The 122,254-nt window shown below is 44.2% G+C and overlaps 1 protein-coding gene and 2 long non-coding RNA genes across 5 annotated transcripts; 2 read left to right on the top strand and 1 right to left on the bottom strand.

The window, feature by feature from the left end:
- Positions 1 to 1,213: 1,213 nt before the first annotated feature.
- On the bottom strand, positions 1,214 to 72,677 carry Vtcn1 (V-set domain containing T cell activation inhibitor 1). Of its 2 annotated transcripts, none has more exons than NM_178594.3 (6): positions 72,546 to 72,677; positions 23,311 to 23,375; positions 14,044 to 14,391; positions 9,694 to 9,972; positions 5,415 to 5,587; positions 1,214 to 2,838 (listed from the first exon to the last, which is right to left on the bottom strand). In NM_178594.3, exons 1-5 carry the CDS (start codon positions 72,575 to 72,577, stop codon positions 5,460 to 5,462), a joined length of 852 nt encoding a protein of 283 aa, NP_848709.2. In that variant the 5' UTR covers positions 72,578 to 72,677; the 3' UTR covers positions 1,214 to 2,838; positions 5,415 to 5,459. The 2 variants fall into 2 exon arrangements, with proteins under 2 accessions (NP_848709.2, XP_030108480.1); XM_030252620.1 differs by lacking the exon at positions 72,546 to 72,677 and adding an exon at positions 30,402 to 30,476 and having other exon boundaries at positions 2,457 to 2,838.
- On the top strand, positions 71,568 to 77,739 carry Gm32720. Of its 2 annotated transcripts, XR_375902.2 has the most exons (3): positions 71,568 to 71,897; positions 73,130 to 73,318; positions 77,094 to 77,739. It is a non-coding gene; the product is annotated as a predicted gene, 32720 (long non-coding RNA). The 2 variants fall into 2 exon arrangements; XR_001783936.2 differs by lacking the exon at positions 71,568 to 71,897 and having other exon boundaries at positions 72,778 to 73,318.
- A 2,643-nt stretch (positions 77,740 to 80,382) lies between these two features.
- On the top strand, positions 80,383 to 86,597 carry Gm40107. Its single transcript, XR_867504.2, has 3 exons — positions 80,383 to 80,456; positions 80,656 to 80,734; positions 86,445 to 86,597. It is a non-coding gene; the product is annotated as a predicted gene, 40107 (long non-coding RNA).
- The last annotated feature ends 35,657 nt before the right edge of the window (positions 86,598 to 122,254 follow it).

Below are 122,254 nucleotides of genomic sequence, written 5' to 3'. Positions count from 1 at the left end.
TGTAACATACATATCTGCTGTCTACTGCATGTGCAGTGTGTACACATGAACAAGACAGGAATATTTATATGTTACAGCTTGAGTCACCTTTGGTCTCTGATTCTGAAATATAAGCAGAGATCCATGCATTCAATAAAAACTTACTCTCCAGCCTTTGGAGCCAGTAGAGAAGGCTTTGGAGATAGCTCCAAGGGAGAGGAATTTAAGCCCTTAGAAGTATGACCTTGAAGGGTCACTGCTCATGTCTCCTTCTGCTTCTGTCATTATGATGTGAGTGGCTTTGCTTTGCTGAATGCTCCCTGCAACAAACTCACATCACTGCAGGACCAAAGCAAAGGCACCAACCAGCCATGTCCCAACCAACCATGTCCCAAGACCCCTAAGATTGAACAAGATTCATCCTTCCTCCTTTGTCTCATTTTAGCTGTTATGTCATGTGACAGAAAGCCTACAGTCCTTTCTGTGTAAGATATATTGGGGCCCAGATGGGAATGCAGGAAGGGAGAGGGTCTAAGGTTCCTTGGAAATTCTTCCTCTGTCGATATCATTTTCCCACCAGCTACTAATAGAAAGTATGTAATCTGAGACTGACTGGTGACCTGAACTTCACCATTGGCCCCTGGATCTTTATATGAATGATAAAAAGACTTAAAGATAATTTTGAGGTTCTTCCAGATCTAAAACTTGTTAATTCCTCAGTAGTAAGAGTTTTCTTGATGGTGATGTCTTTAATCCCAGCACTTGGGAAGCAGAGGTAGTTGGATCTCTGTGAGTTCGACGCCAGCCTGGTCTACAGAGAGAGTTTCCGACCAGCAAGGGCTATATAGAGACCCCATCTACACACACATACACACACACACACACACACACACACACACACACACACACACACACACGAATTGTCTCTTATAATACTAGTGCATACAATTGTATATGTTCCCCTGAAATATCTATCACAAATTAAGAGCAATAACTGTTTTCCCTGATAGGAACAGGCAAGGCTAGTATAAACCTGGAGGAATTTTCTTGCGTACCTAGACTTAGGCATTCAGCCCATACAGACTCCCACTCATTCCCACTTATGCAACTAACCCTCGTGGAAGGCCTATTTTCTGTGGGAGGCATTCCTCTTTATTACACTTCCTCTATCCTTTCATCCATCTCTTCGTTTTCACCTTTGGTGACAGACCAGGCGGACAGCAGCATAGGGAATGTGTACTAAATAATTCTCTTGAATGGTCTCGAGCCTTCTGTATCAAAACGTAGTACAGATATGGTGACCCGAAGTCTAGGGAGGCAGTGCTTGGCACGAATGTGGGGAGAGAGCTGGTGAGAAGTTTTCTTCGCCATCCAAACTTCATCCCTCAATGCTCCATTTCAAAGAGCATGGCCGTATTTTCTTTTAGAAGTCTCTGTGTGAGCTGGGCTGTAACTCAGTGGGAGAACATTTACCTAACATATATGAGCATCTGAGTGTGATCTCTAGCACCCTGAAAACAAACAGAACCCCTAGAAGTCTCTGCACGGAAAATTCACTTTTGTTGCTGTAACTGATGTTTCGTCCATGGTCTTGAGATCTAAAAATCCAGAGGCAGAAAACTTGAAATGGAGATCAGGCAGCATTTAAGCCAGACTTGCTGTGTGGCACAGAAGGAAGGAAGAGGGATTCAGAAGTACAGTGGGCTGAAGATAATTCCATGGAGAATTTCCCATGTGGGTTCACTGAAGGATGTCACACAATTGCAGAGCCCTGGGTCTTGGAACAGTAGCCAGAGACTGAAGTCTGTGCCCACTGTCGGGAAGCAAATGGATCTGTTCACATTCATCTTCTGGGTCTTTCTTATTCCAGTTCAGGATTTCCTGACCTTGATGTGGTTGGCACTTGGAGTTGTGTAAATTCAGTGAGACACGTAGAATATAATCTCTGTAGACACCAGTGACCCTGTTGTCCCTCTTCCTTTAGCTGTGACAATCAGTCTCTCTACACTGCCAACGGTCACATGGGGAATGAGAAGACGGACATCATCCTGGTTTACTCCCAGTGTTGGGGGGGGGTGTGTGTGCAGAGGTGTGTGTGGGGGGGGCGGGGGAGCTGAGATTATAGCTCTCCATGCAGGATCGAAAGTAGAAACTTCAAACCTTACGATGACTTAAGGCCACATAGCGGGATGAGGAGAGCGCCTTGCCCTGGACTGATTCACAAAGCAGCATTTGAGAAATAACAGGGCGCTTGTTTGCTCAAGGGAGAAGTGATTCGGATGATTTGGGAAATCAGCATCCCTCAACTATTTTGTTTGCCCTAGAATGATGATCACCCTCCCCTATGCATTTGGCATTTGCCAGGTGGGAGGAGACGCCAAAGAGCTTGTAAAAGCATCCTAAGGAGAAGCGAATCACTGGACCTGTCACTCAGACGTTGCCACCTCCGAATCTCGGAGTGGCAGCTGATTAGCAGCTTTTCATAGCATTCACTATGGTTTAATGTGCTGAATATAAAATGAGTATATGGCAGTAGGAACCATCCAGGAACCTTCAGAGTGACATCATAACAGCCCATCCTAACTCAGGAGCTGGTGGACCAGGGGAGGCCCCTGAGATGTGGGAGGACACCTACCCTACACACATTGTAACAGCACACTTAGTATACTCTAGTTTGGTTGAATTATTTTCTAGGTCCATCTTGTTCCGATCGGGGGTGTCTGTGGGTTACTTTTGTTTTCCTTCCACATCTTGTTCCTGTCTGCTCTCTCCAGACTTCTAGACATGATTTCATCTTCTTCTAGAAATATAAAACTAGGTCATGTCTTGAGGAAAATATTTCTGTAGTTCTCCGGGATTCTGAAAGAACACAATAAGATATCATGATAGGCATTTGGCTGATGTTTACTGAGAACCCAGAGTCGTCATTCCCTAGCCTTTGTGTGAGTGTACCTCCTGTTTTGAAATGGGCTTATTTTTCTGTATTCTGCTGTTCTACTGTGGCCTGTGGCCCATGGTCCATGATCTGGGTCTACTCTGGGAAGGTGATGGCTTAAATTTTATATTAAGAGAAGACCTTGCAGTTCTAGTCTCAGGAGAGAAGTGGGTCCTCAGAGCAATAGACATAGGCAGGGTTCTGGAATGAGGTTGGAAGACACCATCTGCCTCTTTTCCTAGCTGGATGGTATGGGACCTAGTGTGTCTTGGCCAACAATAGTGTGTATCTGAAATAATGATCTGTCCCTTTACTTTAGAAATCTTAGTGAAGAACAAAAACAACAACAAAAAACCTGAACCAAACCAAACCAAAAACCTCTTCAAAGAAAAATCTATTTGGTTTAAAGTTATTCTCCTATAGAGAAAGTTACTTTCTACAGACAACAAAGTGGCAGCTGAGTATGTGTCCAATTCTGTGTGTGCTATGTGTGACCATCACTTTTTACATGTATGACATGGCTTTTAAAAAAGATTTATTTATTATTATATCTAAGTACACTGTAGCTGTCTTCTGATGCATCAGAAGAGGGTGTCAGATCTCATTACAGATGGTTGTGAGCCACCATGTGGTTGCTGGGATTTGAACTCAGGACCTTTGGAAGAGCCATTGGTGCTTTTAACCATGGAGCCATCTCTCCAGCCCTTGACATGACTTTTTACAAAGCTGAAAGTTATTGCTCCAAGGGAATAAGAAAAAAGGATAAGTAATCTATATTCTACAGGCCACAGTGCCTAATTGCTGCTTATTTAAAGAACTCATTTATAGTGTAAGCAGGAATCAAGGGAGGAAGGTCGAGCTCCTCTGGCTACCTGTGAAATCCCTAAGGAGTGGCTCCTTGGGGGACATCTCCCTCTGCAGAAAGCCATGGGGTCAGAAATGAGGGCAGCTGGCAGGCTCCCTTACATAGAATCCACTTCTTACACTGCACTGTCTTAAGAGCTCAGAAAACGAGAGAAGGAGGGATAAGAAACAAATGCACAGGTCTTGCCGGCCTCCAGATCTTACCTATCTGGGCAAGGCACACACAAGCCTCAGAGAGGGTAGGGTGTGCCTATACCCAGGCCAGCTGAATGTGGGGTTCAGGGGCCCTCAGGAAAGGGGTCTTAGGCTGAAGAGCATTTCCCTGTAAAGGATAAAGGAACACATGGACAGAAACTTCTGTAGACTACATTTCCCAGAATGGGGCTGGGAGTGAGTGTGTGTGTGTGTGTGTACACGTGCACATGCCTGGAAGAAGATAGAGGACTGTGATTGCTCAGCTGAAGACAGTAGCTCTGAGACACTTGTGTCTAGACTCATTCTGGGTTCCAGAGCAAGGAGACACTAGAGTGTAATAGTGTATTTTTTTTCCTGATACCTAGTTTCCTATCACCTATAAGAGAGAGAGAGAGAGAGAGAGAGAGAGACAGAGACAGAGACAGAGACAGAGACAGAGACAGAGAGACAGAGACAGACAGAGAGATGGGGGGAGGTGCAAACACAATGTTTTAGAACTAGACTTTGGGTTAAAGAGATCACTTAGTGATTAAGAGCCCTGGTTGCTCTTCCAAAGGATCCAGGCTCGATTCCCAGAACTCACATGGTGGCTCACAACTGTCTATAGCTCCTGTTCCAGGGAATCTGATATACTCTTCTGGTTTATATGGGCACTGAGCACATATTTGGGGCATAGACATACATATGACAAAACACCCATGTACATACAAAAATAATAAAACACAAAATTTTAAATTAGAATTAGCTTGGATATAAGGTGATACAAATGGATCAGTCTGAGAGAACACTGTAGGGTTCATGGCAACAGCTGACATGAAGGACAGAGGACGGTCAGAAAAAACACTGGACCTGTGAGCCTTAGGAAGCCTTCCTTATGTGGGAGCTGACCAGAACTCCACAGCTCAGTTCTGTGCAAATTCTACTTGCAGAAGAATATTTAGGTGGAAATGTCCAATCAGTCATTGGAGCCAGAGAACAGATCTCAGCAGGAGGGCTAGCTGGTGAGTCACCAGGGCCCAAGGTGGACAAACTAGGATGGGGGTGGGGAAAAGGTCGTTTACCCAGGGATTACAAGGCTCTCAGTGTGAATAACAGTGAAGCCCAGGGTAATTAGTCAGGACCAAACAGTTCTTACTTTTTGAAAAGGCAATTTGGAATCCGCTAATGACTCAGCAAATGAATAGGTGTTTGAAGTTACATAAATGATTGGATTGTGTGGGGTTGGTTTTTGTATCTGCCCTTGGTTAGTGCTGGACACTAAAATTTTACCTTTCACACCTCTAGGACAAAGTCCCTGACCTGAGATCAGTGTATATTCCTCCCTGTGGCTGGTGCTGAAGGCTGTGTGATTCTGTTTCATAACAGTCTAGGGCAGGAGAACTGGCTAGGTACGCTTGCTGGGCTATGACCCATCCAGCACGCTCTTTGTGCTTGACCTCACCTGTTGGACCAGCAACGTTGCATGCTTTTGTGTAGCCAGGGCCCCTCATCTTAGCATCAGGCAACAGGAGAGAGATAGGAGTGCCCAGCCAGCCACAAAGGCAGAAGAAAAAACACACGGGGAAGGCCCAGAGTTCAGCAACTGCAGCTGACTTCGCCTTTTGACCTCTGAATCTGTAAAAAAAACAGAAAAGAGTTGAGAGTCAGAGAGAAGCTGGATGTTCGCATCAGTGATGAAGGTAAAGCATCAGAAAAACGGAGTGATTGGTTCCCAACAAGGGCAGATTTGTTCCTCTGCTCCCTCCACCCTTTTAGAATACAATCGACTCAGAGGTCTGTGGAGCAAAGATAATTCTATGATCATCTTAGTGAGGACACAGCCAATATGAAAGTTATACCAATGAAGCCATACCTAGGGTTACTATATGAAAACAAAGCTAAGCAACTGACTCAAGACGGTTCCTTGGTTTTGGATGTACCTGTTCCCTAGGCAGTGGCGTCTACAGGTTTGTGCTATCAGATTTCACTAGACCTCTATAAAATGATACAGAATTATCGATTTCACCTTCTACTCTTTTCTCCCTTAGACAATCCAATTTCATGTCACTATTTCAGCTCTGTCACACTTTAGGCCTGTGACTTCAGTAAATAACTCAATACATATTTGCTCCTTTTTTTTCCTCTACCAGAAAAAAATAATAAGAATGAGAGCTCATGAGTGACATAGAACAGTGCCTGGCATACTGTCACTCAATAAGTGTTAGCTGCAAACAACACACACAGCAGACCTACCCAAGCCCAGTAGGAAAATGAACACTGAAAGGTTAGATGCCCAGGGATCCTGTCTCATAGAATGAAATGTATGGAGTAGGGCTGCAGCCTCCCAGGCCTCCACGTGATGGGTAATGTGTCAAGCGGTAGGCATCTCTGCCTGCATCCTCTGTGGGCCTTTGAAGAGCAACGTCTCTAAAGCATCATCATCTTCACCCTCATGTTGCTTCTGTGTCCCTGCTTTGTTGGTATAGGTACCAGGTTCCTCGACATGCTGGGTACGAACATCAAACCCATTCTGACTGTTATTTTTCTTGATGGTCACATTTGCTATATCAAGATCCATGGGTGGCTTGGTTTGCTTGTTTTTATTCAAGCAACTTAATTTATTTTTCTTTTTCCCTTTTCATATGCTCACAATTCCTCTCTGGGACCACTGCCACAGGCTCCTGATTTCAAGGCTTCTTAGTCTTTCATTTTCTCCATCTTTATAACCTAACCCGAACTCTCTGTCCCTCTTGGTCCACTCTAGTCACAATTAACTCTATCTTAGAGGTCCCATTTTAATACTGGGATTAACTTTTTAATGATAGCTGTACCGTTTATCTAAGTATCTCGTGGGTTTTTAAAGTACTATGACCATACTTGGCACAAAATCTGTGCCTGTTGAACAAGAATCTAGGATGATTAGTACCCTGCTGTGTGCTGTAAAAGTTGGGTCTGGCTCTACCCACCAGTCCCAATTTCCCAAAAATAAGACACTGACTCAATATATATTTACAAATACCTTGGCTATATAGCTAGGCTCTTCTCTACCTAGAATTATAACTTAAGAGAATCTATTATTTTAATCTACATTTTGCCACATGGCTGTTTATCTGTGCTCAGGTACCATGTGTCTGTCTCCTCACATCTTCCTGGGTGGCTCTCCTGCCTCACTCATTCTATCCCAGAATTCTCTCTCCTCCCGGATGTCCCACCTCCTATTTCCTGCCTAAGCCATAGGCCATCAGATTTATTATTGACAGGTGCCACATCCACACAGACATAAGATATTCTCTCTACAGTGTGCATTTACTATATCTAACCCGTGGTGTCCATTTGTCATCTATGTCATCAATGGACACTTCAGGCTTCTATTTTCTTGACTATTATAAATAGTATTACTACCACCATAAGCATTCAAATATTTATCTAAGACTTTTATTTTTTGGATATACCTAAAAGTATAGTCATCAGATCATGTGGCTAGTCTGGTGTTAGAGCATGCTATTTTCTGTTGATTACTTCAGAGTCTGTCCTACTTACAGTGCATGAGTGCTCCAGTTTCTCTACCTCCTCACCAACCCTTGCTCATTTCTGCGTGTGTGAGTTCTGGTTGGTGAGCATCTCAATGGGCCTGGAGTCTGAGGTGACAGCTTCTTGTTGTTTTTACTTAGCTTTATACTCATGATTCATGCTGTGAAGCACATTTTGACGGACCTTTTGGTCATTTAAATATCATAATTAGAAAATCGCCCCTTCTCATATGCTCATTTCCAAATTCAGTGTTGGAGAAATGGATCCATGGTTACAGCTGATTGCCGTGCAAGCGTGAGGAGTGGCATTCAGATCCCCAGATACCTGCATCAATGTGGTGTGGGCATGACAGCACACCTATCACTCCAGCCTCAAGGAGTGGAAACTGGAGATGGATCCCCAGAGCAGGCCGGCTGGTGAGACCAGCTCTGGGTTTGATTGAGAGGCCTGCTGCAGTGAACAAAGGGAAGAGCAATGGAGAATGATTTCTGATGTTCATATGAGTGCATACACACGTGCATGTGTACAAACACATGAAAAACATGCACATGTCCGCTGTATACACACCAAAATGAAAAAGTACACATATGGAAAATGGAGAAAGGCAGCAGGAATCCAACTGTTATGGCTGGATACATGACCCTATCTGTGGCAGACTGCTTGCCCAGCATGCACAGGGCCCTGGGTCTGACTATCAAGCCCCGAAAACCAAAATCCTTAAAATTCAGCCATTTAATTTTTTTGTTAAGTTATAAGATTTCTTTATATATCATGAGTACTAACACCTTATTAGATAGGTAATTTGCAAGTATTTTCTGCCATTCCACAGATTAACTTTCATAAATATAATTTTAATAAAAACATAAGATGTTATGAGTATCATTTATTCAGTTAAGCTCAGCCATCCTCTGTCAGGAATTAAAAATGTACAGTATGTATATGTGTATGTGTATGTACACACACACACACACACACACATTTGCATTGTTCTACACTTGATACAGACAGCAACTCTTTCTTAGCAAACTTCACTCTGAAGAGAGGGTTCAATGAAGCATAAGAGGCCATGCCCCGGAAGTCATAGCTGAGTCTGGTTCATCTTAGAACTGCCTTCCTCCTAGGTTTGGCATGCACTAAAGCACTGCAGGCAGGTGACAGGGACTAAAACAGGCTGCTAAGAGGCCACTTCAGTCTAAGGTTTTCAGATTTTCCTGACCAGTGGTCAGTCTTAGTCAACACTGGTGAGATCAGCCTCCAGTCCCATGATGCTGAGTAAGACTGAGTCAGAGGGTAGATCTTTGATCTTCAGACTCAAAACCTTCTCAAGGGCAAGTTGGGATCTAGTGATTTTGGAAGAATTTAGGATGTAGTGTATCAGTTAAATATGTCACAGTTGTCAAATAATCATTACATCTCTACTCTACACTAAAGTAGTCCCCCGAGTTAGGAAGAAAAAGCCTCTGAATCCTAAAGCCCCCCCCAAAAAACCCAAAAAACCCCCAAGTAATGTCAGATTAAGTCAGTCAATGCCTTTTGGGAGGGAGGAAGTTAGATAGGGTCTCACTGGGTAGCTCTGGCTAGCCTGGAACTCACTCTGTAGATCAGGCTAGCCTTAAATTTACAGAGATCTACCTGCCTTCCGAGGGCTGGGATTAAAGATGTGCATCACAATGCCAGGCTCAGTCACCACTTTTTAGTCAATATGCTATAAATATTATGCAGTGTTAGGCTTCGATTACAAAAATCAGTGCCAACTAGAATTATGATCAAAATCTCTGGCACAGTGGTTCGTTAACACTCCTAATGCTGCAGCCCTAAAATACAATTCCTCATGTTGTGGTGACTCCCAACCATACAATTATTTTGTTCTACTTTGTAATTATAACTTTTCCTGTTTTGAATCATAGTATAAGATCTGATATACAGGGTATCTGATATGTAACCCCTGGAAAGAATTGTTTGACTACTGCAAAGGGGTTGTGACCCATTGGTTGAGAACCACTACTCTAGAGGCTCTGGAAGCGTAGAGATTTTTTGTACCCTGGTATGTATTAAATAAATTCAATTTTGATTGACATACTATTTTCTTTCTAGAGATACATGTGAGAACACGGAGAGGCGCGCAGATGTTTGGGAATAGAGAGCTTGACTTGTACCCCCCAGACCCTGGGTTTCATCTCCAGCAGCACGGGAAACCCCAGGAGACCCACCTGTCACTTTGATGTCCCCGGTGGCTTTGGCAATGTCGTTTTCAATCATACAGGAGTATGTGTTGTTGATTGTGACATTGTAGAGCACAGATACGACCTTCATGGTCACATTCTCAGAGTTCAACTCAAAGCTGGTGTTGGAGACTTCTGAGAAATTGGCTCCTTGGTCGACTTGAGATGCCCAGGCCACTGTGGGCTGGGGGAACCACCGAGGAGCCTCGCAGCGTAAACTCTCTGAACTGGCATTATAGTCCACATTTATCTCTGGCATACTGAAGGCTGTAGGGTCAAAGGTCAAAAGGGACAAATGTCACGGGGAGACAGATTAGACAAAAACACCATAAGTACTGGGTCTTTTTTGTTTGTTTGGTTTGGTTTTTTGAGACAGGGTTTCTCTGTGTAGCTCTGGTTGTCCTGGAACCCACTCTGTAGACTACACAGAGTTCTGCCTGCCTCTGACTCTGGAGTACTGGATCAAAGACATGCACCACTACCACCCAGCTAAAGTGCTAGGTCTTAAAAACATGGGACAATCACTTCTCTCACTGAAGTGACTCAGCACACCCCCACAGTAATGTTTGTGTAAGGCCCATTATGTCGTGGGCATAAATTATTTGTTCAGAGCATCACTGTGCATTATAACCCTTGGCCAGTACCACAAACTCAAGGGACCCGAGTTTCATGTATTTTAGCATTTTGATAATCTTCTCCATGTAAGAGGAACTCAGTGATTATGGAAGAAGGAGGAAGAGGAGGAGGAAGGGGAGGAGGAGGAAGAGGAGGAGGAGGAGGATGTCTCTTTCCTTAGGACAATAGGGCCTTGGAAGGGCCTACTGAATCATATGTTTTGAGGTAAAGAGAGAAGGGTAAGAAGAAAGAACAAACATTCATCTTTCACCACAGAAGGCCTATTCACAAGCCTTGGCACTGTGGGGATTTGGAGTTTGCTTGGGTAGAGATTTTTAGCTCTGATATCTACAAGTAGAATGGTAGGTATTTTTTGTATTCTAAGAAATGCTACTTATTAAAGTAACACTTGGAAATTAAGGTATCCGTTCTCTTAGGATAGAGTGTTAGGGCTCTGGGCTTATTGTTATGGCAGGAAGGCAGTCCACAATTAAAATGATAAGATATGGTTATGATGATGATGGTGATAGTGATGCTGCTGCTGACGACGACAGTGACAGTGGTGATTGTGTAGGAATATGTGCCACACACAGCATACCTGTGAAGCGTGGAGAGTAGTTTTGGAGAGCTGGTTCTCCCCTTCCTCTTTTGCATGATGTGGTTGTTTGAATAAGAATGATCTCCAGAAGCTCATATGTTTGAATGCTTGGTGGAACTGTTTGGGAAGGACTAGAAGGTGTGGCTTTGTTGAAAGAGATGTGCCACTGGGGGTGGGGCTTGAGGTTTCAAATGCTCACACCATTCCAAGCTCTCACTCTCTCTCTCTTCTCTCTCCCCCCTCTCTCTGTCTCTCTGTCTCTCTGTCTCTCTGTCTCTGTCTCTGTCTCTCTCTCTCTGTCTCTCTGTCTCTCTCCCTCTCTCGGCCTCTTGCCTGTGAATTAGATGTAAGCTCTCAGCTACTGCTCTAGCTCCATGCCTGCCTGTCTGCTGTCTTGTTTCCTGCCAGGGTGATATGGATTCATCTTTTGAAACCGTAGGGCCAAAATAAACCCTTTTTTCTATAGTTGCCTTGGTCACGGTGTCTTTCAGGAGCAATTGAAAGATAACCAAGACACATGGGTTCTAGGAATCAAACTCAGGCTGATGCATGGCTTTGAATATCAAGCAGCTTTACCTGCTGATCCATCTTGCCAGGTCCCCGCCCAGGCAGTCAGCAACTTATTAAGCCCTTTAGCTGCTTCTTTGCTCAGGGTTAGACTGGTGCAGAGAGGGGATTAAAAGAGATTTTTACCTCATTGTTGTTTGTCTTGTTTCTGATACAGTCTCATGTAGGCCACGCTGGCCTTGAACTTCCCACTGAGCCAAGGATGACAGGAGCGCCTGATCCCTTTGCCTTCAGTGCCCCATGTTGAGGGTACAGACACATGCCTTTAACCTGCTCTTTACCTCACACCCAGCAAGCCTGTTACATAGCAAAGAAGCGGAGATGCATGTGCTTTGAGCCCGGAGGGAGCGGGTTTTTAGGAGATGATATGGGAGACGAGTTTTGAGCATATACCTTGTGCTAGAAGTATAGCCCAGGTATCAGTCCATTTGGTGCTCCCAATAATCCTGTGGTTATCTGTGGTGATATCTTTAAAAATTTTGGAATATTTTATTTTGACTAATTTCTCTAAAAAGGTGTATTTATTTTTATTTTATGTATTTGAGTGTTTACCTGCATGTGTGTATGTGTACCACGTGCGTGCTGTGCCTTTAGAGGCTGGAATTACAGATGGCTGTGAGTTGCATGTGCATGCTGGGAGCCAAACCCCAGTCCTCTGGAAGACGAGCCGGTGCTCTTAACCACTGAGCCACCTTTCCAGGCTCTCTTATTTTACTCTTTATTTATTTTTTTTAAAGAAAATTAACATAGATTGCATTATGTGAACAACTTTAGATTTGCATAAAAGTCCCAAAGACTTTTCTGCAAGAGAGAATTTCCTCTAGACTTTCCAGTCTGTTTCCTCTAATGTAGCATGTTAAATGGTCATTGTATCTCAAAAGTGAGAAACCAGCACTTCTGTTAACTAGACTCCAGGCTTGATCTGTATTTTACCCATTAACATTGTTTTTCCTGTTGATGTTCCAGCATGTAATCTTTTTGTTTTCAGTAATTGTGTTGCCTCAGAGCCTTATAGACTGTGACATACTCTTTCTATACTCTTTATGGCTCTTGCAGTTTTGAGAACCTGGTCAGGTATCATGTAGGGCGCCTTTCTGCTGGGACTAACATGATGTTCTTCTCACAGTTAGAGTTGGAGAGGAAGACAGTGGTAGGGAAAAGTCCCCCCATCAACATGGCAGGCTAAGAGATGAGTGCTCTCCACACCCACTTGCTGATGAGGAGAGGGGACATTTGTTAGGTGTCTTTGAACGGTGACTTCACTTCTCCAGCATACCCTGACAGGGCAGAATGGGAGTGCTAAGTGTCACCTCTGCCTCCTGGAGAAGGGGAGAGAGAAGTAAGTTGTTTGGGATTTCTGTCTGATTAGAATCTATTTCTTCTCCCTCCTTGTATGCATGTGAGTGCGTGTTTTAAACCCTGAGCCATGATTTCGTACTGTGTTCTCTTCTTCCACTATTTGAAGTTTTTCACTGAAGTTCGCTTCTTTGGTCTGACCATCTTACATTGCTCCACTAATCCCCATCTTAAAATAAAGAAGTCGAGGCTCAAAGAGTGTTCTGACTCTAGGGCTATGCTTTGTAGAATTACATATACTCAGGAGGTGTTCAAGGAAACCCTATAAAGACTAGTTTAGACTAGGGGAGTATAGGCTAGTTTCTGCTTCCTTCAAAGCCCCTTTCACCTTTGCCATGAGGGCTTCTTATCCCTTCTCTTATGTGCATTGGGTGTGGTCTTTCTTTTCCTGTGAACCCCTCAACTGTTCGATTTCAATTTTCCTTAGGTGTTCTTTGTTATGCTTTAGTAATTGGTACCTCCAGTTCTGTAAGCACTATACTAGAAGCATCGTGAAAGGAGGGGTGAACACTTTTGTTTATTAACCATCTTCATATGCTTCGTTGCATCTATCCGAATCCCTCATATATACATTCAGAAAACATCTAGTAGATAGTGTTGGCACAGAGGGTTGAGTTTCACTGGGGCCACATTACTGAGTTTGTATCAACAGCATTAGTTTGGTTGGTTCTTTTTGGATCTCTCCTAAACTGGCTCTCATTGTCAGGAGTCTCTGGAGGGACTCATTTCAGATGTGGGCTCATGTCTAATTAGCATAGAAATATTCTGGGACAGATTGTGGGCTTTTCCTATTAGCAACGCCAGGGTCTACTTTAGAAAGACCACGTTCATTAGCTAGGGGTGGTGCTGTCCACCTTTCATCCTAGTGGTTGGGAGGCTGAGGTGGACAGGTTTGACAGCTAACTTGGTCTACATAGTGAGTTGCAGGCCAGCTGGGGCTACATAGAGAGACCCTCTACACCTTGGAGTGGGAAGTGATAGAGGGAAGAAAGGAGAGGGAGAGGGAAAGAAACAGGAGGGGGAGGGGGAGGGGGAGGGGGAGAATGTGTCTTTGAGAATACACACTAACAGAACTGAGAGAGTTTTGGTCTGGTATTGGTCATTTATGAGCACACCATGATATTTTTATCAACAACTAATGCCCTCAGCTATTCTCAGACATCTTTGAGGGTGCCCCCCCCCCACTTTCAGAAGTGACTCACCTCCGGTCTTATACTCAAGGTTTGCATTCCCTTTGCCTTTTGAGGTGCGGATGTAACATGTGTAGGTGCCAGCATCCGTGAGCTGCACGTTTTTCAGTCTCAGGGAAGCATTGCCAACTACCACCTGATCAGCAAACACTGCTGTGCGGCCTCTGAACATCTCATGCTGCTGTGAGAGGTCGTCTTTGCCTTCTTTGAACTCGTGGACCAAACCTTTGATGCCTTCTTTCAGCCACTGGATGACGATGCCGTTGAGTTTGATGTCAGGTTCAAAAGTGCAGCTCAGGGTCCCGTCCTCTCCAATGTTTCCAGCTGAGGTGAAGGTCGTGACCGTGATGAAGTGCTTGCCTGCGGTTCAGGAAGGACCCATGCCAGTGAGGCCCTGGTACTTGGGCAGCCATGTTCTTCATTAGTACATGCCGGACAGAGATGTCCAGATCAGTTAGAAGTAGAGAAGGACACAAAAAGACATGACTGGAAAGACTAGAAAGAGCAGGAAGAAATGTTGGTACCTACAGCAGATCTGTGCACAATAGCTTTTGTAAGAACAATGTACCCAAACCCTCAGAGGCAGCAAGAGGAAAACACACCAGAGTTGAGGAACTCTGGAGTGTGAATATTCACATCCCGGCTTTGTTCCTGAACAGCCATTTAATCTTAAACAAGTCATGTGACTATTCTGGCTCTCAGGGGAATGGAGGGAACACTACCATCTTGTCAACGTTGAGAGGTTATTGTGAGGAACAAATCAAGTAGGTATAAACTTGACTTGCTGAACGGCAGTTACACAGATAAGGTATTATACTTAGCTAATCAGAAGTGACACAAAGCGATACTTCATGTTAACTAATAAGGCTAGTAATTCCAAAGAAAGTTCAATTCTAACATGCTGGGACTTTGTCTTTCTTGGAATGATGAAGGAACTCAGGCATGGAGAAGGGAAGTGCTGTGGCTGAAGTTATAGTGTTATCTACATCATAATGAAGAGTGGTACTTAGTGATGTTTTGGTCCAAGATAGAAACTACTCTCCTCACCCGTTTGATCCTATCAGCAGGAGAAACATTGACTATGGGAGTATCTCCATTCTACGGCCTCTCCTTTGGTTGTCCAGCCTACAGCCCACCCAGTCAAGGGTTCTTTGTGCCAGTTGTTCTGACTGATGGCACCTTAAGGTAACTCAATTAATTAAATATCTTTAGTGGCTCCCATGACACAGATGTGAAGCTAAGAAAATGTCTGTCAATCCCAAGAGGATTACCGACCAGTTACAAGGAATGGTGAGGAAGAGAACTATGGAGAGTCTCATCCTGAGTCATGCTGAGGACAGTGGCAGGAGATGCTGTCCCAACCTCCGCATATTCTTCACATAGACACCTGATTTAAGCATTTAAGATGGTCCATACAGGCCTTTCTGACGCCCACAGACATCACTGTGAAGGGTCTTGGACAGTGCCAGCTTCTTTACTGGTTTTCCTACCGTGCATATCTTCCTCCATCCAGCACATTTTAAAGGCATTGCTCTTGCAGGTGGCTTTCTTAAGAGTACAAGCCAAATACATCTGCCACCTAGGCACTAATTTCCCATGGTTACTATGGGCTCTAGAATGAGTCGCAGATTTCCCTGCCTGGCCTTCAGTGCCAGGCACTGCCTGGCACACAGTGAATGCCTTTTGTTTCTGCCTGGCAGTTTCCTCTCCCACTGTCCTCTTTCATTGTCTGTGTCCAATAGTTTGTTGATTTTCTTTCTTCAACTTAAAGAGTCATAAACAATTAGTCCATGTTCATGTTCAAATACAGAAGCAAACATTCTAGACAGAAGGGTGTCCTTGGCACTTCTAGCTCATTCAGGCTCGGGATAGTCTACTTGACTCCAAGACCTTTGTAAAAGAGATGAGTGTAGTACATGGAAAATAGACCCAAAGACATCAAGCTAAACAGATCTGCACAAAAAAAGAACAGAGGGCTAGGGATCGAAGAGGAAGTATAGCTGGAAAAAGGAGATGGAGGAAACAGGCGTGCCTAGGCTGGGCTGGAAGACGCTTTGGAGGTTTGGCAATGTGGAAGAAAAGGGATTTGGGGAGCAGCTGCCATGTGTGGCCTTTTGTGACAGAGATTTGGAAAACTAACTAGGAAAGATGGCAAAAGAAGACTATGATAAGAACACGGCGCCCGTCTCCTGCCAGGCTTTTTCTTGAACTCTGCTTTGAAAATTCAGGCTTCCTTCCATTTATCTTTGTTTATTAAAATACCCACGCGTGCATGGGCTGTGTGGTCACACTCTGCACTGTCACCACCCTGCTCCTTTCTCCTGTCAGGAGTTCTGGCTCGATGTCCCCGCTTTCCCACCATCTACTCTTATTGGAACCAGCTGGGATGCCAGTCCTTCTGGGAGGCCCTTTCCAGCCTGCTAAGGAAGAATAGGCAGATACACCTGCCCCCATAGCTCTTCTTTTCCCTTTACCATGGCAACCGCCTTCCTCCTCCTTGACTCACGTCTGGACCTTGCACTCATCTGCAAGCTTTGTTCAAGGGGGAAACTGTTTCAGTAGTAACTACAGGCCTGATCACGTTTACTGTCCTGTTCTACAGAGAAATAATATTTTATGAGTTTATGAATAAATGGGGCTAAGCACAAATCAAAGCACTGCTTAAATAATCTATCCATTGCCAGGGTGAAGAGCACGTGCCAAGGTCACTGCAGTTAAATTTGGGAGAAACATTAGCCTTTAAAAAAAAGGACAATAAAAATATATACGGTTTCTCAATGAAACCACAGAACAAATGGGACTCAGTCAGAGCTAGAGAGAAGGTGACCGTACTTTATAAAGTGTCATCGAAGTTAATCTGGAAAATTACTTTTCAGAAAAGAACCCACATTATTAGCACAATTACGGAGGAAATGAAATGATAATGACATACCTCGGTTGGTAATTGTGTTACGGAATTCATTTTAATGTATCATCAGCCTTGAGCCCACAGGTAGGGAATCCACTGACACATCTCCTAGAGAACTTGGTAATTAAAAATAGGCAGTTCTGGCATGCCTTGGGGACCTGCTGCAGCTTCAGGTCATTTGAGGTCACACTCATGATGTGGTATGAATTCACTGAATGAATCCCCATCCATAGGAAATATGAGGAGAATAAAACCAGTGAGAACCTCAGCCATCACGAAGAGGAAGGCTTGCTTTGCATCCAGCCAGAGTCAACAAATGCTTGTTACATGAATAAATAAGGAGTTAAGTGACTGAACAGAACTTAATGTACTCAAATGTACAAACACATCCTGGTGCAAGGAACATTACGTAGCCTGGTGCGATGCAATTCTCCAGGCATTCTGACCACCAGAGGCTCCTAGGTGACAGGTAGAAAAGGGACAAGAGTCCCTTTTAGATAGGTTAGAAGCCACTGTCTGTTGATCGAGAATTCTGTGACTGACACAGATTTAAACAGTCTCATTGGCCTCCAAGGTTGTCCCCAAACTCCTCAGAAATTGGAAGACAGGGGAATTTGCTGAAAATACATAGTTTGCTAAAGAGGCTACCCTAGCTTGGTTTCTGAAAACAGTGTCCAGAAGTGGCCTGGAGGAGGGAGGGGTTACTGGGCTTTGCTTTCACGTCACTTTCCACTGTTGAGGGAGGCCAGAGCAAGAGCTCAAGGCAGGAACCTGGAGGCAGGAACTGAAGCAGAGACCATAGATGAGTGGCTCTCAAACTTCTTCTTCTTCTTTATTTTTTTAAAGATTTATTTATTTATTATATGTAAGTACACTGTAGCTGTCTTCAGACCTCCCAGAAGAGGGCATCAGATTTCACTATGGATGGTTGTGAGCCACCATGTGGTTGCTGGGATTTGAACTCAGGACCTCTGGAAGAGCAGTCAGTGCTCTTAACCGCTGAGCCATCTCTCCAGCCCCGCTCTCAAACTTCTTAATGCTACGACTCTTTAATACAGTTCCTCATGTGGTGGTGACCCCTGGTCATAAAATTATTTTCACTGTTTCTTCATAACTGTAATTTTGCTACTGTTATGAATCATAATATAATTATCTGTGTTTTCCTATGGTCTTAGGTGAGTCTCTTGAAAGGGTCATTTGATCCAGTTAGGGCTACGACCCACAAGTTGAGAACCACTGCTTCCTGGCTCACTTGTTCTGTTTGCTCGGCTACTTCTTTTCCTTTTATAACTAAAACATATATGCATTTATTTTTATTGTATATGAGTGTTTGCCTGTGTATGCTATATACATATCTGATGCTCTAGGAGGCCAGAAGAAAATATGAGATCTGCTAGAGCTGGAGCTACGGGTGGTTGTGACGATGTATGTACTGTGTGGGGTCTAGCAACCAAAGCTGGGTTCTCTGCAAAAGCAGCCAGTGCTCTCAACTGCAGCGTCATATCTCCAGCCCCTTAGCTATCTTTGTTATATAGTCCACCTGCCCCTGGATGGTACCACTCATAGTGAGCTCTTACATCAAATAGCAATTAAGGAAATGCCTAACAGACATGGCCTCTGACCTGGACAATTCTTCAGTTGAATTTCCCTCTTTGTTGGTGACTCTGGGCTTGAGTCAAGTTGACAGCTAGCACTGCTATGACAATGGAGCAATTCCTACCATCCATAGCTCTGGGCACATGAGGAAAGGGATGGGAGACATCATAGGTAAGCAAGTAGTAGTCTCAACATAGCCACACAGGTGAGAAATGTTTAATTGCTTCTCCCCTGTAGAAGCAGGGATATTTGGGGGTGGGTATAAGAAACATGAGGTAAACATTTCATAGAAATTGTGATGGGGGAGCACTGGATAAAAGTTAGGAAATGAACTGTCCTTTGACACAATGCAGTATAGGTTTTTATACATTTCAGTGGTGTAAAACATACTAGAAGCCGTTATCTGAGGGTCCTTGTAGCAATGACTGTAGTGCAGCTGTGCAGAATGCACCATACTTCATGACTTAGTGACAGAAACACACATCCTGTTCCAGGCTGGGATGATACCTATGGGTAGGTACCATGCTAGCCAAAGAGGAAAATGGGCGTGTAGCAGTTGCTTATACGAGGAAACTAGGAAAGATGCTAGGTCAGGAGAAAGAAAGGGAAGATGTAGGGATATGGCAGAGTGTGGGCATCTGGGAACATGGTGACTATATCACTCTGGGTCCTAGTTCTGTCACTTTCTGGGTATGTGACACTGGACAAGACCTTAATTCATGCTTTTACATATAAAATGAGAGTGTACCCTCCTGAGGTCTTTAACTTTTAACTTTTAAATGAAACAATCCAAGCAAGGGCCTAACGCTGTCCCCAACTTGCCATGCTAAACTTTAAACCATGGATATGGAAAACATTGACTCCAACTATTTTAGACAGCAGATCGAGGCCTTGGGAGGTAAGAAAGGAATGTCTCACTGAATGCTTTGCTCTTAGTGGCTCATTTTAAGCCACAGAGGTAAAAATGAACATCAGACCCATTTTATGAATGAGCATAAAGAAACTCTGAGGCTAGTGACTTGCTTAGTGCCCTGTGTCTAGCAAGCAGGGGAGTCAGGATCAAACCAGTCTCATATGGCACTTAGCCCAGCTCCTTCTAGCATGTTTTGCTGACAACTAAGTTCAGACTGAAATATGTCAAGAGTCAACCCATTTTAAAGATATCACCACTTTAAGAATAAAAAGATAGGGCTGAGGGTGTAATTCAGTGACAGAGTACTTGTCTGGTATGTTTAAGACCCTAGGCTTGAGCCCCAACATCACAGTACATAAATATAAAAAATTTAAAATAAGACAGCTAATGATTATAAATATAAGAAATGAGAAGAGCTATGTTTACAAATGACTGTAGTGTTTTTTTGTTTTTTGTTTTTTTGTTTTTTCGAGACGGGGTTTCTCTGTATCGCCCTGTCTATTCTTGGAACTCACTCTGTAGACCAGGCTGGCCTCAAACTCAGAAATCCGCCTGCCTCTGCCTCCCAAGTGCTGGGATTAAAGGCATGCTCCACCATGCCTGGCGACTGCAGTGTTTGGAAATATCAAATATTTTCTAAACAAATTGAATAATCTTTCTGATAAGTGAATAGAGGCATATCCAATTGTCCAAAGTTGGAGCATTATTAGATGATAGCTGTTTGTCTTGAGCACCCTAGCTTCAAAAGAGGTCTACCTTAGGGTGGTCAGGAAATTGTGCAGATTCCAAGAGGCACTAAATGAGTGTGTTGATAATAGAAAATGTGTATTAATAGCATTTGTGGTATCAAATTGTGGCAGCCATTTGTCACATGAACATGTTGGGAAGTTAATGAGTCGTCTCTAGGTTCTCGCACATTGATCTTGAATATTTTAACAGCAAGAAAACTGATTCTGCAAAGTTAAGTTACCTCCCAAAGGGCATGCCATTGTCAAAATTGAGAGCCATCTATCTCTGATTCTCCCCCCCCCCCCTGCAGTGTGGAACCATTGGAGAGGCCAGCCAGTGACTGGTATTGCAGAGCTGGAGGTGTTTACCGTGCCCAGGGACCTTCCTACTGCCACATCTCCTTTCCTCCTGAACACCCTTTAACTAGGGGTTAAGAGGAGAAGACCCAAAATTTAGAGGCAGGAAAATTGATAAAATAACGCAAATCAAATGAAGGTAATTAAAAGGGAAGATGGGTAGGGTCCCAATATGATGGTTTAGTTTGTGATTATTAGACTTCATGATGGAGCAAAAACGATATGCATTCAGTAAAAAGTATACTCCAAATTTTGACCTTTTATGTGCTTCTGTGCTGGTGATGCTGGCACCAGTAGCTCCTACTAGGCTACGTGTTCACAGAGCCAATGGGCACACTCCGCAGTGTGTTGTGTGCCAAGTATGCTGTGTGACAGGTTGGGTGTATTAAATGGACAGAACTTGCAATGTTTCCAACATATAATTGGGACTGGAATGTATCACCATTATAAATCAAGAACCATCTGTATTAGAATGAAACAGACCAGCAAGTTCAGAAATGTATTAGCACACACATGGATCGCTGTTTTATGATGATGGATGCACTAGAGGGAAGAATGTTTTCAATTAATGGCATTGGGTCTACTGGATAACCACATGGAAATATTTAATCTTGACCGGTATACGGTAAAAGCCACTCTAGATGGTTTGTGAGCATACTGTCCACCAATAAAGCAATGAAGCTTCTAGAAATTTGGAGATTTTCATGACCTCAAGGAAGGTAAAAATAAATAAATAAATAAATAGATTAGATTAAGTTCTGCATATGAAGGAAAAAAATTGATGAATTTGGCTATGTTAAAATGAAGACCATTTGTTCATAGAAATCTATTAGAGTGAAAAGGCAAGCAAGCCATAGACCAGGAGCGATCTGATAATACTCATAGCCAGTTCCCAGCCCGAACTACAAGTCAGAAAGAAAAACAAGTGACTGGAAACGTGTTTCCCTGATTAAAAGTGCCTACTGCCATGTTCATAGCAGCCTTATTTATAATAGCCAGAAGCTGGAAAGAACCCAGATGTCCCTCAACAGAAGAATGGTTACAGAAAATGTGGTACATTTATACAATGGAGTACTACTCAGCTTTTAAAAACAATGAATTTATGAAATTCTTGGACAAATGGATGTATCTGGAGAATATCATCCTTAGTGAGGTAACCCAATCACAAAAGAAGTCATTAGATATGCACTCACTGATAAGTGGATATTATCCCAGAAACATAGAACACCCAAGATACAATTTGCAAAACACAAGAAAATCAAGAAGAGGGAAGACCAATGGGTGGATACTTCATTCCTCCTTAGAATAGGGAACAAAATGCCCATGAAAGGAGTTACAGAGACAAAGTTTGGAGCTAAGACGAAAGGATGGACTATCCAGAGACTACCCCACCCGGGGATCCATCCCACAACCAGCCACCAAACCCAGACACTATTGCATATGCCAGCAAGATTTTGATGAAGGGACCCTGGTATAGCTGTCTCGTATGAGGCTATGCCAGTGCCTAGCAAATACAGAAGTGGATGCTCATAGTCATCTATAAGATGGAACACAGGGTCCCCAATGGAGAAGCTAGAGAAAGTACCCAAGGAGCTGAAGTGTTCTGCAACCCTATTGGTGGAACAACAATATGAACTAGCCAGTACCCCCAGAGCTCATGTCTCTAGCTGCATATGTAGCAGAGGATGGCCTAGTCGGCCATCACTAGGAAGAGAGGCCCCTTGGTATTGCAAACTTTATATGCCCCAGTACAGGGAACTCCAGGGCCAAGAAGTGGGAGTGGGTGGGTAGGGGAGCAGGGCGGGGGGGGGGGGGGGAGGAGGGTATAGGGAACTTTCAGGATAGCATTTGAAATGTATATAAAGAAAATATCTAATAATAAAAAAGAAAGTTAAAATACTCAGAAAAAAAAAGTGCCTAGTGCTCTTTCACAGGTCCCAAGTTTGGCTCATCAACTATACTGAGCAGTGCACAACCACCTTAACCCAGTTCTCCAGGGTCTAACACCCTCTTCTGGCTTCCTTGGGCACTGTACTCAAGAGCACAAACCTATCCTCAGACATATAGCCACATAATTAAAAGTACAACTAAAATCTTTTGAAACACCAGAGAAACTCAATTTTAAAGTAAGTAGAATATATTTTGATGATAAGGAAAGTGGGAAAGAATACTTATGCCTTGTCATAACAAACACATATAGCAAGTCTTGTTTCGTTCAGGCCTTTTTGTCACTGTTTAATAACCAGATATTAGAGGATAGTGATGTAGGAAAGTGACAGCTGAAACTATAAAGACTAAAATCATAAAGTGACAGCTTGGTCACAGACCAAGTTAAAATAAGTACATTGGCCCTAGTCAGGCAGTTTATGAAAAACAGCAAACAACTAGCCTTAGAGAAGACAGCTGCTGGCCTAACTACATCGTAATTAACAGCATCCATAATAGATGCTCTATAGAGACATGGCCTATCAGAAGAGGGGTGTGCGGGCTTCCTGTGGCTGACATGAGCTAACTGCCTTTGAAGAGCGGTTATTGTGGCACGTATTTCCTACTTGGTGTGGAAGTCATGGTCAGCTCTCCCTTTACCTGAGGCTCCTGTTTAGGAGGGAGTAATGCCTATGGAGTTAAATGTGTAACGCAAAGAGGACCCAGTACGGAGAGCAAGTGTCTGCTTTGAAGTCCTCTGGGGAGAAATCCTTTCCTTCACATGTCCCAGTGAGTGAGAAGAGGTTTACGGGAGATGGACGCAGTGTGGACTTTGGTTAGATGGCACATACCTGAAATGCCAAAGCCAATGATGAGTGCGATGGCCCCAGCCAGGATGATGATGATGTTAATAATACTGTGGACAGAAATGGAGAAACACCAAGTCACTTCTCTGTTGTAGCTGACACAGTGCCTCACAAGTGCCCCATATAATATATGCCATCTAAGGCATTCTCAAGCTTTTCTCTCACATGAGCTCCTCCTACAAATAGGTATCTTAGAAAGAGGTCTTGGACCCTGATATAGCTGTCTCTTGTGAGGCTATGCCAGTGCCTGGCAAATACAGAAGTGGATGCTCACAGTCATCTATAAGATGGAACACAGGGCCACCAATGGAGGAGCTTGATAAAGTACCCAAGGAGCTGAAGGGTTCTGCAACCCTATAGGTGGAACAACAATATGAACTAACCAGTACCCCCAGAGCTCATGTCTCTAGCTGCATATGTAGCAGAAGATGGCCTAGTTGGCCATCACTAGGAAGAGAGGCCCTTTGGTATTGCAAACTTTATATGCCCCAGTACAGGGGAAAGCCAGGGCCAAGAAGTGGGAGTGAGTGGGTAGGGGAGCAGGGTGGGGGAGGGTATAGGGAACTTTTGGGAAAGCATTTGAAATGTAAATAAAGAAAATATTTAATAAAATAAAAAACAAAAAGAAAGGAAGAAAGAAAGAAAGAAAGAAAGAAAGAAAGAAAGAAAGAAAGAAAGGAAGGAAGGAAGGAAGGAAGGAAGGAAGAAAGGAAGGAAGAAAGAAAGAAAGAGGTCTCAGTGATGCCATGTCCATCCCACTGGAGTCCGGGCACAGTTGAAGAAACTCCCCTTTCATCTGATAGTGTCATCTTACTTCTCTATTTCCAGATCAGAGAAGGCCACTGTTGGAGTCAGACTGATGGTAACAATCTTTTCATATTGCCCAATGGCACATGAAGAAAACTTACGTTCAGCTCAGCATTACCCTTAGCAACTCTGCCCACCTCCTTATATTATTGTTTTCTTTTCTTGATTCTTTCTGGAGACTTTCACCTCTCCTGGGCTTGCCTTTCTGACTTTGTATCCATTCATAGATGATCTACCATGCTTGTAAGTCCTCAGTGACTGTCTTCTGCCCTTTATTTTAAATGAGTGGGCTGGTGATGTGTGATACAGCAATAGAGCATGTGCTTAGAACCGCACATCTGACTTACCTACTCCACAGGCTGCCTACAGGAGTCCCACCTTCCACCCTACCTCCATTCTTTGAGGACTCCACCTCATGGTGCAAACCCAGGATCCCCTTAGCTCTTTCCCACTGACCCTTTCATTTCTCCCATCTAGGCCATCTCCATTCCTTTGTGTCAACTGCTGATCTGTAGAAACACTTTCGACCAGAGAAATCACAACAGTAGGGACTCACCATCCTTCTTGTCCACCATTCCAGCCACTCTAGACTTGCTCTTAACCTACCTGCAGGACCTCTCCCCCCAAAATCCACTTCTGCCAGGCAGTGGTGGTGCACGCCTTTAATCCCAGCACTTGGGAGGCAGAAGCAGGGGAATTTCTGAGTTCAAGGCCAGCCTGTCCTACAGAGTGAGTTCTAGGACAGCCAGGGCTGCACAGAGAACCCTGTCTTGAAACAAACAAACAAACAACAAAACAAACAAAAAATCTACTTCCTGGGTACTCTGCCTATTGACAGAGAAGAACAGGATTTCTTCCTGGGACCCTGTCTTCCTTCTGCCATCCCTACCTTTCCTCTTAGCTCATATCTATTTCTTTGTGTTACCTGCCACCTGACAGAAGCAATCTTTATCTGAGACCCCTTAGCCACCATACTTTTCTAGGATCCAAACTGGGCAAGAACAAACACAGAACAGAACTATCCACTCAAAAAAGACCAGCTATCTATGCCAAGAAATACCCCAAACATTATAACTACAGATGCCTGGATCCCCATGCAAAAACAAACATGAATACTCAAGACAATATGCCTTCTCTAAAAGCTAGTAAAGCTATTTCAATAAACCCTGAGAAATGCAGTTTAGCTGAAGCATAAGGCAAGGACTTTGAAATAGCAATTATGAATATGTTTGAAGACATTAAAGAAGATATGAATCAATTCCCTAATGAAGACTGGAAGAAACACAAACAGTTAAATGAAATACTGAAAACATTTTAAGACTTGAAAATAGAAATAGAATCACCAAAGAAAATCCATGCTAAAATAAAACTGGAAATGAAAATGAAAAACTTTAGCAGTCAAACAAAAGTCACAGAGATAAGCTTCTCTGACAGATTACCAGACATGGGAGAGAGGATTTCAGGTATTGAAGACAAGGTAGAAAAATGGATACCTTAGTCAAAGAAAATGTTAAATCTAAAAAAGTCTAGGCACAAATCATCCAGGAAATCTGCTACATAATAAGAAGACCAAACTGATGAACAGTAGAAATAGAGGAAGGAGAAAAAACCCAGATTAAAGTCACAAAAAATGTTTTTAATAAAATTCTAAAAGAACATTTTCCCAATTTAAATAAAGAGATGACTATCAAAGTCCTAGATACACACAGAATACCAAATGAGAAGACCAGAAAAGAAATTCCCCATGAAACAATCAAAACCCTGAATGTACAGGACAAAAGAAAGGATTTTAAAAACTGTAAGTGAAAAACAAAACAAATAACATCTAAAGGCAGACCCATTAGAATAACACTGAACTTTTCACTGAAAGCCAGAAAGACCTGGAGAGATGTTCTACAAATTCTGAGATGAGAGTCTAGACTACTATATCCAGCAAAACTATCAGTTACATTAAATGGAAAAAGAAAGGCATTTCCTTTTATTTTTTATTTTATATATATATATATAGCTATATATATATTTATATATATTTATATATTATATATATTTATATATATTATATATTTATATATAGTTATATATATATATAGTTATATATATATATTTTTTTTTGGTTCTTTTTCGAGACAGAGTTTTTCTGTGTATTCTGGCTGTCCTGGAACTCACTCTGTAGACCAGGCTGGCCTTGAACTCAGAAATCCACCTGCCTCTGCCTCCCAAGTGCTGGGATTAAAGGCGTGTACCACCACGCCCGGCTGAAAAGCATTTCTTGATGAAACCACATTTAAGCAGTATCTAACTATAGTCCAGCTCTACAGAAGACATTAGCGTTAGAATGAAAACTTATGTTAGAAGAGGTTTACTACATCCAAGAAAATACAAGGAATAAATACTCTCAGAACAGTGCATCAAAGACTGGGGGAAGGGGCGCACCACCACAACAAAATAATAGAAATCAATAAACACACTTCATTGATACCTCTCAATATTAGTAAATTGATAGTTCACAATATTAGTAAAAAGACAAAGAGTAACAGATTGAATTAGAAAACAGGATTCACTTTTCTGCTGTATCCAAGAAATATAGTTTATCATAAAGGATAGATATCATCTCAGGGTAAAATGATGGGAAAAGCCATTCCAAGGAAATGGACCCAAGAAGTAAGCAGAAGAAGGTATTTAATAGCTGACAAAATAGATTTCAAACCAAAAACAATCAGAAGAGATAGGAAGGGATACTACATATGCATTAAAGAAAAAAACCCAAGAGTATATTGCAATTCTAAACATTTATGTACCAAATAGAAGGGCACTGTGGTGTTTTGAATGACAATGGCCCCCATGGGATCCTATATTTGAATACTTAGTCATCAGGGAGTGGAGTTACTTAAGAAAGAAGAGAAGGCGTGTCCTTGATGGAGAAAGTATGTCAGAGGGGGTGGGCTTTGAGGTTTCAAAAGTCCAAGCCAGGTCCATTGTCTCTCTCTTTCTGTTTTCTCTTTTTCATAGTTGCCTTGGTCATGGTGTCTCTTCACAGCAACAGAACACAGACTAAGAAAGAAGTTGGTTCCAAGGAACAGGTATTGTCGTGGCAGGCCTGACTGTATTGCTTGTTGTCAGAATATGGACTTTGGGACTTTGATTAGGAAAGCAGTTGAATGCTTTATGTAGAGTCTTACTGGGCCACACTAGAAGGAGTGTAGAAGACAGTGGGTCTAAGGGTGACTTGAATGGTGGAGGCCCAGCTAAAGAGGTTTCAGAAGGGAAGAATGGTAATAAATTATTCTTATGATATTTTGGAGAAGAGTGTGGCTGCGTTCTGCCCTTATTCAAAAAAAATTGCTTGAGGCTAAATTGAAGAGGTTTGGATTAATGATGTTTGCAGGGGAAATTTCAAAACAGCCTAATATTAACTATATCATATGGTTATTAGTGGTCACACTTATCCAGATCTATAATTAAAAGGATTAAACTGAGCAAAGAAAAATACAGAATGTACAGTGTGAGGAGAAAACGGCACCAGGAAGTGTAAGGAAGCTAAGCCCAGTGCTTAAGGAGATGGAAAGCTCGATATTAAACGGAATAGAGGGAGTGGTGACCTCAGGGCAAGACCCCTCTCAGATAAGCTTCCAATCTGTGAAAAGGAATTAAAGGAAAAGCTTAAGGCAGGAAAGTTCATAAAGAAACACCATTGCAGCCAACCTCACACACTGACCTCACCCAGTGAGAGTGCGTGACTCCAGCACCCCACTCCTATGTGTGATGCCACAGTCTCTGTGTTTGTTGGGTTGCCCCCTTTCGTCTCTAATGTTTATTCATTTGGAGCTTCTCTCTGTGTCCTTTGGTTGATTTAGCTAAGGGTTTCTCAATCTTCTTGGTTTTCTCAAAGAACTAACTCTTAGTTTCTTCGATTCTTTGTGTTGTTTGTGTTTGCTTGTTTCAGCCCTGGGTTTATTTCTTGCCCTCTAGCCTTTGAGGTGTTATTTATTCTGTTGTTCTAGAGCCTTCACGTATATCACTACAGTATTAAATAAATCTAGCAGACATCTGCAGAAAACTCCACAAACACTAGTCTAGTGGATTTACTTCTTTCTTGGCAGCTCATAGGACTCTCTCCAAAACTGACCACACACTAGGATACAAAGTATGTCTCAAGAGATATAAGAAAATAGAAACGACTCCCTGCACCCTATCTGACCACCATGGATTAAAACTTGATATCAACAATAGAAACAGTAGAAAATATATAAACTCATGACAACTGAACAACTCACTAATGAATATAAAATGGGTCCATGCAGAAATGAAGGAACTTAAAAGCTTCTTAGGACTGAACAAAAACACAACCTACCCAAACCCATAGGACACAGCAGAAGGAAGCCCACAGCAAACCCATGGGACACATGGAAGCATACAGCAAAAAACAGCACAGAGAATCAAAGAAACTAAGTGCTAGTTCTTTGAGAAACCCTTAGCCAAATTAACCAAACTACACAGAGAGAAGATTCAAATGAATAAAAATTAGAGACAAAAGAGGGACATTACAACAAACACACAAAACCTGAACAGGTTTAAGCCAGATGGAGTGGCAGCACTGAATGGGGAAAGTGGACATAACCACCTCCCACCCAACCCCCGCCCCTCAGTACTCTGACCAAGAAGCTATCTGCAATTGATCTCTGACCGGAAAGAAAAGATCAGCTTTCTCTAATAGAGTCTCACTGGGTGGACAAACCACACAGAAGGGCAGGGTGCATGCCCAGCAGAAGACAAACTCAGTATTTCTATGGACTTTCTGTTTCATTTTGCTTTGTTTTGGCAGTTTTTGTTAACTAGTCTTTGATTGTTCTCATTTTTGGTTTTGTGGGTTTTTACTTGTTTTTTAAGAGAGGGAAAACATAAAGTTGGGTGGGTAGGGAGGATCTGGGAGGGATTGGAGGGGGAGAAATCATGATCAAAATATATTTATAAAATAATGTTTTTCAGTTTAAAAACCCACATATTTAGTGTGCTCAAGGCCTTAGGCTCCACCTCCAACACTACAATTAATATATATATATATATATATATATATATATATATACACATATATATATGCATATATACACATATATATGTGTGTGTGTGTATAATATACATATTATATATATTTACTAAACGAAGTTTAGAATCTTAAATAATCAACTAAAAATAGAAAATAAAATTATCCACAATTCCATCATCCAGACACAAACACTGTCCGATTTTTGACATGAATTCTGACAACTGTTAATTAACAGATTAACAAATGACACTTGAGAAAGAAAATGTTAGATGAGAGGGTGTTGTTTCCACTCACTGTCTGCTTGAATTGTGTGATAGACATGTTGTCCCACATACCAGTTACAGCTTATATCATCCCCCCAGCCAATGACTTCATGTGCATTGCCTCCACTTCATGAGTGACATGGCGATTATGCATCTTCCCCAAAGTCACTTATCAAGTGGCAGAGCCAAGGTTAGACTCTGTCTCTCAGATCTGCACTCAGTTACGTTGTCTAGTGCTCATCAGAGTGGAGGTAGGCAGTAGGTGTGGGGAAAAATGTCCTTCTTATATACTTAAGCAGTGGTTGTCAGTGGGACTGTGATAGGCAGCCTATTTTGGTTGAATGGGGCACGCTCTGATGACCCAATAGAGAAATCTACAAGGAACGGAAAGGCGAGCCATGTTCTCAGAATCAGGTGCCCATCCATAATTCTGTGACTCAATCAGGCAATGTCCCAAGCTTCTGGCATTCTGGCTAGACTCCACCCCCACAGTTACCTGACTATAGCCAGGTATGTTCCTCCCCACAGTTACCTGGCAACAGCAAGATAGCCCAGCCCACTATAAGAGGGGCTGCTTGGCCCCTCCTCGCTCTCTTTAAGCCCTCACCTTTCTTACTTTCTAGCCCTCCTTCTCTCTTTCCCTTCCCCCCTCTCTCCATGTGGCTATGGCTGGTCCCTCTCTCTTTCTACCTTCTCTCTTTCTTCCTGCCTTTCTACAATAAAGCTCTAAACCATAGACTGTCTGCTCATCAAGGCCCACCGTGCTTGAACGATGGGATAGGCTTTCTCTTAATGACCTGCAGCCAGGACCAAGCACTCTCGCCCATGTGGGAACCATCCAGCACCCCCTCTCCCCCTTCCCTTTCCTCCCTATTCTGTTCTCAGCTCCTCCGCCATATCTAGCGTGGGATACCGGACGCTGAGAACCTAGTACCTGGGGCTGCCCCTTGTCCACCACCCACCATGTGGGGTCAGTGGCTTAACACAGCCAGACACCACTCGGGGCCACGTGGAAAGCGTGTGGCAGTCCTCCCGCATCTGCCTGCCCAGAGCACTGGAACTCTGGCAGGACGTGGGTTCTCTCCCACTCTCTTCTCTCCCCCACAGCCCCACAATTGTCAACCTGTGGGTTGAGACCCCTTTCGGGGTGGGGTTCACCAACCCTTTCATGGGGGTTCCCTAAGACCATTAGAAAACACAACTATTTACATTATAATTCATAACAGTCTCAAAATTACAGTTATGGAGTAGCAACATAAATAATTCTATGGTTGGGGGTCACCACAACATGAGGAACTGTATTAAAGGGTCTCAACATTGGGAAGGTTGAAAACTACTGACTTAGGGTAACCCATGCTTCAGGAGAGCATTGGGTTTGACCAGGGCAGAACAAAAGGCACAGGTCAGGGGTGCATTGGAAAAGCCATTTCTGAGAGGCTCGTCCTCTGCTGCGTGCCCTGCCATGGACAGCATCAGGAGTGGGCACACAGCCGCCAGTGACTCACACATGCCTCACACCTACACTGCGGTTATTCAACAGGCAGGACAAAAGAGCCTAGGAAAGCAAAGAATGTTACAGCCAGAGAAAGGATGCACACAGCTTGATACTTTCCGTCCTGAATGGGCTCATTGTACCTGCCTCCCTTTGGCTCAGGATGGGCCCATCACAGAGAGCTGACTGGCAAGGAAACCTATGAGTCCACAGTTGCCTTGGAGCACAAGCCCTGCTGAGGTTCAGCCATGGGCAGTAAGAGGTACTCTTAAAACAGGGCACCTGCTAACCTGTTTCCATAAGATCTCAGTGACTGCTTCCCCTCTCTGTCCCTTACTCACCAGGCCTGAGAATAACTCGTCACACTGAAAGTGAGGAGGACCTTGTGGCTTGCCACTTGCCTTTGTGAAGGCTTTTCCCTTCCTTTGACTATCTGATCACCTTCTGAGACTCGTTTCTTTATAAGATGGGACATGAGCAATCTTCCATTCGCTCTGCTTACTAGAAACATGTCGTAGTTTGAATATATTTACCCATCCCCAAGTCCTTAGGCTAGTACCACAGAATGTGACTCCCTTACAAATGGGGTCTTTGCAGATGTGATGAATTCAAATGAGATAAAACTGGAGTAGCTGTCCTTACAAAAAGGAGAAATTAAGCTGACAGCATTGTGTATACCTGTTATCCCGACTGGTCCAGAGGCTGAAGCAAGAGGAACCCCTTTTGGCCCAGGGACTCAAAATCAGTGTAGGCAACATGATGGGACAGTTTCAAAAAGTAAATTAAGTTAAAAATAGCAAAATTGCAAACACACACACACACACACACACACACACACACACACACACACACATACACGTAGGGAGAACGGCAGATGAAGGTGAAGGCAGAGATGTATGAATTGAGGAAATCAAGCTGGCAGTCTCCAGGGTCCAGGGCAGACAGAAGGAATCCATCCCCGCTCCTCACTCTCAGAGGTAACTAAACTAGCAATCTGGACTGTGAGGCAGCACACTTCCTGTTGTGTAAACCACCCGTTTTGTGTCACTTTCCTATGTCTTCCCTAACTAACTAACAAAAGCATTGTTTTGGGAGCAAACTGTTGATAGTTCACAATACCCAAAGAACTATCCACACATTACTTATTGCTATAGTAATTTACTATAGCTATTTGCTATAAGTCCATTCTTTTAAATTTTGTTATTATTTAGTATTTATTAGTATTGAGTTATACGTGTGAACACATACATATGTGTATGTATATGTGAGTACAACCCGTGCTTGAGTTGCTGAGAGGACTGTTTTAGATCCTCCTAGAACTGGAGCTATAGGCAGCTGTGGGTGATGGGAACTAAACTTGGGCCTGCCGCAAGAGCAGTACACACACTTATCTTCTGAGCTCTCTCTCCAGTCCTATCACTTCATGTTTAAGATTGTATTTTATCCATTCTGAAAAGTTCAGAAGCAGCTGGACAGCAGCCAGTGAGTTGAGTCCTGCACACTCACTGTCTAATTAGCTCTCGCTATTAGCTTCACACAGCCTGGAGTCTTCTGAGAAGGGCGTCCCAGCTGAGGAATTCAGATCAGACTGGCCTGTACACACATTTGTGAGGGTCTACATTGATTAATTGATGTAGGAGGGTCTAGCCCTCTGTGGGCAGTACCATTCCCTAGGCTATAGAAATAAGCTAGCTAAATATGAACCTGAGTGAGCCGTATAGTAAGCAGCATTTTCTCATGGTTTCTACTTCAAGTTCTTGCTTGAGTTTCGACCCTGCCATTCCTCAATGATGGACTATAACCAGGAAACTGAAACAAACCCTTTTCTCCCCTAAGTTGCTGTTGATCAGTGTGCTTTATTACAGCAACAGAATGAAGCTGGAATACTCACTGAGGGGTAGGGGTGGTGTCTTAGTCAGGGTTTCTAGTCCTGCACAAACATCATGACCAAGAAGCAAGTTGGGGAGGAAAGGGTTTATTCAGCTTACACTTTCCACATTGCTGTTGATCACCAAAGGATGTCAGGATTGGAACTCAAGCAAGTCAGGAAGCAGAAACTGAGGCAGAGGCCATGGAGAGATGTTACTTACTGGCTTACTTCCCCTGGCTTGCTCAGCTTGCTTTCTTATAGAACCCAAGACTACCAGCCCAGGGATGGTACCACCCACAATGGGCCCTCCCCTCTTGATCACTAATTGAGAAAATGCCTTGCAGATGGATCTCATGGAGGCATTTCCTCAACTGAAGTTCCTTTCTCCGTGATAACTCCAGCCTGTGTCAAGTTGACACAAAACCAGTCAGTACAGGTGGGGATGGAGGTTGTATACTTCAGTTAAAGGAGCTGACCCCATCCCTGTCACCCCAGACCTACATTTGTCCCTGAACATCACCACAGGACCTTGCTTTTTGTCTGTCTGTCTGTCTGTCTGTCTGTCAGCAAGTGCTCTGTCTGAGGAGTCACCTGCAATTTTGTTTCTGTTTTCTTTTTCTAAACTTGTAGTCTCTTTGGAAATCGGTCAGCCTCCAGAGTCTTGGAAAGAGAAGCAGGAACTGTCAGCACAGCCCAGCTAAATCTGTTGCTTGTTAATTAAAAAAAAAAAACATTTCTCCTTAGTCCACTGTACTGGCTTGTTTTGTGTGTCAACTTGATACAACATTTCTGTGTGTCATCAGAAAGAAAAAAGCCTTTAGCTGAGGAAATGCCTCCATGAGATCCACTTGTAAGGTATTTACTCAATTAGTGATCTATGGGGGTGAGAGCCCAGCCCATTATGGGTTCTGTAAGAAAGCAGGCTGAACAAGCCATGGGAAATGAGCCAGCAAGCAGTACCTCCCACGGCCTCTGCATCAGCTCCTGCCTCTAGATTCCTGCCCTGCTTCAGTTCCTGTCCTGACTTCCTTTGGTGATGAACAGCAATGTGGAAACAAACAGACCTTCCCTTTCCAACCTGCTTCTTGGTCCTGGTGCTTCATCGCAACAATAGAAACCCTAAGACAGCCACCCATTTTGTAATGAATGAAGTCTACTGTCTTATGATCCTTTAATCTCAGTTATCCTCCAGGTAATTCTGTGTATCCTACAATACATATTGATGTTGCACATAAGCTTTTTAAAAGAGCTGCGCACACACATCACACTTCCTCTGCTTAATTAAACCAGTGGTAAAAGTGGAAGACTGGTGTCAAGTCTCACAAGTATGCTACTGGTGGAGAAAGGTGTTTGGGGCCAAAGGGAAGCTCCAGCCCCCACTAATGTCCCTAAATGCAGTGTGGGTTCAGTTCAGGCCAAACATAGGATTTCTGGCAGAGAGAGAGGCTTGCATGCACTGTTTCTGGGGAATCTGGGAAATGGGTTTCTATCTGCCACAGACAGCCACTTCCCTTATCTTCCCTTGCCTCCCATGAATGGAGCATTTGGTGTATACCTGTGGCGCATATCAAATCCCATGCTAACCTCCAATCTTCACTGGTGTTCTAGTTCAGTAGGATTTTATTAGTGGCCTTACCTAAACTGTCTTGGGGACCCTTTCTGGGGGCAGAGTGTTCTTAGCGTGTGGAGTAAGAAGCAAGTGGGCCTAAAGCTGTTGTGTTTGAGCACCGTGGCGGTGTGGGGGGAAGGCACGGACAAAAAAGTTTTATTGGAGATGTTCTTACCTTATTTTCTGGTTTTTACTCTGCCGGAATAGTTTCCAGAAACAACACTGGGAAAATGTTAGTGTAAAACTCCATGTTCTAGAGGCTGGACTGATGGCTCAGTGGTTACAAGCACCCAGAAGACCCTCATTCTGTTTCCAGCACCCACATGGCTGCTCCCAATCACCCATAATTCCAGTTCCCAAGGATCTGATGCCCTCTTCTGGCTTCTGCGTGCACATGGTGCACAGCCATACATGCAGGCAAAACACTTAAGCCCGTAAAATAAGAAGAAATAATAATAATAATAAAAAAGACCTTACAAATCTGTCTTCTAACCTGTATGCTAGAATTAACAGTACATTTTGTTAGACACTCTTTAAAAAGGGGCCCACATGAAAATCAATATTTTGGGGAGACTTGATGATTTATTAATCTTTGTTTTTTCCTTGTGGGTTTTCAAGGCAGCCCTGACTGTCCTTGGAACTTGCTCTGTAGACTGGGCTGGCCTTGAACTCACAGAGGTTCATCTGCTTCTGCCTCCTGGTTGCTGGGAATAAAGGTATGTGCTGCCACCACCCAGCTCAATGTATTAAATATTTATTACATATATTCACTATATTAAAGCTGTAGCATGAAGAACAATGGATAAAAGACAGAGCTGAGGTAAACAGAGCTCCTGCCCTCACGGAGAGTTCGAGGTTAAAGAAAATGTGAAGACAAAGGCCCAAAGGAAAAAACTAAAGTGTCACTTTATCAACCAGGGCAGGTTCTTCCAGCCTGACCCTAATGGTTTCTGGGTCTTGTTCAGACACCAGGGCCTAACTCCTAATGACCCTATAAAACTTACCACTTCACAAAATAGCGCGAAGCCAGCCTGGCTAGCTACCCAGGAGGACTGACACATAAGATGAAGACCAAGTAGCTTCACCCCCTTTCTGCCTGGCCGTCCCCTCTCCCTAGAAGCCTGCCTGCTGCCTCTTTGCAGTGTATTTCCATATATTCTCCCTCTGTCTTTTCATGTGCTGGGTAAATTCTTTTACCTCTTTCTTATGCCTTCTGCCTGACACTGAATTCTAACACACACACACTCCCACAGAAACACTCGCGTGTGCATGGACACACACACACACACACACACACACACACACACAATTTTAATAAGATTCAGAATGCGATGAAGGCTTTGGCTTAAAAAAAAAAATCAAATTTCCACAGGAATTCCAGAGAAGTAGGAAACACAGAAAATCAAAAAGAATTTATAAGCATACATTTCCAGAAACTGAAGAGAAAAAATTCACTCAGAAATATATTTAAATAACCCATGTTACTATGCAGAGTCTGTCCGAGGTGGAAACACATAGAAAAGGTGCCATTTTGGTCAGGAAGATGGGGTTAGGACCTTGGCTCCTCACTTCAGTGCCTGGCTGGGCGGTGCTTTCAGAACTACAGAACTGAAGTCCTCCAGGGAGGGGCCAGCTTTGCAGCACCTGCCCTGCCCCAGACCCCCTGTTTAGTTGCTTCCCGTGTCTTTGATCCTATGGTTGCTGCCTTCCTCGGGACTTAAAAGAAATTGGGCATTTGTTCAAATATCTTGCATGGATTCCTGAAAAATCTCACATTCTGCAATAAAGGTAATGAGGCTTACGGAGGGAATGTAGGGCAAGGGACGCAGCACTCAAAACTCAGGCGACTTTGTAATTGGTCCATCATCAGAAACAGTAACCCAAATCGGAGTCAGTGAGCTGGAAGCCGAAATAGGCAGCCCATTAGGACTGGACGGTGCTTCCAACAGGATTAAATATGCACAGCATAATGGAGCAGGTACCCAGGCTTTCAGCTCGGCAGGCTCGGCACCGGGAGCCAGTGGAGGCCCTCAGGAGTAAAGTACACAGAAGAAGTGAGCCATCATCTTGTGAGACTGGGGTCGTCAGCGGGTGCACGTCTCCAGGGAGGCGGTTTCAATCGCAGGCATTCATTCAAAATTAAAGAGAAAATGAAATGGAAAGCCATGCAGAGCCTTTCCCACAGCGGTGGTTATTTTTCTATTTCAGCTTTTCTTGCATTGGGAATAAATCTGCGTGAAGCAATACGGCTTCCACATAATACCGTCACCAACCCCCTGCTTTCTAATTACAAAAGAGCTTACTCATGTTCTAGAAACATGAACATTTTACGGCAGACCATAATGCTGCAAATATTAAGATATAAACTAGGAGAGAGACCCCCTATTTCTGAAGGATAAAAATTTCATTACATCAGAGCTCTTGGTCTTAAGATTAGTTTCTAAATTAGCACACAAATAAATGGGCTTCATTACAACATTGTCGAACTATTCTAGTTAATCTCCATTGTCTGTTTGATGAGATCTAGAGTTGCCTGGGAGGTGGCCTCTGCATGCTAGTGAAGGATTCTCCTGATTAGGATAACTGGAGTGGGAAGGCCTGCCCACACTGGGCAGCTCCATTCCCTAGGCTGGAATACTAGCCTGAATTTAAAAGGAGAAAGTGAGCTGAGTAGCAGGGTGCATTCATCAATGTTTCCTGATGCTCAAAGTGATACGTGAAGCTGATTCAGTCTCAGTCTCTTTTTCCTTCTCTGTGTGATGTGCAGCCCTGAACACGAGCTGAAACAAGCCCGTTCTCTTTCAAGTTATTTTTGCCCTTCCCCAGCCCTTTGCTTCCCTTTGGCTAGTGTTCTCCCTTCCCACATGCCTTTCTGTTTTCCTGTCATGTATATTCTAGTATCACCCCTCCCCAAACCTTTATAGTTCCTTCCCCACCTGGACCTCTTTCTAGTTTTATGACCTATACCTCCATCCATACCCGTACATTTACACACACACACACACACACACACCCACACACACAAAGCTTAACATATAGAGAAACATGTCGTGATTGTCTCTCCGATTCTGGGATGCCGTGCTTAACATAATCATTCCCATCCACTTCCCTTTATGGCTAAACAAAATTTATTGTGAATATAAACGATATTTCCCTCAAACTCTTGTCGATAGACATCTAAGCTGGTTTCAGATCTCAGCTATTTTGAACAGTTTTAACACACGGGGACGTGTGTGCATCTCTGCTGTAGACCTGAAAGTCATTTGGGTGTATCCCCAGTGGTGGTACAGCTGGGCCATATGAAGTTCTGTTTCCAGTTTTGTGAGCAGCCTCCATGCTGGGTTCCCATAGGGAATGCATTAGTTTTTGTTGCCACCAGCAGTAAATCAGGGATCCCCTTTGCCCTCATCCCTGCCTTTGCTGTCAAAAGGCCTTAGCTCTTTGTTGTGTTCTGTGCTCAATGTTCTATGCACAGGTTGTTGTTCAATCCTAACAATAACCTTATATGGCAGGCATCACCCACACCACCCTTTCTTTTCGTGTGGGGGAACTGAGTCTCAAGTTAAGGAACAGATTGCACATTCACAGCTATGAGTATGTTAGGTTTCAGGCCTGGGGATTTTGACTAACAAGCCTATGCCTTTGGCTATTTGAAAGAATGACCCATGTGGAAGGTGGCCACAGCTTGGACGTCTCCCTGGTTGCCACCCCTGCACAGCTTCATAAGCTGCTTTTGTGGAAAGAAGGGCTTTTTGAAGCTGCTATATCTCATGTAGAGACCTTGATGTGTTCTTTGTTTTATTCCAGTATGAATGGTTCCTGTTTCCTCCCCAAGCCTACAGATACTACATTCCTCACAGGTCAGCAACTTAACTCCACTTGCATAACTCCAAGTGTTCAGAACTCTGAAGCTAGGTTAGGTTGGCAAATGTAATCAATCTGAACAACTCCACTTTAAAACAATAGATGAAGGAGACAGAGTAAGTCAAGTTGAGGACATTGCTTTGACTTTCTCATTAGCATGAGGAAGGAATAACTATGGTCCTTCCGTACCCGTGACTCCTGAAGCTCTGCACTGAACTACTTGAGCGTCAACACACTCAGGAACGTGTGTCCGTGCTGAAAAGCAGAATAACACCTACTTACAAGGCAGTCAGTCAGTCACATTGTATTAGGCAGCACACATAGTCTACAAATTTGTCTCAAATGTCTGAAAAGATGGGTATACAATACACAAACCCTGCGCCATTTTCTATGAGGAATGTGACATACATTCTGAGATACAACTTTCTGTATCTGCACAGGGAGCAGTTATTCTAGAACCAGTCCTTCCAGAATCCCAAAAGACAATGCTTTTTAAAAGCACCATGCAGAACAAAGCATTGATCTCCAAGTGGGAAGGGGGAACCCAACCATATTCTAGGTATTGATGCGTACCAACTCGAAGCTTCTGAGCCCTGATGATGGGTTACCTACGTTTCCTCCCCAGCGCTGAGGAATCCAGGGTGTACAGTGTTGGCTTCCTAATGGTGAAGACTAGATCAAGCTTTGATTCAGAACACAGAAAATGGGACTGAGAACAGTGAGTGAACTTGGAAGAGAAGGCTCTGTAACATGGGACTTGGGGAGTCTGCGTGGAAAATGAAAGACATCCCATGTAGCCTGTCCACATTGCTTTAATGGTGGTGGCTGGCCAGGTTTTGTGTTTAGCAAGGCAGTTTTAGGCAATAGCATGCATGAGACTTGACTGCTGCTCATTTATGGGTTCTCTGTTCCCTCTTGCTTTCCTCAAGAATCACAGCACAGCATGGTGGGATGCGCGGATGCACAGGCCCCGTGATTTCATCATGACTTGGCTCCCAACATCACAAATCTAGGGAGGGAGACATGGCCAGAAAACGGATTTCACTTTGCATGCCAACAACTATCTGAATGATGGGTACTGCTGGCCCAGAATATTGTGCTGGAAAAGATTTCAAGGTAGCCTCCAGGCTCCTGGGGAAGGTTGCCAGCCATGATAAAAAGTGAGCATGCAGGCCCTATGGGTGTCAGCTGTGGGTCAGCAACAAGATAAACAGCGCTCTAACTAGCTGCAACTAAAAACTGCCAGAATCTTAGGCTAGTTTAAAATAAATGTAGCAATGCTTGCTGACACTCTGGGCACATTTTTGGCACATACTTAAGAACTCTGATTGGCACATGTAGTTAGAATGGCATTTCCCATCCTTGGCACTATGGATAACTTGGGCTGGGTAAGTTTTTGTTGCTGGGGGCTGGGGGGAGCTACAATCCTGGGCATTGTGGGGTATTTGTAGCCAGCTTCCCTGGCTTCTCTCTTTTAGTCTTTAACCTTTATCCTCCTGGCAGCTAGAAATCTTTCACATACATGGTCCCATTAGAAGACACATTTTTTTGAAGAAGGAAGAGAACTGAATTAATTTAAAGGAGAGTAAATCCAAGTTGTGATCATTTTAGTCTTTGAAAGATGCTTTGCGGGCTTCACAGGGTTCTCTGTGACCCTGGAAGAAACAAAGCCCCAGGGTGACAGCTCTGGGGGACAGATTAAGACCCATACAGAGCTCCCTGGCCTGGCCTGAGATGGCAGCGCCTCATCACTAGATGCACTTGCAAAGGTGGCTTTGTAACATCAGATAAAAAACCAAAATTCTGAATGTCCATTTATATCGTTATGTGATTCTGTGATTTGATAGTCCCCGGAATTTGTTCTGACCTTGTCTTTGCCACCGTTCTGTATTCTGTACATACTTCACACTCCTGTTCCTATTATAACAGTGACAACTGATACCTCATTCAGGCCCCACAACTGTGTGATGCAGGAAGCAAGCAGAGGTCTAATGTGGAATAAGTCCCTGAGCACTCTTCCTTGGGAAATGAGAGCAAGATTAGACGTTGGTAGAAGACACCATCACCTTTAGCCTTAGCTACTGTCTGTAAGCCTAGTGTTCTGTAAACACTTGCCAGCCGTGTGCTCTGCACAGTTATAACCATTTGAAAGGATACACAGTTATGTACAGGTTGAGAACAACCTTCATCTTGCTTGGCAGGTGTCTTTTGTCTGGGACTGTGAAAGGAATGCTGAGAAGGGAGTAGCAGATGGAAAATTCCAGAATAGTAATAAGCAGATACCTATCCCTAGACAATATTTGAGTTGGCAGTAGACCTGTCCTTTTCTTTGGTAGGCCAGTTCTATTTGCAACTGCCCCCTGATTGTCATGAAGCACACATGTCATTGTCCTGGTAGTTTCTACCACATAACCAGAGACAGACGAAAGGCAACGCAAGCTCTAGTCCTTCCTGAATTTCCTGTTCTCAATGCAGGGGAAGGGGTGGGGCATTCCAGAAGATCCCTTCAGCAGTATAACTGACTCCATTGTGCTTAAAAACAAACAGTTCAGATATTTTATGACCCTCCCTTGAAGAAGGACCAGTACTGTTGGGAAGGCCAGCTAGCCCATAAGCAAAGTATGCCGTCAGAACCAAACAGCCTCCTAACTGTAAGTTCTCCCAACAGGGTTAGGAGAGAGGTGCACACACCATACTCCCAAGCTTCTCCTGACCGAGCGAGCGGTCATCCTGGAAGGTCTTCTGTTTGCTCACAGTCCCTCCACAGGTCACCTTGCCCTTTTTATCTTATTTATTCCTTGGCTCAGCCACTAGTGTAGGCAGGAGCATGGTTTGGCTGGGCTATCATGGCTGGAACTGAAGAAACGGGGGGGGGGGGGGGGGAGGGTACTGCTATGCCTCTCCTCTGTCAACCCTTCAAGAGAGCTAGCTTTCTTCCTAACTGAGGCTCCCAAGAGCCCAAGATGTAGAGTTGAGCCATGTGGTCCTCCAATACCCATGCCACATCTAAAATTTCCTCCACAGGGTTGTCAAAAGAGCCAGATAAACAACTTAAGCCTGCTAATGTTTAAATATTAGCTGTATCACTAAACTGTAAAATTAGTTTATGTTTTATCCCTTCCACTATCTCCAAGTTTAAACTGAAGCTAGAGTTTAAATCCATTTTTAAATGCCCCAAGCTCTTTTCCTCTCCTTTCTCTCCTGGAACCCACCAGACCGGTTTGTTCACTGCCTCCTTTTGCTCTTTTTCTGCTTAGAAGAGCCATCAACCTCCGTGTGGATTTTCAAAAGCCATCCAAAGTCTGTCTCAGCCTCAGGCGCCTGCCTGGGTAGCCAGCCCATAGCTGCCCTCATGAATTCAGGTTGGGGTAGGGGTGGACCTCAGAAGCCTGGACCTGTGAGAGAGCAGACAGGCAGGGCAGGCACTAGGGCACCCTTAAGTGCCCAGGGGTGGAGTCAGGAGAGAGGAAGGAGAGGGCTGCCCTTCTAAAGAGAGCAGAGTTCCATTTAGCCCACGCCATCGAGGTGTAAGTCCCTGTGGTCTGGGTCTCAGGCAGACGTATGGCCAGTGATCTATAATCGAGGTTACCTTGGCAACATCCTAAAGCCACACTGGCTCTTTTGACTTCCCATCCCTCTTCTTACCTCCTGGGAACCCAGGCCTGTCACTGCCAAAGACACAGAAGTATGTGGGCAGGTCGCCTCTCAGAGAACCTTGCCCCAGGAGTCAGTTCATCATTTGCTCATCATTTGCTCATTAATAAAGCTGGGGACAAAGCTCATCTGTCTCGCTGGAGCTTTTCTCTGCCATGTAACATATCCCCCAAACTCTCACCCCTGTCTTAGCGGTCTGGTTCCTCTAAGCTATGAAACAGGACTCACTAGTGTCAGGTTCTGTCCATGCTGAGGCTCCTATCATTCACTATGTCAGGCATACCAGACAGAATGTCTTCCATGAGAACAGACACATGCTAGAAGCCAACAGGAAGTCAAAATTTAAGATTTAATTATCTTTTATGTGCATTGATTTTTTTTTTTTTTTTTTTTTACCCTCATGAATGTCTGTTTAAGGGTGCCAGATCCTCTGGAACTGGAGTTACAGATAGTTGTGAGCTGCCATGTGGGTGCTGGGAATCGAACCTAGGAATAGTAGCCAGTGCTCTCAACCACTGAGCCATCTCTTCAGCCCAAACAGGGAATATATTATTCAGCCTCCCAAGAGGAAGTCTTTTCAGTGCCCACCCGTAGTTGCTGAGACCTACATTCTCATATTTGAGAGTTGGGCACAGTCCTGCAGATACGGCCTTATAAAGCTTGTGAGAATCCAGGTGTAAGATCAGGCTGCCAGGCCCATCCCCATGAGGGCCTAGCCTCCTGGAGCCACAGTCACCATAGGCAGACAGCCCCTGGGAGTACCCTGTGTCCTTGGATTGCTCCCTTTGTACTCTGGGACTTCCCTAATGACCCTTGCTTGATCACACAAGGATTAACAGCTGACCGTAGGTTGACCCCTTTGGTGGGCCTGACCACCTGTAAGAAACATACAGAAATTTCCCTGAGCTGCCAGCATGGGATCTTGTCTCTCCCTCTTTTCTGGGGCCAGGCTAACCTAGACTCATGAAGTTAGGTTTTCTCATTTTGCCACTTTCCATTTCCCCAGGCTAACTTCTGGGATTTAGCTTTCGCCTACAGATCCCTCCTGGTAGGAACTCCAAGCCTGAAACTGTATGCCAGAAGGCCCTGTGTCTACCTATATATAGCCTGTGTCCCACATATAGCCTCAAATTCTACTTCTTAATTTTGGGGCCACCTTGGTCTACTGCAGCCGACTTCCTGGCATAGACCCAGAAACAGGGCTATCATGAAATTAAAACTTTTCCTTTTATCAGTTAAAAATGTCTGCGCCTTCAAATACCTTGATTTTACCTTGAAAAAGAATTTGATTTAAATATAAAAATATTGATTAGACCATAGAAAGTAGGGAATGTATGCCACTCCTAAGTGTTTAAAAGATTCACACATATGTAAATTCAAGAGTTTACATGGATTTGCGCTCCCCATCTCTATGCTCCAACCCTTACGAATTACTTTGGGCCCTTCAATATACATAGCTGTTTCTTGCTGCTATACCCGTGTTCATATTGATATTCAGGTCCGTGGAGCACAGCATTTAATAATTTAAGGGTGATTTTATAATGCTTGTTAAATAAAGGTTCTGCCTTGCAGACAGTTTCCTTCAGTGTCTAACACATGGTTTCCTAAGCACATTGGATTAATAAATATTCATACTGTGCTACTATGGGAAACGAAACCATTCTGAACTTTTTGAGCCATTTATGGTAGAAACTATCACTCGTCTTTCTCTATAAAGGAACACGGTAGTTTTTAAGACTGTGAAGTGAAATCTTGCCGATGCTATGAATCATAACAAAATGTTCTGGAACATTGGAATAAGAGAAACCCAGTTGGCTCTGATCAAGAATGGAGCCAGTAATAGTGGCGGGTGATTACTTGTTAAAACTGAGTCTTCTTGAACACTTTCTTCCAGAAATGAGGCACAAACTGAAGTTCTCCCTCTAAGAGAAAAGAAACATTGCAGGAAATGTAAGCTAAATTTACAATTATAAGGAAAACTAAATATCCTTTAAGAAAAATCAACCATCTAACTAAATAAAACGTATTCCAAATGCTGACTTGAACGAAACAAACTAGGGACTGGAGAAATGGCTCAGTGGTTAATAGCACTGTCTGCCCTTCCAGAGGTCCTGAGTTCAAATCCAGAACCCACATGGCAGCCCAGAACTGTCTGTAACTCCACTTCCAAGAGACCTTGATATTCTCACACATGCATGCAGGTAAAAACACCAATGCACAGTAAATAAATAAATGAAAAACCAAACTAAACCACACATGCATAAATGTGAGTATGTGGCTTTGCTGGAAAGAGAAGACACGGAGGCTAAGAATGAAGCAAAATCATGAATTCGGATCAATAAGAGGGTGCTAACTGCCGCAGCTGTCCCTGTGTCCCCGAATGTTAGAAACATCAGACAAAAACGAGGGCCAAAGAAGTCCAGGAACTTGTCTGGAGACTCACATAAGTGAGAACTGGTCACCAGATGCAGCTGTCTTATTTGAGGCATGCATCTATGAAGCCTCCAGTCTCAAAGAATCCTAAACCAACAACCAGCTCTAAAGGGCCAGGTTGCCAGTGCTCTAGTGCCTAACAGTAGCAAAAGCAAATGTTCTCAGAAGAAACAAACTTTTTAGCCCAGATCTTCGAAGAATTTCAGCTGATAAAATTCTCACAGTAGAAGTTTATAATAATGTTAAGTCAGAAAATGCACAAGGAAAACACTACTATGCATAGGAATTGATAGAAACAAAGACTTGATTTTAAATCAAGACTTTGGGTCCAGAAATTATTAGATGAAAAATATAAAATAAGCCTATGTAATATGTTAAAATAAGTAAACAAACAAACACCAACTGACCAGATAGATTAAGGGGAAAAAATCTTAACAGATATTTAAAAGACAAGTCAAACCACCAAACAAACAAACAAAAACAAACGAAAAAACAACAACAAACAAGCAGTAAGCTCTGTGATAATGGCCCACGCCTTTAATCCAGCAGTTGGGAGGCAGAGGCAGGCAGATCTCTGAGTTCGAGGCTAGCTGGGTCTACAGAGCTAGTTTCAGGATAGCCAGAGCTACACAGCTACACAGAGAAACCTTGTCACAAAAACAAACAAACAAACAAACACAGAACCAAAACAAACCCAGAAAAACACAAAACAAATAATCAAAGCTTCCGTCAGGCTGAGGAATAGAATAGACACATCTAGAAAAGAGAATTAGTTAAGCAGGGCTCAGAGCTGAAGAAATCTCACACAATATGATACAGAGAACCCAAGAGAGCAAAGTTAAGTTAGGAAGAGATGCTAAGATATGTAAAGACCAGAATGGGGAATTCTATGTCTAGTGCAGGGCAGAAGGCAAAAGGAGAGATGAGGCAACATTGATCTCATTCCGTGTTTATGGGAGATCACAAGTCTTCGCGCGCAAGAAGCTCGATAACTCTCCAGTGGGAAAAAGAAAACTGTAGCAGGAGACTTCCACAGTGAAAACTGGAAAAAAAAAAAAAAACAAAAAACAACAGGAAGACCCAAAAGATTATGCACAGTAAGAGGATTGACAGGTCGCCTAGAAACGAATGTCTACTGGACCTATAGCTTACTTTCCAAAGTAACAAAGGAAACCAGGAAGATGATGGAATGCCATTAAAGTGCTGAGAGAAAGGGTTGTATATGATATGAAGTGTGCCTGCAACATGCATGAGTATTCTGGACACTGTTACGAGATAAAGAATTAGTACCCACCAGCGAAGCCTTGTGCCCGTCGGAGAGACTCCTATAGGCAGCCATAAGAGGTTAGAAGTACCATTTATTCCTCTAGCCAAGGTAGAAACAGCCTCCATGGCCACCCAGAGTCTTCCTCAGACATAATGGATGGGTGTGAGGAGCAAACCACAGATGAAGTGTGGCTGTCTGGGGACCCGAGGTACCAACACTTTGAGGAACGCACTGAAGGAAGCATCTCTCAGTAAAACGTAAGCAGAAGCCAACTGAGCATGCTCTCCTAGCCTCAGAAAATCAGGGCAATGTCCCCAAACAACACATAGCAAGGGACTGAAGGCAAAAGGGAAAATTTAATGGACTTATTTAGAAAATTAAGATCATGAAAACTAGAAGTTAAAATAAACTAACTACATATATAATAGATGAGTATAAAATATATATACATATTGACATATATACATATTGCTATGTAATGTATACATATATAATATATTCATCTATTATATGACATTATATATATATAATGTTTTTAGTTTGATTTTTTAAAATTGTTTTTATTTTTTTTAATTGTTTTAAATTTTGTTATTTATTTACATTCCAAATGCTGCCCCTCTTCCTGGTTCCCCCTCCAAGAGTTATTCCCCCCATCCCCCCTTCCCTTGTCTCTGAGAGGGTGCTCCCTTCACCCACCCACCCACCTACCTTCCTCACCCACCCATAGTTTCATCTTTAGACTTTGGATTGCCTAGTGATTGGCATTGGTGGCCACCGTTATCACCTTTTAAAAATAATCGTTTATTTTTACCATTGCCATCTTTTTAAAGGCTTAGGCATTGCTTTTGAGTTTAAGAGAGCAAGGGGAATTTGAGGTCCATTAAGAAACTCTCTTGGCTTGGCATCTTTTTCCTGATATATCACAGCATTGTGCATGTTGTAGACACAGTAAAAATGTTAGTTCCCTTCATGTACTAGTTAGGTTCCGGTCAACTTGAGACATCTGAAAGGGGGAACCTCAATTGAGAAAAATGCCCCCATAAGATCCAGCTGTATGGCATTCTTAATTAGTGGTTGATGGGGAGGGCCCAGCCCATTGTAGATGGTGCCACTCCTGGGCAGGTTGTCCAGCGTTCTATAGGAAAGCAGGCAGAGCAAGCCATGGGGAGCAAGCCAGCAAGCAGTGACCTTCCATGGTTTCTATATCAGCTCCTAATATCAGATTTCTGCTCTGTTAGAGTTCCTGTCCTGATTTTGGTGATGTGGAAATGTAAGCAGAATAAATCCTTTCCTCCCCAGGTTGCTTGGGTCTTGGTGTTTCCTCTCAGCCATAGTAACCCTGACTAAGACACTGTACATCTGACAAGAGACAAGAGCTAGGTCTGTGGATGTGCAGAGCACACACTTCAAGGCTTAAGAGGCAGAGCAGGGAGGGGAGGGGAGGGGGAGGGGAGGGGGAGGGGGAGGGGAAGGGGGAGGAAGGAAGAGTTATCCAGAGATACTAAGAAGCAGATTCCACCGGGGCCTGAGAACTAAATAGGACTGAAAACATGGCTTCTCCAAACTTCCCTTAGTCTAGAAACCTATAAGCTTTGCCTCTCACCAACCCAGAGATAGAATAGCAATTAATCAGCTCTGTAGTTTTACATTTCTTAGTCTCATCCACTCTTTAGGTATATCTTATTTGAAACAAGGACAAAAAGATACTCTCATCTTTTAATAAAATACATCAGTTCTGGCAGACCCTGGGCCTGAGCCTCTCAGGAACGTTCAGTGTCTGTAGCAGACAGCCCAGGGCTTCAGAAGAAAAGAGGCCAGGATGACTGGGGCTGCTGAGCCTTTTCCTATCCAGGCAACCCTCCAAGTAGCTCATGCAAGTCATAGACTCCTGGCAGACGTTTTCTCAGACTTCCATCAAAATCGAAATCTAGTCGAGTTAGGGAATTTCACACCGGGGTCAAGGTGGCGTTCCTTGTGTGGAATTCACTGCTTTGGACAGTGGTCCCCAGTTCAAGGCACCAATTTTCCCAAAAAAATATTGAAAAGAGTAGGGCTTTGAGATGTAAGCCATTAAGAGAAGGCACAGTCTGGACTCAGTCCTGGCTTGATTTCTGGGCTACATTGTTGGCTTGAAGGGACAAGAGGCTGAGGCAGCTGATGTGAGAATCAGCTTGGTAAATGGGAAACTCAGGGCTGCACAGCCCGAGCCCTCGGTGTGTAGGGTGGACAGACAGTGGGACAGCTCCAGGACCCAAGGCGGCAGCAATGTCAACTGACACCTTCCCTTCAGGTCCCTGCTCCCTGCCTCCTTCTCTTCCAGCTCATTGTTATTCAGAAGCAACTTCTCAGGCCTTCTCAGCATCTCCCTTGCTAGTTTATAATGCTACATTTTATGTTGGGATTGGAGGCTAAGACTATGAAATGGACTATTTATTTTAAATCGTGCGTAGGAAGTAGAGATTGGGTAGAGAACAGTGTGGGAAACGAGTCGAGAGATGTCATGCTCAGGGCCTCTCCTCATCACAGATGTCCCTTCTACGTTCACCAATGCACACGGAAGTCGAGAGCAGCATAGTGGGGCATGTCTGAGCTATCCAGACCCCAGATGGGCCCTGTTTTAGAAATCCCTAGAGCAGACTCCAGGATGTTTACTGTTTTCACATTTGGCAGCTAGGATTTCTAGATGACTTCTCAAACTCTTAAAAAAGGAGCTTCGGGGGCGAAGAAGAGATGGCTTGGTGCTTAAAGTATGTGTTGTTCTTACACAGGACCCAAGTTTGGTTCCCAGAATTCTATGTTGGAGAGTGCACAACCTTCTGTAATCCCAGTGTGTGTGGAGTGTATGTGGAGTGTGTTTGTGTGGAACATGTATGTGTGTTTGTGTGTGTGTGTGTGTAGTGTGTGTGTGTCTGTGTATGTATAGTGTGTGTGTGTTGGTCTTCTGGACTTCACATGTGTACCAGCAGTCCCAAGTGCACATACCATATACAGGCACACACATATAATTAAACTAAGATAATTATTTTTTTTTTAAATGAGCTTTTTCCTAGCCACTTTCATCAGTTAGACAGTGTAGCTGCCTCTCTGTAATTTGACTGTGTGTGTGTGTGTGTGTTTTCCCTTTCAGGTATTTAGTAACCCTTTGCTCCTAGAGGCACCCCATAGCTAGACTTCAGCCTCCTTTCTCTTTTGCATGTTTCCTCACTCTAGATAATTTCTGAGGGAAGCTAACGGTAGCATCTCTGGGTCCTCGTTGTGCCCGGCACAGCTCTCCCGTTGGACGTTACCACACTGTGTGAAGTGATTTGTTTCTACATCTGAGTCTCCTCTGATCTCAGGAGTTTGTTTGTTTGTTTGTTTGTTTATGAGCAAGAACTATATCTTTTTACTTGTGTGCAGTATGGTGTTAAATTTAAAATTTTGAATTGGGGTTCCAATATACAATAGCTGCTGCATGCTTTTTAAGCTCATTACATAGAGCTTAAAAGGGAATCTTTGACGCGCTCCCGTAATTCTTAGCCACATCACTCAGACAAAGGATATAAAAAGTGTTCATGGTAGGAAGAGAAGATTAGTGAGCATATTTCTTTGGAGAATCTTTTTTATTTCCTGTGCTGTGAGAACATCCTTCTTTCTCTCCCCAACATACAGATATGTGCATTAAAGAGCTCGTTAGGCATTTCTCATGAGTCAAGCTGGGGGAAAACATGAATTAGAACCTAAATAATACTTGATAATGTTAATGTGCTCTATAACAGATAAGAGAGGGGAAAGTGGGAGACAGAGAGACAGAGACAGAGACAGAGAGACAGAAACAGACAGAGACACACAGAGAGATGTGGGGGTTGGGGGAGCAGGTGGCGGGAATAGAGATCTCTGCCTGGAAAGTCAGCGCTGTCTTACGCAGCAAAGCACATGGGTTTTCCCCGCAGGCTGGACATCCCAGAAGGGTGTAGCCAGCTCACCAATAGGGCACCTGGGAAAGGGGGCTGACGTAGTGAGTCATGCCGAAGTGAATGTTCAGGGACTCAGGGGCAGGGAACCGAAGAAGACAAATTTTCATAAGTGGTCTGACTCACCCAGACATCTGAAAATGCTGAACTGAGCTAACATTAGCTAAACTCAGTGGCACACACCATCTATTTCAGGTAATGTCTCCTAGATGAAGGAAGGAAGGAAGGAAGGAAGGGAGGGAGGGAGGGAGGGAGGGAGGAAGGAAGGAAGGAAGGAAGGAAGGAAGGACGAACCTTGGGTAGGATTGATTTGAACAGTTAACTAAATATACACCCACATTTAAGGTCATATTGTGTGCTGGGAATGTAGCTCAGTGGTAGACGCTTGCCCAGCACGTGTGTAAGCCATGAGCTTGTTCTCTAGTACTGCCCCTCACAAGCTCTTAGCTATCACATACAAAGAGATTCTTTTCAAGATCCACAGAACTTATATTGTAACCACATAGACTCCAGATATCTTGTGACCCAGTTGATGATGCTAAATCAATCAGGTGAGTGTGACACTTTGAAAGCTAAGGCAGTGTTACAAGTTCAAGGAAAGTCTGGGAGACCTAAAGAATTTCAGGCCAGGCATTTACTGAACAAGATCCCATCTCAAAAACAAAGCAAAAAGAATAAACATCAACACAGCAGCCACTTTATGTGAAGCCAGCGAACAGCTAGGAAAATGCTAAGAGGCATTATACAGGCAGTGCACAGGTGAGGTGGTTTGAATCTGCTTGGCTTAGGGAGTGGCACTATTAGGTATTTCCTTGATGGAGGAAGTCTGTCACTGTTGAGGTGGCCTTTGAGATCCTCCTCCTAGCCACCTTGAAAACGGTCTGCCCCTGGCTTTCTTTAGATGAAGATGTAGAACCCTCAGCTCCTCCAGCACCACATCTGCCTGGATGCTGCCATGCTTCCCACCATGATGATAATGGACTGAACTTCTGATTCTGTAAGCCGGCCCCATTTAAATGCTGTCCTTTATAAGAGTTGCCTTGGTCATGGTGTCTCTTTACAACAATGAAAATCCTTTTTTTTTTTTTTTTTTTAAAGATTTATTTATTTATTATATGTAAGTACACTGTAGCTGTCTTCAGACACACCAGAAGAGGGAGTCAGATCTCATTACAGATGGTTGTGAGCCACCATGTGGTTGCTGGGATTTGAACTCAGGACCTTTGGAAGCGCAGTCGGGTGCTCTTACCAGCTGAGCCATCTCACCAGCCCAACAATGAAAATCCTAATTAAGACAACAGCAAACCTTCCTTTAAAAAAATTGCACTTTCTCAACCTCTATCTCTATAAGATTGTTTTTTTCTCCATGAAGCACCCCCTCTCCAACTCTCTGAAAACTCTTTCTGATCTCTTTCCCTCTTCTCATCCCCTGCTGTCTATTTTCTGTCTTGTCCCTCACAGTCCATTTAGACTTCTCTGCGTGGCTTTCTCCTTTGGACTCATCACTGTAAGTTGGAGCATGGGGGACAGCAGAAAGAAACTGCCAGGGGTAGCTGTTTTCTATTGTGTCCTCAGACCCGGGTGAGGTCAGCATCAGGTGTTAGGGGAGCTGATAACCCTGAGACCCTGCAAGTCTTTTGTCACCTTGCAGTATCTTTTACTCTTTGGATGACAATAAAGAAACGAGAATAGCTGTCCTTGGTTTCATTCCCAGTTGAAGTATTTACTATGGCATTTTCTCTCATTAGCCACTGATACCCAGGTGAACGAGGAAAACCTTGCTAAGAGTGGAGCAGCGAATTAGAGTGAGGAAGCTGAGGAATTGGCATCAGCAAAGTGGTGGAATGGATGGTCCCTCATATTCTCCAACAGCAACACTAATTTTATAGCTGTCGTGGACAATAGTGCCTCTATAGGAATTTTGGCTTATGTAGGAGAACGCAAGGCTGTAACTATCAGGATTAGGGTTAGTTGTGATGGAATCCAGAAACACCCTCTTCATACATAAAAAAGGAGTCTGAAGGGTTTACATCTTAATGTAAGACCTGGAAACCTGAGACAACTGGATGGTAATAAGAGGGAAAAAAAACCCCAGATGTCTTCGTGATGATTGTTAAACATATGATGCTAAAAGAAAAAAAAAAGAGCAAATGAGAGTTCCTCAAGCTAAAATAGTTTCTATATCACTAAAGAAATAATCAATAAAATAAAGGGAAAACCACAGAAAGGAAGAAATATTTGTTAATCATATATCTGATAAGGGTTAATGTCCAAAACACAGAAGGAATGCACGCAAGCCAGTAGTAACCCCCAAATAACCTTGGTTTTGATAGACGAAGAGGCTGAGTGGTCAACTAAAAGGTCTATGAAATGGAGTCTAATGTCACTAATCCTTAAGAAAGTACTATCCTACCCCACCCCCCACCTTTTGAGACAAGATATGGTTTGAATACGATTAGTCCAGGGAGGTTTGGCCTTGCTGGAGGAAGTGTGTCACTGTGGGAGTAGACTTTGAGATCCTCCTCTGCCTGGGTGACAGTCTCTCCTAGCTGCAATCAGATCAAGATGCAGAACTCTCATCTCCTTCTCCAGCACCATGTCTGCTTGGACACTATGCTTTCCACCATGATAATAGTGAACTGAACCTTTGAAATTGTAAGCCAGCTCAATTAAATATTGTCTTTGCCTTGGTCATGGTGTCTCTTCATAGTAATGGAAAACCCTAACTAAGTCAGAAGTACTAACTATCTTGTAGCATATTGCTGGCCTTGATCTCAAAATCCTCTTGCCTCAGCCTCCTGAATATTGGAATTATAGGCACCATGCCTGGCTGAAATACAACTCTAAACCTCAGTGGGATAGTCCCTCCACTTCTTAGGAAAGCCTTTATCAGACAGGCAAGTGGCAAGAAGCATTGACAAGGACATGGGGGAAAATGGACCTCTCTCCATTGTTGATGGGAATCCCACCCAGAAACACCCTGAGGGCTCATCAGCAGCTAAATGCACAAAGGCCTTGTGAGACAAATATACCATGGGGTATTATTCAATCTTAAGAAGAAGGAAACCGTACTACTCTTTGTGACAACATGAATTGACCTGGAGGCCATTATCCTAGGTGAAATAATATAGACACAAGACAAATAATACGAGCTCGCATGTGAAATCTTAGAAGTAGAGAGGTGGGGTAGGACACTAGGAACTAGTGGTGGGCAAATGGGAGGACATGGGTCATAGGGTACCAGCTTCCATATATGAAGCAAATAAGTTCTAAGGACCTAATGCACAGTTATGGTTAATGATATTAGAACCTCAAAACCTAATGAGAGAGTAGATTGTGTTTGTATCACACACACAGCTTACACATACACACATGCACACACACACTCACACACATATATACATACACACATTCACATGTCTACATAGACATACACATGCACAAAAATGCTAACTGGAGTGAAAGACACGCTCATTAACTCTACACAATGTCATTCCACAGTGTAGACCAAATGATAAATTCTACATGATGTCAGTTCCACAGTGTAGATCAAATGGTCACATATGTGGTAAATACAGGATCCCTACATATCGCTTACACTTTAATAGACCTACACTGTGGTAGGGAGAAGAGGGAATAAGGCTAAGAAGCAAGCAGGAAAATCTCTAATATTGTAAAATGTGTTTCATTTTTCAAAATCTTGGTCTTCCTGTCCTACATGCCTTCCCCTTATGTTACTTGAGGTTTGACACCTCAGACACCTCAGAGACAGGTGGCAACTCTCAAACTCAAGCTTCCCTGGAACTGTCGGAACAGATTGCAGGGCTGACAGTTTGCACTCAATAGAAATTTCACAAGAGCTCATACCCAAGCAAATGTGTGCTATAAATTACACGTATGGCATTTTCTCTCACTTAAGTGAGCACATGTGTTCTCCCTAACTCAATGAGCTGTTACCAGCTGCCCCAGGCAGAGATTAGACACCGACCCTTGTCCTGAGCCCCAGGTGTGCAACACCAGGTGCCTGGGATTCAGGATAAGCTGAGCACGTCCCAGTGTGACACCCTTGGGGAGCCATGAAAGCCACCATCTTGCAAGTCTGTTCTTCTTAAGTGTATTTTCCTTGAGGGTAGAAAACGGTGAAGCTAGTGGATAGGCCACATGTATTAAATGTAGGTCTCATGTTTTCTGCCTTGGACAATCAATGTTTGCTATCAGACAAAGGGTTTATCATGGTAAGTGGGGCCCGGGGGTGCGGCTCAGAGGAGGGACACTTGGCTTGCTTAGCTAGGTGTGGGCATAGGGAAGAAGAGTAAGCGACATTTATTGATATCAAGTCATAATGTGTTTGTTACAGTTGTGAAAATGGAATGTTTTGTTGATCTCTTCACTCATAAACACAAGGAAGCATAGCCAGTTTGGTTTGTTGTGTTTTGCTTTTGGCTAAAGTTTTAAGTCTTATCTTGTGTTTTAGGAGAATTCTCTCAGAGGAAGCTGCCCAGTCTTGCCAACTTTAGCTAGCAGAGCACACTCTTTCATACTGACTACTCTGCCAACGCTGGCGAGCTTCCCTCCTCAAGCACTTTATAGAAAGGCAGCAGGACCAGGCATCTGGACTTTGGACTCCAAGAGGCTGCTGGGAAGTCACTTGTTATTTACCCCATGAACTTGACGGAGGTGACTGACTCCTGAAAGGCATCTAATTAAGCCAGAGCACTTGACTTCCCCAGCATCCTGAACAGTCTTGCTGACAGTAAAACCACACAATTTTTCTAAATAAGAAGAGAACGAGGGTTTTGGAGGCAGACTGACCTAGGTTCCGCTGCGTTTCCCTTGTATGCTTTATTAAGCAGCAGTGACCACGGCTAATATGAAATTGCTGATTGCTGCGAGAAAATGGTCAGAAAAGAAACTGTGGGTCCAACCGAGGTCTGCCATGGCTCCTAACTGCGTTCCTTTGCTCATCAGCAAATTATTCTCAAAATGATGTGATTTCATGTCGTCTAGTCACTCTTCCGAGGGCCCTCCTTTGCTCTCTCCTGTCCCTTCAAGCCTTAACTCGCGCAGGTGAAAAAATGAGACAATCATACTTGACTTGGAGTGGCCTCTCTGACTGATCACACCTGGCTGGGGGCACCTTTCTGACTGATCACACCTGCTGGGGGCACCTTTCTGACTGATCACACCTGGCTGGGGTGACCTCTCTGACTGATCACACCTGGCTGGGGTGACCCTCTGACTGATCACACCTGGCTGGGGTGACCTTTCTGACTGATCACACCTGGCTGGGGGCACCTTTCTGACTGATCACACCTGGCTGGGGTGACCTTTCTGACTGATCACACCTGGCTGGGGTGACCTTTCTGACTGATCACACCTGGCTGGGGGCACCTCTCTGACTGATCACACCTGGCTGGGGGCACCTTTCTGACTGATCACACCTGGCTGGGGTGACCTCTCTGACTGATCACACCTGGCTGGGGTGACCTCTCTGACTGATCACACCTGGCTGGGGTGACCTCTCTGACTGATCACACCTGGCTGGGGTGACCTCTCTGGCTGATGTTACTGGTACACAAGCACGGACTTCTTCCTCCCCGCATCCTCACACCACTTCAGTCTTTTCCCTTTGTCTGGATCTTCTTCCAATGTCTCCTTGCTTGGCTAATTCATATTCAAACTAAACTGCCTCCTCTAAAAAGTCTTTGACCACTCTGTTCCACCGTCAGAACCAAGAAGACCAGGGTACTCTGAGACCAGCCTGAGGCGGTGATTGGCACAGTGTACAGTCACTGTGTATCTGTTTATCTGTATCCTTTCCTAGTCTGTTCCTAATTACTGAGGCTTCATAGTTCATTCATGATCACCGCCCTAGGAAGTGTGATGCCAGGTACAGTAATACTATGTTCACTTTAAATAAATAAATAAAATAAATAATATATGTAAAACTCCTAGAAGCTGCTCAACAAACATTTGTTAAATCGATGATGCATGCGGTGCTCCAAGACAAAGGCTAGCTAGCACACAGAAGGAGCTCAGCATTAGAAGCTGTGATTGTGAGGTGGTGGGACAGTGAGTCAATCCCATCAAAACGCCACCTCTGGAGGCGACATGATTCTGCAAGATTCAAAATGTCAGGCTGTGACTCCGATATGACTCTGGAAAGCCAATCTATGGGAGATAAACAGCGGTGGGCATGTAGGATGCTTTTGCTATCCAAACTTCTGCTTTTTAAAGTTCAAGGTAGAGGGGTCTTGGTGCCTTTTCTATGTTCTCTCTCTCTCTCTCTCTCTCTCTCTCTCTCTCTCTTTTTTTTTCTCCAAAAAACAACATGTAGATGTGCCTGGTCATACAGGAATGCTATGTGTGGCCATCACCATCATTACCATGGTCATCCTTCATACTTCCCACATCCTGTGCTCACCGTCTACGTTATTTGAAGTTTGACATCTCTCAGCACACAAGGCATCAGCTCTCCTTCTCATGCTCCCGTGAAACTGTCAGAGCGGATGCTTGGGTCAGTGGTCTGTACTCCATAGAGCTCTCGCAGAAGCACACAGTGAGGGACACTTGCTGTCTTTTTGACAGATAAAAATATGAGACCTGGAGACAGAGACTCGCATGGGACTGCAGTTTACACTTGGAAGGAGATGTCTGAAGAGAAGGAGCAGCGTCCATGACTCCCATGGCTCTCGTGGCCTCCTCCCCTTCCTCTCAGAGCACTGCATGCACATGCTTAAGGTGACTCGATTCCATATTTACAGGACAAATGAGACCCGAGGGTCTGAAATAGGATGTGGCAGGGTCGAGATTTACCACCGCATGCTTTTGAAGGAAGCCTAAGTCAAAGGCTTTATTTCCACCTCAGGAGAAATCAAAAGAGCTAATTTCTTTGTGAATTTTTAAAATCATAGGCATACCCTCTCTGGGTAGTGCCTTCTGCTGTAAGAACACAAAATTGCCAGGGCCTTACTTCATATCATTTAATCTTACCAAGCTATAGTCAATTACTATCATTAAATTAATTATGTGTTCTCATAGGAGAAACACCTTTCATCTTCTACTTCCCCAGAGTATCACTATTATTCCTAAATGTGTTTGACAAACACTGTCAAAATGCTTAGTCACTGTAGAGTGGGTCTCAAACTAATGACCATTGGTTCTCAAATTGAGAACCAGACATCGACGTTAAAGGCTCTCTCGGGGGAAAGAATTCTGGGCAGTGGGGTAGCGAAATGAAGGAGAAGGGAAGAGTGGGAAGGAAGGGACTGTCTCTAGCAGTACTGATTTAGTTCTGGCCAGCTGTTGTCACTGTACTCTGATGTTATCCCATGCCCAACACTCCCATTCCATGTCTTGGACATTTTGCTACAGTGACTGCCAAAAAAACCAAACTCAAGTTCTGGCTGTGTGAGTGTTCAGTGTCCACGGAAGCATCAGTAGCCAGTGCTGGTGTATCTAATGCTTCCTGCATCTAGACTCATTCAACCTGCGGTTCAGGGAGATCAGATGAACACCCAAACACTGGAGTGATAACCACTTCCTGAAAAGAGGAACTAATTAGCAATTATAACAATGAGAGGGCAATAAAATAATACCCATGTTTGTCTAGTAAATCATTTGAGGTGAGCCATTGATGCCACCTAAGGATTCTCCTTCTGGTTTAACGAGGAAAGAAAGCTGCAGGTTAGGCATATGAAAACAGGGCTAACAAAATAGGGCAAACAAAAAAAGACTTGCTGGAGAAGGAGAAGTAGGAAAAGAATGATGAGTTTGGGTATAAAATGTGTGGGATTCCTGGGAAGGAAACTCCAGTCTCTATGGTCTCCTGGGCACTTGCTCAACCATGTTGTTTGAATGTCAGGCCAGGCTCTTGATGCTGCCCTGGGATGATTTACTCAGTAATATGCTTCCATACATATATATATATATATATATATATATATATATATATGTATATACACACATATATATATATTTGTGTGTAAATATATATGTAAATATATAACGGAACATATAAATATACATATTTACATACATGTAAATGTATATTTACACACACACACACACACACACACACACACACACACACACACACACACAGAGATTCTATGTATTTTTAGGTTGCAGAGTGTCTGGCTCCTTTCTCTTCCCAGAAAGCAAGCCACACCCCCTATAGCTGTCTCCAGAGAGCTGATAAGCAGTGGGTGCTGAGATCCTGCAGCTCTCGAAGAACTGGGTCCTTCCCTCCTCCCCCTTTGCTGCTACAAGCAAAGCCTGCCCACCTCCATACTCCTCAGACCCAAGATGGCCTGGAGTTAGACTAGATTTTTGTTGTTGTTACTTATGAGACAGACTCTTTCGATGTAGTCCTGGTTATCCTGGGGCTCACTATAGAAATCAGGATAGCCTGGAAGTCACGGAGATCTTCTTGCTTCTGCCTCCCAAGTGCTGAGATGTAAAGTTTGTATCACCATGCCCAGCAGTAGCTAGACTTTTAACAGCCCCTTCTTGACTTCTCATATGTAGACTGGGTCACATGGTATGAGCTCACCCTTGAAAGCCTAGAAGAGCAAGCAAACCTCTTGATTCCCTGGAATGAAGGCTCTGACTCTCCCTTCCAGGGAGTGGCTCAAAGCTCTCAATCTTCTAGACCTTGAGAAACGAGGGGAAACTGAGTGCCATTGAAAGCACTTTCCCTTCAGGACCCCATCATGCAACCCATGATGGCCATCTCAGCTAATGAAGCTCTTCCTGGGGCCTGAAGAACTGCTCTCCCACTGCATGCTGAGATGCTGGAACTGCCAGTAAAACTCCTACAGAGGGTAGATGCATCTCAGCTTCCCTTCTCCACCCACAAGCTCTGTATATGTAACAATGGTTGCTATTCTTTCCTATTATTTCCTATGCCCTAGAAACTCTAAGGTGTCCTGATGGATACTAGTAAATATAAAATTTGAAGATTGCGTTTTGATAGCATCAGGCTCATCATAATAGTTTCTTTACCTCCACAGAACTCTTTAAGCCTTTAGCACTGATATCCACGATAAATGGCACAGATTAAACCATCTGAAATTATGGCTATATTGGTCAAAAACAATTGAGCACCTAGCTCGGCCTAGTGGCACATACCTATAATGCCAGCAGCTGGCAGGCTAGGGAAAGGAGCATTGCAAGTTCAAGGCTGGGCTGGGCTACATAGCAAGGCCCTGGTTGTTTCTAATTATGCCACCTAGTTATTTCCTTACAGCCATCTTAATACACATAGCTTTGATCTTTTTTCATAATTCTCATTTCCAGGGGCCTTCCCTAGTGTATTGCTGACAGGGCTGACAGCAGCAAACAAGATAAGGAGTCGGCGAGGGGAGTGAGGGAGTCAGGAACGAATGGCCCAGGGAATCTCAAAGCTCTGACTGACTAGCAAACAAAACAACAACAGAAACTCAAACTAACACTCCTAGCCCTCAGCGCTTTCACATGTCTGAACATGACATCATTCAGCACCTCCAAATTTGCTGGATTACAGAATTCTTCTGGGGGAAAACAGATTGGTATCACTTTGGGAAGCACTGTCTTAGGCACTAGGTGCAAACACTGAGTGCCCAAGTCAAGCATGGTGGGACTTGGACCCAGATGATGCTCACATCCAACTGGACACTGGGTTGTGTACAATTGAAAGACTTCTAAAAAAAAAAAAAAAAGACAGAAGTTGGGGACTTTCACCAGGTCTTGAGACCAAGTTTCTAAGAAGAGTGGTGTCATTATGGTTTGGATCTAAACATGTCCTTCATGGGGTCATGTGTTTGAATGTGTGATCCATAGTTGGGGTCACTGGTTGGGAAGGCTGTGAGGCTGGCAGTGATCAATGGGGGAAGGCCTTTGAAAGTTCTCTTTTATTTTCCTTTACTATGTGAACATGCTATACTCTTAAATTTCCAGTGCCATGGACCAAGTCAAGATGGAAATTGTGAGCCAACATAAATTGCTTCCATCAAGAGTTGTGTATTGGTGTCAAAGTAACTAGTACAAGTGGCCTGCCATGTCATTTTCTAACTGGGCAGGACTGCAAAAATAGATTACTATATAGGGTTCTGACTGCTATGACAGTAAGGAAAAATTCTTTAATTGTACAGCTGCTTTCAAATTTACTTTTAATAACATGAATGTTCAGTAAGAAAAGTAGGGCTGGTGAGATGGCTCAGTGGGTTAGAGCACCTGACTGCTCTTCCGAAGGTGCAGAGTTCGGATCCCAGCAACCACATGGTGGCTCACAACCATCCGTAACAAGATCTGACCCCCTCTTCTGGAGTGTCTGAAGACAGCTACAATGTACTTACATATAATAAATAAATAAATAAATCTTTAAAAAAAAAAAAAGAAAGAAAAGCAGACTATAAGAGGGTCCCCCAATATCAACAACTGTTTAAAGTTATTTGCAGTTTGGCTTTAAAAGGGAAGAAACAGAAAAGAAAATAGTCCCAGTGATTAATCTAGGGATGACTTTGAGAAATTGTAACATTTCAATTGGATTTCATGGTGAAACAAAATCACACATGAAGGAGGGAAATGGGAAAAATGGGGGGGGCATTTTAAATGGGGAGGAGGACGGAGAGTTATACAAAGGGAGAGGAAGGGAAGAGAGAGAAATAATAACCTAAGGGTATTTTTAAAGCTGTAGAAAAACATTATTTTATAAGCTTACTTACACACACACACACACACACACACACACACACACACACACACACACACACAAAGGAGTTATACCACTTAGGATGATAGTATTCCAACAGCCAAACTAACAAAAGCCCTAGCAGCAGTCATGGGAAACCTCCCTTTGATTCTTGGTCATGGGAGTCCAAAGGAGTCCAGAAAGTACAGGCAGTTTCCATTGCCCTGGATGCCTTCCAGAGAGGGATGTGAGAGCCTGTAGTTGGAGACGGGGCTTGGAGGAATCAAACTGGAACTAACCTGGAAGCCTCCTCCTGAGGACTGGGTCACAGCTTCAGAAGGTTGCTATGCAGGCTACCAAGAGAGAAAAGCAATGAATAGTCCTTGACAGCCCCAGAACTGTGAACTATAACCGTGACCCAACCAGCAAGATGCCTCCAATGATGCAATTGTGGCATTTTATCTTGGGGGTAGCCAACAGCTGTCTAAATGAACTTAAGGTCTACTCATGCATGACACCGTAAATCTAACCAATCACCGATAGGTCATAGATCCTAGAGAAGAGCTTATTGCTTCCATTTCCTTAAGCCATTTAATATAACATCTAACTATTCTAAATATGTATTTTTATACCCACATATAAATGTAGCTCTCACTTTTCATTGGGAAGCATCTTTTTGCGACAGATGGAGACAACCACAGAGAGCTACAACTAGCAAAAATGCAGGGGACATGTTATTCATTCAGTCCATACCAGACTATCCTCTGAGAAAATCCCAGTGCTTCCAGATGAGAGAGTAATTTCAAAGACCACCAGACTCTGAGACCTTCTAGACTGTTTACTGATCTTGGCAGAGTTGAAGGTCTGTGGTGGTTAATTTGCCAACTTGATTGGATTAAGAACACCAAACACTTTCTGGGGAGGATTGACTGAAGGGGGGTACGACCAGCTTTTGATGGTGGAAGGCGTCATCCCATGGACTGGTGTCTTAGACTGAATTAAAAAGGAGAAAGCCAGCTGAGTACCCGCATTCTTCTCTCCCCACTCACTGGTGCACTGAGAAGTGAGCAAACCCTTCAGCTCCTGCAGTCACGGAGGTTCCTGCCATCTTGCCTTCCTAACCATATTGACTAACCTAACCAACCACCCATAGCTAAAGATTCAATTCTAGAGAAGAACCTTCCATTTTTCTAAATCATTAAATGTGATTTCTAACTGTATTCTAAATACCTACCTTATACCCACAGATAAACACACCTTTCACTAAAGTGGACTCTATCCCCTTGAACCATGAGCCAGAATAAATCCTATCTCTCTTAAGTTGCTTCTTATCAAATATCAGGTCACAAAGATGGGAGGAGACATCAGTGGGTGATCTTCTGAAGACCTAAAGTATAACCCTTCGAACAGCCCACCTCTCTCCTCACCCAGAAGCCACCCACAGAGATTCCAAAACCTACGGGCATGCCCAGCACACAATGCTGCTGTGTGTGCATTTAAGGTATGCATGTACATGTTCACGTGGATGCACATATTTATGTAGGAGAGTGCATACACATTCGTGTTAGTATGCAAGACTCAAGTCAGTACCCTCTATTGTCCCTCCCCTTGTGTTTTGAGGCAGAGTCAGGCTCACAGAACCTGGAGCTCACAGATTGGGAAAGAGTATGTATAGAGATCCTCCCTTGTCTACTTCCTCAGTGTAAGGATTGCAGACACGCACAACCTTTCTTGGCTTTTTATGTGGGTGTTGGGAATCTGAGCTCGGGTTCTTGTGCTGGCCCAGAGAGCGCTTCAGTGACAGAGTTATCTTCTCAGCCCCAAAGAGCCCCTTTCTTAAAGCCTGTAAGGTTTTTCTTTGAAATAGCCACACTCTTTATATATGATGATTAGCTATCTCAGCAAGACCCCAAACACTGAATCTCAATGTTTCAAAATACTGTACATGTGTAAGGCCAAGTGAAAACAAAAAGCATTCATAGCAGAAATGCACTATTATAGCCAGTACTCACGATACGTTTGTGGGTTCATTTGGGCACCTGATGGTCATTCATAACGCTATTGCGGTGGAAAGTGTCTTCTTATTCTTACTCAGGACATTGCTGCCACAGTCATAGGATGTTGGTAGAGGATGAACTTATTCATGGGCACAGGAGTTCCTCTGCCCACGCCTTCAGGCAAAGCCTGGCCTGTGGGATACTCTCAATACAGTAGCACCACAGGGTTGTTCAGAGAGGCCCACATAACTGAAGAGGACCCTTTTCTCCTCAGACCTCAGTGGGGGAATTTCTGTGCATAAAGGATGCTCTGGAGGTCTGCTCTCCCTCTCTCCACCCTGTCTTACTCCCAAACACAGCCTAGCTCATAAGCTCTGGGCCAGCAGTGATTGGCAAGCCCATCCCCCACATTCCTGGGCTATGCCCTTGTGAGGGAGCTGACTAAGTAAGCACCAGGTAGAGTTCCTCTGCAGGGAGCCCCACAGAGTTGGCCCCAAGGTGAAGATGTCTGCAGCTACAAGGCAGAGCTTGGCGGGGCTTTTGCTAAATCCCCACCAGCTTACATTAAAGGTCTTAGATGAAGGTCTCCTGGCCTAAAGCCAATAGGAGGTCAGCTCGACTTTCCCATTCACTGGCTTCTCCTTAACGGCAGAGACGGCCACCGGGACATGTCCTGCTTTCAAAGAAAAGAAGAAGGAACAGATGGCAAATGGGTTCTTTGGATAGGTAGAAGTGATAATCAAAGATTAGCTTCTTGCTTGGTGTGATTTCTCCCACCAAGGGATGGGATTGTTAGAGGACTGAAGAGACGCAGAGGTGGGATGCATGGAACGACCATTCTGGGAGCCGGAGGGGGAAGAAACCACAGCAAGGCACTGGGATAGGTAGATAAAAGGTGCCATTTCATGAGCCCAGATACTACTGATGCCGTCCCTCAAGTCTTCCTCTTGGCTTTTATTCCCTGAAATTTATCATTTTTCATTTCTCCCCTAACTCTCCTTCCACAGGGCTTTCCGTCAGGACTTGCCCAGAAATGTCCCAAACTTTAAGGTCCTTTGACTGAGGCTGTTCTGGGGTCTATAGGATATTCCTTCCTATACCATATAGTGCTTGCTTAAATTTTTTCTTTTTAATTTCTTTCTTGTTTTTTGAGCTAGGGTTCAGGCTGTCCTCAAACTCATGGTGGACCCTTTGCCTTGGCCTCTCCAGTACTGTGACTACAGGCATGAGCCACCATGCCTCGCTGTGCTCCCTGTTTGCTTGGCTTACTGTCACATAGCACTTTATGTCAGCCACTGTGAAGAAGGGTGGCCCCTGTGCTGATACATCGTGCTCCCGGAGCCTGGAGCCCTTTAGCAAAGAAAAGAATCCATCATCAAACACAGCACAGGAGTAATGAGCTGGGTCCTTGTGCCAGAAGCAAGTTCCCTGGCCACAGAATGGTAACACTACCATGGCTATAAAGAAGCAGAGGTTGGGTCTAAGAGCTGGAGGCTCAGGTCACGGTGAAGAAGGAAGGGACAAGAAAAAAGGAGACTGTGCTGTAGTGGAAAATGAAGAAGGGATGTTGCCGGGAGGTCACAGGGCACCTGTACAGAGAGCAAGAATCTGTAAAGGCAAGCAAGAGAGCAGCAAGTACGGGGTGTGGCGATGTGTGATGACATGAGGCGATGACATGAGGCACTGATAAGTGTGCCATCATGGTTCTGTGAGGAGAAAAAATTCAAGTGCGGGGAGGGAATCACAGCTTGCACAGGTAGCTGGCAATGAGAGTTTGTTAAGGGTTTTATGAAATGTAACTTGCATAATTGCCACAGGGTCCTATGGTATTAGCACAGAGATGGCTCCTAGATCCTGAGCCCAGGCACAAAGAAGATAAGTAGCTTACCCAAAGCCAAACAGCTAGGAAGTAATTTAGCCAGGAATGGACAGGCAGGTTAGTTCTACTGTGCTCAGCATCACCAGGATACCAATCAGCTCAGTCCCTGCAATAAAGCCTGCTGAGGAGGGAAAGAACAAGATGGGGTGGACAGACAGGGCTGTTATGAGACTGAGAGACAGTTTTTCTTTCTATGATGGAAAACCCTGACAGCTGGGCTGTGTGCTGACTGGGGCAATGGAGGTTCAGGGAAGATGGATGGCGGCAGCCAGAGTGCAGGAGCTGGGAGACTGAGAGATGGGGAGAGGGTGGGACTGACCTTTGATAGTGCTGGGTAAATCTGCACCCAGCCGTCTAGCCTGAGGCCAGAGGAAAGGGCATCCGTGAATGTGGCAGCTGGGAAATGAAGAGATGAAGGAGTACCTGTCTGCTAGTTTCCATGTCCTCGGTGAGGGATGAAGCCAGACAATTATCTGAGACCACGGTGGGGAGAAGGGATGGGTTTGTAAGAGGACTAAAGAGAGGCAGAGGAGAGATGCATGGAACGACCATTCTGGGAGCCAGAGGGGGAGGAAACCACAGCAAGGCATTAGGATAGGTAGATAAAAGGTGCCATTTCATAAGCCCAGATACTACTGATGCCGCCTCCCAAGTCCTCCTCTTGGCTTTTGTTCCCTGAAATTTATCATTTTAAATTTATAGACAAAGAAAGAGAGGAAACTTTTCCCCCCTGTTAGTGTCATGCTGGGACTGGCAGAAATGTGCCGGAAACAGTGTCGTTATAAATCTTGACGTATCCTAGGTTTGGAATTTCAAAAAGTGAAGGTGACGATAACCAGAACGCGGGTTTCCTACCTGCGGAAACTCAGGGTTTACTCCCTGTGGAGACTCGGGATTTCCTATCTGTGAAGACTTGGCGTTTCCTACCCTTGGAGACTCGGGGGTTTCTATCCGTGGAAACTGGTGCGTTTCCCTTCATCTCTATCAACGCCGATCCATTGCTCTTTTAAATATATCTTTAAAGGAAATAACTGATCTCAGGTAGAGTTTATGTCCACCTGGACTAAATCTCTGCCCTTTTGTTGGGACATCGAAGGCTTGAGTGGAACTGCTTTACAGGGCTCCGTGATCCCGAGTGGGTACGAGGCGCCCAGAGGGACTATTGAGTGCGGATCGCTGGGCCCACTCCAGTTTAGTAGACTTGGAGGGGGCCGAGAATGTGCACTTCCAACAGTTCACGGGGTGCTGCTGCTGCGGAAATGTTGGGGTGACTGTGGCAAGATGTCTTGTTTCAAGTTCACCCTGTTCAATGTCTCCAGAGGCAGAGAATGCGCCTATGTCTCACAGAGCAAGAACTAAAAATAAGACATCTTACTTTGATCCAGTGAAACCTAGAACGTTCTAGACACAAAGGTTCTTAGAATGGTCCTCACCCTACCTCCTTCCAAGTCACTGTTTTTTCTCTAAAACCGTAGGAAGGGAGGGAACCATTCTGCAAGAGCAGGCAGGGCCTATCCAGTGCTAACCCTGCAAGATGACAAGGTCTGCTGTTCATCAATTCATTTAGCTTTCACTTCAACCCTAAAGGCTAAGAACGTATTAGCATCCAGTTTACTGACTCTACTGGAGTAGAAATTTTACTTGGATCCCACAACAGGGAAATGGAGAGTTCGGCCAGTCAGGCTAACTCCAGTATTTTTCCATTTTTCCCATCCGTCAGGAGTAAACATAAACGAAGCTTTGGATGCTCTGGTCTGAAGATCCCTGGTGCTTGGGTAAAGCAGTCTTCTTAGGGCAGCACAACTTTTTTCTAAGGTCACTGGCATTATGGGACCTTAAAAACATCCCTTTCTATGAGTCTTTAACAGTATGACATCTGAGAAGCTACCCACTTTATTTTGGTTGTCTGAGGAGTATACAGACGAAAGGTTCAAGCCCTATGCTATGTTTACCACCTAGTGCAGGGGTTCTCAACGTTCTTAATGTTAAAGCGGAACCTGACTCACTATTGGCAAAAACTCACTTCCTGGGCTGGAGAGATGGCTCAGTGGTTAAGGGCGGTTAACCCTTTAACACAGTTCCTCATGTTGTAGTAACCCTCAACCATAAAATTATTTTCACTGCCACTCCATAACTGTAATTTTGCCACCATTATGAATTATAATGTAAATATCTGTGTTTTCTGATGGTCTTAAGTGACCCTGTGAAAGGGTCATTCGACTCCCAAAAGGGTTGTAACCCACAGGCTGAGAAATTCTGATCTAGAGCAATTACCAAAAACAACAGAGACTGAGGCTCTGGCTTTAGCTGAGCATCTCCATCAGCCAGCCAGGGCTCTGCAGTGCTAGTCACTCAGGAAGTGAGGTTTGCTTTTGTGTTTTTAAAGATTTATTTATTTTATATATGTGAGTACACCGTATCTGTCTTCAGACACCAGAAGAGGGCATCAGAACCCATTACAGATGGTTGTGGACCACCATGTGGTTGCTGGGAATTGAACTCAGGACCTCTGGAAGAGCAGCCAGTGCTCTTAATCTCTGAGCTATCTCTCCAGCCCAGGAAGTGAGTTAGGTTCTGCTTTAGTGGCAGGAGTTGAAGCAAGTTGGTTGGAAGGAGAATTATCTTTATAACTAAGTATAGGGCAGGAGCTAGGAATATGTGTGTTCCCGGCATTGGCTGGTGGAGAGACAATAACCGTGCCTTGGTATCTGCAGCTATGCAGTGGAGATAATTAGGAGTGTGAGGCAGTTTAGCTAAGGAACCATTATTGCCTGCTTGATCATTAGCCCATAGCTCTAACTGCATTCTGGCGGGTGCCTGCGTAAGGCAGCTGTGAACTTACTGTAAACTATGGATGGACAGAGTACAAAACGTTCTTCCCACAAGGCAGCCTTCTTAAAGGAAAAAAAAAGTTTACATCAACTGTGATAAGTAAATGCACTTAAAAGCAAAGACCTTTTAAAAATGCCCTGACACGCCTACATTACCTCTGTAGAAACAATAAAGGCCTGGGAAAAATATTCTTGGCTCTTTTTCGCATGATCAAAGATAGATAATAAGACATATAAAACCGGATATATTCCCTCATTGTATTTGTCTTTGTTAATCTTACTGTAATGGTCACCTCAAGGTTTGCTTGCTTTAGTAATAAAAATAAAAAGCACTTTGTTTGCACTTCCTGCGAGCTCAAACACCTCGAGTCCCCTCATTATCCTGATATGTGACATCGTTGGCATATCCTTTGACCCTTGAAGACTTAGCCTTTCTGGCTGCAGGGCAGGTCGACATTTGTTCTCAATGCTATATCATCAGAAGGCGTAGATGCCCAGCTGAGCACACAGTAGGGCTTCCCAAACTTACCAAGAAGCCCCTGGCTACAATGTCCAGATCTTCAACCCTGTAGTCAGACATGGAATAATCTCGCTCCCAAACCCTCAGGTTTAGAAAATGACTGAGTCTCAGATTCATAGACAGATATGAAAGGTATGACAGATGTGACTCCAGTCCTCCCAAAGAAACTTCTGCAAATAGAATGTTGCTAAATAGACTCTCTTGGGGAGTATGCCTCAGTGGATCCAAGTACTTGCTATGAAAGCAAGAGGACCCAAGTTTAAACCTCTAGCACCCATGTGAAAGGCATTGCCAAGTGTGCCTGGGATCTAAGAACTGGGGGGGGGGGGGGTGTCAGAGATAGGCAGACTCCTGAGGAGCTGCCTGGCCAGCCAGCCAAACAGAAACACTAAGCCTTGGGCTCAGTAAAAAACTGTTCTAGTTTGTTTTCTGTTGCTGAGATAAACACATGACCAAAAGCAACTTGGCAGAGGCAGGGCGATTACATCCTACAGCTTGCAGTCTACCTTAAAGGGAAGTCAGGGCTCAAACTGGAGGCAGGAAACTGGAGGCACGAACTGATGCAGAACCGTAGAACACTGCTTATTGGCTTGCTCCTCACAGCGTGCTCACTTTGCTCTTACAGAACCTAGGATCATTTGCCCAGGAGTGGCACCACCCATAGTGGGCTGGAATTTCCCACATAATTATTAATCGAGAAAATGTCCCATAGGCTTGCCTAGAGGCAGTCCAGTAACTGAGATTCCTTCTTGCTGGATGACTCTAGCTTGTGTCAAGTTGGCAAACAAACAAATACCCCACCTCTAATCATTGGCAACCAGTGGTATCATTTCTTTTGGCTAAGATCAAATTTAAAAACTAAGATCAAAAGTAATAGAGGAAAACACCCACTGTTCTTTAGTCTCTGCATGTTCATATGCATGTGTGCATATACGCGAGCGCATACACAGACACACACACATACACACGTTGCTCTTTAAAGATCCTCAAGGCCTTCACTACAACATCTGCTTCAATGATAGAAAAGCCAATGGTAATAGCATTGAAGATAAGTTTTTATGGCCATGTAATGAACATTATAGAGGAACTTGTATGTAATATATAGAGTAGTGGTTGGCATCTGTATTCCATTAGGATATGTCAGACACATAATTATCACACGTCATTCACATGACCCTAGCAATTATGTATTGACATCATCCCCGTTACAGTTGGGGAAGCTGACGCTGATACAGGGTAAGCATTGATGATTGACCAGGGTATCGATCCATGCAGTCTGAAGCCAGAGCTCAGATCGGTATCTACAGTAATAGTATTTTCCTTCTTCCTGACAAAAATGATCTTGGTGAAGCTCTGCCCCTTAGTGAGGAAGGCAAATGAGCACCAGGAACAACATTCATAAGTAAGTCTGGCTGGGAACATAAAAGGGGCAATTAAGGTACCTAGAAAAATCCAAAGGGGACTTCAGAGCTGAAGTGGCACCAGAGGTGGCTGTTGAAAGAGTGAGAGTCACTGCAGCAGGCAGAGGTGAGGGAGAACGTGTACTCAGGTGATACAGAAGGACTCATGGGGTCCCTAAGACCCCAGAGCCTTCCGTTTAATAAGCCCCAAGAGATAAAGGTTGGACTCACCTTCTATTGCATCTGTAGGGTTTGAAGTGTTACTCTGGTTAAGGCTGAGCTCTGCCAGGTAAAATTCTCTCTCTCTCATCAGGCAAGCTTGCACGGTGCTGTCAAGCATTCTGCCTGATTGGCTTGAAATGGAAGACAAAGACGCTAGGGCCAAGTTCCAGGGGTCTCCTTGGCTCGAGCCTCCATCATTGACTTTAGCTACCTTCATGTGACAAAGAGACACCCATTCTTTCTCCGTGCAGTAATCTCCTTCTTTGGACATCTTCATCAGCCCTATGGTTTTCTATAACTTCAGATAGGCTAAAGAGGTTTCCCGGCTCTTTAGCAGTGTCCTGTGGAAGTCTGCTCTGCTGATATTTGTGATTTCTCTGTTCTGATCTCTCTACTTCTCTGGATATTCAGCCTTTCTCCATTTCCCTTCTCTTCCTAGCTCTAAAAATAAGTGTTCTTCACTCCCTGTCACTGGTCCCTTTGTCCTCCTATGGGCTCTCCTTAGGGCCCTCCCACTCCCATGTAACCAACCATTCCTTGCCTGACCCCTCCTAGTTTCTTCCCCGTGTTTTCTGGGCTTTTCTCATTATCATCTGATGGTCCCAGGGGAACCTTAGACTCAATGTGCACCTAATGTAAGGAGCTCCCCTATCAAATCCCTCTCCTTCAACTCACTCTGCCCATCCAGGACCAGGGTACTCATTCCAGGACCTGCCCCTTCTACTGATCCGTACCCTTCTCTCCCTCATGTTTCTCAAATCCACTTCCCTTCTCCAAGTCTCTACTATCTTTTTCCGTTCTCTGACTTTATTATTTGGACAGCAACTGCCTCCCAACTGCTCTCATTGCCTCCAGACTTGTGCTTCTCCAAGGTGAAAATCCAGGTTCCTCTGCTCGAGAATGTCTGAGGGCCAATCATCACCAGCACCCAATCCCCAGCTCAGGCTGGTAAATAAGACCTTGTGTGACCTGGTGTCACCTCTCTGTCTACGTCTCAGAATCCATGTTGAGATGGTATAACAAAGTAGCAAGCAGCTTTCTGTGCTGGCTCATGAGTTTTGGTTATCCTGTTTCTTCTACACAGAGTGTCTTTCTCACTTTTAAAACTTGGTCCCTAAACTAATTCATTTTTCAAGAAGCAACCCAGATATTTGGCTTAGGAAAACTTCCCTGATGCATCGGGCAAGGAAGGGCTCCAATTGCATTCTGAGCCTATCATCCCATAACAAAGGAATGAGATCACGGAGACTCCTTCTCTAGTGTCAGACCCTTGTCAGCATCTTGGTCATCTTTGTCCCAGTGCCTAGTGCAACACCCATCAGAGAACAGACACCCGGTTATACTGTTCACCAGAACATATGCTCTCAGATTAGTGATCCTGACCTCCACCCTTGGACTCCAAGCAGCACTTGACAAATGGTCCATTAGTGACTGCTGGTGCCATGGACAGCCATGATGGCAGGAGAATCTGGATCACACAGCTCCTCATGTGCCAGGGCATTCTTTCCCCGAAGCATACATATTCTGAGAGAGAGGATGAAAGGATCAAACTCTAGTAAGGGAGCAATCTGCTGGGTCTGCAGAAGATGGGATGGCAGGCCCTCCCATGAGCTATGTCTTGGAACTATCAATGAGAGGAGCGATTATGAATAAAGGGGATTATGGCAAAGAAAGGAGATTAGTTGGCACTGAGAGAGGACACTGGGTTCGCCAAATAGGTTCTGTTTGTATCTAGAGAAAAGCTTTCTGATCCCACTATCCATTGAGATGATCAGGGTCCCTCTTCCCTGTCTGTCACCCTTGTGGCTTGTCCCTGATTTTGCAACTGCAACATTTAAATGGTGAACAAGGCAACCAGGGTCACTAAGAGAAGCCTCTGTTGATCCTAGTGGGTCACTAAATCTTAGAGGGTGGGGGGACCCACATTTTGAACACCCACCTCTGGCTGATCCTCCAGCAAAACCAGTCTGGCTGGTTGCAATGTATTATTAGAAAGCCCACGTGCCTGACCTTGGAACAACAGAGACACTTGTTTCCCATCCTGGAGAACCTAAGCTTGGGTGGTAGAGGAGGAAAGCCATGGCGGGAACAGGAGCAAGCTCCTCAGAGGGTTCTCAGAGAGTGGGTTTAAAGCTGCCCCACCCCTTATGTATATAGCTTCAGGGCTATGAAGAGCCTTTACAAGGGGTAATGAGATTCAAGACGCCAACAAAGTACCTAGTATGCTGGTGCTTTCAAAATGCTAGCTCCTGACACGGGTGCTTCCGACTGCCATCCAGACAGGCTGAGGCTTCTGGACAAAGATGATTGACACCTGTTGCTCCTCAGGGCGTTGGCCCAGCACAGTGAGGGAGGGGTGCTGTCCAGAGCCCCTCTCTGCTGATCCTGCAGAGCCTCTGCCCCGCCTCTTGCTGAACATGAGTGAGGGAGGTGGAGTTCTCTTTTAAGGGAGGAATTTTCTAGGCTGTGTGGGAAGTGATGTTCTTTACAGACTTTTCATTGTTAATCACTCTCCTTTCTGCCACCTCACCCTCCTTTTCTTTTCTTAACTGGAAGAGGCACATGAAATTGGAAGACTGGGTCTTCAAACAACCCCTAGAACCAGCATGTGTGTCTTCCTAAAAACTGTTAATGAGTTAGGACTGACACTGAAATCATCATCTATTTCCTAGTGGGGGAGAAGGAGATTGGAGGATGGGCCAGGCCGCCACCACCACCACCACCACCATCACCATCAACAACAACAACTACAACAACAAAATCCTTTCATTTTCCATCTCTTTTCAATCAGAAAGGTAAATGATGTCCTAACGGGGAACCTGGAGTATAGCTGAGGAACAGTAGGCGGCAGGTGGGCATGCGTCTTTTTATTGTATTTTATTTTAATTTGTCTAGTGGGTTATGTAGCAATAACCATCAGGGTGTCCTTTCTGGGCTCTCCTGGGAAAATGAGGGACCCCCACCTTGCAGCCGAGATTGGGCTGGAGCTGGGTGTTAGTGTGAGACTGCAGAGACAGTATGCCCACAGGAAAGTGTTGAAACACGTCTGTCTGTCTGCCTGCCTGCTCACCACCAGCCCTGCTCTCCATCCAACCTCTGCAGCTCCATGAACTGGGTTTACTGTGCCTGAACATCTCAGCTGAGTCCTCAGTGTGGAACACACAGTTTTCAGTCCACAGCTGCCTTAGTAGGGATGAGTCTTTCATAAGAAAGAAATCACCTACCAGAACCTTCCCTGAGTCTGGGCAGTTGCTCAGGGCTGCTAAAGTTGCTTATTAACCTCTTCCTCTCCCAGTGCTGGACCGGATAAAGTGCAAGTGTGACCCTGTAGCACAGCCCACAGGTTCTTAGCACCTCCCAAAGACCCCACCCCTGTTCTCAATTTAGGGAGAGAGAGAGAGAGAGAGAGAGAGAGAGAGAGAGAGAGAGAGAGAGAGGATTACCTCCAAAAGATGATCTGCCCCAAGGAAGCCATGGAGAGGGAGTTCCTTCCCACAGTCCTGCTGTGTGTGGGGCCAGATTTTGGTGAGTGGAGCTGCCTGCCTGCTGCTGCCCTCCTGGGTGTTGTGACTCACATCGGGTTCCTTTGTGCTGTCTTTAAATAGTGCAGGCTGGGAGGGGTGCATGTAGCTGTGGACGGCTCAGGTATGAGGAAATAGCTCCGTGAAGCCAAGGCCCAGGGATGCCTTTCTAGGCCCTGACCTGTGAAAGGGTGAGGAGAAGTTTCCCAGTCTCTACCTCGGGGCTTGAATTCATACAGGTCGCTATCTTTCAATTGCACAAGGCCACAAGGAGGATCTAAACTCACTGTCTGAGGAATTCCAGGAAGCTGCAGGGTTGGTAGAAATGCTGATCCCTGCTGGTGTTGACCTCAGACCTTGGCTGGGTCACCCGTGATAGAGTTTCTCTCTCATGCATCTGATCCCTGCTGGTGCTGACCTGAGACAGCAGACTAGGTTGTGCCCCCCCCCCCCATGCCTCCCCTAGAATCATTCTCTACGTTCAATTTCTGCTGGTGTACTCACAGAGAGGCCATGAGCTGAAGCTACAAGAACCCTGGTGTGCCCTGGTGTTGAAGAACTCTGACAAAGCTAAGTGAGGAGATCTGATTTCCTTTCAGGGAGAGGGTGAGGGGACCTGTCCCTACTCCCATTTCTTAATGCTGCTTTGAGGTTCCAGAGATGTTGAGAATATATTGCACAGAAAATTATTCAAGGTGAGTGGATAGCATTCTGAATTTCATGGCAAGGCAGCTCTCTCTCTCTCTCTCTCTCTCTCTCTCTCTCTCTCTCTCCCTCCCTCCCTCCCTCCCTCCCTCCCTCCCTCCCTCCCTCCCTCCCTCCTGTCTTTGAAATGGGTCTCACACTGTAGCCCTGGCTGGCTGGCTTGAAACTTACTAGTTTCACAATTGTAGCCCAGGCTACCTCATACTTCTATCAATCCTCCTGCCTCAGCCCCTGAGCACTGGGATCACAACCTAGGATGCTTTGAAAAGAATAAAGCTTGCTTCCTGCGTACCTCTTCTACCCTTGGAAGGGGAATGAATGCCTTTGATGATTAGGTAACTTTCCCAGGCCTTCTATGGCCAACCCAGAATGGGTCAGGGACTTTGGGAACCAGCAGAGAGTGGAGCTGAGAAGGAGAGAAGACTGAGTGGCAAGAGGAGAAAACTTCAGAAGAGAGGACTGAGCTTGGCAGTCAAGCACAGGGAGGTTGATTTCCTGGGTGGTCTCAAGAACACTTTGCCTTTCTCTAAAGCAGGGGTTCTCAGCCTTCCTAATGCTATGACCTTTTAATACTGTTCCTTGTATTGTGCTGACCCCAACCACACAATTATTTTCATTGCTACTTCATAACTGTAATTTTGCTACTGTTATGAATCCCGATGTAAATACCTGATATGCAGGCTGTCTGATACATGGCCCCTCCTAGGGGTTATGATGGCAGGTTGAGAACCAGTGCTCTGAAGCGTCCCTTAGGGAGTTAGCAGGTTTAGAAGAGGCCCCCTGTGCTTGTCCTCTCCCTGAAATAAGCAAAGAGCAACACCCTGGAACCTATGCAGTGTCCATGAAGATGGGTCCTTCCAGGGTTCAGGAAGCTGAGGTCCCTAGAGGCCATAGTTTCCTTAGATCTATACATTCTGAGCAAGAGCACAAAGGTCCAACCACTCGATGAGCTCTGAAAGGAGCGGCTCCACCTCCAACACTCCTCCAGCCACCACATGTCATCGCTAAGGTCTGAGGAAGGTCCTGGAAGGAAACAAGACAACTCCAAACACAGGGGTCTGGGGGAGATGTCATTGGGGGCAGGTGCACACTGCCCCGTAAGGAAGGTAAGGAGCTAAAGAAGCCACAGGCTGCACAGTGGGCGTTGCCACAGCAGGGATGCAAGCTGAAGAACATTCTGCCATCTCTGGAGAAGCAAACTGACATCACTCCAGTTCTGGCTGTGAAACAGAAACAGTGAACATATTTTTAAAAATGGCAAAGGGCATTGTGGTGTGTGTGTATACAGAGAGAAAGACAGACAGACAGACAGACAGATAGACAGACAGAAGCTTTGCTCCCTCTCCAGCCCTTGAGGGACACCCACTGTTCTCTGTGACTCTGCTAATGCCCCCCACCCTGCCCAGTCATCCTCACTCTCCCCTCAGCCATGGGCTTCCCTGTGATTGTGTCCTCTGGCCACTCTTCCCACAGCACCATGTCCCTAGAGTGCCCTCAGCTGCTGCTCTGCTCCGCTTCAGCTGCCCTGTATCTGGACTCCTGAGCACCTGTGTCCTCAGCTCAGGTCCTTTGAGCTCTGGCTCCTTACAGCCAGCTGCTGAGTCGTCATCTCTCCACTGGGCTCTCCCCTAGAGACTCCACAACTTCATCTGCATCTGCCGCCTGACCCATCTTCCTTGTTACAGCATTCAGAACACAGCAACCTTGCCGGCTGTTTGTTGTAGAGGTCAAGGGGAATGTGCCCTCTGCCCTCTGAAAGGTCAAGGAAATAAGTCTGCAAAGAGAGATTACAAAGAAAAGATTAAAAAAAAATTGATTAACTTCCAAAAGGAGAAAGGTGCGCACAGGGAGACTCACAGGAGTGATTAGTCACTCACTTAACTTTATTAAAACCCATCATGCTCTGCTTGCTTTAAGGACAGTTCAGAGAGAGGCTCATAGTGCTTATCAGAGGACTAGGAGATTTCCAAGCAGTCTCATTGGAATTTAAATGTACAGAAGGAAAAGATATTATCTTCTCATTCTTTCTGACCTCTGTGGGGCTTCGTGGTAGGGTAGAGGGCAGCCCACTCTTAAAAGAGATGGGGAATTCCAGAGTTTCCACCCAGCCTTGAGTGGGCAGAAGCAAGCTTTCCCTTTAGGTCACATGCTTCATGTGTCTTCACACACCATATTTGGGTGATATCAAAAAGCGTCACCCTTGCCCCCCTCTTCTCTTGTTCCGCATATCCCTACATCCAGCCATCTCCCGATTCTCCCTCTTGGATGACTTTGCTATGGTGGTCTGAACAAAGTAGCCCAGGCTGGGCAGCCCCAACCACAGGGCTTTATCCCTTCTCGATTCTGAAGGCTCTAAGTCTGGGGATGATGCACTGGCAGCTCTCTCTCTCTCTCTCTTTCTCTCTCTCCTGAGGTCCCTCACAGCAGCGTGGGGTCTTCTCCAGAATCTTTCTCTACACAGCTGCTTCCTCGTCTCATCCTCCTACCAGGACAGCGGCCATATTTAACTAAGGCCTGGCCTGAAGGCCTCACTTGAGTCTCATGGCTTCTTTGCTGGCTCTGTCTTCTGAGTGCTGACATTCTGAGGTTCTTTAAGGGTCAAGCTCAAGGGTCTTGGAGAGAGATAATTCAAATGGCAGCGTTCCTTTATACATCCAATTCCTTTACACGCTCCTTTATACGTTTTACTCTCCAATATGACTAGGCTCCCACTAGTTTCCAATTGATTATTAAATTTATTTTATTACTTAAATTATTAAACTTATTAAAATAATTTAGTGGCTTGGTGAGATGGTTCAGTGAGTAAAGTGTTCACTGTGTAAGGGCAAGGACCTGAATTTAACACCGCCTCCCCCCAGAAGTTCAAGTAAAGCCAGACACAGCAATTTGTATCTGAATCCTCAGTGATGCAGTGAGATGGGAGAGAGAGATTGGAGAATCTCTGGAAACTCACAGCCAGCTGACCTGGTGTAAACAACAGCAACGACCCTCACATGCACATACACACACACACACACACACACATACACACACACGCACACACACGCACACACTTCTTTTGAGGTGGAGCTGGAGAGATGGCTCAGCAGTTAAAAGCATCTTACAGTACTCAGATCTGGTGTACTTCCATTCCAATGCCTTCTTCTGATGTCTGTGGGCTCATGCACACACATGGTGAATATACATACACCCAGGTACACATACACACATATAATAAAATAAATAAATTAAACAAGATTTAGTTTACATGTGTCATTGTTCCCACAGGCAGCCTCTAGGGGGCATTTGACACACTTCTGCAATGCAGAATTCTAAAATGCATGCTGTCTCTCTCCCTGCACTGTGTGGACCAGGCATTTTCCACTGCTTTCTCTAAAGTGACACGCTTTCTCAGGACAAGCAGCCTGGTTATTTGTTGGTCTCTCCACCTAGAATCCATCCCCCCCTTTTCTTTGTTTTATGCAGATTTGTGGTTTACCTGCTCCCATGTGACCCTGGAGACTCTGCTTGCGACTGTTGACTTGTCTGTGGCCTTTACTAATCACACCGTAAAAATAGGAACAGCATTCTAACCTCCTTTGTATTTCACACTAACTGGAGGCATGCACAGAACAAGCGATCATTAAATATTTGTTGAACAAACACATCTGTTCCTTTCACAGTGCACAGCCATGGCCTGGTTTCCTGTTTCCTGCTTCTGCATCTGTCTCATTCCTGGTATACAAACTCCTAGAGGATAAAAACCATATTTTTCTTTGTCACCAGGTCCTAGCACCAACCCAGACATAAAAGGACTGTAACAATTGATGGATGGGAAGAGGGATGGGCTTGGACTGTGACCCATCAATCAAGCACCTCCTGGAGCTGTCTGACGAGCTGGATTGACACTGCTAAGGGTGGAAGAGAGCATGCTGCATTGGGAAAGAAGGAGCCATTTAGGCTTGAGCACAAGAGGAAAAAGGGAAGCAAAAGTAATTTGTTTCTTGAAATAAAATCAGCTTCCTTTTTATTGATCTTGAGAAAGAAAGTGACAGAGACAAACTGAATGCATGTGGACCCCAAAAGCCCTCCTGTGAACGTTTTAGGTGATTCATACAGCTGGGCTTCAAACTTCTCACTTAGTATTGTACATCTGTCTGTGTGCCAGGCTTCATGTCTCCTGGGACAGCGAATCCTGGCCGGGATAGGAAGAGCATCCACACCTGTGTGAGGCGTCTGCAGTTTTCACACAAGACCCTGAGCTCACATGACCCTTACCACAAATAACCTTGGGCAGGAGTATTACAACTGGGGAGACTAAGCCTCAGAGATGAGCGAGCTGTCCAAAGCCTACCAGTCTGGGTTTCCCAGGGTCTTACTTGCTGTCATATATATATATATGAAATCATATTAACAAAAATACTGACTTCAACGTTCCTTTTTTTTTAGTTGTTTATTTTATGTATATAAGTGCTCTGTCTTCACACACACACCAGAAGAGGGCATCAGATCCCATTACAGATGGTTTGTGAGCCACCCTGTGGGTGCTGGGAATTGAACTAGGGACCTCTGGAAGAGAAGTCAGTGCACTTGAGCACTGAGTCATTTCGTTCTTGAACCTGTATTCTAAGACCCAAACTTCTAGCTTATCTATAAATTGTATCTCTCATAGTCTCAAGCCATTTGCCTGGAGTTTCTCAGGAAAGCTGTTGGGGCGTCTTCTGCCAATGACCTTCAGGTCATGCTTCCCTTTCTTGGTGCCTTTGAGCAATCTTGCCCTGACACTTGGTCTTTGTAACATTAGCAGACATGGTACAGGTAGAGTACTTAAGCATTTGGGATGTCTTATGTGGCCTCCGAGCACTCTTCTGCCACTGCGTGAAGGGGGATGAGATGAGCCATTCCAGCAGGGACCCCTGAAATACCAGCGCCCAGCTAACCTGTGGCTGATTTCAGCCACACACATAACCTCAGGTTAGGGGAACCCCCAGCTCAGTCTGAATTACGCAATGGAGAACAAAGAAAGCAGCTGTGGTCTTAGTACTACATTAGGGGGCAGGTTGTTACTGAAGCAGTAGATAATTGGCACACTAGTCTCTCACTTTACCCCTCTCCGCCTTTCTCTCTGATGTTCTCTGCTTCTGAAGCTACTTCCTGTGTCATTTCACTATTGTCGGCACACACTAAGTCAACCCTAATCTCTGTAGCAAAGAAATGGTATCTCATTTCTAAATTGGAACTGTGCTAAGGCATGTTACATAGATGCATTCATATACAACCGTATGTATGTGTGCCTTGGAGTTTTAAGAAAGTTAAAAAAAAAGTTATTGAACCTGAATACAGGAAAGCAATACCAAGGGACCATGTTAGTTATGTTTGTCTTTGTGGCAAAACCTGTGTGTGGGGGGACAGGGGGTGTGCAGTAAAATAGGCAAGATTTATTTTGACTCATGTCTGCATGGTTCCAGTCCAAGGTTAGCTGTCTCTATCCTCAGGCAAGGTACAGCATCATGGCTTTCAGATGTGGTAGCACAGAGCGGGTCACCTCATGGCAGCCAGGAAGGAGAAAAGAAAATAAGACAGGAATGCCAAGACACGACAGACTCTTCCCAGACATGCCTACTAACCTACTTCCTCCAGCCGGGCCTTTCCTGCTAATAGACCCCACTCTGAGTCCATGAACAGAGTAAGCTCTCAGTGAAGTTGGAGCCACCAGGAAGCCTTTAACAAACGAACCTTCAGGAGGACTCTTAATAGGCAAACCACTATAGGGAGCCTCAGCTGTTCTAAGTAAGAGCCCTACGTTTAAAGCCATATTTCAGGCGCCCTTTCATACACTAGTATAATTCAAAACCAGCTCTAAAAACAATACCTTGTGGTTAGCAAGGTGTGGTGGTTTGAATGAGAAATGTTCCCCAACGGGCTCTGATATTTGAACAGTAGGTTTTCAGTTTGTTTGGGGAGGCTTAGGCAGTGCAGTCTTGCTGGAGGAAGTACATCACTGGGGACAGGCAGTGAGATTATATACACCCCACTTCCAGTTTGCTCTCTCTCTCTGCTGCCTTCATTTACAGTTGGAAGCTCCCAGCCTCCTGCCACCATGCCTGCTGCTTGCTCCCACAGCTCCCTGAAATGAAGGATTCTTACCCCGCTGGGACTGGATGATACTAAGTACTCCCTGTTCTTGGTTATGATCTTCTATCACAGCAACAGAAGAGTAACTAGTACACAAAGCTTTGGAATTTTAAGACGGTTTGCTAAAGGAGATCTTTAACATGTATGTTTACTTGTCGTTGACACATAGTACTTAAATGTAACTATTTTTATGGAGGGCAGGGTGACATTTCATATGTGTGTGCAGTTTTAACTGATCATATCAGGGTCACTGGAATATCTGTCACCTCAGTCATGTGTCCTTGCTTTGTGTTGAAGAAGACTCAAGATTGTTTCTACTAACTATTTTGAAACTACCACCAATTATCTCAAGCATATTTAGGGGAAAGACCTTATATTCAGCAGAGCTAGCAAGAACAGACCTTTGTAATCTTATTGCAGGAAGCCCCAAAGGGTTCAGTACCGGTGGCGGTGTGTGTGTGTGTGTGTGTGTGTGTGTTGCTGTTACTTAACCAATATTAAGGAGTTGGACTAGAAATATAGTACATTGATAGATAGAGCAGCGCCTAGCAAGCACAAGGCCCTGACTTCAAGCCACAGTCCTGAAAAATTAAGGAGCTCTATTTCATCTGACGGGAGCAGTGTCTGAGGCAGACGCCGTGCCTTCTCTCTATCTTTCCTTTCAGCCCAAGGCCCCAGACATAGTCTCCTGGAAGCCACCCCCGGACTTACTAGTTTGCAATTTTGTTTACAATCCTCACTAAGCCAGAATACACTGGAGCACGGATAAAATCTCTGGTCAGCTGACTCCAAATTCAGTGCTACCCCATTAGGTCTTAGGGGACACTAACAACTGACCACAGCTCTCTTTCCTATCAGAGTGGGGATGCTGCCTTTGAAAACAGCAACCAGACATCTCTGACCAAGCAGTTGGAGGTGGCTGTTGTGGCACGTGAGGTAGTCAGCCAAGTTGTAACAGAGTTGGCGGACACAGCTGGTGTCCGTTGGTGTACGGTCTGGGGCTGAGGCATGAAGGTACTGGTAGGTTTGCTCCTTCTGAGGGCTCTGAGAGAAGAATCTGCCCCCATGGGCGAGTGCTTCTCTCCTTCCCCTGGAGATGGTTTCCCCTTCCTGTTTACACATATGTCAGGATGCTTCTCCTTGTAAAATGTACCAGTCATATTTGCTTATAACCCGTGCTGAAGACCTCACTGAAATCTGCTTACTTCTGTAGCTAGACTTACTCCAAGGAGGGTCACATTCTTGAGTTCCCAAGAAGGGAGGCATTGTCAAGACTTCAACATGTCCTTTTGGTGGGTACCGAAGTCCTTGTGTTCTTTCTTAAGGTGTATGTTGAAATGAAATACTTTTTTGCTTTAACTCTTTTGCAGAGCTCAGGGTTGAAGTCACAGCTTTGCATGCACAAGAAAAGTGCTCTTGCCACTGAGCTACACCCACAAGACCGCATGTGCTGAAATCTGAACCCTCAGGGTGGTGGGCGTATGGGGGGGGGTGATTTAGGATTAGATCAATGTCTTGATAGAAGGAACTCTGGAGAGCACTCTCTCTGCCTCCTCTCTCTGCCACGTGAAGAACTACATACAAAAGGTCAGCAGTTCCCAGAATCATCCCCATCAGACCTCCCTCGAGATGGTACCTCAGTCTTGGAACTCTGAGAAACAAATGTTGTTTAAACTGCCTGGGATATGGTTAAGGCAGCCTAGGAGACAACTCCATTGCCTCAGTCTCTCAGGGCACTCTCCTTCTCAGCAGCATCTAAGGCCTATGGGCCAGAGGCTGCATAGGCTCTGGGTGTTCATAACCACAGCTTTGGGAAACTGCACACCCACAGGAAGGATAGCCAGAGCAGTGAACTGCTGCTATCACTCAAAGGAGAACTAGTCCTCCCTGACCTACTGACAGGATTGGCCCTGTGTCTTCCTAGCCAATGGACAATGTGTAGGCGCCACATGTGCTCCTCATAGGATCTGGTCTCCCCAGTGAGGCCACCGGTGGTTATGAAAAACACCTTTCATGCCACAGCCACTGAGATTTGAGAGTTGTTTGTTCTCAGCCTTGCTTCACTTATGAGTGTCCCAACCTTCTCAAATAGGAAAAAAAAAATCCAAAGAACTGCTTTAACTAATGAGTGTAGTTCTGTGGCTGCCCCTCAGTAGTAAAGCCTTGCCCAGGAGGCTGTGCTGCAAGAAGAAGAATATACGTGTGCAACTGTGTAGCAAACACAAGGGTAAATTACACGTGACTCAAAGATTATGGATAATTTATGAATCTATGACAGGACTAGACAAACATAATAATTACCTTTGTAATCTTAGGACAGGGAAGGGCTTCCTAAACACAGCCCAAAATCCAGAATCCAAGACCATAGAGCAGTGGTTTTCAGCCTGTGGGTTGAGACTCCTTTGGGGTCACATATCAGATAGTCTGTATATCAGACACTTACATTGCAATTCATAACAGTAGTGAGATTACAGTTATGAAGAAGCAACATAATTATGTTATGGTTGGAGGTCACCACAAGTGGAGGAACTATATTAAAGGGTCGCAGCATCAGAAAGATTGAGAATAGATAGTGATACATTGCATAAAAAAAAAAAAAAGTAGCCCAGGAGAATTAACAAGAGAAAGACTTTAGTCTGGGGTATAGCTGGTGTCTTAGTTATGATTTTATTGCTGTGAACAGACACCATGACCAATACAAGTCTTATAAAGGACAACATTTAATTCAGGCTGGCTTACAGATTAAGAGGTTCAGTCCATTCTCATCAAAGTGGAAACATGACAGCATCCATGTTCACCAGGCATGGTGCAGGAGGAGCTGAGAGTTCTACATCTTCATCTGAAGGCTGCTAGCAAAATACTGGCTTCCAGGCAGCTAGGATGAGGATCTTAAAGCCCACACCCACAGTGACACACCTATTTCAACAAGGCCACACCTACTCCAACAGGACCACACCTTCTGATAGTGCCACTCCCTGGGCTGAGCACATACAAACTCTAATAGCTCGTGTGCTGGATGGCCTGACTCCTTACTCTCTACTTCACCATCCTATGCTGACCTCCCATGCTGTCTCCAGCCTCAGCCCCCTGATTTGCTTAAAGCCCTGCTTATTTTGCCATTGGGTCAGCAGCAGACATGGGCACTGGTACTGCCTCACTGCTGGTATTTTGCTTGTTTTTAAATTTTTTTAACTGTCTTGTGACCACCCTGAGAAAGCTTTTGGCCTACCAGGTGGCTAGCTATGTCCTCTTTATTGGCAGCGAAGGACAGAGCACTTGTGGAACACAGAACGACCTTTCTCAGCTGAGTCTGTCTTGAGCAAAAGGTGGCCATTGTTTCAAGTTAATACTTTCTGTGATGGCTTGTGACACAGGAAAAGAAAATATCATTGATGCAATAAACAAAACGAGAATCAAAGACAAATGGCAGATGGAGGAAGCTCTCAGAGCTCATCTTCTGAGGGGTTGTTTTTCATATAGAAGTTTACTGTAATTCCAGAGAATAATGGCTGAAAAATATGAGTTTACTGTTCATTATAAAGAAATCACAAATCACATTCAAAATGTATGAAAACATAGGCTCAGCCATCAGTTTAATGCCAAATAAAGCTACGGAGATTCTAATGTCAGCCTGGCCAGCAGACTGTACTAGCAATGTTGCAGACAGGTGCTTTCATACACTGAAGGCGGCAACTTAAACCTCACTAAGGCGAGATAGATGAGTGAGTTGTCTGGATTATACAATGCTATGCAAATATGAAAACGGACAAGGAAGCTGGTGTGTACAGAGATGAAAAGCTAGCCAAGATCTTACCGAAAGAAGCCAGTTGCAGAGGGACACAAACACTTGTGTTTGCTTGTGTCTGCCACTCACTGCCTTCTCGGCACTGGTGAGATTTAGGTTTGCACATGCAATGCTCCCAGTACAAGGTATGCTCTTCTCTCTCATACTCCAGATACTTCCCATCCTTCTAAGTCCATAAGAATCCCATCTTTCTTCCTCTTCCTCTTCCTCTTCCCTTTCCTCTTCCTCTTCCCTTTCCTCTTCCTCTTCCCTTTCCTCTTCCTCTTCCCTTTCCTCTTCCTCTTCTCTTCCTCTTCTTCTTCTCCCTCCTCTTCCTTCTTCTCCCTCCTCCTCCCCCTCTTCCTCCTCTTCTTCCTCTTTCTTCCCCCCTTTTCCCCCTCCTCTGCCTCCTCCTCTTCCTCTTCCTCCTCCTTCTATTTGTGGGGGAGGACACAAAGGTTGGGGGTGGAGCTGGGAGGACTAGAAAGTTGTTATAATCAGGGCACATGATATGAAATTCACAAATAAAAATATTATGGGAAAACATCTTACGGTTTTATTGCCATGAAGAGAAACCATGACCATGGCAACTCTTATGATTGAAAACATTTAACTGGGTCTGGCTTACAGTTCAAAGGTTTAGTCCATTATCATTATGGTGGTATACAGAGAGACATGGTGCAGGAGAAGAAGCTGAGTGTTCTACATCTTGATCCACAGGCAACTGGAGACAGGCTTGAGCTTATGACACCACAAAGCCTACCCCCTGGTCACCTATCCCCTCCAACAAAGCCACACCTCCTAATAGTGCTACTCCCTATGGGATATGAGGGCCATTTTCTTTCAATCTATCACAAAAAAAGAAGAAAGAGAGAGAGAGAGAGAGAGAGAGAGAGAGAGAGAGGAGACAAACTCATCACATGGTAAATCTTCAGGTTCTTCACAGCCTAACTCAATGTCCTGTGCCTGCTATCTGTGAATCAGTGCTAGTGTATTGAAAATGTTGATATCCTGAAGGATCATGGGACATAGAGTAGGGAAGGAAACTGACTTGCATCCAGAGAAGAGGCTGGGAGCTATATGAGTTCAAAAGTATCAGCCCAACTCAATCAGAGCTTGTGTCCTAATGGAAAAATGAGGTGTCCCACTCTATGACAGCCTCTCATGACTAGCAAAATACTTACTTGCCAGTGTACAGTCTTACAGATGGGTGACTGAGGACACATCTACCCAGTCCAAGTAGATAATGGCAGGTGTAACTCAATGGTTGTGGAAAGACCCTTGTGAGTTCAGATCCACAAACATCTTGACTGAGGGAGTTCTACTGTGTGTCATAGATTCCCACATATTTATCTCACTTAACCATCCCAACAATCCTTGGGGTTGGGAATATCACTCCACCTTACAGACATGAAATTTCAGCATAGACTGATCATCAATCAGTGGACTGTTGGGGTGCCAAGCACCTCTGGATATTGTTGCATTCCCCCGTTGCTGCTGCTGAAGGCATCAGTGAAATACAGAAATAGCTTAAACACAAATAGAAAGAATCCTAAAGTCAGCTAGACTGAAGGATAAGAGCCAACCAACTAGGAGACAGAGGGAAGGAAAGATGGGGACGAGAAGAATGGAGGGGAGGAAGGGTGGTTACAATGGCAGCTCAGCAGCTTTCTACAGGATCAGAAATGTAGGACAGAGCCACAAGCTCTCTCATTCTTCCCTGGAAGGATGCTGTCTTAAGAATCTTGGGTATACATAGGCATGCTTGACCTTCTCTCTTCTGTCCTCTTTCCTGGTGGCTGTCACAGCTGATTTTGAACCCCTATTTGTTTCTCTCCTGTCTCTTCCCTCATACTACTATTCACGCAAACCTGTCTCATGGCCTGAGCCAGGTGAACATGGATGCTTACAGGGTGGAGAGAGTCAATCTGTGTCTTCCATAGATTCACACATCACCATGTTGCCACCATCCCAAGACACAATCTACAGCATTGGAGATGGAATCCAGGGCCTAATGCATACAACATAAGCCCTCTTTCATTGAGCTAACCCTTGCCCAACATATCCTAGTTAAATCTTAATTTTTGTATGTCAGGGGACAGACAAGATGTCAAGTTGCCATGTTGTTTATAAACTCACAATGTTTTGCAGCTGGCCTTGAACTCCTGTTACCATCTCCTGAGTGCTGAGATTACAGGCACGTCCATCTTGGTTAAATCTGAATTTTAAGAAATAATTAAATTGAGCATGTTTCTAGCCCCTTGGAGAATAAAAGGAATAGATAAACAAAGCATAAAGAAATAGGTTCCTGGCCTGGTTAACCTTTAAACCCTTCGACAATTTGACAATAGTTGGACTTAAAGAAGTAAAAGACAGGGAGAATGGAACACGAGAGACTTAGCAAATGACATTCTTTCTGGAATGGCTTTCATTCTCCCTGGAAAGTTCATCTACTCTGTTGTTGTCTCTGCTGATTCCTTTGTTAATATTGGAACCAGTGTTTCGGGGCACCATCCAGGCTTTCAACAACCCAGGAAGAGTAGGGAGGCACCAGTTTCATGGTCTGAGCTCTGCCAGGTTCTCAACCTCTCTGGTATGAGTCAACTGCTGTTGTTCTACTCTGGCCTTAATGTGTAAGCCCTTTAATATATATTTGTTATATTTGTTCTGTTCCTCTAGTGAGTGCTGATTAGTACAAATTGTCATAACTTTTTAGTAAATCAACACTTTTTAAAATGAATTATCTAATGTTACAGTTTGGGGTTGTTTTAAATTTATCTCATCACCATCATCATAATCATCACTGTGTGTGTGTGTGTGTGTGTGTGTGTGTGTGTGTGTGTGTGCGTGCCCAGAAAGGAAGTGGTTATGAGCTGCCAGATGTGGTTGGGAACTAAACTTGGGTCCTCTAAAACAGCAGCAAGTTAAGATAGATCTTAACCATTGAGCCATCTCTTCAGCCCCATGGTTTGGATTTAAATTTGCATCTAAACTCTTGTGTTAAAGTCTTAGCTCCCAAAGTATTCAGAAGTGGGACTTTGGGGAAGTGATTAGTCATGCAGGGTCCGACCTTATGAATAGATCCTCCACCTGTAGACTTATAAATGTTTATGGGTTATAGATAGGTAGTGTAGACTTTAGATGATGCAACCTGGTTGGAGGTAGGAGATCCTTGACTCCCTGTCTCTCTTCCACATCCCCTCCATCTCTACTCCCAGCAACTACACAGTCAGCAGCTTGGTCCCACCACGTGCATCCTGCCTTAACGATCTGCCTCACCCTCAGTCCAGGAACAACAGAGCGAATGACCACACACTGAAGCCACGAGTCTAAGTCCGTCTTTCCTCCTTTAAGTTGTTTATCTCAGGTATCTGGTCACGGTGATGGAAAGCTGGCTTATTAATCCATCCAATCACAGTAAGCTACAACTTACTATTGCATGGTAAAGTTGTGTAACTCTGTGTTTTTGTCTGGTCTAACATAACTACGAGTATTGATGTCTGAAGCTGAATGCAATTCTATAAAGTTTTATTCTACCTAAGTCTCATTTCAAAACTGGCACAATGAAGGGCCTTCACAGACAATCGAACAGGTCCCAACAAAGCCTCTGCATGTTCTTGGCTCCTGCTAGAACTAGGAAATCAAACTGGAGACACTTGAATTCCCACAGGTATAGATGAAGGGTTCATGTGGCAGCCCATAGTTATTATATTCTCAGCACTCAGAAGGCTGAGACAGGAGGATGAAGAGTTTGAGGGCAGCGTTGACTGCACAGCAAAATACTATCTCAAAACAAACAAGAAGAGAGAAAAGCTCTTGTGAGAGAAAAGCTAAGCCTTTCTTTCCTCCATAGTAAGAAGTCATCATATTTGGGACAACTAACAAACATTAACCTGTTTTCAAGTTTCTGGAGTCCGAGAACACACTTTCTATTGCTTCATTCCAGGTTGCTCACACACTGAAGTCACCGTCATTGGCACACGGTCTGCCTCTTTCTTCCTTCTGGTCACAAGGTATCCCACACACCTTGAGTTAGAATGAGACTACCGCCAAACAATCAAGGAGATGGAGGTTCCTAAGAAATGGTGGAGTCATTTGTAGTAGAGAACTGGGGCGGCTGTTCTAGAAGCCTGTCAGGAAGTAGGTACCCAGGCTTATTAAGCTAAGCAAACAAACTAATGGCCTGGTGGGAAACACAAAGCAGAGTGGGAACATCAAGCTGAAACCATGGTTTCAGGTGACTATGGTGTTTGTCACTCTCTGGAATTACAGGCTTTGAGCAATTTCTTGTTTTCCCTCCCCGCCAAGGCTGATGACCTCTGCCAGGTCCTTGTAAATCATTCTCTTACTCTAACAATAAAGCTCATAGATTATTTCCAGCTTTGCCATTCATGAGCTCCAGGAAAACAGACTGCAGAAGTAATTCAGCCACTGTGAGGTGGCCACACTTAGATGAGAATGGCCATTTGACCCAGAAAGATTGTTGCCCGGTAGCTCCTGTTGCTGGCAATTAAAGAAAGAGGCTAGTAGGCTTGACAAGGGAGCTCCAGCCAAAGATTTAGGATGTCATTGGAGGGACACAGAGGCTGTGTGTTGACTGGTAGGTTTCACCTCTTACACCCTTGTGTGACCATGAAGATGCCCTTTCAGTCTCCTCTGCCTCAGTTTCTTCATCTGCAAGGTTGCACTAGTGAAGAGCTTTGTACTTACTTATTTAATTCTAAAAGTTTGGTTTTTTAAAATTTGGTGTGTAAAGGCACATGTGCATGTGTGTGTGCAGGTGCACTTGTGTGTGTGTGCATGTAGAAGCCAGAGGTTTATATCCAGTGTTTGCCCCTATCATTTGATATATATATCAAATATACATATACATACATACATATATATCATACATATATACATACATACACACACACACACACACACACACACACATATATATATATATATATACATATATATACATATATATATATATATATATATATCACATATATATGGGGAGAGAGGGAGACACTCTTACTGAACCTGGAGCTCACATTGCAATAGATCAGCTTACAGGTAAGCTCAAGGGATTGTCTATCTCTGCCCTGCCCTGCAGCCGGAGGGTTATATGTTTACACCACCATGCTTCTCTGAATGGTGCTGGGGATCTAGTTGGGTCCTTGTGCTTGCCCACTCTGCCCACTGAGCTCTCTTTCCAGCTCTGATTCTAAACTTTTTAAACCAAACTAAGCCAGTACCAGAGTGAGCCATAACCCTCACTCTGCTTCCTAATGCAATGGCCTGTTTATAGTTCAGATGGCAGGGTTTACTGGCTGATTAGAGCTTTCAAAGCAGAAGTCATATAGAATTGTGTGACTCAGCCTGTGAGGCTGGAGAGTGAGCAGGTTGAAAGGCAACACTTTCATTGTCTAGTGTGAGATTTGAACACCCAGGTCCTATGGCGTCTGAGGCATCTGCAGCTGAGTCTCCAAGCTCAGAGCTCCAAGAAGGTTTGGACCTGTGCCTCAGGCTTTCCTCCATCTGAGCCTGTCCTGCCTCTGTGCTTGGCGCTGTCTTTCCCACTTCTTTACTCAACACTAACCCTTGTTCAGGCCTCAGAAGTCACGATGACTTCCTAAATCCTACTCTCTCACTCCCCTAGCTGGGATAGGGTTGGCACCCTCTTCTCCTTCCATGAGCACCCACTTACAACACACACTGAGTTGTGAGACACTGCTTTGTAGTGTGGCGGATGTCTGTGGCCAGGTACCCTTCTTTCTTGAGGCCTGACCACACTGTCTCTGGCATTCTGACTCCCAGTACACCAGCAGGGAACTTAGCTTGCAGACAGCAGATGAATAAACAGATGGAGAACTTTGCACTAGAGGGTTTGTAGCACTGATGTTGCTTTACGTTGTCCCTTGTGTAATCATGAACACTCACCCTATCTGTTCTTCTCTGGTGTTCAGTGGGTTTGTGTTGGTCCTGTGACAAGCTGTCCCCATCTCTTTTCAGAAATGAAGGAATCCACTTAGCAGCTTCTACTGCAAATGCAAGAGACTTTGGCTGTCAGCCCACTACACAATTTCCTTAAAGACCATTCGGTGATCAAGGTCATGTTCCCTTCCTTGGGCAGCCTAAGATCTTCATTGGCTGATAAAGATTCAGACAAGTCCCTTCAACTTGATCTCCTCTACAGGCCACCTCAGCTTCAGGGGATCCTGGGAAAATTGGCTAGGGCCTTCATCAAGACTGTATTGTGGCTGTTGATCCTAAGAGCAAGCCCATAAGCTGCACTTGCAATGTGCCATCAATACTCGACACCGACCAGTGAGCAGAACCAAGATCATTTTTACACCAAGGCCCCCTCCGGTGAACTCACTGGGAAATGTGTTCAGATGGCCAACCGGACTTAAGACTAGTGGAGACTGGAGATTAAGACCGAGATGAAGGTGATCAAAAATACAACTGAAAGCAGTCAGCTGCTTGAGGCCTTGTTAAATGTCCACTTGTGAGGTTCTGGTGTGCAACAGTGCAGCATCCGGAGAACACATTAATTAAAATTTAGACCAAGGAGATGCGTTGGTGGGTAATGTGCGTGCTATAGAAGGATGAAGACATAAGCTAAGACCCCTTGCACCCACACAAAAACAAGACATGGTGCCACGTACCCATAATCCCAGCACCAGGTGATAGAGACAGGAAGACACAGCTAGCCAGTCCAACTGAAGCTGTGAGCAGCAGGTTCTGTGAGAGATCCTGTCTCAAAGCAATGCAGAGTGATTGAGAAAGGCACCCTAAGTTGATCTCTGCCCTCTACATGCATTTACACTGGGAAGCAAGCTCCCCTCCCCCAACACACACATGCACATGTAGGCATACCACACATACACAAGCAAAACAAATAAAAATTTGAAATATCTATGCCAAACTCAAGAAAGCACAGATGCATCCATCTACTTATTTTTTTTCTTTTTTTTTTAATTAGGTATTTTCCTCGTTTACATTTTCAATGCTATCCCAAAGGTCCCCCATACCCATCCCCCCAATCCCCTACCAACCCACTCCCCCTTTTTGGCCCTGGCGTTCCCCTGTACTGGGGCATATAAAGTTTGCAAGTCCAATGGGCCTCTCTTTGCAGTGATGGCCGACTAGGCCATCTTTTGATACATATGCAGCTAGAGACAAGAGCTCCCGGGTACTGGTTAGTTCATATTGTTGTTCCACCTATAGGGTTGCAGTTCCCTTTAGCTCCTTGGGTAATTTCTCTAGCTCCTCCATTAGGGGCCGTGTGACCCATCCAATAGCTGACTGTGATCATCCACTTCTGTGTTTGCTAGGCCCCAGCATAGTCTCACAAGAGAGAGCTATATCTGGGTCCTTTCAGCGAAATCTTGCTAGTGTATGCAATGGTGTCAGCGTTTGGAAGCTGATTATGGGATGGATCCCTGCATATGGCAATCACTAGATGGTCCATCCTTTCGTCACAGCTCCAAATTTTGTCTCTGTAACTCCTTCTATGGGTGTTTTGTTCCCATTTCTAACAAAGGGTAAAGTGTCCACACTTTGGTCTTCTTTCTTCTTGAATTTCATGCATTTGGCAAGTTGTATCTTATATCTTGGGTATCCTAAGTTTCTGGGCTAATATCCACTTATCAGTGAGTACATACAGAAAATGTGGTACATTTACACAATGGAATACTACTCAGCTATTAAAAAAACGAATTTATGAAATTCCTAGGCAAATGGGTGGACCTGGAGGGTATCATCCTGAGTGAAGTAACCCATCTACTTATTTTTTAAAGGAGTCTTCTTCCTTTCTTTTCTTTTTTTTTTTTTTTAAGATTTATTTTATTTATTTTCTATGAGTACTCCACTGCTCTCTTCAGACAAACCAGAAGAGGGCATCAAATCTCATTACAGATGGTTGTGAGCCACCATGTGGTTGCTGTGAATTGAACTCAGGACCACTGGAAGGGCAGTCAGTGCTCTTAACCACTGAGCCATCTCTCCAGCCCTCATCTATTTATTTTCTGGTACTGGGGATGGAACTCAGGACCCCAGGCTCACTAGATAAGTGCTTTACTCCTGAGCAACACAACCGGCCTGCAAATCTGTTACTATACCTGCATCTCACTTACATTTTAAAAATTTCTTTATTGCTATTGTGGTAGCTTGAGCTTTTTGGTGTTAGCCGAACTATTTCAATATCCTTGGCTTATTTCTCTTATTATTATTTTCTCCCTGTAAGGCAGTCTGGAGAACCTAGCTAGATTGCTTTTCTGTAAACATAAACCATCAAGTATTACTCTCCCTTCAGGACAAAGTCACATTTATTTTTATTCTCTGCCCTCTTCTCTGTCTAATCCTCAATTTACCAAGCCGTTTTTTTAAAAATAAGACTTATTGTATTTTTTATTCTGTGTACGTGCTTATGTCTGTGTGCATGTGACTGTGGGTACCCAGGGCTGGGAATTGAGCTTAGGTGCTCTGCAAGAACAAGTGTTCTTAACGGCTGAGCCATCTTTAGCCTCACCTGTGCTGTTCCTGAATGCGTATAATTTCCTTGCTGGATAGTCCTGCTCCACTGAGACTTATGTATTTGTTGGAATTTCAGTGCTGCGCCAGCTTGACGAGAACCACACTTTTCACCTGGAACCCTGACCTGTCTGCCCATCCTAATCTAATTACCCTTACTTCCTGGACCAGCTTTGGAAGCACCTTCAGTCCCCCCCCCCCCCCCAAGCCTTGCAGTGAGCACGCTGAGGACCCTTCACACTAACCCTCCACCCTACTTAAGCCTTTAAGTGTTTATATTCAGGTCTCTTACATTCAACTGAACTTTATAGGCATCTTAGACGCTTCTGCTTCTCACCTCTACTCCTAGATTATGAGTTCTCAGTGAGCGAGGAAAGTCCAATCCATCTCTGTCTGACCCTGAACGATTTTGCACTTGAAAAGTCAACTCTTTTTTTTTTTCAGCATTTGATTTTTGTATGCTGACTCAGAGACAAAGGATTTCACCAGGGAGCCTTCAGCTGACACCTCTGGTTGATGATTCCAATTATAGAAAGCCCAGAGAAGCCACCCCTATTTGTTTTCACCCCATTAGAAAAGTCTTTGTGTTAATTCAACATTTTGTCCTACGACTCATTAAGTCAAGCTATGTTGAAAGCTATTTAATTAAAACTCTTGTGATTTTGCAAGATTGCCAAAAATTCTAGTCTCTCTAGGCAGATCCATCCATGGGTTATAAAATGCAGCATTTCCAGATATCAGTGTAGTCGCCAGCAACCTGGCAGCTCAGACTTACTCGGTGATGAGATTCTGAGCTGTTAGATATGTCCATTCCCACACCTCCACCCCCACCCCCACCCCCGACCCTCCATATTGGTTGAGGTCTCTTGGTTGATTTGACAAGTATAGCTTATAGCCTTCAAACTACAGTCCCCCCTCCCTAAAATTAAAAAAAAAAACGTGAAGCAAAGGTTAAATGTAAATAAGGTTTAAAAGTTAAGGAAAAACATATAAGCTAGTTATTTTTTCTTGTCTAAAAGAATTTTCTTTTGTAGCAGAATAGTTGAAAGGTGTGTACTATTTAGGCTTGAGCTAAAAGAACAGAGCTAGTGTGGTCTAATTCAACCATGATGGCTCTAAGTAAATGTTGGAGCAGCAATACAGACCCATTATGGGAAAGTCCTGGTTAAGAGACTAAACTCTCTGGCATGGGTCCAAAGAGGCACCCCTTGGCCTGACACCATACTGTGCCTCCACCAAACATATCCCTGGCTTCTCTTTTCTTTTCATAAAACATAACAGTGGAAATCTTATACTCCAGCTGGGTGAGCCAGTTACCCGGCTTCCCCTCAGGAAGAAGGGCTGCCTCTAGGAAAGAAGGGTCACCTTAGCCACATAAAAGAAAAAGGTGCAATAATCATTCTTTTTTGTCTTTTCCTTTCCACCCCCAGCACAGCACCTTCAGATTGCCTGGAGGTTGTTCATTGTGCCCACCTGAGTCCGGACTCCGGACTCCGTAGCTTTCTCTTTTGTTTTTCTGTCTCTTTCCCTTGGATGCTGGCCAAAGCTAAGTACGTTTTTTCCTGATACTCTGGGCTTCCATTCTGTTTGTTTATTGTTTGTTTTTTTCTTTTTATCTAAAGTCCCACTCCCCTTCCATGTGATTGCCTTCCTGGGACCATGTGACAGACAGCCATGGTCTGGGCACTCAAACAGCATGCTGGCTTTTTTCTGCTTTCCTGCTTGCTCTCCTCAATGCAGCTGCTTAGACTTATAGTCGTCCTCCCTGGAGTTTTTCTTTTAAACTCAATAAAAATGTTGCTATGTTTGAATCCATTCTTAACTTCCTTTATTAATTAGGAAAACGTATGTTATCTCTGCAGGCAATGTTGGCTTTATTAATTGTGTTGATGATTTAAAAGAAAAAAAAAAACTATCCGTCAATAGGAAAAGCAAATTAGATCCCAAAGTGAGGGGTCTTCCCCTTTTCATGTCCCCTTAATTTTCTATCTTTCCTTCCTAAAGCTCCCACACTGGAAGGAAGGTCCGGCATGTCCTACTTTTAAATTTTTAGCACAAACTCAAACAGGTGGCCATATTTTACAAGATACTCAAAACCAGTTCAGTGGTCCACTTAGGCAAAGGTTAAACACAATGTTCCCCTCAGCCCTCTGATTCCTGTGATCCCTGTTGAAATCATTTTGACAAGACACAGAGTACAGTAGAGAAGCTAGGTAGTGGAATACAAGGTAAAGTAGGTGTTGTGCTGACCTGCATTTCAAGTAGGCTTGATACTATTTCTAAAGTTGATCAGATAGCTTTCCAGGGGTGGGGTGGGGGGAGGGAGTGGGCAAGTGGGGGAGGGGGGTTGGTGTTTCTTCCTGAAGATTGGCAGACTCAGTCTCCATCATATATTATATCATATATTATATGATCAAAAATCGATCTGTCCCAACACCACTGGGAGTAACAGGGACCAGTGGGATCCAGGGCTGCAGAAACCCCACCTGACCAGTGATATGGGTTCCTTCTGGTCTGGGCTGGAGCCCCGAGCAGACCTTGGGCCCAAACTCTGCAGCCAGTCCCACAACACCCAGAGGAAGCTCCACTCCCAGGTTCTCTAACATGACCAGAATCCCAGGTTCCCAGGGTCCCAGGATCCCAGGGTCCCAGGATCCCAGGGGTTTGGTCACACTAGGATCTCAGGGTCCCAGAGGCAGCTTTACTCCCAGGAGCCCTGACACACTCAGCATCACAGGACCCCAGAATCACAGGACCACAGAGACAGCTGGACTCTGAGGAGTTCTGACACAACCAGGATCACAGGAAGGACAGGCTCTAGTCAGATATCGTGAGGGCAGGCATCACTAGTGATAACCAGATGTTGGGAGACAAGTGTAAGAATATAAGCAACAGAAACCAAGACTACTTGGCATCATCAGAACCCAATTCTCCCACCATAGCAAGTCCTGTATACACCATCACACTGGAAAAGCAAGATTTGAATCTAAAATCACTTCTCATGATGATGATAGAGGACTTTAAGAAGGACATAAATAATTCCCTTAAAGAAATACAGGAGAACACAGGTAAAAGGTAGAAGCCCTTAAAGAAGAAAAACAAAAATCCTTTAAAGAATTACATGAAAACACAATCAAACAGGTGAAGGAAATGAACAAAACCATCCAAGATGTAAACATGGAAATAGAAACAATAAAGAGATCACAAAGGGAGATAGCCCTGGAGATAAAAAACCTAGGAGAAATCAGGAGTCATAAATACAAGCATCACCAATAGAATACAAGAGATAGAAGAGAGAATCTCAGGTGCAGAAGATACCATGGAAAACATTGACAAAAAAGTCAAAGAAAATGCAAAAGGCAAAAAGCTCCTAGCCCAAAACATCCAGAAAATCCAGGACACAATGAGAAGACCAAACCTAAGGATAATAGGTATAGAAGAGAGCAAAGATTCCCAACTTAAAGGGCCAGTAAATATCTTCAATAAATTATAGAAGAAAATTTCCCTAACCTGAAGAAAGAGATGCCCATGAACATACAAGAAACCTACAGAACATCAAATAGACTGGACCAGAAAAGAAATTCTTCCCGTCACATGATAACCAAAACACCAAATGCACTAAACAAAGAAAGAATATTAAAAGCAATAAGGGAAAAAAGGTCAAGTAACATATAAAGGCAAGCCTATCAGAGTTACACCAGACTTCTCACCAGAGGCTATGAAAGCTAGAAGAGCCTGGAAAGATCTCATACAGACCCTAAGAGAACACAAACACCAGCCCAGGCTACTATGCCCAGCAAAACTTTTAATTACCATAGACGGAGAAAGCAAGATATTCCATGACAAAACCAAATTTACACAATATCTTTCCACAAATCCAGCCCTACAAAGGATAATAGATGGAAAACACCAACACAAGGAGGGAAACTACATGCTAGAAAAAGCAAGAAAGTAATCTTTCAACAAACCCAAAAGAAGATAGCCACACAAACATCAAAACAATAAAAATAACAGGAAGTAACAATCACTTTTCCTTAATATCTCAATGTCAATGGACCCAACTCTCCAATAAAAAGACGTAGACTAACAGACTGGTTATGTAAACAGGACCCAGCATTTTGCTGCATACAGGAAATGCACCTCAGTGACAAAGACAGACACTACCTCAGAGTAAAAGGTTGGAAAACAATTTTCCAAGCAAATGGTCGCAAGAAACAAGCTGTAGTAGCCATCCTAATATCGAACAAAATCAACTCAATAGAAAGAGATGTATAAAAGTTGAGGTCATAGACAGGTGCACTTAGCACTTAAAACGAGCAGGATGCATAGAAACAAACACTTATCTAGGACTAATTGGCTATTCTGGGTCTTTTGTTGTTCCATATCAAATTGAGGATTTTCTTTCTACTTATGTGAAGAATGAGATGAGGATGTTGATTGTGATTTCATTGAATCAGTAAATTGTTTTTGTAGGAAGGTCTTTTTTCACAATGTTAATTCTACCAAGCTATACGTTTGAGAGGTCTTCAAATTCTAGTATATTTCTTAATCTCTTTCTTCACACATTCAAAGTTTTCATTGTAGATGGGTTTTTTTTACCTCTTTTGTTATGTATATTCTAAATATTTTATTTTATTTGAGAAACTGGGAGGAGGAACATGTCCATGATCTCTTTTTTAGCATGCTTGTTACTCATATGTATTAAGACTGTTAAATGTTTTTTAATATTTATTATTAGGTATTTTCCTCATTTACATTTCCAATGCTATCCCAAATGTCCCCCATACCCTCCCCCCCACTCCCCTATCCACCCACTCCCACTTTTTGGCCCTGGTATTCCCCTGTACTGGGGCATATAAAGTTTGCATGACCAATGGGCCTCTCTTTCCAGTGATGGCCGACTAGGCCATCTTTTGATACATATGCAGCTAGAGACAAGAGCTCCGGGGTACTGGTTAGTTCATATTGTTGTTCCACCTATAGGGTTGCAGTTCCCTTTAGCTCCTTGGGTAATTTCTCTAGCTCCTCCATTAGGGGCCGTGTGATCCATCCAATAGCTGACTGTGAGCATCCACTTCTGTGTTTGCTAGGCCCCGGCATAGTCTCACAAGAGACAGCTATATCTGGGTCCTTTCAGCAAAATCTTGCTAGTGTATGCAATGGTGTCAGCGTTTGGAGGCTGATTATGGGATGGATCCCTGGATATGGCAGTCTCTAGATGGTCCATCCTTTTGTCTCAGCTCCAAACTTTGTCTCTGTAACTCCTTCCATGGGTATTTTGTTCCCAATTCTAAGAAGGGGGCATAGTGTCCACACTTCAGTCTTCATTCTTCTTGAGTTTCATGTGTTTCGCAAATTATATCTTATATCTTGGGTATTCTAAGTTTCTGGGCTAATATCCACTTATCAGTGAGAACATATCATTTGAGTTCTTTTGTGATTGGGTTACCTCACTCAGGATGATGCCCTCCAGGTCCAACCATTTGCTTAGGAATTTCATAAATTCATTCTTTTTAATAGCTGAGTAGTACTCCATTATGTAAATGTACCACATTTTTTGTATCCATCCCTCTGTTGAGGGGCGTCAATATGTTTCCTACAGTCAGTCCTACTTATTCTAGGGCTTTTATTAAGAAGGCATGTTGAATCTTATCAAAGACTTTTTCTTTTTCTTTTCTTGCTTCCATTGAGATGATCATATGATTCTTGTATTTTTTTGTCCATGTATTTGGTTTATTACATTTATTTCTTATATATGTTAAAAAATAAAAATAAAACAATGAAAAAAATCATATAACAGAGCAAACTAAAAAGAATTAAGAGAGAATAGAAATGAATTTATAAAAAGAGCCATGCTTTACCAGGAGACAATGGCCCTCCCTTGATGGGCCTCAACAAAGTCCTGTTGCTGTCACCTTTCTCCCTTTTGTGTAACTATAGCTATCATTTCATCTGGTATTTTAAATTTTATGAGACTATTATACATGAATACGATGATTTTTTTGTCATCTCTGCTTCTCCCTCCCTTGTCCAACTCCTTCTCTATCAATCCACGTCCCATCTCAAATTCACGTTCTCTTCTTCTGTAAACACACACACTTATACACACACACACATACACACACACACACTACTGAGTCCACTGAGTGTTGCTGACACAGACATGGATATAGGGCTGACCAGTTGGGCATGGACTCATCCCATAAGAAAACTGTCTCTCTCACTCAGCAATCACTGACTGCCTACAGGTATTCACCCAAGGGCAGTGCTGTGTGACCCCTTCCCTATCCTTGCTTTGAAGTTAACTGGTACGATGCTCTTGTGCAGGTCTTGAGTAGGCAGCCATCGTGCTGAGAGTTCCTGAGTGCAACATTGCTGCCCTGTCCAGAAGGCACTGTTTCGCAGCAGTCCTCCAGTGCATTGGTTCTTACAATCATGCTTCCCTGCCTGCTTCCAGGATGTTCTCTGAGCCTGGGGTTAGAGGCTATGTTATAAATGTCCCATTTGGGCGTTACCACTGTAGACTCTCTTATTCTCTTTACTTTGACTGGTTGTGACTTTCTGTTATAGTCTCTATTCACAGTAAACAGATGAAGGCTGAAAAAGTACAGTATTTCAAATTCAAAAGAGAGGTGGTCGTGATGCACCCCCCCGCCCCCGCCAGCCTCCCCACCCCCATCTATGATTTCAAATACTAAAGAGAGACAATGGTTACACTTCCCCTCCATTCACCTATCATTATTTTTCACTTGCAAAATGAGTGTGTTAACAGGTACTGTGAATGAACTATGTCAAGAGCATGGATAAATAGGACGTGTTCTCTTTCTCCATATTAGCATTGATTGACCGAGTAGCAGTAAGCTCACAAGCTATATTGGTTTATTGGCTGCAATTTGCCAAATAGTCCCAATTTCCTTGATATCTGGCCAAGGCAAATATAGGTTATTTTACTCCAATAGTAGCTACTAAATGTAACTCTAAGTTGCTGCCAGCCCGTTTCTGCTTCTGCCTTTGGGGTATATAGGCACCATTGTGCCACTAGGCCAGAAAATAAAAGGAACAAGCTTGTCTAGGCAGGATTGGCTTTCAGGAACACAATTGGCTTCAGTGCTGGGGAGAAATAGCCTTCTCCAAGATGGTTTTTAGTGTTACAGCTTTCTTTAATTGGGGTAACAAGGGCTATATAAACCTAGTAGGGGTTTTTGAGATGAGTGTACATTATTGGCTGAGGCTGGGGTGTTGGCAATGTTTCATTTGCATGAAGAGGAATTCCAGGTACTTAAACCTGTAATTTGGCCAGCAGGTTAGGTGACTACCTCAAGGGGGTGGAGGCAGGGCTCATAGGCTATGTGCATGCAAGCCCAGAACAGAGAGGGAACAATCCTTACTCCTATTTGTCTCAAGATGAGATTTTTGGGCTTTGGACATGTCTTGACCTTGCTCTTGCTCTGGGCACATCCCCCTACCTCCCTACCCCCAACCCCAGTCGCACGTGCCCACACATTATATATCACATAGTAAATTTATCTACATGTTTGTACATACGTAGGTTAAAGAGGGTTACAAAGGGTTAAGTAGGTTAATTAGGGTGCAGAGTAGTTGGGAGAGAGCCTAAGAAGAGACAGAGAAGCTGATAGGGCTGCAAAGGAGATCTTTGCTGGAGTGCTGTCATAGAGTCGAGACACGAGGTCAGAGTTGAGCTGAGCCTTTAGTAAGTGGAACAGTAGTAGCAAAGGGTGAGACGAGGAAGCCATACACGTGAAGCCAGCTCCGGATGGATGAGCAGGTGAATGGTGGACAACCACATTAGTAGTGGACTCAAAGCTGAGAGCTAAAGCCCCTGGAACAGTTGAGAGTTCTCCGATTGTTGGTCCCTCGATGAACACACTGGATGGCCAGCTGACAGGTCAGCAGGGGTCATAATCACTGCAGTGTTAGGAGCCTTTCTCTTTATGAAGTCCTGGTAAAAATGTCACATCCTTCCTTGGTCTGGTGTGTGACAAGTTCTCAGGCCTGACGTTTCTGATATGGTTTTAATAATGAATAGGCTTATATGATTTCATTTTGTTTCACTAAATGTATAGGGTGGCACCCATTTAACTCTTAGGGATTAAACTACTAGGGTTGTACTGGGTAGCTGGTGCTATTTGCATACCTACCAAGGGACAGAGTCACTCTGCTTCTGGGGTTACACTCAAAACTTCAGTCAAAGGTTGCTTACAAAGTGGAGTCTCTCAGGGCAACCCCGAGGAACACAGTTTTACACAATCGGTGTGACTTAAGGAGTGACTTAGAGCAGAGCCCAGTGTGGTCTCGATACAAGGACAAAATCTGATTTTCAAGAAAAACACTGAGCAAGCCTCTGGCCTATGGTCAAAGGTCAAAGAAGTCAAAGGTCACATGTGGTGTTAAGGGTTCATGGTTCTCCGAAGAATGACACCCTGGACTCAAATACTATGTGAACACAAAGAGTGTCTTATTCTGCAGAAATCTGGCATGACTGGGTCTCCCATTACCAAGATAGAGAGACCCCCAAAATGAGCTCACAGGACCAATTTAAAGCACCTTGGGGGAATCCCAGGGTAGGTGGGCTCTGCCTTACTCAATCTGTAGGCATTCCAGAGCCATTGCCAGGGTGTGGTGGCTGGAGACTGTTGCTGTGGAATCCTGGGCTAGGCAGGCTTTGTCTTGCCCTATCTCTTAAGGACATTCTTTTACCAGGGTGTAGGAGTTGGCTGAAAACTGCTGACCCATTGTCCTTGCTTTAGGAAAGAATTTCTTGGGGCAGTTTCCAACTAGTTGCCTGAAGCCTGGATTTTGAGGCCTAATCTCCTGAAGTGCCAATTTGAAGCCTGTCATGGAGTTAGCCTATCTATCTCATCACTGGGACTCAGAACTCTGCCAAGTCTGGGGGTCTTAACTGGATACTTGTATAGCCCCAAATCTTTCTTGGGAAAACTTTCTTTGACATGAATAGTCTAACCCCACTTTCCTGACCCTTGCCTTGAGTGAGGCCCTCTCTTCCTCCAGTGTCCATCTGCTGGTTTAGTTTAGAACAGGTGCCAAGGAGCTGGTCCTCCAAAGCCCACAACAAGCAGACACCTGCAGCTTCAGGCCTATGTTACAAACTGCTGGCGTTAGAAAGGGGCCTATCCTCCGTCACCTTGAGGTTTCTGGTACTTGCCTAGCTACCCAGCAGTTAGACAAATGAACTGCTTCTTAGAACTCTGGCCTCTTTGAAATATGGAGGCTGTTGTTTGATACTGGTGAGCTTTTAGAAACCATTTTTCTGACAAAAAAAATGGTACAAAGGAGTTCACTTATGTTTAGTACACTCCCAGGGCCCTGTTAGTCACATAGTAGCCTCGGGCTCTCTGGAAGCACTTCATATTGCCAACAAACAACATCCCAGGGACCCTAGGCCATGTTAAAAGTCTGGCATTGGCCAGAGTCCCTATATTCTCTTTGATTAAAGGGATATTTAAATTAGAACCTCCTTCTGTGGGATTTTTTCACTCATTTATTGAACATCTTTAAAGCCAGGCAAATTCATTGCTGAAGAGGGAGTACGAGGTTCTACATATAAATAAGTAAAAAGAAACGCTTGTTGGGCATGCTGTCAAATGCCAGGGATCCGGCTGCGGGGGAGGAGGAGGAAGGAGCCAGAGCTGCAGAGCAAGACCTTGCCTCAGCAACTACAGCAAGAAAGTAAAAAGGAACAAAGTGCTTGCAGTGAAATATATTCAGAGTAGTAACTTTTCAACATACAACTACTATAAAAATTATTTGATAAAAGGTTATGCAAGAAAGGAGGGAGAGAAGAAGAAGCAGATAGATCGTACAAAAAAAATACCCCAGACCCCTGCAATTTATTGACTCAAATGTATCTCCATTAATATAACACACTCTCTATTCTTAAAAAAACCATTGTTCTTATGGGTAACTCCCATATAAACACAGAGAGGTGCGCATACATACATACATACATACATACATACATGTGCATACACACACAGAGGCATGCAGACACACTCACACACAAGTACAAATAGTATGCACACACACGAGCCTGCATGCACACATATAGGTATACATAAACACACACACACACACACACACACACACACACACACACACACACACACACGAAACAAAAACCACCCAGCCCATAGAGTAAAAAGGAACAAGCTTCCTCTAGGGCAGTAGTCCTCACCCTTCCTAACTCTGTGACCCTTTAATTCATGTTGTCGTGACCCCCAGCCATAAAATTATTTTTGTTGCTACTTCATAACTGTAATTTTGCTCTTGTTATGAATTGTAATGTAAATATCTGATATGCAGGATATCTAACAGTCGACCCCCAAAGGAGTCTCAACTCACAGGTTAAGAGCCACTGTTCTAGGGTGTCCACTTCCTGTCCCCAACTCCCAGCCATGGCTGTGCTACTGTCCTAGGCACAGAGCTCTGCTCCCTTTCTTCATTGTATGAACTAACCCCGACCATGGCTCATTCTCTGCTGCTGGCTGCTCTAATACCTATGTATACCATGGTCTTCTGGTCCCCAAACAGTTGTTTCCTCTAGTGCTGTCTAGTTAACAGCAACACCCTCCAGCCATCTCTTAACAAACCTCCTCACTTCCACTAGAGACTCTTTCCAGTCCACACCTCCTTGCCCTTGCTGAAGCAATGAGCCATCCAGTGACTCATTCAAGAAGTCTTTGTTGCCGGGTATACAGTGCTGCACACCTGTGTAATGGAACCCAAGATCTTTTGCATCTCGACAGTCACAAAGTAAAACAAGAGAAGGTAAGACATGAGAGAGCAGAGAGAGATTTGTTTCCTGCAGTAGGGATGGAATGCACCAGAGCTGTTTTCAAATCAAGACCTTTAGCAAACAAAAGTCATGGTGACTTCCCTAAGGGAATCTGTTCATTGCTACACAGGAAGGCCTGAGCATGCTCAGTTAAACAGCTCGTGCTACACCTGCACCACAAAGATTTAGCTGAAAATAAATGCAAAGTCACTTTGAAGGTGCACTAATCTATGAATCTACCCTTAGGTTCCTGTCTCATTCAGCTGCTCTCTCCAAACTTCCAGCCCCTCAGTAGGTTAAGGGGGACGGGTCACATGAGGACAGGAGTTAGAGATCAGCAAGAGTACAGCTAAACTGGATACTAGGGGCTTCCTAGGAACCATAGCGAGAGGTATCAGGAACACTAAGACTGCGTCTTCTGCTTCCACCCAGCTCCCATCCCATCACACAGCTCACCTCTTACATGTTCAACTGTTTCTTCCTCCAAACAATAATCTGGGGACCTCCCTCACGGTCCACAAGTATCATCACCAGCCATCTGTGTCACTTCTTTTCAGATGTGTCCCCATGCTACTCACTCTGGACCAGTTCACTAGCCTCCCGATTGCCCTCTCTTCTACTTATAAGCTCCATGTAATGTTCTATAAGGACCCAGGGGCCCTTTCATGTCGCGCTCCTACTCAAAGCCCCCGTGAGTTTCCTTACACATCGAGACTGAGTTCGCTAATGCACCAGGACCCTTACTGTGGCCTTCAGCACCATGATGAAGAAGCCACTCCTCTCCACCCAGTCCTGCTTGCTTTTCTGACCTCTTCACCATTGTTCTCATTTTAACTGTGCTCCAGGCCTGGGCCTGGAGCCTTCCTTCAATCAGAATCAATACACAACCTTCCCCTGCGTGGGGAGCTCTCCTTCCAGATCTCTCTCGAAACTCTCCACCTTCCTGTTTCTACTCGAATGTCCTGTCCTCAGAGATTTTTTTCTTCTTTTTTAATTAAAATTTTTATTGATTCTTTGTGAATTTCATATCATCTACCCCAACTTCATTCGTTTCCCCATCCCTTCATATCCACTCTCTGCCCTTGTAACCTTCCCCACAAAACAAAACAAAACAAAACAAAACAAAACAAAACAAAACAAAAAAAACCCATCTCACCGTGGAGACTGCAGTATGTCACAGTGTGTCATACGAGTATGCCTCTTTGCCCACACAGCTTTACCTACAAGTGTTCATTGCAATGAGTCTTTGGCCTGGTTCGAAGCCTCTGGCTTCTGCTACACTATCAATACTGGATCCTCACCAGGACTCATCTTGGACATCCTACTATTGCCTGTGTCATGGAGAACTGAAGCTTTGGGTCTGCAGGACTGAGCCCCTCAGGAACTCCAGCAGCTCATAGATGGGGTAGATGTTAGGGTGGGCCAACTCAGAGCCCTGGATCTGGGCCTGGGGGGGGGAAGCTGAGTAGGTCAGCCCACCCACCAGCTCTCCCATGCCCATACCATCAGAACCAACTGTCCCATTTTACCCAGTTAAGGGCCAAGGCCAGATCTTCCATGTTTATGCCCTTTCAGTCAGCTCACTGTTGCTCAGGAGAGACGTGGGGCCTGCACTCCCAAGTGCTGCAGCTGGAAAGGGACAGGGCTAGCTCTCTCAAGAAACATCTGCATGGCCTTTCAGGGTAACAGGAGTCTCAGACATCAACACAGACCCTGGAGACCTGGATGTCATTACGGCCTCAAGTGGCGGCACAGGTCACTCATATCAGTACAGCCTTCAGACATCCACGTGATCTCAAGCGGCAGCCCAGACATGGCCTTTAGTGGTAACTCAGGCCACTGACATGACACAGACCTCAGCTATGGCAAGACCACAGTCTGAGACGTGGCCCTCAGAAGCAACCTGGGCCAGAACACCATCATAGCCTCAGGTGGTTAAGCAGGCTCCTCACCACCATTGTGTCTCTAGTTCCTCTGCTCTCCACAGTGCACTAACCACTAGATTCACACTCTCTCCAATCTCTCCATTATGTACTTCCTCTTTCTCCTATCTCTATCACACATCCACCCATCATAATGGCGTCAGATGCTTGGATATCTCTCATGTGGCCACCTGGCCTTGATTGCCACAGGATGGGCACTTGGGTATTTCTCTTTTTCTTCTTTTTTTAGAGAATTTCTTACTTAACCAATCTTTTCAACTCTCACCATCCCAAATCCCAGTTGCTCTCTAGATTTATCCTGTTTGAGTTTCACTTTGGCTTATAAAAATTGATAACATTTATTCATATGTTCATTTGTCAAATGTGTACATAATTTTGCACTAGAATGTAAGTTCCAAAAATCTTTGTTGAGAGAATAGAGACTTTCATAGCTCACAGTAGGAGCTTTGCCTCAGGATTCTCCTCTTTTTCCTGGCCCCTGGCTACAGAAGATTCACAAAGGGACAACTTCAGGCACCTCTGTTCTATTAACACTGTCTTGGTGACCTCTGTTTCCACTGCAGCGCTCCTCAGGTATAGCAAATGTCCACAGTCAGGGGGAAAGCCCGTGTCCAGACCCTCCAGCGACACTATATGTTCAGAATCCCATGCTCTGCACTGAGTGTGACTGGCACTCTGCACACTGTAAGCCTGAGTTCTTGGGCTTTTTTTTTTCCTCCCATCTGTGCCTCCGCCTCATTTCTACAGATCCCCAAGGTTGGCTGATTCTGCTTCCTGAACAACTTTCAAATCTGGAGCTTTGCCTGCATTTGCAGTCTTATACCTGGCTCAACTTTCAGACATCATTTAAGCCACCTCCGCTGCTACTGCACTAAGCAAAGCCTGTGCTTTCTCCACAACACAGCAACCCATAACACAGCGAACCCATGCCACATCTCCTTCCTAAAGCCATCCACGGCTCTCTTCCCCTCTGGAGCTGGACTCTCCACCCCATAGATCACACACCGACTTCTCTGGCATTTTTTCTTTCTTGGCTGAACTTGTACCCATCCCCCTTGATTCCCAAAGCATTCTGTCATCTGAGGCTTGTGTTCACTTTACTTTTATTACAGTTATTTATTCATCTGTCTTATTTCCTCCCATTTATAACTTCCATGAATGCAGGAAATGTGATTTACTCTCCATCACGCCCTTCAAAGCACTTAGCCCAATGGTTGATACTCAACAAATGTTTATTGAATAAATGATTGAGTTCACATTTGGTTCAAAATATACTTAATCATTTTCTGTTTTTTCCTCTTGCTGTAGTTAAAGTAGAAACTCAAAGGTTATTAATTTCATAATTTTAGTTTATTCATTTCTTCCCAAAGAAAAATACTGACAGCCAAGCACTGACACCCATTTGTGATAATGATCAATTTAAATATTATAATGAGTTTCAAAAACAAATTTATCATAATTGAGGAACATAAAACCATCTACTAATCACAATGAAGGACAAAACAAATCCTTTGGGTGCTCAATCAGGATCGCAAGACATTCTAAATCAATGCATAGTCAAGCCACGTCTTATGGATAATCAATTTATAGCACATTTGCAACAGGAGTAGAGAGAGCTGGCTTGTAGAGCTCCATCTTTCAGAGCAATCATTCCTTGTTTTGGAGTTTTATTAAACTTTGCCTTTTTATGTAGATACACACTTTGTGTGAACTATGAGTGGCTGCAGCCGCCTGATTAGTCATCTCTGACCACAAACTTCACCCCAGGAGATAGATCAGCTTCTACTGCTGGGCTGGGGATGGCAGATCCTCAACCACAAAGGGAATGGGGAATAGATTTCTTTCAAGACATTATAAATTAACCTAAGTATGTAAAGACGAAAGAAATTTAAATGATTCTTGTATGGCTATGGTTAAACAGACACTGGGATTCTAGCCTGATAACCTAACCACATATCCCTGATGATTTAAACAAAGACATCTTTTAATTCCAGCCCACAGATCGAGCTGAATCCAAGAAACTAGTTACTTTTCTTCTGCTGTGATAAGCACCATGACTTGTGGAGGAAAGGGTTTGTTTCTTACAACTCGCAGGTCACACTCTATCACTGAGGGAAGTCAGGGCAGGAACTCAAGGCAGGAACTGAAGCAGAAGCTATGGAGGAACATTGCTTTCTGGCTTGCTTTCCTTGGCTTCCTCGTCCCACTTTCTTATAAAACCCAGGACCACCTGTCAACAAAACCAACCAACCAACCAACCAACCAACCAACCAACCAACCAATAAAAATTAGACAGCACAACATTCATGCTGGACATACTAAGCAACTAGGGAAGGTTTCTCATTTCCTCATTTGGTCCTGCTGAGCACAAAGAACAGCTGTTAGTGTACCTAACACTAACAGAGTTACAGCTCTGTATACCTAATTACAGCTCTGACAGAAAAGGCGTCTCCAAAGGAGGTATTGCAGTTCTGAGGGGAAGGTATCCTGGCAGTTGGGAGCCAAATAATACCTCAGAGTCACACCGCACCATAAACCTCATACAGAGATTCACCGGGAAAGACACGAGAGGGTGGCTCTACCTCTCCCTGGGCAAGAAGCAACGGGAAACTGAGCAGGAGGAAGGCTTTATATAGAGTTTCTTAGGGGAGGGAGTTTCTGAGGGCAGAGATTTCCAGGGTGGGGATTGGTGGGGTTTGGTAGGTTTTCAAACCCAGAAGCTGGCTCGGACCTTTTACCCTACTGTGGCCTCTGTCCTGAAGGGATGGAAGAGACAGACCATTTGCTAAGTGATACTGGAGGTCCCACCCAAGTGCCATTCCTTAGTGAGCGAGAAAAAGGAGGCTATGCCACTCCCAAAGCTTCAGGGACAGCTTTTGAGATTTCCTTTTTAAGCTTTGTTACTACGTTGCTCTACTTATTTGTAAGGGGGGGGGGGGACCCTTCAACTTATTTCTTCCACAATTCACCTGAAATTGTTCTCATCTGCCCAGAAACCATAAATTTTGAAGATTTTCTGGTCCAATGCCCCGTTTTGCCTAAAAACATAATGCAATTGCTTCTGCTTCCTTTCTGTCTGTCATTTATTCTGTATGCCGCAGGTGTCCTGAAAGTTCCCTGTGGGTCCTAAATGCTGCCTGTCCAGCTCCATATTGAACCAGTGGTGTTTATAAACGGTGGGAGGAATTAACTCAGGCACCGTTTTGGACAACATAAGGAAGGAAACTATCTCGTGGTGATCTAGAGATCATAGACGGAGTTCCAACTGTTAAATGACTCTTCATGTGGGGACGACACTAGGGGAGGTGCTGAGACAGCCACTCTGCTCCCTCAGTGCCTTGGAGACCCGCTTAGTCATGCACCTAGCATTTTTGGAGAACAGCTTAATAAATGTTGCATGGAATCATCTTTCTGATGTCTGTCGGTCTCTATGCTTAGAGACCTTTGCCCATAAGTTCTTTTTTTGCATGAATAGGAATTTCTTATGACACAGGAAAGCTGAGAACAAGAGCATGTGGTCACACTGTAATGTTTCAGGGCACTAGCTTGAAGGAGGTGGCACGTACTTTGAACTAGGAAAAGAGAAGAGGGCAGAAAAGATGAGAGAGGAGGCATCAGCAAAGCAAATCCCTCCTGGACATGAAACCAATGAAAGAAAATGGTATAATCCAGAGAGGCAAGCCAGCTAGCATCAAAATCCTGTAATCTGTTCTTTAACTTAGCTTCTTCCACCACCATCTGAGCAGGACTTCTCAGGTAGACACATGGTAAGAGGGATGAGGGACACATATAACTGACATGGCATCATGTGATGGCTGAGTGATGGTGATAGAAACCTGGGGAGGGGGTCACAACCTGTGCCCCAAGTCAGGTCTGGCCACCCATCTTCAATAAGCCAATTAAAAGACCCAAATTAAAAAAAAAAGTGTAGAAAGGAGATTTATTCAATGTGGCCACATTAGGAAGAGAGACCTAGAGATCCAGCAGACTCCACAAGGCTTTCTTTGAGGTTAGGGGTTAAATGGAAGGCTCAGGATCTGGACATTTAAGCAGACATATCAATGTGTGGTCCCTCCCACCACAGACTCATCATTGTCTGGCCTTCAGTCTCATCCTGTAAGGTGGTATGGTGGTTTGAATATGCGTGGCCCAGGGAGTGGCACTATTAGGAGGTGTGGCCTTGTTGGAGGAAATGTCATTGTTGATGTGGACTTTAAAACCCTCCTCCTAGTTGCCTGGAATTCAGTCTTCTCCTAGTGGCCTTCAGATGAAGAGGTAGAACTCTCAGCATCTCCTGCACCATGCCTGACTGGACACCGCCATGCTCCCACCTTGATGATAAAGGACTGAACCTCTGAACCTGTAAGCCAGCCCCAATTAAATGTTATTATAAGAATTACCTTGGTTATGGTGTTTGTCCACAGCAGTAAAACCCTAACTAGGACAGAAGTTGGTATCAGAAGTGGTTCTAGTGGCAGAAGAATAAGGATGAATCTTTTAAGGATCTGGGATTGGCTTAATAATTCACCATCACCTTCAACTACTGAAACCTCTCCAGACACTCTCTCTCCTGGGAGCTCGGAGAATATGGAAGTCCCATGGTGGAAACTATATTTCAAACTTGAAGAAGCAAATGTCTTTGATTATCTTGATTCATCAATTATGACTGGCAATGAATTAGGTGACCCAATGTATGAAATTTTCTACAGTTTGGGGGGAAATGAGAAAAACAATTTTGCTGGTTTGTTACTCTTAGCATCTTTGGATAAATTGATAGAGAAAAGGAATGAGTGTGCCCTTGAAGAAAGTCTTCTCTCCAGCAGCCACAGATCTCGAGTTGCAGAAAATCAAACTGAAGCCCTCATTATAAGGTTGGCTGAATTACTGTGAAAATTCAAGTCTCGGCCTCAGACAGTGCCAGCAGTTAAAGGAAGGGCATTAATTGGCAAAGAATGGGATCCTATAACTTGGAATGGGGAGGTGTGGAGAGACCCTGTTGAAACTAAGAACTTTGAATCTTCAGATTCTCAAGGGTTTACCTCACCTGTTGAAGTAGTACCTTCAGCTCCACCCCTTGAAATACTGCCCTTTTCACATGAGGAAATTAATCCTTCAGTGTCTGATAAACCAGCAGTGATTTTCTCTGAAGGAAATGCTGAACAAGACAATACTGATGTTCCTCAAGGCCCACCAATAGTTTCTTCTAGACCTAACCAGACTCAAAGCAAAGTAGGCTCCTAGAGGGGAGGTAGAAAGTCCACGAGGAAATGTGCTACACTACTAAGGAGCTAAGAGTTCTACCTCTATCTGAAGGCCACTAGAAGACTGGCTTCCAAACAGCTGGAGGACGATCTTAAAGGCCATGCCCACAATGACACAGTTCCCCAACATGGCCACGCCTACTCCAACAAGGCCACACCTCCTAATAGTGCCATTCCCTAGGCCAAGTGTATTCAATCCACCACAGGTGGTCTGATCTGACAGGTTGTGAGAACTGTATGAAATCACTCTTCAGGAGATAAATTCCTCCTCTTGCCAAAGCCCTTTCCTTCCCCCTACACAAAATTCCTGGGGAAATTCTTATTTCTCTGTTTCAACAATTTGATAGTCAGGATGGAGAGACAGAAGTGTCTCTTTAGAACATATTCATTTCTGCCAGGCAGGTGTGTGTGTTAGAGGTGCCCTGAGAGGGAAGATGGAGACTCAGGGGACACCAGGCTAAGTTATCACTGTGGATGAGAGAATGCTTGTAGTGGGGGAGAGGCAACCAGTTCTAAGTTAAATATCCATCAGTAGGAATGATGTGGAGAGAAGGAGGAGAGGCCAGCTGCATGTCTGAAAGGAGTCTGAGAGGAGGACAAGAGTCTAGACTCTACAGCTCTGAGTGGAAGAAAACAAACGTCCTTGGAGAAAGGCCGGAAGCAATGCTGCTTGTATCTGAGTGTATGTGAGGGGGTGCAGTTAAGAGACTGCTGACTTGACTGCTCCATGGTATGGAGAGAGCAAAGAGAAAAAGAAAATGACTGGACATAGTCAGGGCTAGGGAAGAGGGGGATGGGAGAGAATATTGGAGGTAGCAAGATAGCAAGAAGTAGAGAATAACAGTGAGGGCAAGAAGGGAGGGAGGGAGAGGAAGGGGGCAGGGGAAATCTTTGCCTTTATAAAGAAAACAAATGGGTATTTGGGAGGAGGGAAGTCTGGGGAAGAGAGAAAGGCTAATGTGAACTTTGAAATATATGGTGCCTGGGGGCCAGCATGGGCTTTGGTGTGTATCTACAGGTAGCCTTATGTCCCTTCTGCCAGAGAGGCAAGGCAAATGACTCCCTTTGGCGATGGGAACAAGCTTCAACAGTTTCCGAGGAATGATGATGTTCTAGCTGCCAGGAATCCTGTCGTCCAGCTTGAGGTCACTCTGGATATAAGGGCTGCCTTTTGGAGTTTGGGGATGTGGAGTTTCCTTTGGACCTGATCCTGATGATGAACTGGATGTAGAATGTGAGGGAGAGATCTTTCTTGGACAGGATCACCTGGTTTGTTTTTAATTATTATTCTCATTTTATTATTTATTATTTTTGGAAACAGGCTTTTACCATGCAACTCAGGCTGGCCTGGGACTTGCTGTGTCATCTAGGATGGCTTCAAACGGACTATGCCCCTACCTCTACCTCCTAAATACCAGGGTTTACTGGCATACATCATCATACCTGTTGGATAATGTTTTTCTCTCTTTTTAAGATGTGTATGCGTGCCCACAGAAGCCAAGGGAGGTGGATGGGTCCCCTGGAGCTGGAGTTAAGTGGAGTGTGAGAAGCCCAGTGTGGGGTCTGTGACCCTCTGTACATGTAGCAAGTGCTCCTGATGGCCAACCCCTCCCTCCAGCACCCTCCATCCTCCCTTCCTCCCTTCCTCCCTCCCTCCCTTCCTCCCTCCCTTCCTCCCTCTTTCCTTCCTTCCTTCCTCCCTTCCTCCCTTCCTTCTTCCCTTTCTTCCTCCCTCCCTTCCTCCCTCCCTCCCTTCCTCCCTTCCTTCCTTCTTCCTTCTTTTTCTTCCTCTTCCTCTCTTTTCTCTCCTCTTCTTCCCTTTCCTTTGCCTCTTCTTCCTCCTTTGCTGATATGGAGCTCAGGGCCATGTGTAGGCATGAATTTTTTGCAACCTACTTTTAATAAGGGTTCAATCTCTCCTCTAGCCCACCACCCAGCAGAGGTAGTGGAAGAGAAAAGATATCAGGATATGGGGGAAGTGGACTTGTTCAGTTCTTTGAGGCAAGCTTGTCCTCTTTGGCAGCAGTTCAGTCCCGTAGCAAACACCAACTATGACTCAGCAACAGTCCAGTCCAGTCCTCTCGGCAGGCAGACACTAGGCAGGAACCAGTAGTTGTAGTTCAATCCTGAAGAAACCTCAAGGTTCACCAACTTGCCTGAGGAGAGCCCACAGAAGTGGCAAGATGCCACAGAAGCCTCACAAGTAGTTCTTTGAGTTTCTCTCAATGGTGTCATCATTACCACAAGTTGAGCTCATCAATGCTTTGTAAGGTTAACCAATACATGTAAACCAATGCTCAGTGCTCGTCCCCCACCATCTGTGGAGTCATATTTCTACTCCTATATCAAGCATCCTTTCACATGTCTGCTGTATCAAAACATCCTTTCACCTGTGTCTGCTTCAAAGAAAATTTTCTTTCGCCTGTGTGCCCCAGTAAAACATCATTTGACATAATTAACTTTCCAAAGAAACTAGAAGTTTCAAGCTCAGCCGTAAGCATAATAATAAGCAAGCACTCAGTCATTGCTATCTCTGCAGCCACTGACCTGATTCCTGTTGTATGTCTTCATCGTCAAGGCTTGCGTACGAATGGGATCCTTCCATCTTTTGCTCAGACTGACAGTTGTAGAGGAGTGGTTCTGGTGCCTTGATTTAATGGGTAATCTGTGTTTACTGACACTGAAGGTCCTTGTCCCCAATTGGTTTTTGACCTATCAATAAAGATGCCAGTGGATAATGGCTGGGCAAAAAGAAAGAGGTGGCACTTCTAGGTTTCTACAGGCTAGAAGGGAGGAGAGAGCAGGAAGGAGAATTGAGATACTTAGGGGAGAGAGATGGAACAGACTCAGAGCTGTAGGGGAGACTAAGTTGAGGGCAGATTTAGAGGTGTTGACCTAGGAATAAAGGTAAGGGCAAGTTAGGCACAGAAGGCTTAAAAGAGCCCAGCCACAGAGCCAATAAGGCAGGTTAAAAATGAGTTTGTGTGTGTGTGTGTGTGTGCGCATGTGCGTGTGCGTGTGTGTGTGTCTTTCATCAGTGGATCCAAGATAGCTCCTGGGCAGGTGTGAACTTGTGACCAGCAGGGAGCACAAAGAGAGACAACCAAAAAATTCCCATTACAGACAGTTTTATAATTCATCCTTTTGTGGCTGAGTAGGGCTTCACAAGCTGCTTTCTCTGGGGTTCTCTTTACTTCATTCTGTTGCTTGGCAGTTCCTACAGAAAAAAACCTGCTCTGCTTCACTATTCTTTGCATTTAAAGAAGCAATACAAATTATTCTCAAACTTTCTTCCAAAATTAAAAAGGAATCCACCATTCAAATTAATTCAGTAAAACCATGTCATCTATGTATTTCCTCTCCCCAAGATAGAGTTTCGTTACAGCCATTGGCCATCCTGGAATTTGATGTATAGACTAGGCTTCTCTTGAACTCACAGAGATCTGATTGTTTCCGCCTCTAAAGTACTAGGATTAAAGGTGTTTGCCAGCACTGCCCAGTTAAAAAATATTCTTGTAGACGATGTCTGGCTCAATATTATTTCATCTTCCAAATATCTCTATGTTTTCTCACAGAGTTTCAACTTTCCTGGTTTTTGACAGATCAATAAAAACAGAATAAAAAATTTAGAAGTGGACTCAAAATCTAGAGAGCCTTGCCATGTGATTGACTTGCCTTTCCTCAGGTCAATAAGGAAAATGATCAAGTATTCAATAAACAGTGTGGGAGCAACTGTAGGCCCATGGAGAAAAAAAGAAAGGAAATTGAATCATTCCTCACACATATACAGTATCCTTTCCCACTGGATCAATTATCAAATAGGTCCTGCATGAATCAAGAGTGGGAAGGGGCTCTCTACAAGATACCAAGCCTACAAAGGAAAACATTGTAACATTAAATTCATACAATCCCTGCTTGGCAGAACTCAGTCCAGCAAAGTCAAGCAGAAAGTAGTCCCAAACTGTTTGAAACTCATTTCACAGTCCACAGCTAATGTCATTAGTATCTTAAGATGTCTACAGGTCAATAAGGAAGATGCCATTATCAAGGAGAAAACTGGGTAAGGAGTGTGGTCTTAGTTGGAGTTCACATTTCTGTGAAGAGACACCATGACCCCAGTAACTCTTACAAAAGAAAACACTTGACTTGGGCTAGCTTATGTCTAGTCTGCTGTCATCATGGAGGGAAGCTTGGTGGTACACAGACAGATATGGTGCTGGAGAGGAGCTGAGAGTTCTATATCTGGACCTCCAGGCAGCAGAAAGCGAGAAACACTGGACCAGGCTTCGGCATCTGAGACCTCAAAGCCCACTTGCAGTGACACACTTCCTCCAACAGGGCCACACCTCTCAATACTGCCATTCCCTATGAGGCTATGGAAGCCATTCTTATTCAAACCAACACAATAGTAAAAAGTTCACAGGAAAAGGAAATCCAAGCAGCCTCTGGTGAGGAATAATCAATCTCATTAAGATAACCACAAATTCAAACTGCAACATGATAACATCCTTACTAGTAAATAAGCAAATATTTAAATGTAATGCATACCTGTGCCAAAGAAGGGGAATGGGCGCTGAATGTGTAAGTGACAATTTAGCCATTAACTTTGTTACTCATTGCACCTGTTTTTCTGAATCAGGACATAGACACCTAAATGCAGTCAGTGGGGAACTGTTAGCCTGAGACATATTTGTGCAATGGAATACTATATAGTTGTTAAAAGTGAACAGAGTACTTAGGAAATCGATGTTGAAAGATTGTCAAAATAGATAACAAAGTAGAGAAAAGTAAGATGCAGACAAGATTCACAGTATGCTGTCCTTTTTTGTGTAGGAGGGGGAAATCCAAAATGTAATACTTTTGTAGTTTAAATCTATGGGAAACACTTCACAATTACTAGTTTGAGAAGGCAAGGACCGAAAACAAGGACAATAAAGGAGAAAACTTAAAATATGTAAAGTGTATAACTATTCAATTAATTTTGAATCAGAGAACTTAACTATTAAGTTCCCTGCCTGCCTTATGTCCCCCCACAGATGTTCCACAGGAACCAGACTTTGATCTCAGTCCTGCCCTAGAATGTTTCAGAGCCTCACGTTCCTCAGAACAGAGCTCTGAGGAGCATAGGCTGCACGTGGAGTGATAAACACTCCATGTGTTAGGTCCATAGCACGTTTAGGTTGATCTTCATAGCTTCCTTGGCACCTCATGATTGGCAGCTTCATTTTGCAGAAGAAGAAACAGGGCCTTGAATTGCTCAGCCCAGGCCACAAAGTTTGTGAGAGGGAGCCAGCATCTTAACTCAGACTGGTCCCAGAGCTTGACTCTTGAGCACAGTACTCCCCCAACACACACGAAAAAAGACATTGTGCATATGGCTAATGTCACCAGCAGAAGGAGCAGGAGACTCCGCTCACGCTCCCATGTCTACAGCCCCAGTTCTGTGCATTGCCCTCCGTTTAGGTAAAGGCAGGACATTAACTTACAGAAAATAAAGGTCAATACGAAGCAAAGTTGAAGTATTTATTAAAGATATACATAGTTAAATATAGGCATTGTAAAAGCAAGTGTGTGTGTGTGAGTGTGCGCGCGTGCACACACACATGCTTGTACATAAGTGCACACATATATGCATGTGTGTTAGACAGGGAAGGGGAAAGCTTAAGAAAAGGAAGTACAGACTCCTTGTATGGAAAGTGTCAATGGAGGAGAGGCATATTTGTGAGTTAAAGGAAAGGGAAGGTGGAGAATTCCAAAAATGGGTCAGGATTTTCCCAGAATAGGGTTTATTCCCCTTTTCTATCCTTATATTGAGTTTACCAATATATATCAGATGCAGAATGGTGATACCATCATAATGAGGAAAAGTCTACCTAGTCGTCATCTTAGTCAACCATCTTGGTCCCAGACTACTTTGAATGGCCTGGTAGTTGAATGGTCACATGGTGTTCTGTATTAAGACAACTGTGAGGTTGCATTAGCCTCAAGCCATTATGCACTTAACCTTCTTTTCTCTTTAAGCCTATATCTCCACATTCTGCACACACTGCTTACTGTTTTGTAACCATTGGTGATAAAAGCTATAAATTGTGCTATGTCACAGAGTTCAACATGCATACACAAACACAGACTTATTTAACCTTAATTAAGTCTGAATATATTACTATTCATAGATTTATTTTTATCCAGGGTGACACTAAAATCTGCCCTACTTATGACTACATTATGTGTTATTTTTATGTTCTGAATCTGAATGCCCCCCATAGGCTCACAGTTTGAATATTTGTTCCTTGGCTTGTGACCATATTTGGGAGGAAGGGAAGGATAAAACCTTTAGGAACCTACTTATTGGATGCACGTCTTTAGAGATGGGCCTGTGAAGATGATATGTAACCATTGATTCCTGTCTCTGGCTCCCTGCTTCCTCCTGGTCTGCCATGATAAGAGCAGCCTCTAGTACACATTCCCACCACCATGAGCCAACTTTTCCCACAGTGCCCCACTCTCCAGCCCAGACTGACTGAAACCAGAGGGCCAAAGAAGTCTATTATCCCATGAGTTCTTTCTGTCAGACCCTGAAGTTACAGCAGTTGAAAGTAACCAATACAGAGAATTGCTACCAGGAGTGTGGTGCTTTGTGTAACTGTAACCCTAGTGACCTACTTCTACTGCTTCCTTCAGGCTTCAGCATCTCCCAGAAAAGCACTGTCAATTGGACAGTAATATTCAAAATATGAGCCTGATGAGATATTTCAGATATAAACTGCTAATAGCTGTTTTTCCAAAGTTTCATGAAAAATATTTTAAAATGTGTTAACACTTATGACTGGATACAAACTGAGCATGGTGCTGTTGTCTTCATTCTGTGAGAAGTTAGTGAACTTTAGTGCTGGTATGATTCCACTCCAGATTTTAACGAGGTATGTTTCTAATTCCACCACAGTGGTGGGTCTCAGTGGCTTGGTCTATGCTCTCTCTGTTAACACCATCAGACAGCCGGTACTGTTATTAATTTCAACATGCTTCTCTTTTCCTAGGCCTCCAAGTGTGTTGTCTGTTCCATCAAGTAGGCTAGTGTATGCTTTTTCTGCAGGGACTTTCTTCTTAGCTCCCATGAAGAGATGTTTATGTGTAGATAACCTCTGAACTCAATTGTGCATAGAGAAACCATCCCCAGCCTCCAGGAAGCCACATTCAGACACACTATGGCCGTGATTCTATTCATTTCCTCCTGATCCACAAAAATGTCATTTAAGCATGTGTACACATTTCACATGCCCATAAAACCAATCCTGAGTTGTACTTTAAGGTTAGAGAGAGTACAAAAGAGAAGTGTGCTATGTTCTCTTCACTTCAGATTTATAAAATTCTTCTTATTCTAAAGACATAGTGCTGACATAGGTATGTTTAGTTCTCAGACTCTGTATTATTTTAATCATCAAAGAGTATTTATGCTTCTTAGAACTTATTTTAGACCATCTAGGGGTTCTGATTCAGAAAGTATGAATAGCATACATGGGACCCTGAGCTCAATTCCCGGTACCAGAGGTGAGGGGAGAAGAGGGGGAGGGTGTGAGGTAGAGATGGGAAAAGGGAAAAATCTATTAAGCTGGCAAAAAAAAAATATGACTCATGTAAAGCTTCTACTATGTGACACTCTGCCCTATGTGGAGGACACATAATGACATCTAGTTCTTCCTTTTAGGACTCTTTCCACTGACCAAGGAGTTCCTTCAGTCATTAGGGCAGAGCTGACTGTGAACTACAGGCATCTTTCCCATATTTCTGAAGCCCAGAAATCATTCCACAAACTGCCAAAGCAGGCATCTTGGAAAGGCACAGGTAGACAGTTGTGGCTGAGTTTGCCACACCCCTGTTATTGTTCTGGGTGAACGGCAGGAGAGCGAAGAGGCAGAGAAACAGCAGATGACTCTTTTTAATTCGCTGGCAATGAATTCTTTCACTTGTTTTAAATTAAAATGTTCAGCTTTTCCAAGTCACTTATCAACAACTGTTAACATCAGAGCCTCTTCAGCATTTGGAAGGCACTGAGTGTAAACAGCCCATTACCTTGCAATGAAAGATAACTTGTAAAACCTTGATTAAACAGAATGCTCTGGAATGAGTTTTACTGGTTCATTGATTCTTCCACTTATTAGAGCCTTAGTCAGAATACTCTGTTTTCCTTCTTTAGCACACATGCCCATTTATTTGTTCATTCTATCAATTAATCAACAGGACACAGCAGAGTGGCTGTGTATATTTGCTGGAGCCAACCAAGCTGCCTTAGACTAACACATCAATTATTTCTGTGGCCAGATGCTTGCCCACTCTGTTTCTATCTCCTCAGGTATGAAATAGAGATGACAGAGTCACATACAGAGTCCACAGGATAAGTCTGTCACACATAGGTCTGTACAGTTGCAATTGTTACTATTATTAACTCCCTCTGGTCTATGCACACGAGAGCAAGCGGCACAATGAGGACAGAGGTCTTGAGGCTTTAATATATACATCAGAATCACCTTGCTGGACCACATAACCAAAGTTTCCAATTCAGAAGGTGGGGTCTGGCTAAAAATGTGCACCTCTAATGAGCTCCAAATGAAGCTGTAGGTGCAGGGCTCATGGAAAGCCATGACTGGGCTCTTGCAGCTTCAAATACAGTCATCAGGTACGTGGTAGAAAGGCAGACTCTCCTGGCCTGACCTCAGACTACAGAACTAGAATAAGCATTGTGTGAGCTCTATATGGGTCCATGTGTATGTATGTGCATGGATGCATGTGCACATGTGTGTACATACATGGGGAAAACTGACGTCAATCTCAGGTGTCATTCTTCAGGAGACCATCGCTTTGTTGTCTCACTGGGACCTGAGCCTCAGTGATTTTGCTGTACTGGCTGGCCAACAAGCCCATGAATTCCTCCTGTCTCTATTTCTCCAGTCCTGGGACTACAAGCATCCCCACACATCCAGCATTTATCTGGACCCTGGGGTATCCTGGTTAGTCTTTTGTCAACTTGATACAAACTAGTGTTATCTGGAAAGGGGAACCTTAATTGAGAAAATGCCCCATCAGATTGCCTAAAGGCACATCTATATGGCATCTATATCTATATTATTTTTATTAATTATAGAATTGGGAGGGGCAGTGCCACCCCTGGGCATGTGATCTAGGATTATATAAAAGACCGGGCTAAAATCAGGCTTTATATCTTTAATCTCAGCAGTCAGAAGGCAGAGGCTGGTGGGAGATGAGTCTCTGAGGGTTTGAGGCTAGCCTGGTCTTCTACAGATCGAGTTCCAGGTCCGCCAAGACTACACAGAGAAACCCTGGCCCGAAAAACCAGAGAGAGAGAGAGAGAGAGAGAGAGAATGAAAGAACAAAGGAAGGAAGAAAAAAGAAAGAAAGAAAGAAAGAAAGAAAGAAAGAAAAAGGAAGGAAGGAAGGAAGGAAGGAAGGAAGAAAGAAGGCAAGCAGGCAGGCAGGCAGGCTAAGCAAGCTATGGGGAGCCTCCAGGAAGCAGCTTCCTTCATGGCTTCGGCTCCAGGTCCTGTCTTCAGGTTCCTGACTTAACCTGCCTCTGTGATTGACCGTATAACCTGTAAGCCAAATAAACCCTGTACTCCTTAAGTTGCTTTTGGTCTCGGTGTTTTATCACAGCAATAGAAATGCACACCAAGACATGTGAATCAAACAGGTCTTGATGTTTGTAGAGCAAGCACTCTACTGACTAAGCCACCTCCTGGGTCCTAGAGTCTGCATCCTAAGAGGTAATGTGTGTGCTCATGAAAGTCTGAAAGGTCTTACCCCAGCACAATCCAGAATGTCAGGTGGCCCCAAAATAAGGTCATGCTCTATAAAATCAAGCCAGGAAGCGCAGTCAGGCGCAGTCAGCTCCCATTAAAAAGTCCAATTCTGTCCTTTAGGCCTCATCCACAGATCCAGTGCCCGAGCTTGGGAGGTACCAGGAAGTCATGAGTGAGTTCAAGTTCTCAGATAAGCAACTGAACTAAAAATCAATTTTCCATCCAATTTTGCTAAAACAAAACAAAACAAAACAAAAACCAAAAAGAAAGAAAGAAAGAAAGAAAGAAAGAAAGAAGGAAGGAAGGAAGGAAGGAAGGAAGGAAGGAAAGAAAGAAAGAAAGAAAGAAAGAAAGAAAGAAAGAAAGAAAGAAAGAAAGAAAGAAAGAAAGAGAGAGAGAAAAGTATTCTAAGAAACTGAAATATGGTAGCAGAAATAATGACAGATTCGGGGAAATCATGAGGCTCGCAGGAGTGTAAAAGAACATACTGAAAAAATGCATCATGAGGACTTTTTCCTGGACCTGGACCTGATCTCTTGTTCTGAATTGTTTTAGGCCAGTTCTATGGATAACTATTTATTTTCATGATTGCTCTAATTGGATAAACAGGTCCATTTTTCTGTGGTAAGATTTCTGCTTTACAAGATGGATAGAAAACGTATATAGCAATGCTGTCTCTGTAGGGTTTCTGAATTCAGTGAATAACGGTGCAATTTTCTCAAATACAGTTCCCAGAGATGTGTCTGCACTGTGGGGTTTGCTCTGGTAATGAATGTTTTCAGTAGTTCCTATTATGGCTTCCAAACAAAGGGCCAGGCTCTGCCCTGACCCCTGAACTGATGAAAAGGGAAGTCTGCCATTCAGAATGGCAGCGGGAACCCTAGCGATTGCTCTGTACTGAGCTCAGTCCATGGAATCCAGCTGCTGAGAACCTGAGCCTGCATGGGTTGTTTGCTTATCTGATCATTTTATTCCCTTGTCTACATCTAGAAGATCCACTCTTGTGAAAACTGACTTGCAAGCAATAGCATCAAAAAGACTCTTGGGGCCAACAACATCTTTAGCTCATCTCTCCATCTTAAAGACATAGAAAAGGTATGTGATTCAGTGTGGCTGATACAGGTAGCTGGTGGCAGACACTGACGCAAACCTCAAGGTCTGTGGCCACTCCCAGCACCATCCATGCCTCCCTTTGACCTGCCCTCCCAGTCTCCTTGTAGAGGAATTGACTTTGGGAATAACCAAGGACTCCCTGCACCGGTCAACAGCTCATCCTTATTCTTTTCTGCTCTCAAGCCTGAGCCCAGAATCCTGTTTCTCAGTCTGTTCAATGTAGAGAGCGCAGTCGGCATCCAAATCTCACGGCTAAAGAATCGAGACAGCCAGCTTGGGCATTCAGGAGCATGAGGGAGTCAGGTGGGTGTGTGACCAGAAGCAGGCTGCTATCCTGGGTTCTATTGGAAACGGGAGTGTGAACTCTTCCCACAGGGAAGAATTTGATGCCTCCACAGACAGGAGAATTTGAGGACTCAAGGTTGCTGGGCACATTTGTACATAAGAAGCTGGTAGAATTTTGTATATGTATTGATACCTGAAATCCTTTACACTTTAAATATTGGTTCATATTTTAAAATATTTTTAAAACATTGGTAGGCTAAACAAAATCCAGAAGCTGCCAATTAGCACCTGCAGCACAGCGACAGGAGAAGATGACCACTCAAAGCAAACAGATAAGCTTGAGCCTGGCTCAGCCCCTCTGTAGGGACTTTGCAAAGTATCTGTGCTGTGATGTTTTAATTGTCAATTCACCTTTAAGAGTCTTAATGAGGAGTTACCTAGATCAGGTTGGTCTGTAGGCATATCTCTGGGGGACTGTCTTTGGCTTGCAGCTTCAGAGTTTCTGGTCATGGCTGCGTGGCTCTGCTGCCTTTAGCTCTGTGGCTCGGTGGGAATCCATGTTGGAGAGTCTGTGTAAGATGCAGATGCTCACCTCATGAGGACCAGGGAGCAAACAGAGAAGGAAGGCACAGCACATGATCTCTTTCCTCCAGCTAGGCCCTGTGTCCTAATGCCTCAAGATCTTCCTATAAAGTTATCAATCCATAACGGATTGATTCATTCATGAAGCTAGAGCCCTCACAAACAATGGTCACCAAATTGCCCACCTGGTAACCTTGGGAACCAAGCTTTGGGGTCATGGGTCATGGTGGGGTAGTGACACTTAAGTTCAAACCATAACAACAGACAGTGCTGAAATTTATAAACAGCAACTTGCCTCTTGGACAACACACAAGGCTTATTTTCAAGATGTGCTCCTTCGGTCAGGTATGGTGATATATATCTGTAATCCTAGCATTGGCGAGGCTGGGGCAGTGTGATCTTGAATTTGAGGTCAGTGTGAGCCACAGAGCAAGGTCAAGTCTAGCCTAGGTTACATAGCAAAACCCTAAAAGTGAAAGAAATAGAGCTGGCATGGTGGCTCAGCTGATAAGGGTTCCTGTCACCAAGCCTCATGACCTGAATTCTATCCCCTGAACCCACATGGTTAAAGGCGAGAACTGACCTCTGACCTCTGCTTGTGCTCACACACAGAGTAGATAAATAAAAATGTAACATATAAAAGAGATGGATTATTCTTCAGGTGTTAATGTCATAATCATACGTAAGTATTTGTTA

Source organism: Mus musculus, chromosome 3 (genome assembly GCF_000001635.26).
Source record: "Mus musculus strain C57BL/6J chromosome 3, GRCm38.p6 C57BL/6J".
Taxonomy (NCBI): Eukaryota; Metazoa; Chordata; class Mammalia; order Rodentia; family Muridae; genus Mus; species Mus musculus.
This window is presented reverse-complemented; position numbering and strand designations above follow the sequence as displayed.

Bases quoted from the DNA above. Each gene is read 5' to 3' on its own strand.
- Vtcn1 (NM_178594.3), bottom strand. From the start codon at position 72,577: ATGGCTTCCTTGGGGCAGATCATCTTTTGGAG. The intron at 23,376-72,545 runs GTAATCCTCTCT...TTCTGTCCACAG, and splicing joins GGGCAGATCATCTTTTGGAG to TATTATTAACATCATCATCA. The intron at 9,973-14,043 runs GTGAGTCACTTC...TTGACCCTACAG, and splicing joins CCTTGAGTATAAGACCGGAG to CCTTCAGTATGCCAGAGATA.